The sequence below is a fragment of the Neoarius graeffei genome, chromosome 19, assembly GCF_027579695.1.
Source record: "Neoarius graeffei isolate fNeoGra1 chromosome 19, fNeoGra1.pri, whole genome shotgun sequence".
NCBI classification, from domain to species: Eukaryota; Metazoa; Chordata; class Actinopteri; order Siluriformes; family Ariidae; genus Neoarius; species Neoarius graeffei.
Genome location: NC_083587.1, coordinates 36,628,873 through 36,750,768, shown reverse-complemented (window position 1 = coordinate 36,750,768; position 121,896 = coordinate 36,628,873). Strand labels below are relative to the sequence as shown.

Here is a 121,896-nt window from a genome sequence, read left to right as displayed (position 1 = left end):
TAGATGAAATCGTTTGTCGGTCTCTGCATTACGTTTGTGGTCATAATTTTTATCTTTCGTTTTATGTTAATTTGAATGATAACCTATATTGTTGAAGTGAAGTGTTTACCTGAATTTAAACCAAATAAAAAGCATTGTGAAAGAACAGTTATTGGTTTTATCTTTTTTAATGTACTCAAATTCCTCCTCCATTTCAAAGTGGCCTGAATGTGAATTAAACTCCCGGACTGAAAACAGGGCCCACTCCGGCCCTGCCTGTATGTACTGTATGTGCCCAGTTATATGTCCTCCTATGTATTTGTTTAGCCAAGAGCAGCAGAGGCACAGACAAGCAAAGCACACACCACACTCTAAGCAATCAGGTAAACTGTTTGACACTACACCTTACATTGTTACATTCAGGTATTCTTAGATTCAATGAAAAATTAGATTATTTATTTTTATTCCACATAAGCAAACAAACAACTTAATTATGTATTCCCCTTTTACCTGTGCCCACTACTGCCCCCAGGTGTCCACAACCAAAAACTGTTGGAAATAAACCAAAATAATGAAGACCTGCTATATTATGTAAAGCAATTAACTAAACAAATAACTAGCAAAAGCGTCATTTTTACTAATTAGAGCAATACAATTTCAGCGTAGAAGGGCGATTTTTGTCTTGGGTTAGATGTGTGAAGGGCGCCGTTGCTTACAAGCAAAAAGGTCGATTGGATGGTCGAAATGTCCAGGATTTTTGTCAGACACAGGTGGCAACCCTAGTTCTCCCTGGTCTAATTGGGGCAGAAATTGAGTCTTTTTTTTAAGGATTCTTTTGCAAGTTTGTCTGCCACCTCATTCCCTTCAATGCCTATATGGGCAGGAACCCATAGAAACTGTTGCGCTTTCTCCGGCGTCGCGCAGCTTTGTCGTCACTCCTGCAAAAGCCCGCCCAAAGAATCCAAACAAAAACCTTGCGTTGTGATTGGCGGGCACGATTTGATGCCCGGGGTGTTTTTGTTTATATGGTGCGAGGCTAGACCCACTCGCTAGGCAAAAAAATATTTTTGGCCGCTAGTCGGGTGGGTCTAGTTTACTAGGCTAAAAAAAACACCGCAATTTTTTTTTTTGGAACCCCCCCCGCAACATCAGTCATTTTAGCCCGCAACAATCACAAAAAAGGGCCCGCGGGATCCTGGGGGGACTGATCAGTGCAGTGCGCTTTCACAGACAGAGTCTGTCACTTCTCCTGGAGGAAATGAGAGCTCAGCCTGCCTGGGATCTGAAAACGAACTTTGCACCCGGAAGTCCCGAGCATTCTCTGATGATCCATGAGAGGATAAATACTTGGCGCTCCCTATTAGTCAGACAGAACTGAGGAAGCCTTTCGGATGAGAGACGAAACGTCTTCAAGAATCTTCAAGCAGGTCCAGTTGCCCGTGTTCAGTGTGCTGTCAGTGCTAATGGATGTTCAGCAGTACCTCTTGCGCATCGGCTGCGCTGTGTCGGGTGAGTCGTGGTCGCGCTCTCCGACTCTGGAGACTTTGCGCTTTGTTCACCTCCAGCACTTGCTCTCGGTGCCTTTCGAAGATCTCACCATCCACACCGGACAGCGCGTGCGCCTCGAGCTCCCGCTGCTCTACGACAAAATCGTGTTGAAAAGACGCGGCGGGTTTTGCTACGAAAACAACGGGCTGTTCTCCTGGCTCTTGTCTCAGCTCGGGTTCGAAGTGGAGATTCTGTCTGCTCAGGTGAACAGTCGGTTCACCGGCACGTACGGACCTCCGTTTGATCACATGATCATGATGGTGACCCTGGACGGAAGACGGTGGCTCTGTGACGTGGGCTTCGGGACCGGTTTCCAGATCCCTCTGTCCCTCGAGACAGAAAGTCCTCAAACTCAGAGTCATGGCATATACCGGGTTCGAGCCCATGGAAACATGCTTTTCGTAGAAACGCAGTCTGAGAGTGATGATGGTGCATCATGGGAGGAGCGGTTCAAGTTCACCCTTCAGCCATGTCAGAGAGAGGACTTTAAAGCCATGTGTGAGTACCACCAGAGCTCCATCAGCTCCATCTTCTTCTGCAAGTCCCTCTGCTCGCTCCTGCTACCAAATGGAAGAATTACTCTAATGGGCCGCAAACTGATTATCACCCATCTGGCCAATGAGGCTGGACCACCAGTGAAGTCCACCAAGACAGATCTTACTGATGAAGAAATCATCGAGATATTGCGGGACAAGTTTGGAATAGTGCTGACATCTCCACTAATTCCTAAAGATATTGACATTGTGCCCCCGTCAGTGAATTATTCGTGATGCACTGTATGACTAAAAGTGTGTGGACACCTGACCATCTCACCTATACTGCAAGTCCTCACCCTCAAACCATGGGTATTAACACAGAGGTCTTTTACTTACAATCGGAGCATTTTTTAAGGATTTTCCACTAGGAGACCAACTGGTCTGGGCAATACAATCACAGGCCCCAGAGTCCATGCGGCTGCACCGCTGCGGTATATTCTGTGATGCAAAATGGTTCACCAATCGCCATACAGACAAACACACTACAGTGACTACACAGCTATCAAGAGCACAAATGTTATGTCAAAGACACTCAAAGTTACACAGTAATGACATCGGATTCTGACATCAGCCATCTCAGTAACCAAATTTTAGTTTCGTTTTTCTTAACCAACATGATCGTGTGTGTATATCTTGTAACATAGATCTTCATTTTCCTTGTGAAATGTATACTTACATGGTACTTGGTTAATTAATTGCAACTGATTGAACCAAATGATAAGACAAACTGGGTTTAAAATTTGGTCTCCCAGTGAAGCTGGTTTGGCATTGACTAGGAGACCAAATCTGGCCACTGGGAGACCATTTGGTCTCCCAGTAACTATGTTAAAAAATGCTCTGCTTGCAATAAACTCAACTCTTCTGGGAAGACTTGCCACACTCTCAGAAAATAAAGTATATTATTGTACCTTTAGGGGTACAATGGCTTGTCACTGAGGCAGTACACCTTCTAAGGTACTTATTTTTACACAGTTACGTTGAGTTCTAATTATGAGCCATAGGGGGTACGTTAGTGTAGACTGTACCTTGACGGACAGAAGTAGATTCCTACTGTACCCCTATTTCTAACAGTGCACTAGATTTTGGGGGTGTGGCTATGGGGATTTGTGTTCATTCAATCACAAGTGTGTTTGTGAGGTTGGGCACTAATATGAGGCCTGGGGTGCGGTCAGTGTTCCAGTTCATCCCAAAAGTCTTCAATGGGGTCGAGTTCAGTCAGGGCTCTGTGCAGAATACTTGAGTACTTCCATTCCAACCTTAACACATCATGTCTTCATGGAGCTTGATTTGTGCAACACATGAAGCAGGTTCGGGCCTCATAGTTCCACTGAAGGGAAATTGTAAAGATTTTGCACACAAAGACATTCGTGTGCTTTCAACTTTGTGGCAAGAGTCTGGAGAAGAACCACATATGGGTATGATGGTCAGGTGTCCACAACATTTTGGCCAGTATTATTACACATGAATCTGTTTACAACAGTATATATAACAAGTAGTGAGACTGATGTCAATTGATAGGCTATCATTTCTATCGTGTGATTCATACCGCAGCGCATGATACATTTCTGAAAGGTGTTGACTGTTTGCATGTGGAGAAAAAAAAATGACTGAAATCCATTTTAATGACATTTACTATTATCATCAGTCAATCAAATTTCAGTAACAGGATAGGATAGACCATTCCAATTCTCCAAATTCATTCATATTTTACATTTATATGAACACATCAGATTAAGATGATTGCCTAACTAGAAGTAATAATAATAATATGGTTTAGAAAAATTTCAGGAGTTTCCAATTTCATAACCAATCTTTTATAAGATTAAATTTATATGAACACACTAAGTACACAAAGTAAATATCGTACAGATGTTCCACAACCCTAATGATAACTATAAACCTTTTCATTCTTTAATAAATAAATAAGTATTCATTGACAAATTGCTGTTGTATGAGAGGAATAAATCATTTCAGGATGTGCGGTTACAGGAAAATAATCCACTGATAACAAGAGCAGTTCATTATGCTTCATCACACCACCCTGTCATTGATTTATTGTACTATAATTGCATGCTCCCAAGTGTTTTATTTCTTACACTGTAATAAAATGCAGACAATTACCTCAGACAGGTCATTGTTACATAAGTTGTTACATTACTTATTACAACTTTAGTCATGTAATTGGCTTTGAATTAGGTTTATTACGCAAATATACAGTAGAAAGGTTGGAACAGAGTGGATTAAAAAGCTGAAAAACAACTATAACATACACGATCCTTCCATTAATGTATTTCTAAAACACCTCAGAGGAAGTTTGCCTCCTTTGGCTTGCCGTAGAAGCAGAGCTTATTGAAGTGGGAATGCTGACTGGCTGAAGATTGATAAAAATTAAATTAAATTAAAATAAATCAGCATGCATATGATGTTTGCCACATTTAAAAAAAATAGTATCAAGTTTGGACTAATTTTTTATTGTCATTATTATCGTGACTGAGTTAAAGAGCCTAATCTGATGCAGTGGAAGAAAAAGCCAGCTATAAATGTGAACATTTTGTTCAGGCACAAAATGAGAGCAGACAGAAATCTACTGTATAACTGGCTAATAAACAGTGTGAAAATGTTATTTTTAAATTATTACATGATCAAATTGTAGATTAATTCATGCTGAATAGTATTGTTAAATATTTGTGGTTCATAAACAGCGCCAACTACTGAAAATGGGGCTGAAATAAATGAAATAGCATTGTTTAATTTGTCATTTTAATTTCATTTAAAATTTAAACGTAACAGATGAATTTACTAAATGATGACAAGAATGGCAGAAATAAAGAATAAAAGCAAATTAGAAATGTCAAAGATATATAAAACAAAAATCAAACAATTTATCTGACATGTATGTAATAACATTTAAATAAGAAAAATGTTTGACAATGTTATTTAAAAGTGCTTCTTACTGAGGCAAAATATCCAAATTGGGTATCAGTTAAAAATTAATACTCTTATTAATCGATGTTAATATTCACACAAAGCCAAATTCAATTTTTTCCTCCACACGAGCAAGGTGTACATTACATTAATGGCATTTTACATAACTAAAATAAAGTTTACAGTTATAATCTTATGAATATTACTTCATTTATTTCTGATATAAAGCTCTATATAGTGATGCATATTTTCCATGCAGTTTGCTTGTCTTGTATTAAATTTATAAATTAAAAGTAACAATTGTAATTCATACACTGTCAGAAATAGGGGTACAATCTACAGTACACTAATATACCACATACAGCTCATTATTGGACATTAAGGTAACAGTGTGTCCCTTTTAAGGGCCAAAAAGGTACATACATGCTCCCAAGCGGGCGGCACGGTGGTGTAGTGGTTAGCACTGTCGCCTTACAGCAAGATGATCCTGGGTTCGAGCCCAGCAGCCAACGAGGGCCTTTCTGTGCGGAGTTTGCATGTTCTCCCCGTGGGTTTCCTCCAGGTGCTCCGGTTTCCCCCACAGTCCAAAGACATGCAGGTTAGGTTAACTGGTGACTCTAAATTGACCGTAGGTGTGAATGGGAGTGTGAATGGTTGTCTGTGTCTATGTGTCAGCCCTGTGATGACCTGGCGACTTGTCCAGGGTGTACCCCGCCTTTCGCCCGTAGTCAGCTGGGATAGGCTCCAGCTCGCCTGCGACCCTGTAGAACAGGATAAGCAGCTACAGATAATGGATGGATGGATGGATGGATGTTCCCCAGCAGTATATAAAGGGTATAAATAAGTACCTTAGAGGGTACTGCCCCGGTAACAAGCCAGTGTACTCCTAAAGGTACAATAATGTACTTTATTTTCTGAGAATATACTGTATATTTTAACACTTTTAGTCTTTTATTCTTTATGTATTTATCATCTAAAAGTGCTTGTTAGTTAGTCTGGTTAACACCAGACCATATCACAAGTGAAATATGGTCTGGAATCCGCCTATTGAATTTCTCGTAGGGGAGGTGTGGTTTACGATTGTCAACGGCCGTTTATTGGATGTTGCGAATGTCTATCATTTGGCGTATACGTAGCCCATGGCCAATCATGGCAGTTGTACCCGGTGACGTAGTTAGAGCGACGAAGAGGCGAAGAAAAGAAGGAAAGAGAAAGAGAAGGCAAAACAAAAATAGACTGTAACGCCAAACGCTGTTCTTTTTTTTTAAACAAACTTTGGCTCTAAACTATTCAGAACAGTGTCTAAAGCTTGATCGAAAGTTTGGTTCGTATCGCTTGCCGCCATGTTAAATGTGATCCATAAACAGTCCCAAATAAACTACAAGCTTCCGTTTGTCGAGTAGTACGCGTCACCGTCTTTCCACCCCTCCCCACTCTCTGATTGGCTCCCTAACTCAGGCGAGCCTTTAGTTTAGACCATAGTTTCCATGCTGTCTTTTCAGATCGGAACGATTGTGCAAAGCAGCATGGGATTTCCCAGGCTACTTGTTAGTAAGGAAAAAGAGCAAATTTGTAATATTTACCTATTTAATATCACACAATTCATAATTAACCACAATTAATATTTATATGAGGAGCACATTCCCTGAAATTAAAATTAGTATTTGATTATTTTATTGCCGAGAAAATCAAAACATAAAATGGAGAGTAAATAAAACTATTACAGTGACACAGTTTCAAAGCTTTTGTCTTGTAATCACTTTTAAAAATCTATTTTGTATTCTTTGCAGGCAGCATTGCTGCTGACGTTGGCCGGCTCTCTGTACCTCATGTCAGGACAGGTCTTTCCTGCCAGAGAGAATGAAGGAAGTGATTCCTCTCTGATGACAGAGGAGGTGTGGACTCGTATTGTGTTACAGGTGTTTTCATCAGGATCATTCATCAACGCTTCAGGTGTGAGGCTTGAGAGTAAAATATTAGGACGTGTGTGTGGTGTGTTTTTCAGCTCTTTTTGTACACCACCCCACACTCTTACTCAAGAGTGTCCACATGGCTGACTTCTGGCTTCACGTACGGTACTGTACTCACACTACGTGAAGCCAGAAGTCAGCCATGTGGAGCAAAGTGTAGCATCACTGAGGAAATCTGCAGAGCCATACACAGCATGGCGTCAGGTACAACTGGGCAGTAAAGGAAAGTAAAACTCCACCATGAGAGAATTTAAATAGGCTTACATTTTCCAGTGATGATTCCTGTCATACAGTTCAGGAGATGAAGTTCGATGGAGAAGAGCATCACGGAGACGCTGGACTCAAAGTCCCAGAATGCAGCGCAGCTCTTTGATGCAGTTGTACAGAATGAGTTCGAGCTAAGACTTGGCTAAGTAGTGATCTATGAGACGGTGATCGCGATGGCGTTCACGCTGGCATTAGAATGAGAGTTAAAGCTTTGGAAGATGATGTACAGTGTATTTAAGCAGACGGAACAGGTGAAGAGCTGAAAGAGCTGGACAGGCGAAAGGACTAAAGCGCTGCCGCATCTCTCTCTTAAGGTTCAGCATTTCACTTGAAAGGAATTCTAAAATGTTAAAAGTGAAATGCTAGAGCAGATTTTATTAATTCATTGGACTTGTCAGTAAAATTGCATTAATGCATACATTATTAACACCTCACTGATGCCTGCTGGATATATTTTAAACTGAACTAAAAGTGAAAATGATGATTATAAAGACAAATATTGTTCCTAGGTATGGTTTTTAGAATAAACAGCATATTTAGATTTGCTGGTTTTTTTTTTATATATTTATGAGCATTTTTTTCCTTTTCCCAGAAAAAGCCATCATATGCCCTGGATGAAAGCAGAGGTATTCTATTTACTGCTTCTGTCAGAAATGCATTCCTTATGTGCCAGTTTCCTTTTAATTAATGCATTTTTACATCTTTCGGGAATATTATAAAACCATAGAGCCTGGTATTACACTACAGTGTCTTGCAAAAGTATTCATCTCCCTTGGTAGAATTAAAGTGGATTTTGGGGAGATTATCACTATTTGATTTACACAAATGCCTACCACTTTCAAGGTGCAAACTGTGGTTTTATTTTAACACAAACAATAATTAAGATGAAAAAACAAAAATCTGGAGTATGCACAAGTATTCACCCCCTTTCGTATGATACCCCTAAATAAGAGCTGGTCCAACCAATTCACTTCATAAGTCACATAATTAGTTGATTAAGATCCACCTGTATGGAATCTGTGTCTTGATCAGTCACATGATGTCTGTATAAATCAACCTGTTCTGGAAGGACCCTGACTCTGCTACAATACTAGGCAAGCAATGTGAAAACCAAGGAGCCTCCAAACAGGTCAAAGTTGTGGAGAAGTACGGATCAGGGTTGGGTTATAACAAAATATCCCAAACTCTGAGTATCCCACAGAACACCATTAAATCCATTACAGCAAAATGGAAAGAATATGGCACCACTACATAACTGACAAGAGAAGGCCGCCCACCAAAACTCTCAGACCAGGCAAGGAGGGCATTAATCAGAGATGCAACAAAAGACACCAAAGGCGCTGCAAAGATCTACAGTGGAGATGGGAGTATCTGTCCATAAGGCCACTTTAAGCCGTACACTCCACAGAGTGGGGCTTTATGGAAGACTGGCTAGAAAAGAACCACTGCTTAAGAAAACACGTTTGGAGTTTGCCCAACAGCATGTGGCAGACTCCCCAAACACATGGAAGAAGATTCTCTGGTCAGATGAGACTGAAATTGATCTTTTTGGCCATTATGGGAAATGCCATGTGTGGCGCAAACCCAACACCCTGAGAACACCATTCCTACAGTGAAGCATGGTGGTGGCAGCATCATGCTGTGGGGATGTTTTTCCATTTTCAGGGACAGGAAAGCTGGTCAGGACTGAAGGAAAGATGGATGGCACTAAATACAGGGCAATTCTGGAGGAAAACCTGTTTGAGTCAGCCAGAAGTTTGAGACTGGGACAAAGGTTCACATTCCAGCAGGATAATGACCCTAAACATGCTGCTAAAGCTGCAGTGGAGTAGTTTAAAGGGAAGCATTTAAAATGTCTTGGAATGGCCTAATCAAAGCCCAGACCTCAATCCAATTGAGAATCTGTGACATAATTTGAAGATTGCTGTACACCAACACAACCCATCTAACTTGAAGGAGTTGGAGCAGTTTTGCCTTGAGGAATGGGCAAAAAAAATCCCAGTGGCTAGATGTGCTAAGCTAATGAGGCATACCCCAAGAGACTTGCAGCTGTAATTGTAGCAAAAGGTAGCTCTATAAAGGACTGACTTTTGGGGGGTGAATACCAATGCACACTCCAGATTTTTGTTTTTTCATTTTAAGTATTGTTTGTGTCACAATTTAAAAAATAAATAAATAAAATATTGCACTTTTAAAGTGGTAGGCATGTTGTGTAAATCAAATGGTGCTAACCTCCCAAAAATCCATTTAAATTCCAGCTTGTAATGCAACAAAACAGGACAAACACCAAGGAGGATGAATATATTTGCAAGACACTGTAGTCTGGATAAGTCACAGCCATCATAAGGTCTACAATGTTGGATTTTAATTTGGGGAGGACAGTTGGTCTGACTGATCGTAGTTGATTTCTTTAAAGAAAACAGCTGATATTTTGGACATGGTCATCTTGTTCTCGCTGTGGTTATTTGGAAATCAAGGTACCATTAATCTAAGTTTGTACACCAAGTGATATAGTTATCCCTCATTCAAGCACGTAATGCTTTAAAGATAATGCATAAGGGACATTAATTAGTAAGAGAGAGGTACACTGGTCCTTATTCAACAAAGTAATATACAGTCAAATCTGATCATAAAATGAGTGTATGCCAAGTCCACTGACAGGTGCATCTTTAGCTTGTCTGATTTATGTTAGTGTTATTTTCAGTGTACCAAGCTGAAAAATACTTGATTTGCAGGTCAATATTGTCAAGACCAATCAATACTCGTCAATAATTACAGCAAACTTCGATGCGTCAAGTAGTATTTAATTAAATACATTTCCGAACCTGTCTCTTTACAGCGACATGAGATCATTCATTTCTGTAAAGACAAAGGATTGCACAACCTGTCCTGTTGAAACTGTTCAGAAAAGAACATCTTTATTTGCAGCAATCTCGGACGCAAGCACCTGAATACAAAATATTTTTACTGAAAAAAGTATTTTCCATCCCCACAACTTTCCTTTATTGAAGCCGAGATAGCTGTAGTCCACAGAATGCTTTGTTTTTGTTCATACACAGTCACAACTGCACAAATTAGTATACGTGATACACTAGTGCATTTCAAACAATTAGAATATTCTGAAAAAGTTCAAAATTTTCCATCAGTTATTTAAGAAAGTGAAAATTTAATATATTCTAGACTCATTACACATAAACCGAAATGTTACAAGCCTTTTGCTGTTTTAATTTTGATAATTATGGCCTACACCACAAAAAACACCACATATCTCAAAATGTTAAAATATTTCATTTCTGTATTGTAAATTCTATTTTGATTGCTTTTCGGAAATATTCTAATAATTCAAGATCCTGGATTTTGGATTTTCATGAACTGTAAGCCATAATCATTAAAATTAAAAAAAAAAGAAAAAAAAGCTTGAAACATTTCACTTTATATGTCATAAATAGAGAATATATGCAAGTATAACTTTTTGAATTAAATTACAAAAAACAGTGAACTTTTTCACAATATTCTAATTGTTTGCGATGCACTAGCAGTAGGCGTAGGACATAAACAGGGAGAAGTATATGTGCGCTTGTTTTCGTACAGCTAAACGATCGACAACACTCAAATCACAGCTTGGTTTAATAAATCAGATGGAGACTTATTAATATACCGTTCTATCCATTCGAATCTGTGCTTGTTTCTATCCAACACTGATGAATAAAACGCCATTCAGTGGTGGATTAATAAATGCTCTGTAGTACCGAGTCATTCATGGACAAACTATTTTTAATAGAAGTGCATTTATTTTCATTAAAACAAAAAGTATATAATTAGGTTAACACTTATCTCGGAGCTAAAACTCATTTCACCTCACTCTGCTCTTTTTCCCAGCGAATGTGTCATCTGAGGCCTTGCGCTTATGTGAGTGCGTGTTCTGGTCTTGGTGTGAGGTCTCTGGAAGCCCATTCGCTGCTGCTCCGAGAAGATAATACGCATCCATTGGTGGTGAGGGTTCCTGAATGGAGGAAAAGGAAGAAGCAGCAATGAAAGTTTTCCACTGTTCCTTAATAAAGCAATAAGCTATGAGAGGGAATGCATTACAATTATTTTAGCATGGGTAAGAGTGCTTAAGTGCTCTTTGGTAAAATGTAAAGCAGAGTAAAAACCTCTGACGTAGGGCTGTGCGATTATATCGAATATACTCGATATATCGCCGAAAATTCTGTGCGCGATACATACAATTATTATATCGTAACTATCGAGTATTTTATGGTCATCTTCCAACTTGCGTTTGTTTAAAACATTTCCTGGTGGTTTTCTCCCTGTCCCTCAGGCAGTAACGTGAGAGGCTGCCTAAGGGTAAAGAAAACAATAACGTCACGCACTCGCCAACCAATCCTGGGCGACATCTCGGTGCTGAAAGGAACTTCCGGGAAGATTTTCTAGTTTCGGTTGTGTTGCCAGATTGGGCGGTTTTAAGTGCGTTTTGGCGGGTTTTGAACATATTTTGGGCTGGAAAACGTCAGCAGTATCTGGCAACACTGCCAGCGGGAAGATTTCCTAGTTCCAGTTTACAGCGCTGACTCAGTTCGTGCAATCGCTGGTGTTGCATGGGCTACCGTGTAAGCTCTGGCCATTTCAGCGACAAATTAAAAATGGAAGCGGACGAATTGGTTCCTAAAAGAACTAGTAAGGGGTCAGTCATCTGGCGTTTTTTGGATATCGCGAAGAGGACGTGGAGCAGCAAATGCCAGTTTGTAAAGTGTGCAAAAAAACCTGTCATCACGAAAGGCAGCAGCACGACAAATATGTTCCATCACCTGAAACTCACCCGGTACAGTATGCAGAGTCTCTTAAACTCAGAACTACCTGCCCACAAGCTAAACCCCCCCACAAGCTAAACAAATGACCATAGCGGCCTCATTCTCCAAAGCCACCCCATATGAGAAAACGAGTCAGAGATGGAGAGCTATAACGGATGCAATCACTAACATCATTGCCGAAGACATGATCCCAATTAGTATAGTGGAAAAACCAGGCTTCCAAAAATTACTAAACACACTCGATCCCAAACATGAGTTGCCTGGTCGCAGACATTTTACAGAGAAGGCAATGCCGGAATTATACACATCTGAGAGGCAGAGCCAGAAAACATTCAGTTCAAAAGTGTGCAAAGAGAAAAATGATGTTTTGCAGATCTCTCTCTTCTCTCCCTCAATCTCTCTCTCTATTGTGAATGTTCCAGTGGTTCTCAGTAGTCAGGTTAATAGCTTGGAGATCTATTTTTTTTAAATAATTTAATGAAAGAGCACTTTTCTTATTTAGGCTAAATGTCTCTCAGTGTTGAGTTTGCACTTTATTGGTTTGAGCTCTGAGCAGCTCTGTATTGTGTTGCCCCTTTGTTGCAATTTTCAAGATTGTTTTTGCAGTTTGTGCCACATCTTTGTTGAATAAAAATAGTCTTATTTCAATTCAGTTGTGATTAATCACCAACATGAAAATTTAAAATGTGTTGTTGAAAGCCACCTGTAAAGTTAACCAAGAATGTTATTTAATCTGCAGGGATTGTAGTGAAAACAGTAAAGAGTAAAAGTTAGATTTCATGGGGTCCTTTAGAGGAGATTTAAATATATCGAGATATATATCGTATATCGTGAAATGTATCAGGATATTCATTTTTTCCCATATCGCATAGCCCTACTCTGACGCCTATGATTTAAAAACAAACAAACAAAAAAAACCACCTGTACCATGCTGTCAAATGGCCTATTGCTTTAAAACAGTGACAAAAATACTGTAAAATCCAGTGTTCGTGATATAATTTTATTTAACATTAATAATATTTGCAATAAACAATTTTTAACTGGTTGCTAAGCAACAACACAGGCAAAGATTAGGATATTCTATAGACATAACAATTAAGTGTAACCTTGGGGGGGGGTGTCTGTGATAAGGTCACCAGTGTGACTACGCAGCAAAACTAGAAGGACACTCGGTAGAGTGCATACCGGTACCTCCGCCAAGTCACATATCCAGATTTGCAGCAAAATCTAATCAATTGTTCCCTGGCCCATGGCTCACCTTTCCTCAAAATTCCATCAAAATCCGTTCACTACTTTTTGAGATACGTTGGGAAAAGACAAACAAACAAACGGAGGAGAAAACATAACATTTTCAACACAATTGGGTGAGGTGATTACATCTTAGCAAGTGGAAATAGACGCTGTTATGAACATTATGGGTGCATTTCTATTACAGTGGTGCTTGAAAGTTTTTGAACCCTTTCAAATTTTCTGCACGGCTGCATAAATATGATTTAAAACATCAGCCAATATTCAAACAAATCCAAAAGGTAGAACCCAATTAATGAGACAAAATTATGATACTTTGTCATTTATTTATTGAGGAAAATGATCCAATATTACATTGGTGAGTGAGTGGCAAAAGTATCTGAACCTTTGCTTTCAGTATCTGGTGTGACCACCTTGTGCAAAAATAACTGCAACTAAACACCAAGTACCACCAGGGCCGTAACCAGGATTTTTCAAATACCGAGGTCAAACAATGCGACATCTTATTTGCCAAAAAAAAAAAAAACGTCCTAATATGGTGACTTTTCATACATTTTGGAAACGAATCAAAATCACAAGCCCAACAAGGAGCTGAACATGTAGGTGAACATGTTTATTTTAACAATTTAAAAACTGCACGATCACAACAATATGCAGCATCCTCAGGTGGAGAGTACCGTAGCCAGCGGTGTATTTTTTCCCACTCAGCACTACATCTCAGAAGCCTTTTCCCAAATTGACGCTGGGGGTATTTATACTGGTCCCTACTCCATCTACCCTGAAGAATGTTCTTTTTCTCCTCATCTGTGTAGGAACTTTTGTTTTTATAGCTTGCCAGATCATGGATGGACAAACTTGTACTTGGAGTTTCTTGATCTTCACCTGTTATTTCCCTATCTTTATCTCCTGATTCTGTTATCTCTTCCTCTACTGGCTCAGTTCTTCCCTTCTCTTCCTCTCGCTGATCCTCACCCTCTCCAGTGTCCTCTATTTGATTTTAAAACATTGTTATTATTATTATTACTATTATTATCATCATTATTACTACTATTATTATTATTGGTGATCGGAGGAGGAGCTGTGAACGCGGCTGGGCTGTTCATGATTGACAGAAAGCAGTCAGAGGTGGTACATCATGTTGTAAATAAAATGTGAACATAAGTTTGCTACCCGTTTTCATTTCCGTTCGAAAATACAACCAATGATCAAAACAATAGTGTCTTGTGTTCACGTTAGCCTATAGTCTGGTAAGTTAGCAAAATAGCTCAAGTCTCGTCAGTAGCTACCCAATAACTTCATAAACAACAGGTCACGACTGTCCAGCCTTTTCTGATCTGAAACGCACCAAATCACATCGAGAGAGAGAATAAAAGAGTTTGTGCCGCCTGGAAAACGAAAATCCTATCTATAAGTGGCTTTGACTGTTGTTGCTTGAAATGCTAATTAAAATTGCACTGTTAATGATCATAAGCATTCCGGCACATAACTGTCAGTGACTGGCAAAATTAACTCGCCTTCTTCCTTCTTTCTTTTTCTCTCACTTGTTGACTTTCCAAAGCTGAGTTTGGTTTGTTTTAGTGTAGTAGACTTCTTCATCTTATGTCAATTTTCAGATTCCACGACTAATTGACAAACTGACTGGCTGCGGAGTCGGACCTTGATGAGAACACTTCTCAGCTCTTGTATATCCCGCGGTGCTTAGCTGACTATCGCGAGGCTGCCTAATATGAAATGTTTCCAATGTCGGATATTTCAGCTTCGTTTAAAAATGATTATGTGGACTTTATTTTTAGACAAACAAATGAGAACAGGGGGATGCAAGCTGAATTTAGAATTTTCCACCGATCAAAGTCAGAACGATTTTCATCATATATTAATTTCATATTTCTGAGTGAAAAAAAAATACCGTGGGAAAAAAATGCCGAGGACATGACCTCGGTGTCCTCAATGGTAGTTACGGCCCTGAGTACCACCAGAGAAACATGGAAAATTGAAACGCTTCTTGAACACGTTTGCAAACGAGAATCGGATGAAAACTTACCGGCGGAGAAATATGAAATATAGTACAATAAGGCATAAGGTATAAATAGCACGGAAACTGCATTTCTGACCTGCATGAGGTAATCAGCAATGTACTCAGGCCTGAGGCATTTAACACCATAAGCCATGGCCTCGGTCACATCCACTCTCGCATCATTTGGTCCCAGCCGGCTGAAGTCTGCGAAGAGATGAGTGGTTTCCTTATACAGAGAGGGAGATGGGCTTGGCAATACCTGTACACAGATGGAAATATACACTCGTATTAAAATGCATTAGTAGTATAAATAATAGAGGCTTGATAAATGAATATAGCAAAATATGTATGATGGGCGTACACTATTCACAGTCCCCTCCATAAGTATTGGAACAGCAAGGCCAACTCTTTTGCGTTTGCTATACACTACAAACGTTTGGGTTGGAGATCAAGAATTTACTATGAAATGATCAGAATTTAAGCTTTTATTTCCTGATATTTACACCTAAATTTTATTGTGTTAAACAACTTAGAGCATGACAACTTTGGTGGCAGACCAGACCACCCAATTTTCAAAAATGAGCAAAAGAATTCAGATTTCTTTAAGGAAATTAAATAAACAAACAAATAACACTTTAATATTTGCTTGCATTTCCGTTTATACAATAAGTGCATCAAGTCAGGGACCTACTGACACCACTAAACTGTTGCTTTCTTATTTTCTGATGCTTTTCTAAGCTTGTATCACAGTTTCATTCAGTTTTTGTTTGTTTTGGGGAGGTTTCTCCCTTCAGTCTGCTCTTCAGGAGTTGCTCTATAGCGCTAAAGTCTGGTAATTGACTTGGCCAGTCTAAAACCTTCCACTATTTTGCCCTGATGACATCACATGTTACACTGGCAGTATGGTTTGGGTCGTTGTGTTGCTGCATGATGGAGTTCCACCTAGGCCTGTCACGATGATAAATTTTGTTGGATGATATATTGTCTCAGAAATTGTGATAAACGATTTTATTGTTGACGTCTTTTCAAGACAATTTTATGCCACTAGTAAAATAATAATGATCATGCAAATACACCCTTTCAAAGAACAGTAAACTTTTTAATTAAGTCAACTTATTCAATTCAACAGCAGAACGTAAAAAATATATAAATAAATAGCCTAAAGAAATAAAACAACAATCAAACAAAACCACTCACAACATAAACAATAAATAAAATACAACCTAAGGCTCTTAAAAATTGCACTTAGAGGTCATAAGCAATGGATTTCAATTTATGCACATTTGAAACTTTATATGTTAAAAAACCCTCTGTAATTTTCTTCTGGTCCCAAGAAGTATTGTTAATAAGTAATAATTAAAATAAGTTAGTGCGGATCGCCGCAAATTTCTATTCGGCAATTTTCGTGACCACTCGGCGCGTGACGTCATTCAAGACAAACAAACCGCTTGAGTTGAGTCCACTTCCGTTTACCTGGATTGCCGTTCGGCTTGAGTGCAGACGTGCGTTCAGGAATTTCCAAAGAAAAACCCATGCCTTATTGCTGTGCAGTGAACTGTAACAACAGGACCGGTTCAGGAAGAAGTTTTTACCTTTTTCCGAGAGAGGAGAAGAGGCAGAGAGAGTGGATCGGCTTTTTCCAGAAGAGGAGAAGAGGCGGAGCGAGAGGATTGGCTTTTTCTGAAAAAGGAGAAGAGGCAGGGCAAGTGGGTTGGCTTTTTCCGAAAAAGGAAAAGTCAGAGCGAGAGGGTTGGCTTTTTCCGAAAAAGGAGAAGAGGCGGAGCAAGAGGGTTGGCTTTTTCCGAAAAAGGAGAAGAGGCGGAGCAAGAGGGTTGGCTTTTTCCGAAAAAGAAGAGGCGGAGCGAGAGGGTTGGCTTTTTCCGAAAAAAGAGAAGAGGCGGAGTGAGTGGGTTGGATTTTTCCCAAAAAAGGAGAAGAGGCAGAGCGAGTGGGCTGACATTTTCCGAAAAAGGAGAAGAGGTGGAGCGAGAGGGTTGGCTTTTTCCGAAAAAGGAGAAGAGGCGGAGTGAGAGGGTTGGCTTTTTCTGAAAAAGGAGAAGAGGTGGTGCAAGAGGGTTGGCTTTTTCCGAAAAAGGAGAAGAGGCGGAGCGAGAGGGTTGGCTTTTTCCGAAAAAGGAGAAGAGGCGGAGCAAGTGGGTTGGATTTTTCCCGAAAAAGGAGAAGAGGCGGAGAGAGTGGGCTGACTTTTTCTGAAAAAGGAGAAGAGGCAGAGCGAGAGGGTTGGCTTTTTCCAAAAAAGGAGAAGAGGCGGAGCGAGAGGGTTGGCTTTTTCCGAAAAAGGAGAAGAGGCAGAGCGAGAGGGTTGGCTTTTTCCGAAAAAGGAGAAGAGGCGGAGTGAGAGGGTTGGCTTTTTCCAAAAGAGGAGAAGAGGCAGAGAGAGTGGATTGTGTGTGTGAAGCCAGAGGGTTGTTTTTTTCTGAAAGAGGAGATGAGGCGGAGAGAGTGGATTGTGCGTGTGAAACAAAATCAAGCAGTCAAAGAAGAAACGGCGCAGCAACGCTCAAGCAAAAAGGAGAAGATTAAATAAATTATCGCTACCGCTTGGGCTTCAAATGAACCATGTCAGGCTTCAAATCATTCAGACTGAGCCTCAAATAACTATAACGCCCACAAAAACCATATTATTGTTATATTAATGAGTTCAACAGCCAATTTAGCCATGTGTGTTAATTTCTGTTACCAGAATTCTTATCCCCAAATATATGAACCAATATAGAATCAACACTCATCAAACTTAAATGTATGCATTCTTTTGCTCTGTATGCATTCTTTTGTGGAAATATTTGTTTGATTATTCAAGTATGTGATTAACATAAAAAAAAAAAAAAAACAATTACGATTTCACAATAACTGGCCCATCAATAAGCATGAGCACAAATATATCTTACAGGCCGCGTGAAGTAGACGCGGTTACCCAGACCACAAGCCCTAACTTGAGCACAATAATGGATGTGGCATGGGCGATAATTCGCGTATTTGTACGTTTGACAACATTTTATAAGCGTCTATTCCAGTTAAACATCAATAAAATTTATTAATTCTATCTTATTTCAGCGAAACGTTATGCAAACCAATGTCACAGTGAGTATATGATCCGATAATGGCAATCGTTTGCAAAAGTTACATAAAATGCTGCGAAAACTTGTCAAAATATTGTTTTGGCTGGGAATGACCCGGAAGTGGAGGACTGATCACAGCGCCACCTGCTGAATACAGCTAAAATGTTGGGATAGCAGAATCGAAGCATTGACAAGTCAAGAATCCTGAGGGATCCTGTACAATCTAGTGCTGCGTACCTAAACTCACATTCAGGTTCAGGTCCGGACTTATAAGTCCGGACCTGAACCCATGGCTTGTGTGAGTAACTAAAGTGAACTTATTGTAAGCTAAGTAATTATCAATTGAAAATTTGAAATGCAACCCCGATTCCAAAAAAGTTGGGACAAAGTACAAATTGTAAATAAAAATGGAATGCAATGATGTGGAAGTTTCAAAATTCCATATTTTATTCAGAATAGAACATAGATGATACATCAAATGTTTAAACTGAGAAAATGTATCATTTAAAGAGAGAAATTAGGTGATTTTAAATTTCATGACAACACCACATCTCAAAAAAGTTGGGACAAGGCCATGTTTACCACTGTGAGACATCCCCTTTTCTCTTTACAACAGTCTGTAAACGTCTGGGGACTGAGGAGACAAGTTGCTCAAGTTTAGGGATAGGAATGTTAACCCATTCTTGTCTAATGTAGGATTCCAGTTGTTCAACTGTCTTAGGTCTCTTTTGTCGTATCTTCCGTTTTATGATGCGCCAAATGTTTTCTATGGGTGAAAGATCTGGACTGCAGGCTGGCCAGTTCAGTACCCGGACCCTTCTTCTACGCAGCCATGATGCTGTAATTGATGCAGTATGTGGTTTGGCATTGTCATGTTGGAAAATGCAAGGTCTTCCCTGAAAGAGATGTTGTCTGGATGGGAGCATATGTTGCTCTAGAACCTGGATATACCTTTCAGCATTGATGGTGTCTTTCCAGATGTGTAAGCTGCCCATGCCACACGCACTAATGCAACCCCATACCATCAGAGATGCAGGCTTCTGAACTGAGCACTGATAACAACTTGGGTCGTCCTTCTACAAACGACTTTGTAGTCGTTTCATCTGATCTCCGGCCCTATGTCTCGGACACTCGGGTGAAGAGAGGGGCTGAGCTGTCAACTGATCACCACCTGGTGGTGAGTTGGATACGCTGGCGGAGGAGGAAGCTGGACAGACCTGGCAGGCCCAAACGTTATGGTGAGGGTCTGCTGGGAACGTCTGGCCGAGCACTCTGTTGGGGAGGTCTTTAACTCCCACCTCCGGGAGAGCTTTTCCCAGCTTCCGAGGGAGGCGGGGGACATTGAGTCTGAGTGGACCATGTTCTCTACCTCCATTGTGGACGCAGCTGTTCGGAGCTGTGGCCACAAGGTCTCCGGTGCCTGTCGTGGCGGCAATCCCCGAACCCGGTGGTGGACACCGGAAGTAAGGGATGCTGTCAAGCTGAAGAAGGAGTCCTATCGGGCCATGTTGACCTCCAGGACTCCTGAGGCAGCTGACTGGTATCGGCAGGCCAGGCGTGCTGCAGCTCGGGCAGTTGCGGAGGCAAAAACTCGGAACTGGGAGGAGTTCGGGGAGGCCATGGAGAAGGGCTATCGGTCGGCCTCGAAGAAATTCTGGCAAACCGTCCGGCGCCTCAGGAGGGGGAAGCAGTACTCTGCCAACACTGTTTACAGTGCGGGTGGGGAGCTGTTGACCTCGACTGGGGACATTGTCAGGCGGTGGAAGGAATACTTTGAGGATCTCCTCAATCCCACCGTCATGTCTTCCACTGAGGAGACTGAGGCCGATGACTCGGAGGTGGACTCGTCCATTACCCAAGCCGAAGTCACTGAGGTGGTTTGCAAGCTCCTCGGTGGCAAGGCACCGGGGGTGGATGAGATCCGCCCTGAGTATCTCAAGTCTCTGGATGTTGTGGGGCTGTCTTGGTTGACACGCCTCTGCAACATCGCGTGGCGGTCGGGGACAGTGCCTCTGGAGTGGCAGACTGGGGTGGTGGTCCCTCTTTTTAAGAAAGGGGACCGGAGAGTGCGCTCCAATTATAGGGGAATCACACTTCTCAGCCTCCCAGGGAAGGTTTACTCCAAGGTACTGGAGAGGAGAATTCGACCAACAGTCAAACCTCGGATCCAGGAGGAACAATGCGGTTTTCGTCCTGGTCGCGGAACACTGGACCAGCTCTATACCCTTCATAGGGTGCTCGAGGGTTCATGGGAGTTTGCCCAACCAGTCCACATGTGCTTTGTGGATCTGGAGAAGGCATTCGATCGTGTCCCCCGTGGTATTCTGTGGGGGGTGCTTCGGGAGTATGGGGTTCGGGGCTCTTTGCTAAGGGCTGTCCGGTCCCTGTACGAACGGAGCAGGAGTCTGGTTCGCATTGCCGGCAGTAAGACAGACCTGTTCCCAGTGCATGTTGGACTCTGGCAGGGCTGCCCTTTGTCACCGGTTCTGTTCATAATTTTTATGGACAGAATTTCTAGGCGCAGCCAGGGGCCGGAAGGAATCCTGTTTGGGAACCACAGGATTTCATCTCTGCTTTTTGCGGATGATGTTGTCCTGTTGGCTTCTTCAAACCAGGACCTTCAGCATGCACTAGGGCGGTTTGCAGTCGAGTGTGAAGCGGCTGGGATGAGAATCAGCACCTCCAAGTCCGAGGCCATGGTTCTCGACCGGAAAAGGGTGGCTTGCCCTCTCCAGGTTGGCGGAGAAGTCCTGCCTCAAGTGGAGGAATTTAAGTATCTCGGGATCTTGTTCACGAGTGAGGGAAGGATGGAGCGTGAGATCAACAGGAGGATCGGTGCAGCCTCCGCAGTGATGCGGTCGCTTTACCGGTCCGTCGTGGTGAAGAAGGAGCTGAGCCAAAGGGCGAAGCTCTCAATTTACCGGTCGATCTACGTTCCGACTCTCACCTATGGTCATGAGCTTTGGGTAATGACCGAAAGAACAAGATCGCGGATACAAGCAGCTGAAATGAGTTTCCTTCGCAGGGTGGCTGGGCGCTCCCTTAGAGATAGGGTGAGAAGCACAGTCACTCGGGAGGAGCTCGGAGTAGAGCCGCTGCTCCTCCACATCGAGAGGAATCAGCTGAGGTGGCTCGGGCATCTTTTTCGGATGCCTCCTGGACGCCTCCCTGGGGAGGTGTTCCAGGCATGTCCCCCCGGGAAGAGGCCCCGGGGAAGACCCAGGACACGCTGGAGGGACTATGTCTTTCGGCTGGCCTGGGAACGCCTCGGTGTTCTTCCCGAGGAGCTGGCCGAGGTGTCTGGGGAAAAGGAAGTTTGGGCTTCCATGCTTAGACTGCTGCCTTCGCGACCCGGTCCCGGATAAGCGGAAGAAGACGAAGACGAGACATTTAACCACTGCCACCTGCAAGCTCCGATTGGTCCATAGACATGTCCATAGACATGGATTGGTCTAGGTAGCAAACTCCACCTTCAAATACAAACTCTGCTCTGTGGGAAGGTACCGCTGTTAGGTTGTTGTTGTTGCGAGAGAGGGCTAACAATGGCGAGTGGCGAAGAGCTAGAAGACCCACCATCATCATTTAAGTCAGTGGTGTGGGATAACTTCGGGTTCCCCATGAGTTATAACAGCAATGGAGAGCGAGTGGTTGACAAAACAAAGACGGTCTGCCGTCGTTGTTCGACATCTATTCATTACGTGAGTGGGAACACTTCAAACATGTTAACACATATCTGGCGACACCACCCAGACATCCCCATCACCAGGACGAGACGGAAGAAAAGTGTCCAATTACGTCTCCCAAATGTCTTACAACAGCCCCTTGACACAAATACATGCAGAGCAAATAAAATTACCGAAGCAATTGGAATTTACATCGCATCCGCTATGCGCCCATATTCCACTGTAGAAGAGGCAGGATTCAAATATTTATTACATGTGCTCGAACCTCGCTACATTCCTCCATCCCGCAGCCATGTAAGAGAATCAGTAGTGCCAGCCTTATACAACAGAACGAGACAAATTGTGGAACAGGGGTTAAAAGCTGCACATTCTATTGCGCTCACCACGGATTCATGGACTTCTCGGGCAACCGAAAGTTTCCTGACCGTCACTGCTCATTTCATCAGCTCTGAGTGGGACATGAGGACCGTAGTCCTGCAAACGCGCCCCTTACACGAACAACACACAAGCACCCATCTGGCTGAAAAGCTGAACGAAGTCGTGACCGAATGGAAGTTAGAAAGACCTGGGATGCCCATAGTCGTCACCACAGACAATGCGAGGAACATTGTTAATGGCGTCGGTGAAGCAGGGCTCGGTCCGCATATCGCGTGCTTTGCACACACCCTCAACCTGGCCACAAAAAAAGCCCTCGAGATCAAGCAGGTGTCGCATGTGCTTGCAAAAATGAGATCTACCGTCGCATTTTTCCACCGCAGCACCACCGCAGCCTACATTTTGGAGCGCAAGCAAGAAATGCTGGGCTTGCCAAAACACTGCCTCATTAATGATGTCGCAACTCGGTGGAACTCGAGCTTCGAGATGGTGGAGCGGTATCTCGAGCAGCAAGCTGCTGTTTATTCTGCCTTAGCAGAGAGGAATGTGAGAAGCAAAGACATCGTGAATCTTTCCGATCTGGAGCTGTCCCACGCAGAGGCCATAGTTGACGTGATGAAGCCTCTGAAGACTATCACGGCAGTAATCAGCACAGAAACCACCCCATCCCTTTCCATGATCCTGCCACTGCAAACTACACTTCTGAAATCAACAGAAACAAATACAGCCGATTCTCCAATTGCAAGAGACATGAAAAATGCCATCAGGGACAACTTTCAAGGCCGATATGATGACCCAGACCTCCGGGACTTCTTAAATAAATGTACAGCACTGGAACCCAGGTTCAAAACACTCAATTACTTGGATCCAGCCTGTCAGCAGAAAGTTCATGAAGATCTCATCAGAGAAGTTCTGGGCAGAGCAGAAAAGGTATGCATATAAGAAAATTATTATTATTATTATTATTATTATTATTAACCTGCTTCCCCAGATGGGGTTTGGCCAGGTATTGCAATGACTGTTTGTCTACCTGCAATACTAAAAAACGCCTGTAGGTGGCCGTCTCAATATTGCAATGTAACATTACTGCACATCCACAAATTTGGGGCCAGGTTGCCATCTCTGATTGCACTTATTATTATATGTTATCTATTTATATATACATACATACATACATACATACATACACACTGACTATAAATGTTATTCCTTAAGGGAATAATCTGCTCTAACTCCATAATTCTTTTTTAATATTATTGTCTTTGTCATTTGATTTTGCAGAATGACACCCCCCTGTCTGCAGAAGAGGACAGTCCATCTACTTCAGAGGCCCAGGCCACTGCTTTGCCAGGGATGGCAGAAGAGTCAGAGGTATCCTCCTCCCAACCTCCTTCAAAGAGGTCAGCCATGGCAGAACTTTTTGGCTCACTGTTCAAAGTTGACCAAAGGAACCAGCCTAATTTGCAACAGCAGTTGAAGGAAGAAGTCAGTGGTTACATGGCAAAGGACTGCACCTCAGTTGACTCTGACCTGCTTTCCTGGTGGAAAAGGCATGAGTCTGTTTATCCTAATCTAGCCGTATTGGCAAAAAGTTACCTGGCCATACCTGCCACTTCAGTACCCAGTGAAAGGGTTTTTTCAACAGCAGGTGACATAGTCAGTGCCACCAGATCGGCACTCAGCACTGAGAGTGTAGACAAACTTGTTTTTTTGAAGAAAAACCTTAAAGTTGAATGAAGGTGGACAGTACACAGCTGTACACAGTTGATTTATTGTGAAATGCAAATGTTTTAAACAGTGTTATGTTGTGATCTGTGAGGCCTATAGCTCATGTTCACTGAGCTACATGAATGTAAAAAAGTGTTTAGGCACTCGTGCGTATTGTATGTTAAAGTACCCAAAAAGGTCATGTGTTGCACTGATGCACCTATCAATATATGACAATTCATGTATATCAATATATGACAATTCAATGTGGTGCTTGCTCACTTGTTTTACTTACAGAAAGTTGCAGCTATCTCAGCTGGGGATTTAAACAATAAAAAGCTGCCTTTGAGGATAGCCTTTTGGTTGTTGTTTTTTTTCCTGCACTGTACCGAAAATGTACCGAACCGTAGGGTCAGAACCGAGGTACGTACCGAACCGTGAGTTTTGTGTACCGTGCCACCCCTAGCAACTACAGTGAGCTACTACAAAGTACAAACATTTATTTCATTTCATTTACCAAACTAAAGTAACCAAACAGTCCCTGAGCTGACTGAGCCTAAATCCCTAAAACTTTGCTGAAAGGTAGAGTGTAGAGTAGACTATACGCATTACACTACTATACACAGGTTACACTTCGCAGTATCTAGCGGCAGTTTCGTCACATGCTCCCACACCTTACTGGATTTAAAGCCCCGCGGCACTGTGTTTACATGACCCGTGACACCGTAGACCAAACAAAGGAGTTAGCTACACTATCAAATATCCAATATGGCAACCACAGCAGCCCACGCTATGTCTAAGCCAATCACATCGATAGCTTCCCTTGACGTCACACAGATCTCGCGAGCAGCTGCGACACTTTGCGAGACTTCGTGAGTTCAGTAATGGCCGCCATATCAGAAGCCAACACAGTAGGGGTGTTCACACGGCAACTTTTACTCCGGTGTAGCACCGGGGCTGCCCCAGTAGACCGTTCACACGGTACAAAGTTATACCGGTGTAGCCCCTGAAAGCTGCTTAAACCGGTGCAAATCTAACCCTGCTCGGGAGGTGGTTTAAGAAATTTACTCCGGAGTAAATGCTAGTTTGCGGGGCAGCACCGATATAAAATGGGACGTCTGAACGCTACAGGGGTAGACTCGCTACGCGTGAGGAGAGTTGATTACATACGGGCATTGCATAATTTGCATCCTGGTATTTTGCGCTTCCAAAATGGTGAATAACAACAACAACTGAACTGCGTGTCTTCCAGTGTTGCCAGATTGGGCGGTTTTACGTGCATTTTGGCGGATTTGAACATATTTTGGGCTGGAAAACGTCAGCAGTATCTGGCAACACTGGTGTCTTCATCCACATTGTTTTCCCGGCGCTTGGTGATGCCATGACAACCGGGAAAAGGAAGTACATTTTCACGCATGTGCGTATTTCATTTCCGCATTATTACTATCGTATAGCACGGTCGCAGAAACTGCCGTGTGAACAAAAGTGGGGCTGCACCGGTGCTAACACGCTTCTCTCTAGTAAGCAGGTTTGTGACGTGTGATCGCGCCACAAAATTTACACCGGTGTAAGATGTATCGCAACAAAATACATCGGTGCAGCATCGATGCAAATATGTGCCGTGTGAACACCCCTAATGTTTTTCGTCTTTTCTCAGCGCAAATTTCTCAATCTATGGGAGGTTTCAGATGGTTTAGAACAAAAAGGAGAATATACGCAAGTGCTAGTTTTTTTGCAAGTCCAAGTACCGGTTCCCGACGTTCTGGTTTTAACCGGACTTGAACCAAAACTTTTTACAAGTCCAGTACCGGTTTGGCGTACTGGTACGCAGCACTAGTACAATCATTGTGGAAATGAGACAAAAGGGATATTTCCTCGCTTAGACTAGGCTATAAATAGTATAATGCTGCGGATGGCAGGCTAATGTGGCCTGCTGGCGCACTGTCCAGTAATCGTTACCTATATCCACTAGGGAGGGCAGTTTAATTATTCTTCAAAAGGGCTCTTATTTAGTATTACGACGAAAGTAAGAATTTATCATAACTACCAGGATAAATCGTTTGGGCGCGAGTCTTGTTGAGGTCCGGCGTCACTGCGATCAGAGTCGGCTGAGTCACTGTCTGATTCCGAGGCCGCATGGTCAAACCAGTGAGCCACATTCACCGATTGCTTCGCAACGGCCATAGGTTCATACATATATGGTTTCATCTCTTGATATTTAATTTGGAGAGTTCCTGCTTCAAAATCGCTATCAGACATTTTACACAACCTCTCACAACCAAAGTCCGTACACGTGTGCTCGGTTCGCAGGTAAACACAGAACTGATCCCGGTCTGTTTGGCTTAAATGACGTCACGGCGACGGCCCCCTGGCGGTGAAAGGGCGCATAAGTGAGATGTAAACAAACCTTTGGAAATTAGGGAAACAGTATATTTTAACCGTTTTATTCAATTTTAGGGTGCAAATTAGACACCAGGAAGATTGAATTTGCTTTTTGGGTTGTTCTTCTAGACAATAAAGTTGATAGTCTACGTTTCACCTCTGACCCTTGCCTATGACCTTTAATTTTACAAGCTAATCTAATGTTACATTCCTCAAGGACAGTTTGCTAGGTTGCTAGCTAGCAGCCGGTCGCTGCACTGCAACCGCACTTGCTAATTGGCATGGTAGCCAAACTTGCTTGATGTTTTCGCGACCACGCCCCCAGATCGAATATTCATGAGCGAATTTTGCATGGTTTCACCCAGTGGAAACCTACAGTAACTATTTGTGTACTGCGCATGGAGCGGGATTTTTTTTTCTTTTTCAATCAGAAATATTGGTAGGGACATATCAGCCATCGTTTAATACTGGTAGGGACACGTCCAAACCTAATTCTACGCCTATGGTCTGTACAACGGAGCAACGTGTTGTCTTTTCCCCATTCAATGGATACCCTGGCTGGATAACTGTTGCATGCTGGGAGGCCCCGCCTCTGACAGAAAGCCGCATGAGACAACAGAAAACAGCGCGGTGTTTTATTCAGTCAATGGGTCAAGCTAATACTCTGGCAACTTCCTTATGTAGATATACAGCGCGTAAATGACAAAATCACGGTAAAAAAAAAAAATTACCGAGTTCATTTTCATTTACCGTATGATAAGTCGGTATATCGAATATCGTGACAGGCCTAGTTCTACCCAATAAAATTGGATGCATTTCTCTGTAAACTAGCAGACAGAATGTTTTGGTAGATTTCTGAATTCATCCAAAAAAAGATGAGTCGGTTTGTTCCAGAAGCAGTCATGCAAGCCCAAGCCATGACACTACCAACCAAGAAGTTCATCTTGGTTCCCAAACTTCTGGTTCCAATCTGGCCATCCGATTCTTCCTGCTGATAAGTGGTTAGATCTTGTGGTCTGGCCTCTATACTGCTGCTCTTGAAGTCCTCTTCAAACGGTGGATTATAATACTTTCTCCTTTGACTTGGAGGTTGTTGGTGATGTCACTGACTGTTGTTTTTGGGGTTTGCTTTACGGATCTCACAATGTTTGGTCATCAACTGCTGTAGTTTTCCTTGGCCAATCTGTTCCATGTCTGGTTGTTAGTAATAAATGTAATCCCAGTATAGTCTTGACAAAGATACTCTGAAGTGAATTAAGAACAGACCTTTGCTCCTCCAGACTGCAGCAGTCTTCTAAATCCTGCATCTCTGGCCTGGTCTATGTTCAACATCACTGTCCAGCCACCAAATGCACCCTACAGAAGGAATTGAAGAATATGATGGAAATTCATATGATCTGAAGTGTAAATAATAAAAAGACAGGAGAAAGGAAGTGGGAGGTTTGTACCTCTTTATCTGTGAGACCCTGTAATGATTTTCTCCAGCGCAAGGCCGCTAGGGCCAGTCTTTTCTGTTGGGAGTTTATGGAGGGAAGAGCATCTAGAATCGAGTGGCTACCCCATTCATAATTCTCCTCCTGAAAGAAACACACAAGAGTACAAGACACAATTGTTCTTAAAAAGGATCATACAAAACATTCATAGCAACGCTAAACATGTAATTATAAATTACACAATATATGCAGGGCTTGGCATTAACTTTTAAACCCACTTGCCCTGGGGGGCAAGTGGGGGTAAATTTCCACTACCCCCCAAATATTATTACTTTCCCCTTATTTTGCGAGTACTACTATTTTTTTTTTAGGAAAATCATAGAATAGTTGTAAATTGCAACATAAAATGAAGATCACACACTGAGTTGAAGTTTGGTTATTGGTTATTTTTTACTTGTAATGGACAATAACAATTTTATCCAAAATAGTTTTTCCTGCCTTAGTCGATTTATTTCCATTTCACATGCATGCAGCTGTTGTAAAGTTCAGTGTGTTTGTATAGAACTCTCTCAGACTGTAGGTTCATTACTCGATAATGTAGAAATCATAAAATAGAAATCTATAACAAAGTTTGTATGAAGAAAATAGGGTGCCAAGACTTTTGAACAGTACTGTGTTTGAGAATATTTATATATCTTTTTTTTTTGTGATATCATCCACCTCTGGGTTAAAAAAAAAAAATCCACCATGACAGACAGGATAATGTTTGAGTTTAAAATTGTTTAGTGTGTAGGTTGTACATGTTTTATATAGACCTGGCAACCTGTAATTGAAACAGTACAGCCGGTCTGTCTGGACACAGCACGGATGTGTGTGGGTTTTTCTTTTTTTTAAATAAACCTAGAGGTGGATGATATAACAAAAAAAAAAAAAAGATATATGAATATTTTGCACAGGACTGTGTTCCTCTGATAACAGAAACAAAGCTCCAGCTCTCTCTGCTCTTAATTGTTCTTTCAGGATTTATCGCGCATGTCACTCTTGTTGAGTATTTTATGCCCGAGTTGTTTGAAACCAATCTGGGTTTTGTGTGTTGAATAAGGAAGCTTCACCTTTAAGAAAATCAAACACTTTCATGAAGGAGCGAATGTGAGCAGAAAAAAAAAAAAAAAAAACGAAATTCTTAAGCAAACTCTTCCGTCCTCACTTCCGACTTTCTGTTTTTGTAAAATACATTTTAAATACAATCGTAAATTTCTCTGGAGTTTTCAGGCTGAGCTCCTCTCTTCGTATTCTTTAACCACTCATTTCCTCGTTGTTCTTGAAGCATTTGCTTCTATTTGTTAACATTTTTCTTGATAGTGGGGAGACGGTAATGCCTTTTATCTATTTCTCTGTTTGAACAAGCACAAACAGCGCAAAAATTAACCATATTGAAGACAGATTAAGCCTTGCTTGCATGAAAGACGGTGTCTGTCTGACCCCAGCTGTAATTATCATGTGATGCGTGACATCATGCACAAGGGGTCTGTAAACAGTACGTGTACCAGACTACAACAGCGGGGGTATATATAATAACAACTTGCAAAGCAGTAAATGACACCGAGACTAAGAAAACAGCCAAGGCATAATGGCGGATACGTAGTGAGGGACACTTCGATCAAAAAGCCTAAGTTTTGTGGTGCTAGTTTGTAATATATGCTCATTCCAACTTGCTCAGTCGGGCACGTCGGGGACATATCCCACTTGCCTGAATGTGTGTTTCACTCGCCCCGGGCAATCGGGCAGTCCTTAATGTCAAGCCCTGATACAGCATGTGTAGTTCTTGATTAACATTAGCATGTTTTTCAGGTGCCATGTCTATATCTAATCATTGGCATCAGAGCCTAATCTAGGAATTTGAAAATAGGGGACAGATCCCTCACTAGTTGTAGAAACAGGGGACAGAAAATATTAACATGGGTAAAAATATCCCTCATTTGTTCCAGTTAGTGGGGACAGAAAAATAAGTAATACATTGGTAGATATTTTCAAGAGTACATCTATAAACAGAACAGTTTTATTAATCTTTACTTTTAGAATATCATTAACATAATACTAAATTTAACTTTCAACAAGAAAAATTAAACAAATTACTCAAAAAAAAAAAACCTAGCAATCATGCAGAATGTGTAAGATTACCAGGACTACAAAAATGCAGAAAAATAGGCTTTACTTATCCAAATGCTCCTGTTGGTTCAAAAGTTAAAGTGCAGAGAACCTCACAGCACAACATGAAGTTACCTTAAAATATAATATAAATGCCTCAGCTTTCATGTAAGAAAAAAAAACTATTAATACTAGCACTGTGTGCAGTCAGTCTCTCCTGAAGACTAAATTAAACAATAATTATAAACTAATAAAATAAATGGCTCAGGCTTCATAGAAGAAAAAAAAACAATTTGAACAGAATCTCACAGTATGATGCTGAAGCTGCCTAAACAATGGAAAATAAAATACCATTTTGGCAAGAATGTTGGCATCCATTAATTTGTTGTATTAAGTTAAAAAAAAAAATAAAGTGCACACAGTCCTTCACTGTAAACATAACACACTTTCAGTAACAGAATTTAAGCCTATTCATGCAATGTTGCCAGATACTGCTGACGTTTTCCAGCCTAAATATGTTCAAAACCCGCCAAAATGCACTTAAAACCGCCCAATCTGGCAACACTGCGCACATGCTGCTTCTCTTGAACGTATACACGGAAGTAAGGCGGAAGGTAGTTTGTCGACGTCACCGCAAGACGACGCCAACGATTAGTCAAATTTGCAGGAAAGTTGCGGTGATTGGATAGAATTGCAACACCGCCCTGAATTCGCGGGGATTGGTTGAATTTGCGTTGATGTTGCAAATCGCGAAATCCTTGAGGCTCTGAATGTTATGTTTGGATGAGGCAGAACGATATGCCATGTGCTTTTGGGTATTTTTAAAACACTTCACACGACTGGTTGAGATACACTGTCTTCCGGTTCAGATACCAATGATATAATAGTTCACAAAACTGTTTTACCCGCTAAATAAACCATTCGGAATACTTCGGTCCTTTCCGATATTTTCCGATTGGTGTGTAAACAACGCTGTATTTACCGCAGTGCTTGCTAGCTGGTGCTGACAAATTGATACGCACAAGATTCAGTAAAACGCGACTACACGCTCTCTACTTATAAATGTGCGACAAAATGAATAGATACGCGATATCACTCTCGCGCCCAAAAAGTGGATGTGCGACAGACAGATAAAAAACGCGCATTATCGCATATTACGCGCCCTAGATTAGGCTCTGGGCATTATGTCATGAGATGGGTTTAATGCAGTTAAGCGAAATTTTTAAGATTTACAGGAGGTACTGAGAATACCACAAAAAAACAGCACTGTGTTAAGTTTTAATGACGGCTGGTTTAATTCAATATTGACCCAAAAAAAAAAAAAGTGCTTGTGCATGCTTTTGTAGCTGGGAGAGCACTCACTGGTATGAAGTATCCTTCAGCACGACAGGCCTCCAGGTATGAGCGATGAAGGATCCATTTGCCAGCTGCCATGGCAGCCAGGTATTTCTCATTCCTCAGAGGATAACCCACAATGATGTGAGTGCAGCTCGGGTCAAAACACTGCTTTTCTAGTAAGATACCACCTGCAGATGCACAAATTCAGCATTTAATGCGTGTTAATAAGAAAAAAAAAATGTTTTGTTTTATGTAATGAGCATATAGCTGTCAGGAACGTGTTGGATTAAAATGCAAATCAGAAACAATTTCTGAAATTTAAATGATGAGTCAATTAGGTCTGTTACTACAGAAAATAGAGTATTTTAGTCCCTGAGATGTATATACGGTAGTCATGTTCTGTATCCTGTCTTGAAAATGTCTCTGCTGATGAAGCACATCAAATTTTTAACTAAAATCAATTGCAATTTATGAATCAAATTGAGGAAATAACAGTCCCTACACACACACACACCCAGTTCCTCTATGAGATGGCTGTAATCAATGCGCTCCTGTGGGTTAAGTGAAGACAGCTGGAAGCGTGGAGGCTCCTTCTTCACCACCACCTTCTCCCTTTCCTCCTCTTCCTCAAGCTGAAGAGAAAGGCAAATCAGTGTCACAGCTCAGAGTGCAAAAGGATCCAGAAGCCTGAATTGTTTTCACTCGTACAACGGTTAGAACAGTTCTTGATCAAGCAGCATTCCAGGAGCAAATCAGGCAAACAATTTTCAGGAATGTAACTTTTGACTTGAAATATGAAAGTTCATCAGCTGAAGGTGAAACGGAAGAAGGGACGCCAAGCACCTTTAAGAGGAGTGAACGCAAATCACTGTGAACTAGCTAGTAAGCTAGCCAATGTGCTATAAAGTAAGTAAGTGTGGCTTCTTTAGGATCAATTTCTGCTATTGGAGCAAAAATAAACAAAACATCTGGATATATCGTGTCTCAAGATTGATTTCTTGTTTATAGACCTGTTATCTAAAAGCAATAAAGCACTCACAATCTCGATGTGCCTTCTAATAATAATTAAAAAAAAAAAACAGAATAGTAATTTGTAAGCTAAAAAGCCTGTGTCTACACTTTTCTTTCGCCGAGTGGCAGCTGTGTTCAACTGGGGCGGGACATGACTGAATGGGTGTTTCTGATTTGTCAGCTGTCGTCCTTACACCGCATGGCATGCCCCAAGCGTTTACAACACAGAATTCCAGGGTCTCCGCTCCAAAATCGGCAGCTTCAAAACGATTGAGTTTTTTTTTTAACCGACAACCAAAAAAAAAATGAACCGGTTGACGTTGATTCGGTCAACCATCGGTCAAACGGTCATCGGTTAACATCCCTACTCTACAGTTTTAAATACAAAACCTACAATTAAAAACAGTTTGCTTTTATTGCATTTATTTAATTCCTGGGCTCCCATCTGTAACAGGGAGCGATGTTGCATTCCATTAATACGCTTGACAATAGATTCTAATAGAATAGATGAGCCAAAATAACTGGGGCTCTTTTTTAATGGGCCCCGACTCGATACAAGTATGAACAGGTGGGCCTTAAAGCAGAAAAGGTTGAGAACCACTGACTTAAAGTAACTTTCATACAATCTCAGTGTCAAACCAGATTGAAACCCTTCACATAGAGAAGGTGTGTCAATAATTGTGTACCTGTAGCTCAGGTAGCATTGAAGCTTTGAAGATGGGAAAAGCAGTACTTGGGGCGTCAGGTATTTTGGGAGCCTGAGGCTCAGTCTTGACCCTTGGTGGGGTCATCGTCCGTTTCATGTGCTCTTCTATTACATCACAGGCAGCTGAGGTGGACAGAGTGAACAATAATACAGATATTTTTGTTGAACTGATACAAAACATAGAACATATGCAACCTTATCACTGAAAGCCTAATCCTGCAACTTGCTGAAGTTTAAAAATTTACTGAAAAAGACCTTGATGAGGTTAAAGGAGATACGCAGAGCCATGGCCTCACTTTTTGTTTATAAATGCCTTGAGACCTCAAGAATGGCATAAGAATAGTTTTAAGCATTAACAATAAAACTAATATAGTAATTTTTACGATTAAAGTGATTCATATAGGTAGCGGTCTGAGTGAATGACCTTGACATCTGTGACGTCACAGCAAGAAGGCTATCGGTCTCATCGCCATTTCCGCTATACTAAAACACAGAGCTGCGTGCAACTCCGATCCTCCATTTTGAGCTAATTTATCACCATGCCATGTACAGTGGTGCTTGAAAGTTTGTGAACCCTTTAGAATTTTCTATATTTCTGCATAAATATGACCTAAAACAATATCAGATTTTCACACAAGTCCTTAAAGTAGATAAAGAGAACCCAGTTAAACAATTGAGACAAAAATATCATACTTGGTCATTTATTTATTGAGGAAAATGATCCAATATTACATATCTGTGAGTAGCAAAAGTATGTGAACTTTTGTTTTCAGTATCTGGTGTGACCCCCTTGTGCAGCAATAACTGCAACTAAACGTTTGCGGTAACTGTTGATCAGTCCTGCACACCGGCTTGGAGGAATTTTAGTCCATTCCTCCATACAGAACAGCTTCAACTCTGGGATGTTGGTGGGTTTCCTCACATAAACTGCTCGCTTCAGGTCCTTCCACAACATTTTGATTGGATTAAGGTCAGGACTTTGACTTGGCCATTCCAAAACATGAACTTTATTCTTCTTTAACCATTCTTTGGTAGAACGACTTGTGCGCTTAGGGTCGTTGTCTTGCTGCATGACCCACCTTCTCTTGAGATTCAGTTCATGGACAGATGTCCTGACATTTTCCTTTAGAATTGGCTGGTAGAATTCAGAATTCATTGTTCCATCAATCATAGCAAGCCATCCTGGCCCAGATGCAGCAAAACAGGCCTAAACCATGATACTACCACCACCATGTTTCACAGATGGGATAAGGTTCTGATGCTGGAATGCAGTATTTTCCTTTCTCCAAACATAACGCTTCTCATTTAAACCAAAAAGTTCTGTTTTGGTCTCATCCGTCCACAAAACATTTTTCCAATAGCCTTCTGGCTTGTCCACATGATCTTTAGCAAACTGCAGACGAGCAGCAATGTTCTTTTTGGAGAGCAGTGTCTTTCTCCTTGCAACCTTGCCATGCACACCATTGTTGTTCAGTGTCCTCCTGATGGTGGACTCATGAACATTAACCAATGTGAGAGAGGCCTTCAGTTGCTTAGAAGTTACCCTGGGGTCCTTTGTGACCTCGCCGACTATTACACGCCTTGCTCTTGGAGTGATCTTTGTTGGTCGACCACTCCTGGGGAGGGTAACAATGGTCTTGAATTTCCTCCATTTGTACACAATCTGACTGACTGTGGACTGGTGGAGTCCAAACTCTTTAGAGATGGTTTTGTAACCTTTTCCAGCTTGATGAGCATCAACAACGCTTTTTCTGAGGTCCTCAGAAATCTCCTTTGTTCATGCCATGATACACTTCCACAAACATGTGTTGTGAAGATCAGACTTTGATAGATCCCTGTTCTTTAAATAAAACAGGATGCCCACTCACACCTGATTGTCATCCCATTGATTGAAAACACCTGACTCTAATTTCACCTTCAAATTAACTGCTAATCCTAGAGGTTCACATACTTTTGCCACTCACAAATATGTAATATTGGATCATTTTCCTCAATAAATAAATGACCAAGTATGATATTTTTGTCTCATTTGTTTAACTGGGTTCTCTTTATGTACTTTTAGGACTTGCGTGAAAATCTGACGATGTTTTAGGTCATATTTATGCAGAAATGTAGAAAATTCTAAAGGGTTCACAAACTTTCAAGCACCACTGTAGATGTGTTACTGGCTGGTGCAGCAACACGACAGAAGGTGGATTTATGTTGCATTCATGGAACAAGAATGTTCAAACTGCAAAGATTTGGACGCGTTTTGCGAGAAATTCACGGATTGGGCGCCTACGAAGTGGTCTCTCCTCTGCTCTGCACATTTTTCTGAAGACTCGTATGAGACCTCTGATCTGTTGAGGAGCGTTGGCTATAAGTCCGTATTGAAAGAGAGTGCAGTACCAACAATTAAAGGAAAAGAAAACTACAAGAAAAGGAAAGTAAGTTCAGTTGCACCAGTTCTCCCGGAGTGTGAGCCGAGTAGTAATGGTGGAGTACTCGGTATGGAGAATGAGTGGCCCAGTCGTCAGATTTCTCCGCTGGATATGCTTGCCTCAGCAGCAATATCTCGCCCTTACGTGGAAGAAGTGAATGAACGAAGAACTGAAAGTCAGATTGTTTCAAAACAATCGGCCACAAGCCCAGACTTCAAGAAGTGAGAACGCAGATGGGTAAGATGTGACTCTCATTTGGTTACATAACAAAAACAACAACACTCGTTGTTTACCTGCATTTAGATTAATACATGTAACTTGTATTGTGTTTAAGTTACCGGTATAAGATTATTTAATTTGCTTCAGAATGTGATTGTCTCAGTTCATCTGATTATTTAATTAGCCTTTTACGTTTTATCAGTGAAAATGCATGCATGTACATGTATGTTGCATAAGTTATAACACCCATCCTGTTTTAATGAGAGTCACGAGACTGTCAGGTCAATTCCATCCAATTCTCTAGACGGCTTTGTTCTCTGGCTTTATTTCGTAAGGTGGGGGCCTCTGTGGCTGACGTGTTGCTATCGGATTCACTTTCTGATGGTTCGAACCAATATGGTTCTATGTGTATAGCAGTAGCATGTACACACTCCAATTTCAGGACCATCACAGTCACATGTACTACTATCTGAGGAATCCAAAGAATCTCCAATAAATCCGAACGAAGAGGCCACTGCAACCACTCTCGCCTGCCGAGTCTGGCTTTGGTCTATAGCACCGGTTCCCGCTGTGACGTCACCCACCCAGGGCTGGCTGGCTCAGCGGGGCAGCTCGAATGCCAACTTTGCGGTTGATTTTAACTCTCAAAAATATATTTTTTAAAATTCCCAATTATACAGCATACAAGAGTCAAGGATGGAGATACTATCCACTCAGAAATGTATTTAAAAATAAAAGGTTCTGCGTATCTGCTTTAAATACCCATTAGTACATGAACAAGGCTGTTTTAACAATTCACCATCATTTAGTCATTACTTCACTTATTTCGCATTATGTTTGAGCATCTTTCCTGATGTCAAGGATCCACACACACACACGTTTTCATGCACATGCTCTCTCCCTCACCCATCTCCACTAGTTCAGAGTCGGTCATGGTGTCTCGGGCGTTTCGATCAGTGTGTGGTGGAGGTGGGATTATGAGAGGCTCTGAATGTTGAGAAGGGCTGCCCGGCCACTGCAGGTTATCAGCCAGCTTCGCCCTCTCCTCTCTCGCCGTGGGATCGTCCCACACGATCTGCTCACTCTGAGATGCTTCTGTGTTCATATCCACTGCAGCCTGCCGGGACACGCTAAACACAATTTCTCAAATTATGATTAAAAACCCCACTATTTATAGAAATATTAGAAGTGAAACATATAGGCGGACTCATTATTAAAGATCCATCAAGTTCTTTCTAAATTTAGATCAATTCGAATCCTCACTTCCATAAAGAATCAAAAGTTTTGCTTTCAATTCCTGTATTAAATAAACAAAAATACATGATTAGACAGCTAAACGATTTTTTTTCGTTTCCGTTTGAGAGTACGTCGTGCGCGTGCTGGCTGCCGCTTCTCACCAGAGCTTTTTTATTTTATTTTATTTCTTTTTCTATTTTTTTTTCTGTATGTTTGTGTAGTTTGATGTTTGTTTGAGTGTTTTGTCCGCCAGTTGTGGTGTAGCCCCGGACCCAGTTTTGGGCGTCGGTTCCCTCCAGGCCTTGGTTCGCCGTGGGCGATGCCTGCGCTCCCAGCTGTGGACTGCAGTGAGCTCGTTGCTCATTTTACATCGTGGTTGTCCAGCGCTCTGTGCTTTAACGCTTGGCGTGATGTTCCGAGCGATGTTGCTCGGTGGCGTCGCGGCGGCTGTGCAGGCGGTTTGGGACACACAAGCGCTCTGCGTGGCGGAGCTTCTCTGCTCACTTTGTGGATCCATGGCGTGGTGTTCGAGTGATGTTGCTGACGGCGTCACAGCGGCAGTGCTGGAGATGTGGGACTTGTTTTCGTGCACCTTTTGGTGGGACTGTGGCTGCTACACCACGGGAATTACATCCTGACCCCTACTTGGTGGACTTTTCACTTTATTTATTTGATTATCTTTTTATTTATTTTTTCTTTCCTTGTCTATAATTGTAAAGCGTCCTTGGGTTTTTTGAAAGGTGCTATATAAATTTAACTTATTATTATTATTATTATTATTATTAAGCCCATTTAAAAGTCATTTGTAGAGATTTTATTTCTGAGAAGTTAACTTAGGTAGACAGAGTTTGGTGATTAGTATCTAGACAGTGACTCTCCCCTAGTATTACTTCGTACAAGACATACATCATCTGAGGCGAAAATGTGCTACAATACACAAACTTGACATACCTTCCCAGATTTACACTTTACCAGACCCTCCCTAATAGTTCCACAACATTTTATCGAGTTTCTCATTTTCATCCAATAGACTACAAATTTCCAGAGCACCACCTTTTCAACTCGGGGTATTTATTAGGTACTTATACCGTGAGGTTCTACTCAAGGTCGGGTCATACCAAAGACCATCATAAAAATGGTTCCGACTGCCATCTGGCAAGGCACGCTGCAATATAGATGCGAGCGGGGAGTCAAACTCTCGCGGTAACCAGAGGACTAGCCCCCCACTGTAACCCTAGCTCAGCGAGAGGCCAAGGGCTACGAAACGGAGATTGGCGCCGCCAAACGCGCCATGAATGGTGCGGGAAGGGACTTGACTATAACAGAAAAACATCATTGTCCATGATGGCAGTCGGTCATCAAGGTCATTTTTAAAAATCTGGAGTACATCAAAGTTACTGGACTAGTAGTGATCATGAAGAACTAATAAACCCTTTCTTTTCTTTGTCCATTTTGTAAATCATTCCTACAAGTTGACTTGACGCGGTGTAAAACACCAACACAGTCCTGTATGATTTCCACACCATCATAACCTCATACTGAGATTTTCAGCAATGGGGGACACTGTTAATAACTTTGTCAAAATTGCATGTTCTCACCATCTAAGTGTAGTGTGGTGTTTGTTGTGCTAGGTGTATTTGCGGTTACCGTAAGGCCTCCAGCGTCCTGCTGCGTCTACCTATTCGGCCCAGAATCTCTGGAGTGTGTGGGGAGTCTTGACCCCCTGAACCCACTCGGGCTAATCTCGAGGACGCTCGCCGGCCACTGCTCAGCTTTGTGGCAGACATAATCTCCTGTAACTGCTTCTGCAAGTTCTCTCTCATCTCCAGAGTCTCGGTCAGGTCTGAGAGAGTGACGTGAATATGAGGGAATGTAAAACAAGTGGCTCATGGTAAATTAATTCTTAAAAAAAAAAGAAGAAAAATTCAAAGCAATTTCTTGTTTGAGATAGATTGGTATATGAGCACCTTTCCTTTCACTGCTGATCGGCGGCTGCTGCTCTCTCTCTGTAGATTCTCTCTGAGGTGTCGAGATATCTACTGTGATGTCCTCAGCCCTCATCTTCAGAGGATAAACACACATTAAATGTTAGAAACCTCTCAACTGCTAAGCTTGCCAAAAACATCATATACAGAGTCTGAAAAAGCCAGGCGGCACGGTGGTGTAGTGGTTAGCGCTGTCGCCTCACAGCAAGGAGGTCCGGGTTCGAGCCCCGTGGCCGGCAAGGGCCTTTCTGTGTGGAGTTTGCATGTTCTCCCCGTGTCCGCGTGGGTTTCCTCCGGGTGCTCCGGTTTCCCCCACAGTCCAAAGACATGCAGGTTAGGTTAACTGGTGACTCTAAATTGACCGTAGGTGTGAATGTGAGTGTGAATGGTTGTCTGTGTCTATGTGTCGGCGCTGTGATGACCTGGTGACTTGTCCAGGGTGTACCCCACCTTTCACTTGTAGTCAGCTAGTCAGCTGGGATAGGCTCCAGCTCGCCTGCGACCCTGTAGAACAGGATAAAGCGGCTACAGATAATGAGATGAGATAAGTCTGAAAAAGCCCTCTGATATATATATATATATATATATATATATATATATATATATATATATATATATATTAATGCTGTCAAGCGATTAAAATATTTAATCGCGATTAATGTAGCGACTGTCATAGTTAACTCACGATTAATCGCAATTTAATCACACATTTTTGTCACATGAAAAACCATTGTAATTCTCTTATCAGCATAAAAAAGTGAATGGGCTTGCTTTGTACCAATTTTTTTTTTTATTGCAGAGCATAACACGTCTTGTCACAGCCACTGCAAAGTCGGGTTGGAGCCGCTGATGGGAAAACGAAACCGAAGCCGAGCACCGTGGCTCTTCGTCCCGAGGCACGGGGCTAGCGCGCCATGCCCGCGCTGGTTCTTTGGGGGGAGGGCAGAGGACTCTGGCTGTGCGGGGCATGGCATTACAGTCTAGCTGCTATCGTTTTTCTAAGCAAAGTCTCTGTTCCAAGTTCCTGGCAGTTTCAAAAGCTTATGAAAAACCTACATCATGTCACAGAGCGTTAATCTCGCGATAAAAAAATTGCCGTTAAAATTGAGTCGTTAACGCGATAATAACGCGACATTTTTGACAGCACTAATATATATTTTTTTCAAATCTGAAAGAGAATGTAAAGAGATGCAGGGTGTCGTACCTGTGTGGCGGCGTCTTCATTGAGAGCTCGGAGTTTGGAGTGGGGTGTGGACAGGGGAGGAGATTTCTGGGTGCTGTCTGTCACCTGGCTCAGCATCAGGCTCATTTTGGGGTTAAAGGTGAAAGGGTAGAGTGACTCAGGCACTCGTTTCTGCTCCTCTGCACACTGAAGGGACGTGTATACACATACAGGAGGGATAAGGAAAGCAGTTTCGGAGGGGGAAAAATAAAAATCACACTGTAGAGTGCAATAGGAAATTTCATCTATCATGAATAAGAACACAGAGCATAAGAGTGTGTATGTGTCCACATGTATACAGACCGCCTGCAGCCAGTGCTGGGACACTACGTGCAGGCCCCTTTCCTTCACTGCCCTGTACTCTTTAGTGTTGTCTCCCACTTTGCCCTGGTAGATATAGTGAGTGACCGAATCATCACAAGACCACCTACAACATACACGTTACAGATTTGATAAATCACAGATTAAAAAGCAAAAAATAAATAAATATATAACCCCTAACACAGTTCAGCCAATGGGATTAAATGGAACATGAAAAGGCACCAGTACAACAATACACAGCAATCTCTCTCTCTCTCTCTCTACTGGAATCATTTCTGACAGGCAAAACAGTAAAACATTAAGGAACAATGTGGTGGGGAAAAACATTTGATAGATACCTGAAGTCTGCTCCTAGGGACGCAGCGATTGCATTTAGCTCGCTCTGCTTTTTACTGAGTTTCTTACTCACACAAACCACCACCCCGGCAAGAGGAGCCGAAGCCTTTTCCTCTACCTACAAAACATGCAGACGCACAAACGCAAGTAGGTGCGGTTAAGTCTGAATTCAACCTGACTGCCAGATTTCTTTGTGCGTGACAGATTTAGTGTTACGGAACCAAAGAACTGATACATCTCAAGGTGGGTGTTTACTTTGAATAGAGTTGAGACGAGTGTAGAGGCATTAACAAAAGCAAACAGAAATTTTGGCACGCAGAGGACTGGACTGGAAAGTGATTTATACCTGTTCATGCATTTTAGGTTCTGGCTCTTTGCCCAGTTGAGGACTTGCAGTCAGGGCAGCAAGATTCATGACATGACTGCGGTTGCTATTGGCCACAGCTGCCTTTAAATTCCTTTCGATCACCTCACTTAGGGGAGTCTCCACCCCCTCACCCTGCTGAGGCTCATTGCCAGGCGTTTTCAAATGGTCAAACACATCCTATAAAAACAAACACACACGGAAAGCTCGTCAACTCATACAAAAATCAACTTACTTATCCACATTCTCAGTGTTCCGATGGACTTTGTCTGTTTGAAGAGTTTTGTTGAAGGCGTAAAACTTCCTGAAAGCCATTCCCAGTTATTTCAGCTGTCTAGTTTGTACATCACAGCACCTACTGACACGATCCTTTAACAGGGTGTCTACAGGCTTGTCCAAGTTAAATTTAAGACTTTTTAAGACTTTCATACCATGTTCCAAAAAAAATTAAGACCAAATCTAAAGTCACGCAAAAACGTACTCTTTTGAAAAAAAAAAAACTATATAATTTAATGTAACTTATTGTTCTTGTAAACATTCACCAGAAAACACTATTCTAGTAGAAGTACTTCATTTCTTTTCCTTGACAGGCATTCACACACTCAGAACACAATATAAGGATCGGATAAACTTGTAACTATGTGACAATCACAGAGATGCCTACCCCAAATTTTGAATTTCAGTATTCTTGAAAACATTTTTCAGTATTTTGGAATGACTTTCAGTAACATTAATTTATGCGCATTTCCATTATAAAGAGGTGTATATACCAATATGTTTAACATTTAAATTATTAAAAAGAACTGTTTTGTGTGAATTGAATAAACAAAACACTAGCAGCCATCTCAACTGAATTTCCACTCGACAAATTTCTAGAGCATACAATATATCACATTTTTATAAAATACAATAGTGTTCCCTGTTTGCAGGCATTACGGTTGACTAGCAATCATTGGTATTGAATGCAACTCCTCAAAAGTATTATATTATATTGCCTGGCAAAATGTTCTACCTGTTAACGGATTCTAATAAAATTAAAAAAAAAATTCCTTATTTCATGCCAAAGAGAGTCCGACATTGTTATCTTAATGTCCCAATATATAAATACTTCAGCATAATGCTTCAGAAGAGACATTGAATAAAATGGCATTTATAATTGTATTTAAAACAGTGGAATGATCAATTTTTTGCCACAATCCCAACAGCACTAATCATAAAATTCTGTTTTTGATCATACTACATGTACATTTGCACTTGCAACACTGAAAAGACTTTGAATTAAAGAAGTACAGCCAGTGTTTGATATTTCAGTGAATAAAAATCAGACATGTAAAAAGAAACTGAATAAGTTTAACTCACATTTCATGGCACTAATTGGCAAGTTCAACTCCAAGCATAGGTCAACCATCACCGCTTCAGCACGTGTCACGTTCCGTGTCTTTTCATCCACAGATTTCGTAAAAAACTGCTGGATACCCCCAGATTTACTTTCCGCCTGACTCAGCATTTCAGCATACTCCATATGTTTTTTGTAGTTGACATGCCGCGTGCAGTCATCGCGACCACCATGAGTGATGTTAATGTCAGTTCTACACAGTTTGCAGTGCGCGTATCCATTGCCCTTTTGACTGGGTGTAATGCACGGCCATTCTACCGTATCGAAAATAGCGCGAACAAATGTGCGGAATCTGCGCATGTCACACACAGCATGTGCAGTTGTCGTAAAAATAAATAGCCGTGAATCGCGCATGGATTGAAAAAGTCGCTTGGACATTTAAAAACAACTCACTGGAATTTTTTAAGACTTTATAATAATTCCGTACAGAATAACACTGTTTGCCGTAACATCGTATTTACGTAACTTTTCCGTACAAAATACGGCCAATCCGTACTAGTAGGCATCTCTGAAATCAGAATGCAGTCACAACGTTTGAATCCAGTGTAACAATGTGAAAATGTGAATGAAGTCACACAGAATCCAATGCAACAGGTTTTTTTAATTATTATTTTCTCTGCTTGGGGAGTCACATTGTAAGCAGAATTGTTCAAGTCCATCTTTGGTCAAACAACAATGCAGAAAACAGTTAAACAATGTGAATGCACGTACGCCTGAAACTTCGGCTCACTCACTTGAAAGGTATGCTCACTTGCACTTCTTAAAACACTTGGAACGATACCCACACAAACAATACTATTCTCTCACATGCACGCAATAGAATATATTCTCTCTCTCACACACACTATTCTCTTCCATCTCGCAGATCTATCCTCTTCTCCACGACCGTTAGTGGTGGCAGCGCTGAAGTCGGATATTTGAGGCTGATGCTCGCGGCCTTTAGCAAAAGCAACGTGCTTGGCGCTCTTCACATGAGAGTCCATCGCTCTTATCCCCATTGTGCCCGACTTAAAAGTCTTACAGCATGCTACACAGTATGCCTCGTTGGCATCTTTGGGTACAGCTTTCAGCCACCACGAGTATTTTGCATCTTGCAGCCAGTTATCATTAAATTTACATTTACCCATTGTGGCTCGGACTACCCTCCATCAACAGATCAGGCACTGAGTGGTTGTCAAGCACGCGTGTGTCTAGCAACCGGTGGATTCGGAGCCTGCGCGGTATAATTGTGAGCATCAAAAACGATTAAACTTTTTCCCCATCCAAAGTGTACCACATTTTAACGATATGACTGAGTAAAATCTCCATAAATTTAAGATTGAAAATTTAAGACCACGGGGTTTGAAATTTAAGACAATTTAAGACTTTTTAATGGCCTTATTTTAGGAAAATTAAATTTAAGACTTAAGGCTTTTTAAGGACCCGCGGCCACCCTGTTTAACATCTCAGAGTTAACATTCAGGGGCTTCAAAGTTTGGGAGAATAGCAGGGTACAAATAATTTACAGCAGGGTGCAAAATGGTAAAATGTCTGCCAGCGGCAGACATAATGCACGCAAAGGGTGGGTGGGTGGGTGGATGGATGGATGGATGGATGGATGGGTGGATGGATGGATGGATGGATGGGTGGATGGATGGATGGATTTTTCATGGGGCAGGATGATTCGGAACAGGCCATCTAAAATTGGGATAACATTTACCTGGGACGGGTATTTGAGGCGGGTCGTCTAGCTTAAGCTTGATTAGCATTGTTACGCACGCCAGTGTTTCCCACAAAAATTTTGGAGACTATGGGGGCAAGCCATGGGGGAGGCACGGGGGGTGTTTAAAATTGAGTGATATGTTAAATATTAAGTTATTACTGAAAAACTATTGATTAAAAAAACAGACACTGAGAAATGGTCCTATAAACAACTTTACCAATATAAAAGATTACCAGGACTACAAAAATGCAGAAACACCCTTGTTTTGATTAGAAAATGCATAAAATATGAAGTTGGTACACTAAACCAAACTATAAATATTAAGGTATCAAGTACGGCATGTTTCACGACAGACGGAAATGCTGTTTTAAGGCATATAATCTAATTGGATGCATCCAGAGACGCATAAAAACTGAAAAACCACAGGATTCTGCCCAGGGATACCACTGGGACAACAGCCAATGCACTCTTCATCCATTTGTAATGTACATTCGAGCAAAGAATGAAGATGGTACAAAAGTAACAAAATGCATCTCTAGGGGTGTTCACACGGCAACTTTTACTCCGGTGTAGCACCGGGGCTGCCCCGGTAGAGCGTTCACTCGGTACAAAGTTATAGCGGTGTAGCCCCTGAAAGCTGCTTAAACCGGTGCAAATCTAACCCTGCTCGGGAGGTGGTTTAAGAAATTTACTCCGGAGTAAATGCTAGTTTGCGGGGCAGCACCGATATAAAATGGGACGTCTGAACGCTACAGGGGTAGACTCGCTACGCGTGAGGAGAGTTGATTACATACGGGCATTGCATAATTTGCATCCTGGTATTTTGCGCTTCCAAAATGGAGAATATCAACAACAACAGAACTGCGTGTCTTCCAGTGTTGCCAGATTGGGCGGTTTTAAGTGCATTTTGGCGGATTTGAACATATTTTGGGCTGGAAAATGTCAGCAGTATCTGGCAACACTGGTGTCTTCATCCACATTGTTTTCCCGGCGCTTGGTGATGCCATGACAACCGGGAAAAGGAAGTACATTTTCACGCATGTGCGTATTTCATTTCCGCATTATTACTATCGTATAGCACAGTCGCAAAAACTGCCGTGTGACCGCAAGTGGGGCTGCACCGGTGCTAACACGCTTCTCTCTAGTAAGCAGGTTTGTGACATGTGAACGCTCCACAAAATTTACACCAGTGTAAGATATATCGCAACAAAATACATCGGTGCAGCATCGATGCAAATATGTGCTGTGTGAACACCCCTTCTATCTGCATAAGAAGTGACTGCCTTAAGCAAGACACAGTGGCCGTGCGTGCATTCTTAAAAAAGGTTTTACCGTATGTATGCCATTTACATCCCCAGCTGAAAAAGGTCATTTACTTCGGTGACGGATCAGCAGCCCAATACAAAAACTATAAAAAATTTCACAAATCCAATAAAGCATGCAGATGATTTTGGACTTTTGGCAGAATGGCATTTCTTTGCCACTTCTCATGGTAAATCACCCTGTGATGGTATTGGAGGTGCTGTAAAGCGGTCAGCAGCTCAAGCTAGCTTACAGGCAGTCACGAGTGATCACATACTAAGCCCATCTGATCTGTTTTTGTGGTCAGAAAAACATAAGCACATCCATTTCATCTGGGTTGGTACAGGGGAAGTTATGGAGAGTGGAAAAGCATTGGAGACAAGATTTTCAAGGTCAGCTACTATTCCTGGAACAAGAAACAACCACTTATTCATTCCAATCATGTCCAACCAGCTGCAGGTCAGCAGGGTGTCAGGTGCTCCTGGCTTCACTGTGGATATGAGTGGGAATCGGCCACAATTAACACTGCTGGTGCACTAATAATGACTGACTTTAATAGGGGGGGAAGAAACTAACTCAACATAAAAGAAAAGGACATGTTTCACTTTTACCTCTGAAAACAAAAGAGCAAAAGCTGCTTTTCTCAACTGCCATTTTTGCAATGAGTCATATTAAAGCTATTAGAGGCGAAAGATGAAGTCTTTCGATTTCATAAATTCTGTGAAATTGAGTTCCCTCTGAAATTTAAGGGGTGTTCACACGGCACATATTTGCATCGATGCTGCACCGATGTATTTTGTTGCGATATATCTTACACCGGTGTAAATTTTGTGGAGCGTTCACACGTCACAAACCTGCTTGCTAGAAAGAAGCGTGTTAGCACAGGTGCAGCCCCACTTGCGTTCACATGGCAGTTTTTGCAACCGTGCTATACGATAGTAATAATGCGGAAATGAAATATGCGCATGCGTGAAAATGTACTTCCTTTTCCAGGTTCTCATGGCATCACCAAGCGCCGGGAAAACAACGTGGATGAAGACACCAGTGTTGCCAGATACTGCTGACGTTTTCCAGCCCAAAATATGTTCAAATCCACCAAAATGCACTTAAAACCGCCCAATCTGGCAACACTGGAAGACACGCAGTTCTGTTGTTGTTGATATTCGCCATTTTGGAAGCGCAAAATACCAGGATGCAAATTATGCAATGCCCGTATGTAATCAACTCTCCTCACGCGTAGCGAGTCTACCCCTGTAGCGTTCAGACGGCCCATTTTATATCGGTGCTGCCCCGCAAACTAGCATTTACTCCGGAGTAAATTTCTTAAACCACCTCCCGAGCAGGGTTAGATTTGCACCGGTTTAAGCAGCTTTCAGGGGCTACACCGGTATAACTTTGTACCGTGTGAACGCTCTACCGGGGCAGCCCTGGTGCTACACCGGAGTAAAAGTTGCCGTGTGAACACCCCTTTAGTCAGTCATTGTGATGTATGTTGCGTCAGGGGAAACCCTGTAATAACCATTGCACTATTATCAGCAGGTAGTTGAACAGTGTGATTAATGTAGGAAACCATTACCAAAAGTGAAACACAGACCACCACTTTTAAGAAAGACGTTGAAATAATTAAAGTCAAGCAAACAATTTTGTCATAAAATTCTGAAGATCAAATGTTAACAAGGATTAATTTGCAAGTTATTCTGGGCGGACTGTCCATTAACATTAACAAAGTGATCAAGGAAGCGTCAAAATTTTGCCTAACAGAACTGTCCCATTAGAATCGCTGGTGGGAGTTAATTACTGACCTTAATGTTAAAGGAAGGTCCGAAAAGTTTGTCTCTACGGAGGAAGCGAGATGGCGTGTCGAGCTGAACCTCTTTCTGCAAGCGGTCTCTGCTTTCTTCTTGAGCTGGGGTTGCGACATCCGCCTCTCCCTCCCCACCTTTCTTCATTTTGCGGAGGACAGATTGGACGGTGCGGCTCTGCAGACGGCCGATGTCCAACGGCGTTACAGAGGAGCTGCTCTGTGGACCTAGCAGAGGAATTTCTGGAGAGACGCGCAGAGGCACAGGAGGGCCTGCAGCTTTCTGAGATGCGCCAATGAAACTCTCGTCACTGTGCTCTGGAAAAAATACCGGTACAAAGTATTGTGATGTTAAAGGGGAACTGAAGTCGTTTTTAAACTTGCTTTATTTCTTAATTAACGTGTTATTCAATTACGTTTTCGGTTTTATTAACCTTATATCGTGACTCGTATTGGCATATTATATTACACTTATCGGCCTATTCGGTTTTTAGCCATGTTGAATGTAGTTCGTATGGTCCACGGCAGGCGTCGCTTATCTGCACGATCTTCACGAGACTTCAAACGTGAAATGTCAGTGCTGCCATTTTGAAAACTGTTTAAACAGCGGCCAGATCGCCATATCATTCCAATTGAGATTCATTTCGAGATTTACGGTGCCAGCTTCATCAGTGATGGAGATTATTCCATACGACTTCAAACCATTGATTAAATGAAAAAAAAAAAACGCTTTCGGACACTAGTACGTCGCACTGGTATTTACGTCATTACTGTCGCACAATTAAAACGTGTCAGATCAGCCTGCTGGTTTTCAAAATAATAAATACATGCATGTATTTTTGTGATAAACACATTATACTTAGCGTATTTCCCACATTAATCAAGACAAAGTACCTGCATCTTTCAGTTCTTTTAAAATCAAGGCTGAACACTTTCCTCCTTTTATTAAATCAAATTTGAGACTTTTAATTTGATTCCTTTCAGCACGACTGCAATGCATGATGGGATATACTGCTTTGGTTAGTGACCATCGCTGTACACTACTTTTTGTGATGCATTGTGGGATACTTTGAGTGCACTATAAAGGGTGTAAATAATCTTCACTAAGGTTTCGGACAGCACTACAAAATGGCGTCCCCACTATATAGCAGAGGTGGGGACTTGAGACTTGGGGACTTGGACTCGAGTCGACTCGAGTCACTGTTTTCATGACTTGTGACTTGACTTGACAAAACATGAAAATACTTGAGACTTGACTCGGACTTGGAAGTTTAAGACTTGGGACTTGACTTGACTTGACAAACGATGACTTGAGTATTATTTCCATCGTGTTTTTATTGTGAAAATAAAATGTAATATGCACATACTTCAGTAATTTTGATTGCACTGCCGTTGCGTTGTCACCGCCCTGTCCATCAGGCACGCTCTCTGCGTGGGCTATATACCGGCACGCCCCATGCCACGATGTGTTCACAGATTTCACATCATATCATCATGTCAGCCATCCCAAGAGTAATCACTTTCAGCTTCAAGGGCTACTGCCTAGAAGGTAAACGACGAACGGCGCAGTGCAAGATTTGCAACGTGACGATTTCTGACAGCCAGACCACGACCTCCAATTTCGTCCGGCATTTGAAGATCCATTCTGCCCAGTAAGTTTATTAATGTGTTGTTATTTGGTGATAGCAGCTAAACTCCTCGTTAGCCAATGTTAGCCACGAGAGTGAGCGGTAGGAGGATTTTAGCTGTTGCAGATGTAGCTAGGGATTCAGTTTATTATTGTGAAATTCTTATGTGAATGCTCGTAAGCAATGTAGTTACATCAAGTTTAATGATATTGTATATCAGTAGTAGTAAGTTGATTGTGCACTTTGCAGTCGTGATGCTGAATAACATAAGCAGCTTCCTACCCTGTTGTTCTGTTTCAGGGTTAAGCTAATGGTCAGCTTGTGAACATGTACACATTCATGAGCAGTACAAATTCGTGTAAGTGTGTTCGTGTACATTAGCCAGACTGTCCATAGGGCATAGAGGCAGGGGAGTTTATCATAGCCGTTTGAAATAGCAGTGCAGCAACCTGCACATTTTTTTCGTCACACTACCCAATCAAAAAAGAAAAGAAAACTCCGTCCCACTGCCTATCATGCACTATTGAAAAAAGCGCCACGATTTGGATTCCCCGGCATGCCACTCGCTGTTTGAATACAGGCTAGCAGCAATACTAAACTCTGCAAAATAGGCTGACTGTGCGCGGGAGTCTCGGTTCCCTCTGTAACACAGTGTTACGAAAATAAATTGTGCAGTCATCCAAACCATGAATTTACATTTAGTATATCAGGCTACCAGGCCGCCAAAACAATGGTTTGAATGACTACAATTTAGAGAGCACAACTCTGTAACTGAACAGGTGCATTGGATATTTCCCAGTGAGGTAATTTAAAAAGTCTCTGGGTAATTGTTCAAGGAAAGATGAATCCCGCGCGCTGTCCTTTCCGTATTGTTCCCGAAACGTTGCACTTGTGGTAAGGAGGACAGTGCGTTAGCCACGACCGAAACGTTGTGAGCAAAGTTCCTGTGGAAAGGAATGCGCGGGATGCATATTTCATTTAACATTTATTTTCGTAACAATCTGTTATAGCGGGAACCAAGACTCCCGCGCCAAAGTCGTTCTATATGTCCCCGCTCCGCACAGGCTGAGGCAGCCTCGGAGAGAGAGAGAGAGAGAGAGCGCTTTTGCACACACCTCTGTAGCTTGTCATATGGGGTAAGATAATGTCACTTTTGCACGGGCGAACAGGTCTTCTTTTTGAGACCTAAATTATGTCTGACACATTTCTCTATCCTTTGGGTTTTTTTTTTACTGGCGCAAACATACATCGAAGTCACTTCAGGTTTCTCCACGTGTATCTTATTAATAATAATCATCTCATCTGACGTGATTAGAGATTGGAGGAGCTCATGCCCCTGTTAACCCAAGGTGTCGTCCTACCCTCTTTTAACTACGCACATAACAGAATGCCAATTCTCTGCATGAGTAGGCTACCATAATGGGGTGTTTTTTTCATTAATTTTTGCATTTACTATTTATATGTATTTATTTATATATTGTTTAGTTTTATTTTATTGTGAAAAATGAGACAGACAGCTCCCTGAAATTTTCATCTTCCTTTGCTGTTCTTAAACTTCAGGCTGTACAATTACATTAAACATAGTGTGTACGGCATTAGACACGGTGTTCGACTTCGGCCCCAAAATTTCATTTCGGTGCATCCCTAATAATTAATTAGATGGCCTGTTACTGGATCAAGTAAAGGTGTTAGTAGCAGCTGCTGTTATTCCCATCACTGATCAGAAATAAATAAAATATAAAAATTAATGAATGTGCCAGGGATGTTTACTGACATTTACTTATGTATTGCCTTTTCAATGTATTAAATTCATATTCTGCTGCTAAAATTACGCCAATACGCCTAAGGTGACTTGACTTGGACTTGACTTATTATAGGACTTGACTTGACATAGCCTGTGACTTGACTTGACTTGCCCAAGACAAAAAAGACTTGGGACTTACTTGAGACTTGCACATGTGTGACTTGGTCCCATCTCTGCTATATAGTGTCCTGTATAGTGAGTAGGGAGCGACTTCGGACACAGGGAAAACTTCCGGCTTGATTACATCAGCATTCTAAAGAGGGCGTGTGCGTCTTTTGACAACGTTGGCAGATGTCGGTCAATTTGATTTCTGCTGTACGTTTTACTTCCGTCCTACAATGTCTCACACAGGTCTCAACAAATCTCGTTTACAGCCATTGCTTTGACATACGGACTGATATATTATAGAGCATATTTCAAACACTCATAACTCGCTATAGCAGTGACAAAATAGCTGTCAGAAATGCATTCCTACATTTTATAAAATGAGAAATAGGATTTTGACGATAAAAAAAAAATTTGCCTTCAGTTCCCCTTTAAGAGGACAGTCCAAGCAAATTCCAGAATGGTTATATTTCTATGTACTGCATGTACAGTACCAGTCAAAAGGTTGGACACACCTTCTACAACCCCGATTCCAAAAAAGTTGGGACAAAGTACAAATTGTAAATAAAAATGGAATGCAATAATTTACAAATCTCAAACACTGATATTGTATTCACAATAGAACATAGACAACATAGCAAATGTTGAAAGTGAGACATTTTGAAATTTCATGCCAAATATTGGCTCATTTGAAATTTCATGACAGCAACACATCTCAAAAAAGTTGGGACAGGGGCAATAAGAGGCTGGAAAAGTTAAAGGGACAAAAAAGGAACAGCTGGAGGACCAAATTGCAACTCATTAGGACAATTGGCAATAGGTCATTAACATGACTGGGTATAAAAAGAGCATCTTGGAGTGGCAGAGGCTCTCAGAAGTAAAGATGGGAAGAGGATCGCCAATCCCCCCAATTCTGCGCCCACAAATAGTGGAGCAATATCAGAAAGGAGTTCGACAGTGTAAAATTGCAAAGAGTTTGAACATATCATCATCTACAGTGCATAATATCATCAAAAGATTCAGAGAATCTGGAAGAATCCCTGTGCGTAAGGGTCAAGGCCGGAAAACCATACTGGGTGCCCGTGATCTTCGGGCCCTTAGACGGCACTGCATCACATACAGGCATGCTTCTGTATTGGAAATCACAAAATGGGCTCAGGAATATTTCCAGAGAACATTGTCTGTGAACACAATTTGCCGTGCCATCCGCCGTTGCCAGATAAAACACTACAATTCAAAGAAGAAGCCGTATCTAAACATGATCCAGAAGCGCAGACGTCTTCTCTGGGCCAAGGCTCATTTAAAATGGACTGTGGCAAAGTGGAAAACTGTTCTGTGGTCAGACGAATCAAAATTTGAAGTTCTTTATGGAAATCAGGGACGCCATGTCATTCGGACTAAAGAGGAAAAGGACGACCCAAGTTGTTATCAGCGCTCAGTTCAGAAGCCTGCATCTCTGATGGTATGGGGTTGCATTAGTGCATGTGGCATGGGCAGCTTACACATCTGGAAAGACACCATCAATGCTGAAAGGTATATCCAGGTTCTAGAGCAACATATGCTCCCATCCAGACGACGTCTCTTTCAGGGAAGACCTTGCATTTTCCAACATGACAATGCCAAACCACATACTGCATCAATTACAGCATCATGGCTGCGTAGAAGAAGGGTCCGGGAACTGAACTGGCCAGCCTGCAGTCCAGATCTTTCACCCAAAGAAAACATTTGGCGCATCATAAAACGGAAGATACGACAAAAAAGACCTAAGACAGTTGAGCAACTAGAATCCTACATTAGACAAGAATGGGTTAACATTCCTATCCCTAAACTTGAGCAACTTGTCTCCTCAGTCCCCAGACGTTTACAGACTGTTGTAAAGAGAAAAGGGGATGTCTCACAGTGGTAAACATGGCCTTGTCCCAACTTTTTTGAGATGTGTTGTTGTCATAAAATTTAAAATCACCTAATTTTTCTCTTTAAATGATACATTTCCTGTTTAAACATTTGATATGTCATCTATGTTCTATTCTGAATAAAATATGCAATTTTGAAACTTCCACATCATTGCATTCCATTTTTATTTACAATTTGTACCTTGTCCCAAGTTTTTTGGATTCGGGGTTGTAATTCAATGTTTTTTCTTTATTTTTATTAATTAAAAGACACTTCAAGTCTTAAAGTAATGATGCATGCCGTTTCTCTTTACTTAGTTGAGCGGTTCTTGACATAATATGGATTACTACGGTTGTCGAATAGGGCTATTTACTGTATTTTTATCGTTTGCTATTTACTGTTTGATCTCAAACTCATTAAGGCGGCAAGAAATTCCACTAATTAACTTTTGACGAGGCACCTGTTCACTGAAAAGCATTCCAGGTGACTACCTCATGAAGCTGGTTGCCAATACATTAATGCCAATAGTGTGTAAAGCGTCATCAAGGGAAACAGTGACTACTTTGAGGACTCTAAAATTATTTGAACACTTTTTGGTTTGCTACATAATTCCACATACATTATTTCATAGTTTTGCTGTCTTCAGTATTGTTCTACAGTGTAGAAATTAGTCAAAATACAGAAAAAAAAGCATGAATGAGTAGGTGTCCAAACTTTTGACTGGCACTGTACGTAGGATACAACGTAATCTAGAATAGACTAAATAAAAAAGGAAAGGGCTAATAATAATAAAAATAAGCGATGCAGACGTCTGTGCAGTCCTTATACAAAACTGGAATATAATTTGTTCTATCCTATTTAATTCACACTGCATCACATGTATGCTCCTGTCCCACAGTGTGTGTTTTTTTTTTTTTTTTAAATCACCATCTTTAAAAAGTGAATCAATTCGCACAGTTCTTTATATGTTTATCACAAAAATATTTTTGTTCATGTTGAATGATGTCTGTATCCTTGAGAAATGCGCATTGTCAAAAAAAAAAAAAATCAATCAGGTATTCTGAGCTTACTCGGACTTCTTGGCCCTTATAGAATGGTTTATGATACGACAGGAATTAGAAAAAACTTTTTAAAATAACCAAACAACCAAAGGTACTCCAGAACGATTCACTTAATATGGTGAATACAACTGCTTTGCTTAGTTTGTACATAAAGAAATTAGCATTTAGTCATTACACAGCTGCAACGGTCTGAATTTGCCAGCTTTGTCTTGTTTTAAAACGAGATCTGATTTTTGCCTTCTGACCAGGAGATGGTGGCAGATCCACCAGATAGCGCGTCTCTTCAGCACGTTTGCCCGTTCTGGCAGACTCTAGGATCCAGCGTACTGTTACAGCAGGTAGCCCCCACTTCTGTGCTGCCTGGTACTTAGTGCCCTCAGGAGTCTGCAGGACAAGGTGAGTGCTAGCCAGCATGCCTTTCCTCTGATTAGCAGTGCGCACAAAATAGTCCTGAACACTGCAGAGAAGGAGGAGTACAAGACGACAACTTACAGAGCAGCGCAAACACAATATGAACAACCAAAAATGGAAAATAAACTAGAATTTAAATCATTTCAATTCTTTTCTAATTTAACTTAAAATATTTCTTTAAGCTTGATAAGGAATAAAACAAGAAGACAGTCATCTACAGTGGGGCAAAAAAGTATTTAGTCAGCCACCAATTGTGCAAGTTCTCCCACTTAAAAAGATGAGAGAGGCCTGTAATTTTCATCATAAGTACACTTCAACTATGAGAGACAGAATGAGAAAAAAAAATCCAGAAAGTCACATTGTCTGATTTTTAAAGAATTTATTTGCAAATTATGGTGGAAAATAAGTATTTGGTCAATAACAAAAGTTCATCTCAATACTTTGTTATATACCCTTTGTTGGCAATGACAGAGGTCAAACGTTTTCTGTAAGTCTTCACAAGGTTTTCACACACTGTTGCTGGTATTTTGGCCCATTCCTCCATGCAGATCTCCTCTAGAGCAGTGATGTTTTGGGGCTGTCGCTGGGCAACACGGACTTTCAACTCCCTCCAAAGATTTTCTATGGGGTTGAGATCTGGAGACTGGCTAGGCCACTCCAGGACCTTGAAATGCTTCTTACGAAGCCACTCCTTCGTTGCCCGGGCGGTGTGTTTGGGATCACTGTCATGCTGAAAGACCCAGCCACATTTCATCTTCAATGCCCTTGCTGATGGAAGGAGGTTTTCACTCAAAATCTCACGATACATGGCCCCATTCATTCTTTCCTTTACACGGATCAGTCGTCCTGGTCCCTTTGCAGAAAAACAGCCCCAAAGCATGATGTTTCCACCCCCATGCTTCACAGTAGGTATGGTGTTCTTTGGATGCAACTCAGCATTCTTTCTCCTCCAAACACGACAAGTTGAGTTTTTACCAAAAAGGTCTATTTTGGTTTCATCTGACCATATGACATTCTCCCAGTCCTCTTCTGGATCATCCAAATGCTCTCTAGCAAACTTCAGACGGGCCTGGACATGTACTGGCTTAAGCAGGGGGACACGTCTGGCACTGCAGGATTTGAGTCCCTGACGGCGTAGTGTGTTACTGATGGTAGCCTTTGTTACTTTGGTCCCAGCTCTCTGCAGGTCATTCACTAGGTCCCCCCGTGTGGTTCTGGGATTTTTGCTCACCGTTCTTGTGATCATTTTGACCCCACGGGGTGAGATCTTGCGTGGAGCCCCAGATCGAGGGAGATTATCAGTGGTCTTGTATGTCTTCCATTTTCTAATAATTGCTCCCACAGTTGATTTCTCCACACCAAGCTGCTTACCTATTGCAGATTCAGTCTTCCCAGCCTGGTGCAGGTCTACAATTTTGTTTCTGGTGTCCTTTGACAGCTCTTTGGTCTTGGCCATAGTGGAGTTTGGAGTGTGACTGTTTGAGGTTGTGGACAGGTGTCTTTTATACTGATAACGAGTTCAAACAGGTGCCATTAATACAGGTAACGAGTGGAGGACAGAGGAGCCTCTTAAAGAAGTTGTTACAGGTCTGTGAGAGCCAGAAATCTTGCTTGTTTGTAGGTGACCAAATACTTATTTTACAGAGGAATTTACCAATTAATTCATTAAAAATCCTACAATGTGATTTCCTGGATTCTTCCCCCCATTCTGTCTCTCATTAGTTGAAGTGTACCTATGATGAAAATTACAGGCCTCTCTCATCTTTTTAAGTGGGAGAACTTGCACAATTGGTGGCTGATTAAATACTTTTTTGCCCCACTGTACATACTGTACTAAGTTTCAAGATATTATTTGTCACTTTCTTCAAGTTGTGCTGCAGGAAACCAACCCTACCACTTTACACTGACCTCAGCAGCCCGTGGCATAAGCCCACCGGACCTTTGGTCCAGGTGAGCTAAAAATGAAAATTTCTCACATTTCTTAGTATCAAAAGGCACATATACATTACTTAATCAACACATATACCAACTTTCAAGACCATACCACTCAGTTTTCAAGTTCTGCTCCGGAAACAAAACCTACCCCTATAGGAACAACAACAAAATAGCACAGTAATAAAAGCCTGTAATTACAATGGTCACTACTGTCAAAGCTGCTGTAATAATAAAGAATAAATCAACACAATCTGAGCAGTCAGATTCCAGAATTCAACATTGCTGTGGATCAAATGAAAGTATTTACACTTACTATTTATTATAATTTAATGCCTATGGGGGTTGAGTCACTAGGTGTGTGTCTTGTCTAGAAGTCTGGGTTTGCAGGTGTAATGGCTTCAAATATGCTAATGTATATATGTGTCTCCTTACCTTGCTCCCAGATGTCTGGCAAGCTGAATGAGTGACTCTCTCTCTGCTCCAGTAAACTGGCTAACTGAGAGAACGCAGTCTTTGAGAGGACAACAGCCCTCCTTCACCACAACTGGGGTGAACAATGGATGAGAGGACACAGGCAGAACACACTGCTGCTCTACACACATTGCCTGAAGACGTAGAAACCACACAGTACAATAAAAAACCTCTAGCAAAACACATGATCTTAACATGAACACAGCAAAAAACAAAAACGCACTCCGTTCCAAAATTATTGGAATGGGAAGGCCAATTCTTGTGGTTTTGCTATACGGTGAAGACATTTGGGTTTAAGATGAAACGATGAAGGAGACAATAGGTCACAATTTCAGCATTAATTTTCTGATATTTACAATTAAACTAATTAGAACATGGCAAACCACATTGGTGGTAGACCACGCAAAACTTATGTGAGCAAAAGTATTGGAATAGATCTTGAAATAAATACTGCTTTGTCGAGTTGCATATCCTTTGCTTGCAATAACTGCATCAATCCAGCAACCCACTTACATCAACAAACTCTTGCATCTTTTGTGATGCTTTTCAGGCTTGTACCAGAGTTTCTTTCAGTTCTTGTTTGTTTCAGGGGGTTTCTCCCTTCAGTCTCCCTCTTCAGGAGGTGAAACGGATGCTCGAATCAGGTGAAGGTCTGGTAATTGACTTGGCCAGTCAAAACCTTCAAGTACTTTCCGCTGATGAAGTCCTCTGTCGTGTTGGCAGTGTGCTTTGGGTCTTTGTCTTGCTGTATGACGATGTTCCTCCCAATTAGATTGGATGAATTTCTCTGTAAATTGGCGGACAATGTTTCTGTAGACTTCGGAATTTGTTCTGCTGCTACCATGATTGATGATGTCAAGCAGAACAGGGTCGCATGATTTACATCATCAACATACATTAGTGAGCCTGTTCCAGAAGCAGCCATGCAAGCCCAAGCCACTATATTTCCTCCACCATACTTGAACAAAACTGTACATTCTGGATCATAAGCAGATCCTTTCTTTCTCCACACTTTGGCCTTTTCATCACTTTGGCAGAGGTTAATCTTGGTTCCAGAACTTTTATGGCTCATCTCTGTATTTCCTTGCAAATTCCAAGCTGGCCCTCTAATTCTTACTGCTGATGAGTAGTTTGTATCTTGCGGCATGGCTTGTATAACTGCTGCTCTCCAAGTCTTCTTCAAACAGTGAACTGTGATACCTTCATATTTGCCCTGCGGAGGCACTTGGTGAGGTCACTGACTTGTGCTTGGGTTTTTCTTCACATCTCTCAGAATGATCCATCAGCTGCCATTTTCCCTCACCAACCTCTTCCATGGCTGGTTTTAATACACTAGCAGTCTCTTTTTCAAAACATTCCAAGTTGTTTTATTGGCTTGGCTATGCCCAATACCTGTACAATGACTCTGATTGATTTTCCCCATTTCCTCAGCTTCAAAACGGTTTACTTTTCTCCCATAGGCAGCTCTCTGGGCTTCATATTGGTTTATCCTTTTTAACAACAAATGCAGTCTTCACCAAGAAGGTTCTGGGTTCGATCCCAGTGGCCAAAGGAGGCCTTTCTGTGCGTAGTTTGCATGTTCTCCCCGTGTCTGTATGGGTTTCCTCCGGGTGCTCTGGTTTCCCCAACAGTCCAAAGACATGCAGGTTAGGTTAACTGGTGACTCTAAATTGACCGTAGGTGTGAATGTGAGTGTGAATGGTTGTCTGTGTCTATGTGTCAGCCCTGCAATGATCTGGCGACTTGCCCAGGATGTACCCCGCCTTTCACCCATAGTCAGCTGGGATAGGCTCCAGCTTGCCCATGACCCTGCACAGGATAAGGAGCTACAGATAATGGATGGATGGATGGATGGATGGATGGATGGATGGATGGATGCAGACTTCACAAGAGAAAGCCAGGGTTTAAATCAAAAGTAGGCATTCAGAGCTATTAACTGTTTAATCTGTTTAACCTGGGCAAGAAGAAACAATGGTCAAATAACTTGATCACTTGAAGAAAAATGCATAGAACAAAACGGTGCCTTGTTCAAATATTAAGTATTATTTTTTTCGCGGTCTGGTTTCCATCAAATCCTGCACTCTGATTGGCTGGCGAGTGAGTCCGTATCCTACGATACAGACCCCAGTTACGGACCTCTGGTGACTCGCTCGTTCACAACAACAAACATAGTAGCAATTTTTGTCAACATTTATCTTTTTTTTAATAAGATTTATTTATAAGATTATCAAAAATCTTATAAATTTTTGCCAGCATTTCTCAGGAGAATAGCATTAATTTTACAGCATGGATAGCGATAACGACAGTCTTCCCAGCGAAAGCGGGTTTTACTACCCTGAGGAAGAAGAAATAAAATAAAACATTTCAGGAGAAAGCTAAAAACTTCTAACTGTTGCCAACGCTGAGCAAAAACATGGCTGAATCATGAATGACTCAATTTTGTATAAATAGGGGACTACATAGGCTGCAAAATGTAGTTTTTTTCCTGCCATGGAAGTGCACTTGTATACCGAGGAGGAAGCCATTTGCATTACAGCCGTGAATGAGGATTCAAAATGGCGTCTCGCCTCGGCTCGGTTTTCCCTTTCGGGCGCTCTCGTTTTCTGTTAGAGTTTGGTAAAGAAAAAAATAAATAGATTATTTACCAGCTTAAGGTCGGTCCGTATGGTGAAATACTGTGACCTCGGCCTCGGTCAGTACTTTCAAGACCTCAGTCACGGTATTTCATGATACAGACCTCCCAGCTGGTAAATAACATTTATTTATTTCAAAACTATCGATTCCAATATTTTTGCTCACAAACATTGTGTGATCTGCCAAGTTCTAATTTGTTTAGCACGTCTAGATGCAAATATCAGGATATGAAAGCCGAAACTCTGATCTATCATCTCATCTCATTATCTGTAGCCGCTTTATCCTGTTCTTCAGGGTTGCAGGCGAGCTGGAGTCTATCCCAGCTGACTACGGGCGAAAGGCGGGGTACACCCTGGACAAGTCGCCAGGTCATCACAGGGCTGACACATAGACACAGACAACCATTCACACTCACATTCACACCTACGGTCAATTTAGAGTCACCAGTTAACCTAACCTGCATGTCTTTGGACTGTGGGGGAAACCGGAGCACCCGGAGGAAACCCACGCGGACACGGGGAGAACATGCAAACTCCGCACAGAGAGTTTGAGCCACCCCTGATCTATCATCTCACTGAAAATGTTTTCAGTACATAGCAAAAACAAAAGAACTGGCCTTGCCATTCAAATACATTTGGAAGGGACTGTATGTGCAGTTAAGTACATCAATATGAATAACAAATTCTGGAATAGAACGCATTTCTTATAAATACAGAAATGTTCAGGCTTTTTTTTTTTATCTTATGTACTACTAAAAGTCAACATGCGTTGAATGTAACAGGTTGCACAATATACTAGCAATCACATATCTATTTCCAAACATTTTGCCATCTCACCAGCCAGGTGTCTGTGACCACTTCGTCCACTGTGGCCTCCACCTCACAGCCCAGCAGAGGAACTACGGCATAATCAGCCACGCCTCTGAAACGGCCAACCAAAACCTTTCCGTCGTTCTCCACAACCAACATGGAGAGCTGTGCTTCTGCTTCTGCACTGAAGCCCACTAGGAGGAAGCGTTTCCCAGTAAACATACTGCCCTCTGAAGGTTCAGCGACAGTGGAGTCACGCCCTGGTGCAGCTGGGTCTAGTAGTTCAGACCCGCAAGTCTTGTTTTTGTTATCTAAGGGTTGAGGTAATGCCACTATGGAAAGATGGATGGGGGAGGGGGGGAAATAAATAAATAATGAGTTATAATAATTCAGCGTTACCCAAAGTCCTCATAAAACCAAAATTGGTGTTATAAACCTTTTAGTACAACTCCCTTGGGGCTGAAGACACAGATATTCCAGTATATATTTTTTTAAAATTCCAGATAAATGTACAACCCCAAATCAGAAGGAGTTGGGATGGTATGTTGAAATTAAAACTGAAAACAATGATATGCAAATAATCTTTGACCAGTATTGCATTCAAAGCAATATAACAGAACATTATTTGATGTTATGAATCTTTTTGTTTTTTTCCCCCGCAAAATAAACATTTATTTAAATTTTGATTCTCGCAACAAATTTCAATAAAGTTGGGACCGTAAACCATTTACCACTCTATAATGTTGCCATTCTTTCTCACAACACTTAAAAGATGTTTAGGGACTAAAGACACCAAGTGATGAAGTGTTTCAAGTGTTCTTTCATCCCATTCTTCCTGCAAACAGATCTTAAGGTGCATATTCTGGACCAATTTCGTGGGTTTTTTTTATATGAAAGTATGTCCCTTTACACACTCATCCAGAAGGGTAATTTTGCACAAGGCCGTCTGTCTACAGCAGAAAAAAATAAAATAACAAAACGCGTCTGGAAAAATCCCAAGGGAGTCTGGAGCCAGAATCGTGACGTCACCTGCGGAAGCGCCAGCAGGCTGTGTTTTGTGTGTTACAGTACGCTCGAACACAGTCAAACAAGACTGTGCAGCGTGCATTTATGAGAGAACCACCAGCATCGGAAGAGACGGTCGAGCGGGTTCGCGAATATTGAAAATTTGTGAAATCGTTCACATGGAATCTACATACCTTTGAATTTCTCATTCAAATTTTGAGAAATAAATCTTATATTGCTCCACATTAAGTCTGTTCAGTTTCATTTGACTAGACTATGTAGTTTCTGAGATATTTACATCTCAAATAATATCGAATTTTTTGAAACACCCTCTATATGCCCAACTCTTTTAGCCGGGTGCTTCACTTTTCCACCACTTTGCTCACACCTCTGTTTTATACACTCTTAAAGGGCATATTCTGGACCAATTTCGTGGGTTTTTTTTTTTTTTTATATGAAAGTATGTCCCTTTACACACTCATCCAGAAGGGTAATTTTGCACAAGGCCATCTGTCTACAGCAGAAAAAAATAAAATAACAAAACGCGTCTGGAGCCAGATTCGTGACGTCACCTGTGGAAGCACCAGCAGGCTGTGAGAGCTTCGCACGGTTTCAGTGCACAGCCTGTGTAGACCAAGCGCTCCCATTTCTCTCTCATTGTCCGGTCTTTTGGGAAACGATGAGTACTAATCCCATCAAGATTGGTGTTGCTACACCCTCCTACGATACATCTGTTAACCATTTTAATAATTACGCGATAACGTTGAAGAAATTTGCAGAAAACCACCAGGTCGTTTTCTCATAAACAAACCAGCGCTGACGTAGGATTCAGAGGGAGGCGTCCCGCACGCGACGTCACGAAAATCAATGTTTCCCGGGAAATCCAAATGCCAAGTTTTTTCAGAGGCGGACCAATTCGCCTCAAATGGCTTGATTTCAACTGAATTTTTCTGGTATTGCGCAAGGTAAAAAAACTGCAGAGAATGCAGAATGTGACAGATATTTGACCAAAGTTTAATATAAAATAGGAGAATTACATTGATCTTGCTCCTGAATTTGCCCGTGATATGCACTTTAATGTGTGCAATAGTACGGAGTCATCGTGGTCATATTTTTCATCTCAAAATTCACCGCAGATGCTTTATCGGGACAGGCACCCAATTTCGTTCCACCTGCAAAATCTTGACTCAAACATGTATGACCCTTCTCTAAAAACACTGCAGGCTGCACTGACACTGATGGTCTTTGCTCGGCCTGTTCAATAGCTGGCCTGTGGGCCAAATCCAACCCTCCAATCAAGTTTGCTCGGCCCTCCGATCAGTTTTATTTACAAGTAAATAAAATCAAAAGAAACGAAGGAAAATTTGCACAAATAACTGACATTTTTGCCACAATAAAGCCATTCCACGCTTCAAACCAGTAGCGTGCTTCAGAGCTGTCAATCACTAACACGCATAATTGATGACGAAAGCACCGCTCGCTGCGGATGCACGTGGTGCTTTTGTCATCAATTACAGAAAGCTAGCAGAGTAGGAACACAGCTAGACCTTTAGTGCACTTCTCTACTGGTAATTTAGTTTGAATATTAATTTAGACCCCGTCCACATGTAGCCGGGTATCTGCTAAATCGAAGATATTTTTCTACGTTTTGGCCGGTCATCCACATGAAAACACATCAAAAATGAATATTTAAAAAAACTCCGGGCAAAGTGAAGATTTTTGAAAACTCCGTGTATGCCTTTTCGTGTAGACAGAGATAACCGGAGTTTTGTGTTTTAGAACGTCACAATCTGCGCCAAAAAAATGACAACAAATCTGCCCTGACGTCAAACGTGCGACCTTTGTTTACTGCAGAAGCCAGATTAAGCATGGACAAAGAGTAATGGATCGGAGTAGTGCCTTGAAAGCGTTATTTATTGTGCAGGTGCTATTTACATGTTTAATTTTAGAAGCCCAACTACTGCTCCAAAAACAGGGTCAATATGTCCACATATTTGCTTTGACAAGATTCCCAATCAACGTTTTCTTGCGTCTTTTGAAGTTTATACTCCAAAATTGTGTTTAGAAGCAATTCTGTCTCCGAGTCTGTCCAGACGAACGAGCTTGGTGCCATGTTTTATGTTTAGGCGGAAGTGACGCCAACAGAGGGCTATTCTGATGTGATTAGGGGGTAGGATTTGGGGAAATAATGCCATCTACAGGTTTGGAACGCTTATGAATGTGATTGAAAACGCAGATGTTCGGTTATGTGTGGAAGGGATTTTTTTCGAAGACGAGGTGGTGTGGATAAAACATTTTTATAAAAGGAGGGGGGGAAAATGTTCGGTTTTAAAAATACCCGGCTACGTGTGTACATGGCCTTAAATAACAGATGACACCAGGTCATCCATTGCTTTGCAATCAGGGCTCCCGCTGGCGCTCGTCACTGACGAACATAATCCATCCGTGACGAAGAGAAAATTACTAGCAGTCGTCACAGTGACGAACGCATTTGTCATCAACATCGCTATCATAAGTCATCCTTTAAAAAACTCCTTCCACAAACCTCTGCTGAAATCCAACCGCAGTGACAAGACGGCAGGAAGCTAGAGTGTTAACAATTAGCATGTTTAGCACGATCAGTAAAAATCAACTACACATAATGACCAAATGGGCGCCAAGCTTTTGCCCAATCGCATTGCGTCTTAATCGGCGTCGTGTGGTGGTGTAGTTATCTATGCGTGAACCAAACAATGGTGCAGTCTAAACTGAAGAAGTTTGTTGGGTGGGCTTCTTCAAGCACTGAAGATGATTTAAGGGCTGAAAACAGCCATGGGGGAGGCACATTCAGAGCCCCGACCTTCCCTGAGCACACTGGACAGTTTCAGTAATACAGGGGTTGGTTTAAAAAAAAAACGCCAAAGTGAAAGTGCTGTCAGCCGGCAAGTGACTGAAGGGAGCTATGTTTCAGGCAGCGTGGCGTGTTGCGTCCCTGTGGCTAACGTATCACGAAGAGGCATCCTGTGCTCAGTTTGTAAATCGACAGGAAATTCGAATTCCTTCATTGTTGGTTGTTCCAAGATTCGTCTTGGCTCTGTTCAATTGTAAATCGAGTTGTGTGTTGAAGTTAAGGCTAAAGGGTGTACTAATACCTCTTTTGAATAATTCCATGCTAAAATAACCTTAATTAAGCTCAAATTAAAGAGGTTTATTTTAGCTTGATGGTACACAGGCTGTTCAAAATCAAATCTTTCTTACAAGAGGCTGGAGCGGAGCTCGAATTTTGTATGTTGTAAGCTGCCCCTAGCTATGGACAAACCCGATGACAACTCTGAAACAGCTCAACTATGGCAATCTGTCTATGGCAGGAAGCTTGAAAGGTCTGGCTGTGTAACTAGTCAGCTAGTGCACCTCGGATAAAAACACTCCACTGCCTTGTCCACTCGACTTTTGTGGCAGGTCCAAAAACAGTATGGACTCAGTTATGGCTATTATTAACTTTAACAAATCAACATACACTACCGTTCAAAAGTTTGGGGTCACTTTGAAATTTCCTTATTTTTGAAAGAAAAGCACTGTTCTTTTCAATGATCACTTTAAACTAATCAGAAATCCACTCTATACATTGCTAATGTGGTAAATGACTCATTCTCATTATCTCTAGCCGCTTTATCCTGTTCTACAGGGTCGCAGGCAAGCTGGAGCCTATCCCAGCTGGCTACGGGTGAAAGGCGGGGTACACCCTGGACAAGTCGCCAGGTCATCACAGGGCTGACACACAGACACAGACAACCATTCACACTCACATTCACACCTACGGTCAATTTAGAGTCACCAGTTAACCTAACCTGCATGTCTTTGGACTGTGGGGGAAACTGGAGCACCCAGAGGAAACCCACGCGGACACGGGGAGAACATGCAAACTCCGCACAGAAAGGCCCTCGCCGGCCACGGGGCTCGAACCCGGACCTTCTTGCTGTGAGGTGACAGCGCTAACCACTACACCACCGTGCCGCCTGTGGTAAATGACTATTCTAGCTAAATTCTACTAAATGTCTGGTTTTTGGTGCAATATCTCCATAGGTGTATAGAGGCCCATTTCCAGCAACTCTCACTCCAGTGTTCTAATGGTACAATGTGTTTGCTCATTGCCTCAGAAGGCTAATGGATGATTAGAAAACCCTTGTACAATCATGTTAGCACAGCTGAAAACAGTTGAGCTCTTTAGAGAAGCTATAAAACTGACCTTCCTTTGAGCAGATTGAGTTTCTGGAGCATCACATTTGTGGGGTCGATTAAATGCTCAAAACGGCCAGAAAAATGTCTTGACTATATTTTCTATTCATTTTACAACTTATGGTGGTAAATAAAAGTGTGACTTTTCATGGAAAACACAAAATCGTCTGGGTGACCCCAAACTTTTGAACGGTAGTGTAGATTGTTTCATAAACCAGTTGCCGATACGGCACAAAATTTCAGACTGACTGTATTTATGTGGAGAAATTCCCAAATACAAAAACATCGGCCTCGTCAACACACGCCCTCCCTGACTTCCTACGCTTTCGGTTCTATGACTTGCGTGTTATATCAATGAACATGTACACAGTGCAACTTCTCAACATGTGGTCAGACAAGGACATAGAACCTAGCTCACCTACGGTCTGGTTATTGTCCACGTACTGCGAGAGTAACTCTTCCTCAGCCCTGGCATGCCGGCTAGGACTGGGGGCTGGTGGGGCGGCAAAAGGTGGCCTAGAGGGGCGTGATGTAGCAGGGCAGGGGGCAGGAATGTCCACTTGGGCTGGAGCAGGAGGGAGGAATGAAGGGTGGAAATAACTCTCCACTGGAAGCAGAGAGCCACAAGAGAAACTGTCCAGCAACCACTGCACTGTGACGATATGCGGCCTGATAGAACATGTACACACACACAAGCAAATCTTGAAACAAGTTTTGATTATGGTTGTTCTGAATATGGAAATTTAAATCCAACCAGGTACATTACAATGCAATATTTTTTCTCTAAACTGCTACTTCAAGTTTCTAATTCTAGCTCGAAATGCATACGGCTCATAAATGAAAAGCTTTGCGAATATTAGATCAATAATTAATTCTCGCCTTACTAATCATCTCCAAAAATGCCCCATTTAAAATCAATCCTCTAATCTACACTTATACAGACCTATGAGAGGCTTTCGTGAGGAAGCTTTTGACATCCTGGTCTGGTTCTCCCATCGCAATGTGTGTAAGTTCTTCACTAAGCTGGTTGAAGTGCAGGCCTCCTCCAGAGTTCACCAACCGGCGCAGTTTCTCCAACCTCTTCCCCACCACACCACATAGATACAGCTGCAGAATACAGAAAGACTCGCACTTCAGTCGAAGCTTGGCTGATGTACAAGACATCTCGTATACTAGATCATTTGGACATACTGGTGGTGAATTTGCAATAAAGCTTTTGTGCTGCTAAGATAAAGTAAGGGTCCCAATGAAATATTTTTGTTGTCTGACTATATGTTCACAGTATAGTTACAAAGATGAGCTTGCACAACTCGAAGCGTAGTTGTAATCGAAAGCTTATCTTCCACATCACGTTACTTTTGGTAAACGCAGCAAATTGGCAATCTCTTAAGAACGATGGAGAAGGAATGTTCAGTGTTGTAGCAGATACAGTGGGGCAAAAAAAGTATTTAGTCAGTCACCAATTGTGCAAGTTCTCCCACTTAAAAAGATGAGAGAGGCCTGTAATTTTCATCATAGGTACACTTCAACTATGAGAGACAGAATGGGGGGAAAGAATCCAGGAAATCACATTGTAGGATTTTTAATGAATTAATTGGTAAATTCCTCAGTAAAATAAGTATTTGGTCACCTACAAACAAGCAAGATTTCTGGCTCTCACAGACCTGTAACAACTTCTTTAAGAGGCTCCTCTGTCCTCCACTCGTTACCTGTATTAATGGCACCTGTTTGAACTCGTTATCAGTATAAAAGACACCTGTCCACAACCTCAAACAGTCACACTCCAAACTCCACTATGGCCAAGACCAAAGAGCTGTCAAAGGACACCAGAAACAACATTGTAGACCTGCACCAGGCTGGGACATTGATTTTTGTGACATCGCGTGCGGGACGCCTCCCTCTGAATCCTGCGTCAGCGCTGGTTTATGAGAAAACGACCTGGTGGTTTTCTGCAAATTTCTTCAACGTTATCGCGTAATTATTAAAATGGTTAACAGATGTATCGTAGGAGGGTGTAGCAACACCAATCTTGATGGGATTAGTACTCATCGTTTCCCAAAAGACCAGACAATGAGAGAGAAATGGGAGCGCTTTGTTCGAGGCACCCGGAAGCTGAGGACCAAAGCAGAGCCGAGAAAAAGACCAAGAAAATCGGCGATTCACAAGTTCACTGTTGCCAGGGTAAGAAATAATTCTGACATCTCATTATATTCTTCATCCAAAGGTGAAGTAACATTGCGCTCAGGTGACAATTCCATATTTCAGTGCAAAATCGCTCGCTGCTAAACTTGGTCTACACAGGCTGTGCATTGAAACCGTGCAAAGCTCTCGCAGCCTGCTGGCGCTTCCGCAGGGGACGTCACGAATCTGGCTCCAGACTCCCTTGGGATTTTCCCAGACGCGTTTTGTTGTTTTATTTTTTTCTGCTGTAGACAGACGGCCTTGTGCAAAATTACCCTTCTGGATGACTGTGTAAAGGGACATACTTTCACATAAAAAAACCCGAAATTGGTCCAGGATATGCACTTTAAAAGTGTACGTCATGCCTTTAAACCACACTTCTTTCCTTGTACAAAGCAGGAACAGGGCTGACACATAGACACAGACAACCATTCACACTCACATTCACACCTACGGTCAATTTAGAGTCACCAGTTAACCTAACCTGTATGTCTTTGGACTGTGGGGGAAACCGGAGCACCCGGAGGAAACCCACACGGACACGGGGAGAACATGCAAACTCCGCACAGAAAGGCCCTCGCCGGCCACAGGGCTCGAACCCAGACCTTCTTGCTGTGAGGCGACAGCGCTAACCACTACACCACCGTGCCGCCGTACTGGAAGCTGTAGACACTTTATCAAAATAAGAGAGGAAAGGCTGCCATGTAATGTAAAACTTCTCAGTTGATCCTCTTAGAGAAAACGTTATCTTTTCCAATTTCAGGAATGACATCACATCAGTTATTTTTCTTCCTGTTAAAGTGCATCAAATATGATAAGATCGGATGTCGCGAGCATGTAAATGTTGCTCATAATCCTGTGTCTGGTGCACTGTGTGTGTGTGTGTGTGTGTGTATGTGTGAGAGAGTGAGTGAGTGAGAGAGAGAGAGAGAGAGAGATAACGGGAATCGACGAGCTGTCCAAATGTCAGATCAAAGGTCATTTATTAAATAAATGGGTTTCTTTTATTTTGCTCCAATAATTCCCATCTGGTCGTTCTGGTGGTGGTGAACACTTGATGAATCAGATTTATTAGTAGTCGGCGACATGAAATCTGCCCGCTTTGTTTGCACGAACTTCACCCACTGTGACTGTCGCTTTAGATTTGTGTGTGTGTGTGGGGGGGGGGGGGGGGTGTTCTTGGAAATTCGTGAACTGAATGTCCTGTTGTATAGGAATTTGAACATCTAAACACAACTCCGCACTTTCCCATCATTATTTCTGTAAGATTTCTACAACAATATGCAATTTCAGCGAGTAAGCAAGCACGGAATCAGATGAACCGAAATGGCCCAGATAACCAGGGTTCCACGTGTGACGTCATGCGAGATTAGCCCTGGGGCAAGGCTGCCTTTTTCCGGGATCCGGAAACCGCGATTTCTCAATAGTTTTGTGCTTGATAATATAATAAGCAATTAGTGTGCTTGCAAAAGCACACGATTGTTCTTCTTAAGTTTTATTTTTATTATTCCGTTTCACCTGTTTTTTGGATCCACAACTCCTCCTAGGGCTTTTGAGACAGAGACACCGTTCCAACGCTGAAACGTAGGGCCCGATCCGGAATGGCGTGCTTGTTAAAATGGTTGCACTACCCCTTGTCGGTTGTTCGGTATTCCCGTTTTTTGGCAAAATTCCGTGCCATTGAAATGAATGGGTAGAACTGTGGAGTGATGTCATAAGGAGCTCCTCCACTCTAGTATGCTAGCTGTTAGCATGTTCGTATGCTAGCTGTTAGCATGTTCGTATGCTAGCTGTTAGCATGTTCGTATGCTAGCTGTTAGCATTAGCATGTTGGCATGCTAGCTTTTAGCATGATAGCTGCTCTGCTACAGCTCAGCAAGCACACTGCATTTTCTCTGCGGAAATGCAGTCTAGTTTATATTTCCTCCGCTGCTTTATTAATTAATTTTGGTCGTTACTAATGATGTATATTCCTTTTAAAGCATTACAAAAAGGCATTACATACACTTGAATTTTTATAATATTTCCCTTAAATCATAACACTCAAAATGTTCAACTCAACAAAGCTGCCCTCCTTGTGAAATGCTTTTCTGCTCGTCATGGTTGTAAAAGAGTGATCATTTGAGTTACAGTACCCTTCTTGTGACTTTAATCTCCTCATTGCACAAGACATTGCACAGTATATCTAGCTCTATGTTTGCACATTGTTTGCCTCTCCTTTTTTTTTTTAAATGTTATCTTCATTTTTCACTCTACCTTTATATTTTGCATTCCATATGCACTTTATATTTTATATTTCATATTTTATATGAGCGATTCCACGTTTATGGGTACTGAAATGGGAACATGAACTTATTCACCTAAAACCATTTCTTTTTTTACCATCAGGTCACAAAACATGTAATCTTTAATGAATGATATGTTAAAAGATAACTTTAATTTTCTGAGATGTAATAAAAACATATTTATATGCCAAAGTCAAGCCTATGAGTTCCAAAATGATGTCTGTTACATTACTTCTGTTACGATTGTCCATCTTGCGTCTGTTACAAATTAATTACAATCTAGCTATATACCATGTTAATCTTATTGAAAGAGTGTGTATGTTTATTCTACTACACATGTTTATTAGTTATATTTGCTAAAACATCACCTTCCTATGTTTCAAAAAGTAATTCTACATTGTTAAAATTGAGAATATATATGTCCACAACACTTCTGTTACGTTCTGACTTTGGCATATAAATATGTTTTTATTACATCTCAGAAAATTAAAGTTATCTTTTAACATATCATTCATTTAAAGATGACATGTTTTGTGACCTGATGGTAAAAAAAGAAATGGTTTTAGGTGAATTTTTAAAAATAAGTTCATGTCCCCATTTCAGTACCCATAAGCGTGGAATCACTCATATATATATTTCTTTTTATATTGGTAAGCGTAGTTTGGTCAGGCAGTTGCAAAATAAGAATTTCATTACCCAATAATAAACCACTGTGTCTGTTATTGTGTATGTGACAAATAAAAAATCTTGAATCTGTCCTCTCTCAGCAAGGTGTTTCTGCCTGCAGGCCAGCTGCTCAGTGGATTTTTTTTTCTTTGCTTGTTTTTCCCCCACCTTTCTGTGTAAACTCTCGAGAATGTTGTGTATAAAAATCCCAGGAGATTAGCAATTGCTGAAATACTCCAACCAGCCACTCTGGCACCAACAACCACGGTACAGTCAGAGTACCCGAGCTCATTTTGTCCAAATTAGGTCATTTGCTAATTATGAATAAAAAGCTTCATTCACTGATATATTAATTTCCCTGAACTGAGGTAGAATTTTATTTACTAACAAAATAAATCAAATACAAATACTCTCATGGGCGGCACGGTGGTGTAGTGGTTAGCGCTGTCGCCTCACAGCAAGAAGGTCCGGGTTCGAGCCCCGTGGCCGGCGAGGGCCTTTCTGTGTGGAGTTTGCATGTTCTCCCCGTGTCCGCGTGGGTTTCCTCCGGGTGCTCCGGTTTCCCCCACAGTCCAAAGACATGCAGGTTAGGTTAACTGGTGACTCTAAATTGACCGTAGGTGTGAATGTGAGTGTGAATGGTTGTCTGTGTCTATGTGTCAGCCCTGTGATGACCTGGCGACTTGTCCAGGGTGTACCCCGCCTTTCACCCGTAGTCAGCTGGGATAGACTCCAGCTTGCCTGCGACCCTGTAGAAGGATAAAGCGGCTACAGATAATGAGATGAGATGAAATACTCTCTTAAAAAAAAAAAAGTTGCATAGGACCATATTCACCTTGCAGCCATCTAATAAGTCATCTGCTGGACAGGTGATGGTATCAAATGTGTCAACTGGATCAGCAGCCTCTACGCAGCTCATTGTTGCGGTTGTCGTGGCTGTTTCATTGACATTCATGCTGACGTTTGAGATACGGCTCAGTCCAAGCAAAGATGGTCCATCTGCTGCAAAATAGAAAATATTCTGTCAAACAGAAAAAGTACAAAGGATCTGTTTTTGACTCATACGGACGTATAAACTACAACCTCATCACTAGAGCAGACAAAACATAATGCATGTCCACTATACTCAAGAAATAAGTCCTTGTAAATATTGTACTTTAAAACAAAAAAGCACAGAGAAATTAAAACCACAAAGAATAAAAAGCAGAGAAAACACTTTTTCTGCCATCTTTCCTCTTACTTGCGCCAGTAGGAGTGGAGGTGTTGGGTCTGCCCTGCTTCTCCTTCCTCTTGTTCTCTCGCTCTACGGCATAACGACTCTCATCCTGACAGAAACCCTTCTCAATACTGTCAAAGAGCCAGTGAATGGAGATGCAGTAGACGTTCCACTTCTTCGCAAACTCGTACTTCTGACCTGAAATCACAAACCCATACACTGAACATGGGATAGAAAACCACCTGTTCACCGTGACTGTAACAGAATGGAAGGTCAAGAGTAAAACTCAAAAAGGCTACCTGAGGGTTCACTGACAATAAGGTGAGTGCATTCGTTCATTTTGAGCTGGCCAGTGTAGCTCCCACCATGCAGTTCGCACAGCCTCTGCACCTCTTTACGCTCCACCGTGGACAGACCCGTCACACATACAGTGCAACCTCTGAGAACAGGACACCGGTAATCCTCCAGACGCAGGTCTGAGTACCGGAACAAGCTAAAAGAGATGGCGGGATATACCATTTTTATAACTCGGGGACCTATTCACTGATGTATTATGAGATGTATAAAGTAGAGATGAAAGTGGAGCAAAGAAAAAAATCCTGAATTTTTGAAAGTCAAACTAAGATGGGGGGCAACGTCCCCAGAAAAAATTTTAATAACACCACGCAAAACCCTGCATTCTAGTGCATTTTAGTACTTATTTTCACTAAAACAAGTTAGAACTTTTAAGCTTTTTCCTTTCATGTAAATTAATGATTAACATGTCAAAAATATCAAGTTTAATTCCCCGAGTTAATGAGTAATTTTCAGGAGTGCATTTAGAAAACGCGGTGATTTTCCTGCTACACAGTTCATTACTTTGAAAAAAAAAAAAAAAGCCAGACAGTTGAAGGTAAACTCAGCAAAATCCCAAAACAGCACTGTTAAAGTAAAGGTCTGTTATGGCCCTTTTCCACTACCCTTTTTCAGCTCACTTCAGCTCGCTTCAGCTCACTTCAGCCCGACACGGCTCGCGTTTCGACTACCAAAAAACAGCACGACTCGGCTCGCTTCAGCCCTGCTTAGCCCCTAAAACTCGCACGGTTTTGGAGTGGGGCTGAAGCGAGCCAAAGCGAGCCGAGTGAGGCTGGGGGCGTGAGCAGACACTCCCCTGTGCACTGATTGGTGAGGAGGAGTGTCCTCGCATGCCCACACACACCCCGGGAGCACGCTGGGATCTGTAAACACCGCAAACCCGGAAGGAGAAGAATTACGAATTACGAGAATTTCTGAAGCCTTATGCGCCTCGCCTCATCTATACGCTCTTGCCAGTATCTGTCCGCGTTGTCGGTGACAACAAGCCACAGCACCAAGACCAGCAACACTAACGACTCCATGTCCTCCATGTTTATTGTTTACTATTCGGGTCGTGAGACTACCGCTTAAAAGCTCACTGATGTCACTGTTTGCGCTGCTTAACGACATCACGTGACGTCCACCCACTTTCGCTAACTCCACCCAATGTGTCCACCCACTTCCAGCCAGCACGGTTCAGCGCGGTTGTAGTCGAAATGCAACTCCAACAGCCCCACTCAGCTCGACTCAGCACGGCACGGCTCAGCCGCGTTTGTAGTGGAAAAGCGGCATTAGAGTTTTTAAAGCTTTCAGGTTTCAATGTTGGGGACATTGAGCCTCGTTTATCAATCTTTTAGTAGAGTTGTGCGTTTGCATAAACTAAAGTGAATTAAACATTTCCAATTCATATTTATGCGAGTTGAAGCCAATTGTTGACATTAGTTCGTATTGTCTGTAAATTTAAACACACCAATGAATACCAAATCTCTCATGTAAGTCAGGGGCGTAGCTAGGATTTTTCGGGGGTCGGGGTCACACACTGACTGGCAGCCTGAGTGCATTATGTAACAAAAAATAATTACCATTGCTAGTTTTAGGCAGCTTAGAAACCGGCTCTTCCATTATTGCTGTTTCTTCCACGTTTTCTTGATGTTGTGTTCTAGAAACGCCACTAAAACTAACACTACGTTCAGACTGCAACCTGAAACGACCCATATCCGATTTGTTGTGAAATCCGATTTTTTTGTTAGGCCGTTCACATTACCAATTATATGAGACTTGTATGAGATCTCCAATATGAACGGAAAACGACCCAAAAGTGTCCCGCATGAGCAAAGTGACACGTAATAAGCACATCTACGTTATACGTAAACAAACAAAAAAAAAAGCACACTCTTCAAGTTTGCAAGTAAAGCATGGAGATGAGGCGAGACCTGGCGATGTGGTTTTTGTGGCGGCGGCGGCGGAACTCGCACAATAATCTGATTAATGTGGGCAGCAGACTAATGAGACCGAAGGTGTCAAATTACTGGAAATTTCCAGAACAATCTTATAATCTTGTAATACAGGATGATTTAACATCCAGGTCCCTACCAAATCCACCATTAGCTTGATCAATTCTATAAAAGTCTATTTAAATTCTGAAAACTGTACAAATGTTGTTGTTTTCCACCAAAGAGGCGGGATTAGCCAACGCAGAATAGTGACATTTGTCTCTTGTTGATGACGTGTAGGTCGCATGAATGCGACCTGTCCGGTCAGACTGCAGTCGCATGTGAAAATAACGGATATGCATCGGAGTTAGGACCACATATCCAAGCGGCCTGGGTCGCATGTGAAAAAATCGGATCTGTGTCGTTCAGATTGTCAATAACAAATTGGATACAGGTCGCATATGGGCAAAAAAATCGGATATGGGTCGTTTCAGGGTGCAGTCTGAATGTAGTGTTAGCTTCGAAGCCACAAAATGCAACTTTGATGGAAAAAATATATATAATAAATTGTTTCTCTCTCTTCACGTCAAAAGGAGGAGGAAAGTTTTGCTTGTTTTGACACGGCGAATTATTAACACGAGGAAATACTTGTAATTCGCAACTAAAAAGACTGCAGCTACACTGGCAGCTTGAACACGCTTTCTAGTGCGATTGTGTTGTGCAGAACGGTGTCAGTCCTGCGCGCCTTAGCTCGTGCACCTGAAGGCGCGTGCACCTAACGAGCTCCAGCATGCACGCCGTTAACAAAGAACACCCGTCTTTAATCAATGAACTATGTTTGGGCTATTTAAGGACTGCGCCCAGGCAAGGACGATACGAAGTATACACCGCGTCTAGGAATGCGCAAAATCCAAAAAATAAATTTTTCCATTCGGAAAACTGGAGATTTTCAAGAGTTTTGTCAAATATCCGGATAAATCCGGAAGACTTTCATGTATAAAAAAGACAAACACAGTCGCCTACCTGTCCTGAGATTTCTCCCAGCATGCGCTGACCCAGGTTGGCAGGAGGATAGGTTTCCCCAGGCTGGCTGCAACCAGGTACTTTTTACTGCCCACCTCACCTGCTACCAGGTGAGTGACAGACACGTTGAGGTCTCGGTAGACCCGCCCACCCATCAGCTGGACCAAGTCCATCACTTCTGTCTAAAAGACACAAACTGACTTGTTTAGGGGTTTTCAAACCTTTTGTAGCCAGGAACCCCTTTAACTGTAACACAGCATTCCATAGATTATGAACAGAATCCAACTAGACGACTATTTGTATACATATGTACAACAATAACTTGGGTTTTTGATGGAGCCACAGAGATTTTCGTTCCTGAATGGTACACCAACAGAACACATCAGGCCCAAGCTGACGGACTTTGGGCTTTTTTGACAGTGAAACTGGCCAATAAACGGATAGGAAATGCTAAATCATTTTACAAAAAATTAACACATTCTGACTGTACATATCTTTATTGTCAATGTGAGACTCATTTGACATTTCAGTTGAGACTGATGCGCCTGTTATGCATCCCTGATTTAATTATATTTTTTTCTGTGTGTGAAAAATAAATGAACTTCCATGCATAAACAAAATCCCCAATTACAATAAATGCATACATTTTTTACAATACACAATGTTAATTGATTAAAACCACTCCAATCCATGCATGAGCTGGTGCGCGTCCCCGAGACTGGCACTATAAAGCCACCCTGGCCTCCGTAACTCAGGTCCTTTGACCCAGGAACCCGGAAGTCCTGCAGTAAACAACCACAGTGAAGCAACGGGAAAATGCAGCTCTCGCCTACACAATCACAGACACGTAAAATAAAAGACCTGAACTTAAAGTGCATATTCTGGACCAATTTCTTTTTTTTTTTTTATATGAAAGTATGTCCCTTTACACACTCATCCAGAAGGGTAATTTTGCACAAGGCCATCTGTCTACAGCAGAAAAAAATAAAATCACAAAACATGTCTGGAAAAATCCCAAGGGAGTCTGGAGCCAGATTCATGACGTTACCTGCGGAAGCGCCAGCAGGCTGCGAGAGCTTTGCACGGTTTCAGTGCACAGCCTGTGTAGACCAAGCGCTCCCATTTCTCTCTCATTGTCCGGTCTTTTGGGAAACGATGAGTGCTAATCCCATCAAGATTGGTGTTGCTACACCCTCCTACGATACATCTGTTAACCATTTTAATAATTACACGATAACGTTGAAGAAATTTGTAGAAAACCACCAGGTCGTTTTCTCATAAACAAACCAGCGCTGACATCGGATTCAGAGGGAGGCGTCCCGCACGCGACATCACGAAAATCAATGTTTCCCGGGAAATCCAAATGCCAAGTTTTTTCAGAGGCGGACCAATTCGCCTCAAATGGCTTGATTTCAACTGAATTTTTCTGGTATTGCGCAAGGTAAAAAAAATTGCAGAGAATGCAGAATGTGACAGATATTTGACCCAAGTTTAATATAAAATAGGAGAATTACATTGATCCTGCTCCTGAATTTACCCGTGATATGCACTTTAACGAATGTGTGTGTGCGCTGTTATATGATTACTGTAACTGCGTATGGTCAGAAAAGACGAAAGATAAGCATAACCGTCGCACAATAACGCTTCAAGCAACCTGCGTGTGCGCCCGAAAAGTTATCGAGCTGCTGGCTAGATGCTGCTGTTACTTTGTGTCAGTATGGACCCTTTTCACGTGACGTCACGACAAACGCGGCCGCCATTTTGGACATGTACTACCAGTAGTTTACCACAGCCAACACTGAGGAACGGCAGCAAAGAAAGTTTTTACTTTCAGCAAGACTTCCATCATGCCACTATATTGTTGTGCACCTGGATGTAGTAACCATCAACAAACAAGGCAAGGTTTATCATTTTATCGGATCCCGACGGAGAAGATGGATAGCGGCCATTAACAGGAAAGATTGGCAGCCCTCGGCATACCAGCGCTTGTGCAGTGACCACTTTGTTGGAGGTAAGACGAATAAAATTAGCCAGAAAAGGCATTACATTGCTGTTAACATTCTGTGGCAGCGAGTGTGTAACCAAATAGGCTAAAATAACCCATTGTAACCTCTTTGTTCTTCTGTAGTAGCTATTGTTGACTAGCTAATGTCAACAACATAGTAGCTAGTACGTTACTGTAGCAATGTTTACGTTCAGTCATTTGGATGACTGTTAAAACCTTTCAGTCTCAAGTTTTTCCTTTACTGTATTTACTAGTTTACTGTAATTATGATCCGGCAGCTATTTACACCGGATCCAGTGTAAATAGCTGCCGGAGCCAACGTCCGAGGTTCCGGAGCACGCTCCGGCTTGCTCCCCCTCAAATTAAGCAGCGCGCTCCAGCTTGCTCCCGGAGTGCTCCGGCCGAGGTTCCGGAGCGCGCTGCTTAATTTGAGGGGGAGCAAGCCAGAGCGTACGTCAGTGAACAATCCTGGTGGAAGCAGGTAAACGTCGTTCTCTAAGCCTGCTAACCTCGATTTTTGCAAATACCTCTCCCTCTGCTCGCCCTGTAAATGCCCTACGTCGCTGGATAGTGAAGGTGTTTTCTGCATCTCGCTCCTTTTTCTTTTATGTTTTTCGTTTGTCGCCTTCCTCGCATTCAAACTGATTCGAGCCGAAGTCCGCTACATGTCCAAAATGGTGGTCGCGTTTACGAAGGTCACGTGACTGAAAAGGGTCTATAGTGTAACGTGGTGCGGTGTAGTGTAACGCAGGGATAGACCTCAACCTGCAGAGCTCTGTGTCACAATCTGTATGCAGCCGGCCGGATGGTTTTCTATTGCAATTGCGTGGCCACTTCAGGTAGCCCCGTATGCATTCGTTTAATGGTCTTCTGCATGTTAAATAGTTACAAAATTATAATAAAGCGAATACTTGACGATTTATTTGGTGTATACTGATGAAGTTACTTTTTTTTTTTTTTGGCCAAGGGAAGGGTGGCGGGCCAGAATTATAACATGGCGGTGCTCCACTTTAAAAGCGTCCGTGGAGAACACTGAGTAAATATATCCTGAACCTCTTGCTTGTGTTACGGACCTCGTTTTGAGTACCGCTCGCACAGACCCCGGGTCCATAAAACAAATTAGTCCTCGTTATCATTAACAACTATAACCAGTCTCTCCCTCACCAGCTTCTCTTTCTCTCAAAGTTAATAAGGAAAAGGAAAATACAAATTGGTAACGAAAACCTCAGTCTTCTGTTCGGAAGACTGTTTTTTGTTTTAGGAAACAAACTTGCAGATTTATCTTTGACGGTTACAAAGCATTAACACTGGAGACTCCTTCCAAAAAATGCTAAACTCCTCACAGAAATCCTGTTACCGTATCAACATTTCTAAAAAAAAAAATTTCAGCATGTTTATGTGACGCGTCTGCAATACAAATCTCTCCAAGTTACTGCTTGAATATTGGAATCAGGATTTCCCCTAGAAAAACTGGAAAAAGTAGTTGCCCACCCGGCGCAACAAGGTGCAAAAAGCACACCACTGTAGGCGGTGTGTAAGCTAGGGGAGTCCGGGGGCATGCTCCCCTGGAAAATTTTTGAATATAAGGGTTCATTTCATGGCTTCTGCTGACATGTAGAGCTGATTTTTACCAGTTCAACATGTTGGGGGGGGGGACTATATTTAACTTCTAATTTTACTGAATTCCCACCTTAAAAACAGAAAAAAAAAAAGCCGACACAATACCCACTTGCATCTCAAAAACATCGTCCTATTCCAAATGAGACTGCAGTTTATTTCACATCAAATAAAGTGAACGATGATGCAACATGGCACGACTTGTTCAAAATACCGATCGTTAAATTTTGGCAACAGCGCGGATGACTAAATACTAGGGTGCATCAGTTGCCCCCTAAAAATGAAAAGTTCCTCCGATCATGATGCATTTTTGTTTTTATGTTCCTTTTGGTAAGAAAACACACTGGGTGAAATATTTTGACAAAATTCAAAAGTTTAATGGTGGCACCAGGAGCTCAAAGTTACGGAAAAAGCTGCTATTTTATGACAAAATTTCGATCACTTTTCATGAAACATTATGGCACCTTATAGAGTATACCAAATATCTTAGATACACATTTTTAGTCCATATTCTAAATATATTATCAAGCACAGTTTGAGTTTTAGCTGTTCATTGAATCATTGTTCAACTACTTTTAAACAATACAAATGTATTATGAATCACATTAATGCTTCTCAATCCCTTGCAAAGGTTCTTAACATGATCTCTGGCTTACAAGAAATCAATAAATGGAGTCCAACATTGTGATTCAAACCTTACACGAAAACATAAAATAAGCGTTTTTTGGCAAAAAATGAACCTCATGGTGCCACCATTAGACTTTTGAATATGATCAAAAAATTTTACAGGGTGTCTATATTGGTGAAAAGGAACACCCAAACAAAAAAAGATTTTATGAAAGTGAGGGCAACTGATGCACCCTACTAAATACTCTCACTGTCAGACTTGAGCTGGTCAGCAACATGCCGCAAACTGGCCATTGTGGTCTCACAACTATGGTCCGCCATTGTTGCCGAGTTGCTTTCTGCAGTTTTCTTTGTGAAAAACTCCGTAATTAAGCTGAAACCCGTTGGCGTTTTGCTCACTCGTACCCAGTTTCAAGGCTGCGCCATTTTTGCATAACTTACCTATAAATATTAATTGTGCATCGCTCATCCAATCAACACGGGATACTGCACACATTCAGCCAATCAGCACGGAATACCCTTCTCTGACATGAGCGGTGAACTTAGGTCAAGTTCAGGGCTATGGGCTTGCATAGACTGTATTGGTTACTTGCTCAAAAGCTACAAAACACATGCATGATGATTCAAGCTTTATACTGCAGGCCTAAATTGTAAGCGTCGCAGCGGCGGTTTAATGGGTAGCGGCATGCCACTAAGCGTTCTGTCTATAAATTAAGCATAGCGATACGATATGTGTACGCTATGGTGCTTTAAGGGAAACCCTGAGAACGATTACATTAATATAAACCTTCAGTCCGAGCTACTAGGGGTGTTCACACGGCACATATTTGCATCGATGCTGCACCGATGTATTTTGTTGCGATATATCTTACACCGGTGTAAATTTTGTGGAGCGTTCACACGTCACAAACCTGCTTACTAGAGAGAAGCGTGTTAGCACCGGTGCAGCCCCACTTGCGTTCACACGGCAGTTTTTGCGACCGTGGTATACGATAGTAATAATGCGGAAATGAAATATGCGCATGCGTGAAAATGTACTTCCTTTTCCCGGTTGTCATGGCATCACCAAGCGCCAGGAAAACAACGTGGATGAAGACACCAGTGTTGCCAGATACTGCTGACGTTTTCCAGCCCAAAATATGTTCAAATCCACCAAAATGCACTTAAAACCGCCCAATCTGGCAACACTGGAAGACACGCAGTTCTGTTGTTGATGATATTCTCCATTTTGGAAGCGCAAAATACCAGGATGCAAATTATGCAATGCCCGTATGTAATCAGCTCTCCTCACGCGTAGCGAGTCTACCCCTGTAGCGTTCAGACGTCCCATTTTATATCGGTGCTGCCCCGCAAACTAGCATTTACTCCGGAGTAAATTTCTTAAACCACCTCCCGAGCAGGGTTAGATCTGCACCGGTTTAAGCAGCTTTCAGGGGCTACACCGGTATAACTTTGTACAGTGTGAACGCTCTACCGGGGCAGTCCCGGTGCTACACCGGAGTAAAAGTTGCCATGTGAACACCCCTACTGTCTGATTAATCAACGCCTTCTGACCAATCGTAATCAAGCATTCAACAGCACTCTGAAATAAATCACGATAATGCAATCTAGGCACAGAATCAATGCTAGTTTAGTTTTATTTATACGCTAGCAGGTTGCCATTAAATCTCAGGTTAACAGTAAATGAGAGAGTTTAATGAATCAGTGAGGTGGTGTGTGTCCATTGCTTACCCGTGCTTCTTTGTCCAGACTGGTGCAGGACACCGTAACATCAGCCATGGCCATGTTGTAAACTGGCTGCTCCGCCTTTGGTACACACCTCTGCTGCTGCAGGCAGAACAGCACTACCAGAGGACTCACTATCCTGCACCCCAGCTATGGAGGATTCATATCAACAGAGGAACACACCCAAAACGAAAGAGAAATGTTAAGTCATTTCAACAGAATTACCACTTCGCATCGAACCAATAAATCGCCGTGCCTTTCAGCCAGCATGGGCTAACTGCAGACGAATCAGCGTCTGCATATATAATGGCCGATAAACGGCAAAAAGAAACGGAGAGACGGAAGATGGATACTTTAACCGTATTATGAGTCGCTGCTGTGTAGTTTGTCCTCCAGAAGGCACGCTGCAACTCTACTGTTGGCAACGTGTTCAGAACGCCACAAATCACAACAATCAGCTGACCCAAGCAGGGACGAGCAGAGTAGCCCATGATTTATTTTTTTTTTTTTATTTATATAGTTTCTCTTTGATGTTCATATGGCAGACACACACACACACACACACTATTTACTTTAATGTTCATTAACAGTAGCAGTACTCTGTAGTTTATAATGGATATGATGTTTTAAGCTTTTTTTTTTTTGTATTTTTATACATTTCACTGTTATCAAAACTAGGGCTGGGAATCGATCCAGATTTCCTGGATCGATTCGATTCCGATTCATAAGGTCACGATCCGATTCGATATCGATCTACTTAGATATTGCTGGATTGTCACTTTAAAGTAAAAAGTCATATGACACAGTATTTCTTGAGGTCCAGCAGTCGCAGGTCAACGCCACCCTCTCGGCAGACTTCAGCGAATGTGCAAGTGTGTCTTTTGTTTTTGCATACGTTTTTGGGATAACAGTTTCGCTCAAATGTTTGCGACTGGGCAGGACATAGCGTGGTTCCAGTCTCTTCACCAGTAGTTTGAATCCAGCATTTTCTACGACACTGTAGGGGCGTAGGTCTTTACTAATAAATATTCCGACACCCTCGATTATGCTCAAGGCACGCTGAGAATTTGAAGGAAATTTAACACCAAATGCCTTCTCCAGTGTAGTTTGATTCGCCGCAGGTTTAGCTGAAACTGTGTCGGCGTGGTGCCTGGATAAGTGGTTGCGGAGATTGGTTGTATTGCCACTATATTTTACCTCTATGTGGCACAGTTTGCACACTGCTTTTGTTCTGTCGAGTTCGTCTCTGTCCTCGTAACGTTTGAATCCAAAGTAATGCCGTACATCAGCTTTCAGGCCAGGCGGTGATTTTAGCTGTGCAGCTTCAGCCATCTCGCGTTCTTAAGTTTCGGTTTCGTTTGCCGGCACCCGCTTTTTATAGCGGTCCTTGTGCGGTCGAGAAATAGTGCCTATAGCCACCTGGAAGAGATCGATCCACACATTTTTTGAATCGATCTCGTATTTTTTGAACGTGAATCGATATCGGATCGTGGATCGATCTTTTGAACCCAGCCCTAATCAAAACTATATGAGACAAAAAAGGCACGTTTATTTTTAAACTGCATGATGTCATGTTATTTTGGTGAGGACTGAAATAATTACACAAATATTCATATGGAAATCTGTATTAGTCTTAAAAATCCTCTATCAGTCAGGCTCTAATTATAACAACAGTATCAGAACAGTTAGGCAGATCAGACGCTCGCTGGCCGTGCTGTGAAAACTGTCCATGCAGACGCTCATCTAAGTTTCCAAATCTGTCTTTGCTTAACTCTTGAATAGTTTCTATCATGAATACCATCATTAAAAAGCTTATAATCTCTGTTTTCTGAAAAAAATTATCTTAAGATCTGTTCAGTACTTTGGGAGTGACAGCAGGTTGAAGTTGGTACAACAGAGTACACACTCTGCTCACGGGATGTCGGGAAACTGCCGGTGATTTTTGAGTCACGGGAAAGCGGTCAGGCGCTCTCTCTCTCTCTCTCTCTCCTGATCGGTTTCAGACAGGATTACTCGTGAATATCAAATCAGATAACTTTTATAGGGATGTTCGCGAGCCCTCACTGTTTCTGATGAAGTATTCAGCAAAAAATGCTCCGTCTGCTAGTTTTCATGTTATGATTCATGGGAGATTCTGAAGTGAGCTTTCGTAGCTTTACCTACTTTGTTTTTCAAATCAAACGGATTCATGTAAATAAATAACTATTTTAGAATATGACTGTAGTCGTTTTTGTATTCTTTAATACAACCCTGATTCCAAAGAAGTTGGGACAAAGTACAAATTGTAAATAAAAATGGAATGCAATGATGTGGAAGTTTCAAAATTCCATATTTTATTCAGAACAGAACATACTAGATGGCATATCAAATGTTTAAACTGAGAAAATGTATCATTTAAAGAGAGAAATTAGGTGATTTTAAATTTCATGACAACAACACATCTCAAAAAAGTTGGGTCAAGGCCATGTTTACCACTGTGAGACATCCCCTTTTCTCTTTACAACAGTCTGTAAACGTCTGGGGACTGAGGAGACAAGTTGCTCAAGTTTAGGGATAGGAATGTTAACCCATTCTTGTCTAATGTAGGATTCTAGTTGCTCAACTGTCTTAGGTCTTTTTTGTCGTATCTTCCGTTTTATGATGCGCCAAATTTTTTCTATGGGTGAAAGATCTGGACTGCAGGCTGGCCAGTTCAGTACCCGGACCCTTCTTCTACGCAGCCATGATGCTGTAATTGATGCAGTATGTGGTTTGGCATTGTCATGTTGGAAAATGCAAGGTCTTCCCTGAAGGAGACGTCGTCTGGATGAGAGCATATGTTGCTCTAGAACCTGGATATACCTTTCAGCATTGATGGTGTCTTTCCAGATGTGTAAGCTGCCCATGCCACACGCACTAATGCAACCCCATACCATCAGAGATGCAGGCTTCTGAACTGAGCGCCGATAACAACTTGGGTCGTCCTTCTCCTCTTTAGTCCGAATGACACGGCGTCCCTGATTTCCATAAAGAACTTCACATTTTGATTCGTCTGACCACAGAACAGTTTTCCACTTTGCCACAGTCCATTTTAAATGAGCCTTGGCCCAGAGAAGACGTCTGCACTTCTGTATCATGTTTAGATACGGCTTCTTCTTTGAACTATAGAGTTTTAGCTGGCAACGGCGGATGGCACGGTGAATTGTGTTCACAGATAATGTTATCTGGAAATATTCCTGAGCCCATTTTGTGATTTCCAATACAGAAGCATGCCTGTATGTGATGCAGTGCCGTCTAAGGGCCCGAAGATCACGGGCACCCAGTATGGTTTTCCGGCCCTGACCCTTACGCACAGGGATTCTTCCAGATTCTCTGAATCTTTTGATGATATTATGCACTGTAGATGATGATATGTTCAAACTCTTTGCAATTTTACACTGTCGAACTCCTTTCTGATATTGCTCCACTATTTGTCGGTGCAGAATTAGGGGGATTGGTGATCCTCTTCCCATCTTTACTTCTGAGAGCCGCTGCCACTCCAAGATGCTCTTTTTATACCCAGTCATGTTAATGACCTATTGCCAATTGGCCTAATGAGTTGCAATTTGGTCCTCCAGCTGTTCCTTTTTTGTACCTTTAACTTTTCCAGCCTCTTATTGCCCCCGTCCCAACTTTTTTGAGATGTGTTGCTGTCATGAAATTTCAAATTAGCCAATATTTGGCATGAAATTTCAAAATGTCTCACTTTCGACATTTGATATGTCTATGTTCTATTGTGAATACAATATCAGTTGTTGAGATTTGTAAATTATTGCATTCCATTTTTATTTACAATTTGTTCTTTGTCCCAACTTTTTTGGAATTGGGGTTGTATAAATGCTAGTAGGCCCTACTTTTTGAGAAATACAAAGGCCTACAGAGCACAAAGAGGATATTAGAAATAATCTTTTAAGACTTTGAGTGTACCGATTTAACGGTTTTACCTAATTAGCATAATTAGTACTAATTAAATGCTAATTTGCATAATTTTACTAATTTTTCAAACTCTGTATTCAGTATACAACCATCTATGTGCCTGTCAATTTCCATGTAAATATCTTGAAAAATAAAGTTAAGAAAAAACATTTGATCACATTCGTTAATGAGGCCCATTTTGGACCATGTGATCCTAATACACATTTTTTTCGCAGTGTGGTTTTCATCAAATCTTGCGCTCTGATTGGCTGGCGAGCAGGTCCGTATCCTACAGTACAGACCCCGGTTACGGACCTCTGGCGACTCGCTTGTTCACAACAACAACAAACATAGTAGCATTTTTGTCAACATTTATCTTTTTTATATTATTTATGTATTAGATTATCAAAAAGCTTATACATTTTTGCCAGCATTTCTCAGGAGAATAGTATTAATTTTACAGCATGGATAGCGATAACGACAGTCTTCACAGCGAAAGCGAGTTTTACTACCCTGAGGAAGAAGAAAATAAAACATAACATTTCAGGAGAAAGCTAAAACCTGGAACTTGCTAACGCTGAGCAAAAACATGGCTGAATCCTGAATGACTCCTATTTGTAAAAGTAGGGGACTACATAGGTGACAAAATGTAGTTTTTTTCCTGCCATGGAAGTGCACTTGTATACCGAGAAGGAAGCAATTTGCATTACAGCCGTGAATGAGGATTCGAAATGGCGGCTTGGCTTGGTTTTCCCTTTCGGGCGCTCTCGTTTTCTGTTAGAATTTGGTAAAGAAAAAAATAAATACATTATTTACCAGCTTAAGGTCGGTTCATATGGTGAAATACCGTGACCTCGGCCTTGAATACTGACTTCGATCAGTACTTTCAAGACCTCAGTCAGGGTATTTCATGATACGGACCTCCCAGCTGGTAAATAATACAGTGGGGCAAAAAAGTATTTAGTCAGTCACCAATTGTGCAAGTTCTCCTACTTAAAAAGATGAGAGAGGCCTGTAATTTTCATCATAGGTACACTTCAACTATGAGAGACAGAATGAGAAAAAAAATCCAGAAAATCACATTGTCTGATTTTTAAAGAATTTATTTGCAAATTATGGTGGAAAATAAGTATTTGGTCAATAACAAAAGTTCATCTCAATACTTTGTTATATACCCTTTGTTGGCAATGACAGAGGTCAAACGTTTTCTGTAAGTCTTCACAAGGTTTTCACACACTGTTGCTGGTATTTCGGCCCATTCCTCCATGCAGATCTCCTCTAGAGCAGTGATGTTTTGGGGCTGTCGCTGGGCAACACGGACTTTCAACTCCCTCCAAAGATTTTCTATGGGGTTGAGATCTGGAGACTGGCTAGGCCACTCCAGGACCTTGAAATGCTTCTTACGAAGCCACTCCTTCGTTGCCCGGGCGGTGTGTTTGGGATCATTGTCATTGCTGAAAGACCCAGCCACATTTCATCTTCAATGCCCTTGCTGATGGAAGGAGGTTTTCACTCAAAATCTCACGATACATGGCCTCATTCATTCTTTCCTTTACACGGATCAGTCGTCCTGGTCCCTTTGCAGAAAAACAGCCCCAAAGCATGATGTTTCCACCCCCATGCTTCACAGTAGGTACGGTGTTTTTTGGATGCAACTCAGCATTCTTTCTCCTCCAAACACGACAAGTTGAGTTTTTACCAAAAAGTTCTATTTTGGTTTCATCTGACCATATGACATTCTCCCAATCCTCTTCTGGATCATCCAAATGCTCTCTAGCAAACTTCAGACGGGCCTGGACATGTACTGGCTTCAGCAGGGGGACACGTCTGGCACTGCAGGATTTGAGTCCCTGGCGGCGTAGTGTGTTACTGATGGTAGCCTTTGTTACTTTGGTCCCAGCTCTCTGCAGGTCATTCACTAGGTCCCCCCGTGTGGTTCTGGGATTTTTGCTCACCGTTCTTGTGATCATTTTGACCCCACGGGGTGAGATCTTGCGTGGAGCCCCAGATCGAGGGAGATTATCAGTGGTCTTGTATGTCTTCCATTTTCTAATAATTGCTCCCACAGTTGATTTCTTCACACCAAGCTGCTTACCTATTGCAGATTCAGTCTTCCCAGCCTGGTGCAGGTCTACAATTTTGTTTCTGGTGTCCTTTGACAGCTCTTTGGTCTTGGCCATAGTGGAGTTTGGAGTGTGACTGTTTGAGGTTGTGGACAGGTGTCTTTTATACTGATAACGAGTTCAAACAGGTGCCATTAATACAGGTAACAAGTGGAGGACAGAGGAGCCTCTTAAAGAAGAAGTTACAGGTCTGTGAGAGCCAGAAATCTTGCTTGTTTGTAGGTGACCAAATACTTATTTTACCGAGGAATTTACCAATTAATTCATTAAAAATCCTACAATGTGATTTCCTGGATTCTTTCCCCCCATTCTGTCTCTCATAGTTGAAGTGTACCTATGATGAAAATTACAGGCCTCTCTCATCTTTTTAAGTGGGAGAACTTGCACAATTGGTGGCTGACTGAATATTTTTTTTGTCCCACTGTATATATAACAACAGTTTTATAAAAATTAAGCCATTTTTTAATCTTTGATTTGTAATATCTCAAGAATGGATAAATGTATTTTAATTCTGTAAAAAGTATGTTGTCCTACATTCATTTCTGAATTCAACAAGAGCAGTTTCAAGCAATTTGGATTGAATTTGCACCTGATCTGCCTACTACAGTCTCATGTGCTGGTTATCACGTGACTTCGTAAAATGTTATGACAAAACACTAAGTCACTGGGATCACGGCCTCAATCAAATATGGATTACTGAGTTAAAGGGACTGAACTGTTACATCATACAGAACAAATCTGGCAGATATCTTGTACTGAATTTGTTCAGTGACCGAGAACGTAGGCCACTTGTTTGACTGGTAAGAAATGTGTGCGATGTAGAAACGCACCTTCCTGCAGTGCTCGAATGCATCACTGGTGAAATCGCTGAACACGTACAGGGACTTGTCGTTGTGTTCCAACTCCAGCACAGTTTCTTCATCAATAGTTTGCACATATTTCTCAGACTGCAGCTCCACTATGGCCTTGATATGGAGAGAAATGATGAAGCAAAACAGACAACTGGTTTATTTGTTCAGCCATTCCAAATTCAGGACAATATTCAGTTCTGTGAAAAGAGCTCTTGGATAAGGGAGCAGGAGAATTACAAAACTACATGATGTTATCAGCTGAAAGATTATTACAAATCCTGGCACACAGACAAAACTGCATGTACAAGAAATATTAACAGCAAAGGTACAAAAACTGATGTGTACTGCACTATGCCTAATCATTCAACACACAAAGCCATGTTACTGTAACGATTCTTTTTCTTAAGTCGGCCCTGGAACGTCGCAATATTTCAAATAGAGATCACTCTCTAAAAACAGACATCTTGGTGGTTTGGCAGTACCAAACTTTGAACATTATTATTGGTCATTCCAAATTAGGGCACTCAGCACATGGGTCAACCCAGAAGCTACCACTGCATGGAAAATGATTGAGTCTGCTAAGGTTGCACCCCATAGGCTACATGACATCTTGTTTACCGATACGTACTGAACTCATCTCAGATGGACCGAAAGACAGTGGAAATGTGTGCTGTGGTCAGATGAGTCCACGTTTCAGCTTGTTTTCGAGAAATCCGGACGTTCTCAGTGCCAAAGGTGAGCGCAACCATCCAGTTTGTTATCAGAGAAAGGTGCAAAAGCCAGCATCTGTGATGGTATGGGGGGCATCAGTGCCCACGGCAGGGGTGAGTTGCATGTGTGTGAAGGACCCATTGATGTATTGGGATTTTAGAGAGACATTCATCAAGACAACGTCTATTCCTGGGAAATCCATGCTTATTTCAGCAGGACAATGCCAGGCCTCATTCTACACAGGCTACAACAGCATGGCTTCGTAGACACAGAGTGCATGCGCTTGACTGGCCTGCTGCCAGTCCAGATCTGTCTCCTATTAACAATGCATGTGGCATCATGAAGAGGAAAATCAGACAATGGTGACCATTGTCTGATTTTTGTCCAGCTGAAGTCTTGGACAAAAATTCCAGTTGCAAAACTGCAACAATCCTCAAAGTATCCGCAGCTCCCATACAATTAAAAAGTGTTATGAAAAGGAAAGGTGATGTAATACAACGGTAATAATGCTTCTGTCCCAACTTTTTTTTTTGAGTGTGTTACAGGCATCAAATTTAACTTTGTTTATATTTACAAAATATTATTAAGTTGGTCAGTAAAATTATTGAAAATCTTTTCTTTGTACTTTTCTCTAAGTTAAATAAAGGTTCACGTGAATTAGCAAGTCACAGATTTTTGTTTTGATCGCATTTTGGAAAACATCCCAACTTTTCTGGAAATGGGGTATATACCTGGATGGCTCTTCTACTGGTTCTGATTTTTTTTAAAAAAGAAGTTGTCATCTTATGCATATTTACCAGGAGAATAAAACTTTACTTCTTTACCTCATAAGCTTTGAGGCTAAGCTCACTTTTAAGTCCATTATGTGCAACAAATTTCACCATGTACGCATCCTGGCTCGCTTTGGACATTCTGGCTTCAGTCCTAAAGGAGACTAGAGAAGAGAACATTGAATTAACATATGCAAAATGATGATTATTAATGAATGGAAGCAAAGGTATCTTACTAAATAACTATGTAAAAAGGAGTACATATATTTCTGAGAACTTTTTCAAAATCCCAGACCACCAACCAAAAATCTACACCTAACGTCAGTGCCGTGATCTGAAACGGACACTGTAGAAAGGATTGAAAATCTCATCTCATTATCTCTAGCCGCTTTATCCTGTTCTACAGGGTCGCAGGCAAGCTGGAGCCTATCCCAGCGGACTACGGGCGAAAGGCGGGGTACACCCTGGACAAGTCGCCAGGTCATCACAGGGCTGACACATAGACACAGACAACCATTCACACTCACATTCACACCTATGGTCAATTTAGAGTCACCAGTTAACCTAACCTGCATGTCTTTGGACTGTGGGGGAAACCGGAGCACCCGGAGGAAACCCACGCGGACACGGGGAGAACATGCAAACTCCGCACAGAAAGGCCCTCGCCGGCCATGGGGCTCGAACCCGGACCTTCTTGCTGTGAGGCGACAGCGCTAACCACTACACCGCCGTGCCAACCCAGGATTGAAAATGATTGGGGGAAAAAAAATTAACTCTGTGTGCTCAGTGTCCTGTCCAATACCTACCTGGTTAAAATGCTGAGACAAAATTAGATTTGACATATTTCCTATTTCTGATCCAGTGATTAATTTATTTTTTTCAACATAAATGGACATGGGATGGGGTGGCACTGTGCAGCAGGTGGTTTGGATTACTCTTGCCCTCTTTCCACCAATGTGAATTAGGTGCTAGTGCTGGTTCAACATCTGAGAACTGGTTTGCTTTCCGATGGGCTTGAGAGCCACCATAGAGTCACATGATGAAGTCACATACATGTCTAGTTTGTCTCCTCTACAGACCACTGCTGCTTTGAATTCACGTCCATACCGAAGCTCTGATTTTCCTTCTTTGGATTAGTCAAAACTGACATCACACTACCTGTTTTTTTTTTTTTGGCGGGGGTGTTAATGGCAGGCACAAATTTTTAGCTGGTCTTGTTGGTTAGGACAGTGGTTCTCAAACTAGTGGGCAGACACTTGGCGAGTGGTCACAGACTGCTCAGTGGCAAATGCAAGGGGCTGGTTTACAGTTGCACCAACAAATAACGAACGTCTTCAGTCCAGCCAATGAAAACGGAGAGTTATTATTTGAAATCTCAGCAAGGAACTTTTATAGACACACCTTAAGTACATAAGAGATCACAGGACGGCACAGTGGTGTAATGGTTAGCATGGTTGCCTCACAGCAAGAAGGTTCCGGGTTCGAACCCAGCAGCTGGCGAGGGCCTTTCTGTGTGGAGTTTGCATGTTGTCTGCGTGGGTTTTCTCCGGGTGCTCCGGTTTCCCCCACAATCCAAAGACATGCAGTTAGGTTGACTTGGTGCGGCCTTGAGCAAGGTACCTGACCCCTGACTGCTCTCCGGGCGCTCTGGTGTGGCTGCCCACTGCTCTGAGTGTGTGCGTGTGTTCACTGCGTCAGATGGGTTAAGGGACATTCCACTGAATGGGTGCCACTTGCTTGATGTACCACTCCCAAATTAAACTTAATTTGTTATATCTTTTCAACACTGATTATAATAACACACATATTTAACTATTCAAAATGTGTCTTGGTCAACCTCAGGCTACGTTACAAGGTTTGGAAGTCAAAGATGGCTGCATTTTTTTCAGTCCTGTTACCAAAACTCTGAAAGTAACAGGACTGAGTTTTTAGCCTAGGATAAGCTAATACATGGAATTAAGCCACATGGCGTCATCGCTAATAGCATGACCACACTTAGCACATTCTAGTGATTTATCAAAAATCTGTATTTTTAAAATAAACAAATATCATCCTAGAAATAATTTAAGTAACAGGACAGTATGCTGATATTGACCTTATCAGTCAAAGTTAAAAAATCATCAAATATACAGAAAAGTAAATGAGAGAACTAACTTTTGGTCTTCCCATGGCCTTCAGAAGACACAACTGATGTAACTTCCTGTTGAGCATGTGATTTATGGAATGTTCCAAATTTGTCAGATGGGGTAGTATGTTTGGGTAACAGGACTGAGTGAAAACCCAGGGACACGACTAAAATGTGCATTTTAACTAAGATATTGTGGATTTCTTATGAAAAAAAAATATTTAAACCATGGATAGGATATGGAGTCACACAACAGTGCAAAAGAAATACTGTTTCTGAAGGATTTTAATCATAATATTTCATAGTTGAGTATAAAGTTAGTGCAAGGACAGGTAACACATGCTATTTTTCAGTGTTTTAGGTAGTTTTTATTAATCCTTACAATTATATATCTTACATTTGAAATCAGATCAATGTGCAGGACATTCTGCGTAATAAGGAAATGTATTTTAAAGTACATTTTTATGTGCATTTATACGTATAATTTTCTAGGGACGGAAATGGCACCGATTCGGTGGAATGGCTCTTAAATGCAGAGGATGAATTTCACTGTGCTTGAAGTGTGCATGTGACAAAGGGTTCTTCTTCTAAGACATCGGAAACACAGCACTGTGCAATCAAGTCGAGCTTGTACCACTGCAGCTTTCACATCCATCATGAGGCACTCGCAGCTAAAAAAAAATGCCGACGCTCTTCCAGTCTGTGTTTCAACAGGCAGTTCAGATGATAAATTACATTAAGTCGCGTCCATTGAACTCACGGTTATTCCAGGTCCTCTGTCAGGAAATGGGTTCTGGGCATGAACAGCTGCTCTTGCACACGGAGGTTCGCTGGCTTTCCAGAGGGAGAGTGTTGCAGCGCTTGCTTTCATAGTATTTGAGAGATTTTTTTATCGTCCTTGTCCGAAACCATTCTGGTTATTGCGCAGAATGTACCTCGGCAGTTTGGCACGAGTGTCAAGTCACCTTTCTTTGGGATGGGTATAATTCCAGATTTCTGCCATGCTGATGGTGGTGTCAACATAAGGAGAGGATGATTACAGATCTTAAAAAGTGCATATCATGGGTAAATTCAGGAGCAAGGTCAATGTAATTCTCCTATTTTATATTAAACTTGGGTCAAATATCTGTCACATTCTGCATTCTCTGCAGTTTTTTTACCTTGCGCAATACCAGAAAAATTCAGTTGAAATCAAGCCATTTGAGGCGAATTGGTCCGCCTCTGAAAAAACTTGGCATGTGGATTTCCTGGGAAACACTGATTTTCGTGACGTCGCGTGCGGGACGCCTCCCTCTGAATCCTACGTCAGCGCTGGTTTGTTTGAGAAAACGACCTGGTGGTTTTCTGCAAATTTCTTCAACGTTATCACGTAATTATTAAAATGGTTAACAGATGTATCGTAGGAGGGTGTAGCAACACCAATCTTGATGGGATTAGCATTCATCGTTTCCCACATCGCGCTCAGGTGACAATTCCATATTTCAATGCAAAATCGCTCACTGCTAAACTTGGTTTACACAGGCTGTGCACTGAAACCGTGCGAAGCTCGCACAGCCTGCTGGCGCTTCCACAGGTAACGTCACGAATCTGGCTCCAGACTCCCTTGGGATTTTTCCAGACGCGTTTTGTTGTTTTATTTTTTTCTGCTATAGACAGATGGCCTTGTGCAAAATTACCCTTCTGGATGTGTGTGTAAAGGGACATGCTTTCATATAAAACAAAAAAATAAATTTGGTCCAGGATATGCACTTTAAGTAGGAGATCATGGAACAAAGGATCTTTCCAAATAAGGCTAGGTATGTTATCTAGACCTGGTGACTTATTGGCATTCATGGTCCTAACCGGATCACAGAGCTCCTGGATTGTGAAACGGGGCTGTGCTGATATCCAGTAAATCAGCAATCCGGAAGAGCGGTAGATCCAGCCACAGTCATAAAAAGCCAAAAGATTACTTCTATAGTTGGTGTAACTGATAAAATGCCAACTTTATGGGCAGCACAGCAGTGTAGTGGTTAGCACGGTCACCTCACAGCAAGAAGGTTCTCGGTTCGAGCCCGACGAAGGCCTTTCTGTGTGGAGTTTGCATGTTCTCCCCGTGTCCGCGTGGGTTTCCTCCGGGTGCTCCGGTTTCCCCCACAGTCCAAAGACATGCGGTTAGGTTAATACGGGACGGCCTTGGGCTGAGGTGCCCTTGAGCAAGGTACCTAACCGCCAACTGCTCCCTGGGCGCTGTAGCATAGCTGCCCACTGCTCTGAGTATATGTGTGCGTTCACTGCTTCAGATGGGTTAAATGCAGAGAGGAATTTCACAAGTGTGTGATGAATAAAGTTGTGCTTTCTTTCTTTATTAACTAGCAGGTGTATTTGGATACAGTTTTTCCTCATTGTGGCCAAAACAGCCAGCATAAACATTCTGCGGACATACATGCATATATATGGACGGGTTTGTCTCAGAAACCGGGTAAATATACTCAGTCAATAAACTATACGGTTTTGAATGATGATATTGGTTTTAATTTGAAATAAAATGATGAAAAATAATACCGATAAAACTAAATCTTTGATGTGAATACTCTATTCAGAATTTGGCAAAAATTCTGCAAATTTGTAGAGAAATGGCGGCTTGATCTGGGACATGATAAATGGTTGACTACATCGCATTCTCTTAAAAAGGTTGTCGTCCACTGAAATGTCTACACTTATCACTATTCATTTTAAGTTGTAACTTTATACACCTAAGGATTGGTGCGCTCACAGAATAATCATCTCCTCATTCTCATTATCTCTAGCCGCTTTATCCTGTTCTACAGGGTCGCAGGCAAGCTGGAGCCTATCCCAGCTGACTACGGGCGAAAGGCGGGGTACACCCTGGACAAGTTGCCAGGTCATCACAGGGCTGACACATAGACACAGACAACCATTCACACTCACATTCACACCTACGGTCAATTTAGAGTCACCAGTTAACCTAACCTGCATGTCTCTGGACTGTGGGGGAAACCGGGGCACCCGGAGGAAACCCACGCGGACACGGGGAGAACATGCAAACTCCACACAGAAAGGCCCTCGCCGGCCACGGGGCTCGAACCCGGACCTTCTTGCTGTGAGGCGACAGCGCTAACCACTACACCACTGTGCCGCCTCATATTATTCATATTTAAGTGAATAATCAATTCAGTCCTCATAACTTGGCATTTTTAACCCAAGCAATCAAAAAGAGGAAATGTATTCAATATTTTCACTCATCTGTGAAGGAGGGGCTTTAATTCTTCATGATGTAGTTATTTTAAATGTAAATCAATTTTACAAAAGCATTTGAATTGTAATCAAAAAAAATTTCCACAGTGGAGGCCAGATGAAGCAAGATGCTGTCTTTATTCTTATTAAACATGGCAAAAGAAACATTGAGTGTTGGGTAAATGCAAAAAAAATAGTAAAATTAAATTTCTTTTTTGACCATAATGTCCCAAATGAGAGACCAGTTTCTGAGACGGACCCATATACACACACACACACACACACTGCACAAGAATCCTAAATATCCCCTGAGTGGACCGAGTGCACTACATGCTGGGTTGTTTTACAATCAGGGTACAAAGTTTGTGTCACAGGGGTCCAAAATTCAAATTGATTCAAACTGGTTCTTGTAGCAGTTTTGAAGTGAAGGACAAGTTAAAGAACAGATTTCAGGTAATTTTTTGACATACACTACCGTTCAAAAGTTTGGGGTCACTTTGAAATGTCCTTATTTTTGAAAGAAAAGCACTGTTCTTTTCAATGATGATCACTTTAAACTAATCAGAAATCCACTCTATACATTGCTAATGTGGGCGGCACGGTGGTGTAGTGGTTAGCGCTGTTGCCTCACAGCAAGAAGGTCCGGGTTCAAGCCCCGTGGCCGGTGAGGGCCTTTCTGTGTGGAGTTTGCATGTTCTCCCCGTGTCCGCGTGGGTTTCCTCCAGGTGCTCCGGTTTCCCCCACAGTCCAAAGACATGCAGGTTAGGTTAACTGGTGACTCTAAATTGACCGTAGGTGTGAATGTGAGTGTGAATGGTTGTCTGTGTCTATGTGTCAGCCCTGTGATGACCTGGCGACTTGTCCAGGGTGTACCCCACCTTTCACCCGTAGTCAGCTGGGATAGGCTCCAGCTTGCCTGCGACCCTGTAGAACAGGATAAAGCGGCTAGAGATAACGAAATGAGACATTGCTAATGTGGTGAATGACTATTCTAGCTGCAAATGTGTGGTTTTTGGTGCAATATCTCCATAGGTGTATAGAAGCCCATTTCCAGCAACTCTCACTCCAGTGTTCTAATGGTACAATGTGTTTGCTCATTGCCTCAGAAGGCTAATGCATGATTAGAAAACCCTTGTACAATCATGTTAGCACAGCTGAAAACAGTTGAGCTCTTTAGAGAAGCTATAAAACTGACCTTCCTTTGAGCAGATTGAGTTTCTGGAGCATCACATTTGTGGGATCGATTAAATGCTCAAAATGGCCAGAAAAATGGCTTGACTATATTTTCTATTCATTTTACAACTTATGGTATGGTAGTAAAAGTGTGACTTTTCATGGAAAACACAAAATTGTCTGGGTGACCCCAAACTTTTGAACGGTAGTGTGTGTGTATGGTAGTTTTGTGTAATCTGCTATAAGATGGGAGAAACAAATGAAGTGATTCTCAGATAGGACTTTTTTTTTTTAGTGGTGAATCCACTACAGTGGTGCTTGAAAGTTTGTGAACCCTTTAGAATTTTCTATATTTCTGCATAAATATGACCTAAAACCTGATCAGATTTTCACACAAGTCCTAAAAGTAGATAAAGAGAACCCAGTTAAATAAATGAGACAAAAATATCATACTTGGTCATTTATTTATTGAGGAAAATGATCCAATATTACATATCTATGAGTGGCAAAAGTAAGTGAACCTCTAGGATTACCAGTTAATTTGAAGGTGAAATTAGACTCAGGTGCTTTCAATCAATGGGATGACAATCAGGTGTGAGTGGGCACCCTGTTTTATTTAAAGAACAGGGATCTATCAAAGCCTGATCTTTACAACACATGTTTGTGGAAGTGTATTATGGCACGAACAAAAGAGATTTCTGAGGACCTCAGAAAAAGTGTTGTTGATACTCATCAGGCTGGAAAAGGTTACAAACCCATCTCTAAAGAGTTTGGACTCCACCAGTCCACAGTCAGACAGATTGTGTACAAATGGAAGAAATTCAAGACCATTGTTACCCTCTCCAGGAGTGCTCGACCAACAAAGATCACTCCAAGAGCAAGTCGTGTAATAGTCGGCGAGGTCACAAAGGACCCCAGGGTAACTTCTAAGCAACTGAAGGCCTCTCTCACATTGGCTAATGTTAATGTTCATGAGTCCACCATCAGGAGAACACTGAACAACAATGGTGTGCATGGCAGGGTTGCAAGGAGAAAGCCACTGCTCTCCAAAAAGAACATTGCTGCTCATCTGCAGTTTGCTAAAGATCATGTGGACAAGCCAGAAGGGTATTAGAAAAATGTTTTGTGGATGGATGAGGCCAAAATAGAACTTTGTTGTAAATGAGAAGCGTTATGTTTGGAGAAAGGAAAACACTGCATTCCAGCATAAGAACCTTATCCCATCTGTGAAACATGATGGTGGTAGTATCATGGTTTGGGCCTGTTTTGCTGCATCTGGGCCAGGATGGCTTGCTATCATTGATGGAACAATGGAATCTAAATTATACCAGCGAATTCTAAAGGAAAATGTCAGGACATCTGTCCATGAACTGAATCTCAAGAGAAGGTGGGTCATGCAGCAAGACAACGACCCGAAGCACACAAGTTGTTCTACCAAAGAATGGTTAAAGAAGAATAAAACTAATGTTTTGGAATGGCCAAGTCAAAGTCCTGACCTTAATCCAATGGAAATGTTGTGGAAGGACCTGAAGCGAGCAGTTCATGTGAGGAAACCCACCAACATCCCAGAGTTGAAGCTGTTCTATATGGAGGAACGGGCTAAAATTCCTCCAAGCCGGTGTGCAGGACTGATCAACAGTTACTGGAAATGTTTAGTTGCAGTTATTGCTGCACAAGGGGGTCACAAACACCAGATACTGAAAGCAAAGGTTCACATACTTTTGCCACTCACAGATATGTAATATTGGATCATTTTCCTCAATAAATAAATGACCAAGTATAATATTTTTGTCTCATTTGTTTAACTGGGTTCTCTTTATCTACTTTTAGGACTTGTGTGAAAATCTGATGATGTTTTAGGTCATATTTATGCAGAAATATAGAAAATTCTAAAGGGTTCACAAACTTTCAAGCACCACTGTACTTCCATAGTGCTTTTAAATATAAGGCTGTAAGCTTTGTGTTAGTTGTCTCTAATATTTATGTCCCAATATCTTGTCCACATTTTAGGATGAAAATAATCATTTTTAGATATGTTATTTTATATTGAAAATTAGCTGTCTCGGAGAGGATGTTTTTTTGACACAATTACATACTAATTTGATCAAAATAGTCTGAAAACTTACTGGCATTCAACATTAAAACTTAACTAATGTTTCCAATGATATGGAACCAAATATGTGTTTTATGGTATAAAGAATGATTTAAGGGCATCCCTTTTGGAGCTACCTGTGGTCAAAGAAGCACTTTTTTCTAAATGACACGAGTAATTTTGGTAAATATGACACATATTGCCATACATTCACCAAAAATAACGTTATCACCAATTTTTTTTTTCCATGGTAAATAGAGCGTTCACAGGGCTACAATAAACAACCAAGTTTATTTAGTCAAGCCTTTTGATACTGAAGATAATAAGTGTTAAATGTGACTTTTAGCTTGCGTACCCTGATTGTAAGACAGAAAAACAGAATTAGCCGTTTGGGATTCATTCACCCTCTTATTATATCTAGACAAGCTAAAACCCCTCACTAAACATCACAACTACCGATTAGCTAACCAAAAGTGTGAGCAACTGATATCTCTGAGAAGAATTAATCTGATTTAATAACAGCTTACCGAGTATCAGGAAAGTACCGGAGATCGAACCGCGGCTCACCTCAGCGCCTTTTAGCCACTCAGCTAGCTAATGCTACTAACCGAACCGGGGTTTACAGATAAACATTATATGGACTCGATTCCAATTTAACCGGCTTCAGTTTACTGACAAAGAAACACTAAAATAGATCAAAAGTGCATGTGTGTGGTGTTTTTTGTTGTTGTTTTTATTTTTTTATTCAACTAAAATTTGCAAAGCCGCATTCGCGCCATGAAACAAAACATCCTGATCTTCTTCTATGCTTGCGAAAGAGGTTTGTTGTTGTGTTACTGACACCAAGCGGCACGGAGGTGCATTACAGCGTCCTGATTGCAACACTGCAAGACTGGGTTTTATGGAATGCCATTTATGTCAATATTAAACAAGTAAATAAACACACAAATAAATAAATATGCCTATGAAACAAACGGGGCAGGGGCGGCACGGTGGTGTAGTGGTTGTCGGTGTCGACTCACAGCAAGAAGGTCCGGGTTCGAGCCCCGTGGCCGGCGAGGGCCTTTCTGTGCGGAGTTTGCATGTTCTCCCCGTGTCCGCGTGGGTTTCCTCCGGGTGCTCCGGTTTCCCCCACAGTCCAAAGACATGCAGGTTAGGTTAACTGGTGACTCTAAATTGACCGTAGGTGTGAATGTGAGTGTGAATGGTTGTCTGTGTCTATGTGTCAGCCCTGTGATGACCTGGCGACTTGTCCAGGGTGTACCCCGCCTTTCGCCCGTAGTCAGCTGGGATAGGCTCCAGCTTGCCTGCGACCCTGTAGAACAGGATAAAGCGGCTAGAGATAATGAGATGAGATGACAAACGTGGCTATGAAATAAATCCTGAAATAAATAAATGAGACAATAAATTTATAGATATATAAATAGATGCAGACTCAACGGAAAGAAGTTTTGGATGGAGGGGCGACGTGTTCCCTCTGGGAAATTTTGGAATTTTTAACCCTCTAAAACACTATTTCCTGCATTTTGAGAGGCAAATTTTGGTGGAGTAAAGCTAAGTTTAATGTCTCTATTAGAGTATCCATGTATTTTTTTCTATTTGAAACAGAACCATCCATCCATTATCTGTAGCCACTTATCCTGTTCTACAGGGTCACAGGCAAGCTGGAGCCTATCCCAGCTGACTATGGGCAAGAGGCGGGGTACACCCTGGACAAGTCGCCAGGTCATCACAGCACCAACACATAGACACAAACAACCATTCACACTCACAGTATGAATTTAGAGTCACCAGTTAACCTAACCTGCATGTCTTTAGACTGTGGGGGAAACCAGAGCACCTGGAGGAAACCCACGCGGACAGCATGCAAACTCCACACAGAAAGGCCCTCACCGGCCGTTGGGCTCGAACCCAGGACCTTCTTGCTGTGAGGCAATAGTGCTAACCACTACACCACCATTCTGAATATAACTGTTGGAAATAAAAAGAGCTGGGAAATAAACATGGCATGAGGCGATTAAAGTCCCCTGAAATAAATACATGTGGAATTATGAAAGAAAAGGCCACTTAAGAAAATTAAATTAGTCCTTGGAAAAACATAATTTTAAAATAAAATATAATATATATTATTTACTTGTTTACTGAACTATATTGGCTCGTTTATTTATTTCAGAACAGGCTTGTTTGTTTGTTTGTTTGTTTGTTTGTTATTGCCTTAAATGGCATTCCATACAAAGTCACATCCTTTAGTGTGCAATGGGTGTGGCCTAAACCAGAATGGTGTTTTAAATTTTATTTTATTTTATTTTATTTTTAATTAGATGTACACCCTGCCACTCTCCCCCACTGGAAAACACAAGGAATAAAAACAAGCTAGGGCTGCTGGGAAAAAAAAAGAAGTCATTTTTGCATTCACAAAATATAACCACAAATAGCAATTTGCAGAACATAACCTCAACAGTTCTCAGTGATTGTCCCACCCATATAGCCGCCTAATAATATTTTTATTAGATTTACTTTAGATTTTGATCCTGCTACATTCCAGAAAATGTGCTGGTCATGCTGTCAGGATCTACTGCAAAGCTGTGACTCACTGCTGCCGCTAGCCATAATGGGGATCATCTCATTATAATGCCTGTATGATCTTCTGTCTGAGTTTCATTTATTCATGACCAAAAAAAAGACCAGCATGCAAATAATATTCAATTTATTATTATTATTATTATATATCTTTTAAAATTAATTAGGCTAAATATATTTGTGGGGACCCCAACAGGGAGACATGTTTCCCTCTGCATAGTGTGTGGTCAGCCCTGGCTATATGGAGTGGCACTGAATTTCAAGGGCAGTTTGTAAAGAAATATGTTTGAAATATATTTTTATCCTGGAGTTAAATAAAGCGACTGGAGCAAACAAATGAGGACAGACCAAAGAAATACTGTAAATACTGCAACTCCTGTTCCGATCTGTATTTATATGTGTTTAGAATATATTATAATTGTGAATACTGTATTCATATTCAGTTATATCCCTAGTGTAGGGAGGATGAGTAGAGATGTGCAGTTCATAACGCAGAACCAAATGTTCTCTTTCATACCGAGCTAGGTTACAAGGCACTTCACTCTGCTACAGTGTAAAGATCTCATCAAAGCAAATCAACCCTCCAAAATCTGCCCTGTGTACCAGAGCTGCTATTTAGGCCTGCTGTCAAACAAGCTCTAGAGAGAAGTATACATGTTTTAGAATCTCCAGAATACTGCCTGGATACTGCCTATATGCTACCACCATAGAGCAGGCCATATGGGACGCATCCACCCTCCTTGTACACATTATGGCACACGAAACAGGGCACAAAATTCATCAACATGAAGAAGAAAAGCAACTTAATTTATCAGATGTACCCTTAAGCATAGTGAAATTCCTCTCTGCATTTAACCCATCTGAAGCGCTGAACACACACACATACCCAGAGCAGTGGGCAGCTATGCTACAGCGCCCAGGGAGCAGTTGGGGGTTGCTCAAGGGCACTTCAGCCCAAGGCCGCTCCTAACCACATGTCTTTGGACTGTGGGGGAAACTAGAGCACCCAGTGGAAACCCACGCAGACACGGCGAGAACGTGCAAACTCCACACAGAAAGGCCTCCGTCGGCCGCTGGGCTCGAACCCAGAACCTTTTTGCTGTGAGGCAACAGTGCTAACCACTACACCACTGTTAGATTCATTAAGAATTCTAGCCATCCTATTCAGCTCAAGGTGTGGCAAATATTATAGCGCTGGTCTAAGTATGTCTTAATGCAAAGATGCATACCACCAGTGCACATGTGAGCTTATGGAAAGCCAAACGTGCCAAATTCTTTTAAAAGAGGTTATTTTTCAACACAGTAAACATTATGCAATTTTAACCAACATTCTATATTTGATACATTTTAGAGAACTAAAAAAAAATCTCATCTCATCTCATTATCTCTAGCCGTTTTATCCTGTTCTACAGGGTTGCAGGCAAGCTGGAGCCTATCCCAGCTGACTACGGGTGAAAGGCGGGGTACACCCTGGACAAGTCGCCAGGTCATCACAGGGCTGATACAGAGACAATCAACCATTCACACTCACATTCACACCTACGGTCAATTTAGAGTCACCAGTTAACCTAACCTGCATGTCTTTGAACTGTGGGGGAAACCGGAGCACCCGGAGGAAACCCACAGGGACACGGGGAGAACATGCAAACTCCACACAGAAAGGCCCTCACCGGCCACGGGGCTTGAACCTGTACCTTCTTGCTGTGAGGTGACTACATCACCATGCCACCTCCAATAGCGACTTATGGTGAGATATTTTTTTTTTGTCAGGACATGCTTCAGAGCCATCACGGTTACTAAGGGTGTGGCACGGTGGTGGAGTGGTTAGCACTGTCGCCTCACAGCAAGAAGGTCCTGGGTTTGAGCCCAGCGGCCGACGAGGGCCTTTCTGTGTAGAGTTTGCATGCCCTCACCGTTTCCGCCAGGTGCTCCGGTTTCCCCCACAGTCCAAAGACATGCAGGTTAGGTTAACTGGTGACTCTAAATTGACCGTAGGTGCGAATGTGAGTGTGAATGGTTGTTTGTCTCTGTATCAGCCCTGTGATGACCTGGCGACTTGTCCAGGGTGTACCCCGCCTTTCGCCTGTAGTCAGCTGGGATAGGCTCCAGCTTGCCTGCAACCCTGTAGAACAGGATAAAGTGGCTAGAGATAATGAGATGAGATGAGATGGGATGCTAAGGATGAACAAGTACACAGTCGTGGTGCTTGGCTGTACGTGTTTTGGTCCTTGTGGCTTTCCACACGAACCTGCACAGCTTTAAAGCCAATGCTGGGCTCAGTAGGGATGCGGATGCGGCGCGCTTTTTATAAGTGTGGAGGGCTTGAGGTAGGCTGCAGATTGAGCTAGAACATGTAATAGTACTGTACCTTTGGTATTTTAGTTCTGTTATTCACAAAATGTAGCGTTCTACAAGTAAATCTGCTGCAAATAATAATAGTAATAGAGAACGCCTTTTTTTCCCCATGATGTCTCTGTTGGAGTTGTTTCTCATGATTATTATAAGACTGACAAAATGAAGTGCTTTTATTATAATAATCAATTACATTATTGTTGTTTTGTGATGAAAATATAAATAATCAGGCAGACAGGGAATTTTAGTTCGGCTTTAAGAGGTTAATCCGTGTATTGGTGGAGAGATTAGTCTTATTTTAAGAGGCGCACATCTGGAAGGAAGATGGGAAGCTCTGTGATGGATTCAAAGAAGACGGATGGCAGGAAGAAATGGACAAGAAAAAGGACAACCCTTCGGTTAAACATGCCGGTAAGTTGTCCTGGTGTTCCTCAGGACTGAGTGGACACTGCTGCAGGGCGTCGTTGTGGGCTCCAGGAGGGGGATGAGGTATGACATGACATGACATGGTGAAATCCGAACTTCATCCAAACATCTGAAACACGAGCTGCGTTCAAGAGCGCATCGTCCAGCAGGATGTTGCGGGTTTTAGACTTCATCGCACTCTCATACCGTCCTGATGCTCATCTCAGGTTCCTCCTCATGCTCTCACAACTGGCTCATGTTTCAGAACCAGTTTACACATAGCTTTATTTTCTCTGGAATAACCTGCTGTATTGATAAGGTCAGAAAGCTGATCAACAGCTCTGTTGTTATGATTCCCAGGACATTACCACGCCCACCACAAAGCGTCATATAGACACGCCCATGCCTTTTCATGTCAACATAGCTTGTGGCAGGAAGGGGAAACACTTTACATGATCAAGTTTTGAGATTTTTCTACTACATAGCTCTACAAATGACACTGTTACACTTTGTGTACGTTTTTATCTTTTGCAAGTATGTCACTTTAAAGTCGGGGGGAAGGGAGAAAATTACATTTAAAGACTTCATTCCTTTTCCTGGTGGTGTAGTGATTAGCACTGTCGCCTCACAGCAAGAAGGTTCTGGGTTCAAGCCCAGTGGCTGATCGGGTTAACTGGTGACTCTAAATTGACCGTAGATGTGAATGTGAGTGTGAATGGTTGTCTGTGTCTATGTGTCAGCCCTGTGATGACCTGGCGACTTGTCCAGGGTGTACCCCGCCTTTCGCCCATAGTCAGCTGGGATAGGCTCCAGCTTGCCTGCGACCCTGTAGAACAGGATAAAGGCCAATTTATGCTGACAACCCAGTCCTCGCAGATAGCGTCTGCGTAGCCCCCCCCACCTTCGCAGACGCTCTGCGCGCACCTCCCAAAAATTGTGACCACCGCAGAAGCCTCGCAGACAGCGTCGCAGACAAGAGGGCTCTGATTGGTCCACTCTACATCCGCTGTACACGCACTTCCGCTTCCCTACTTTCCCGGTTTGTTTTGTTTTCACGACCGCCATTTTTAAAAACACGAGCGAAGATGGAGCAGCACGAAGAGCGGTTGATCGAGGAAGTGAGGAAGTACGGACATCTATACGACTCCAGTTCTAGTCATTATAAGTAACCGGAGGATAAACACTCCACTAACCACACCCACCAACTACTCTTAGCGATTTCGCGACTTCGCACCCCCTTGCGTTGTGGCGGTGAATAACATCGCGCACGCCTATTACTCCCTGCTCAACGATAAATTACAACTGTCTGTGAAAAGCTATCTGCGAAAGCCTTGTCGCAAGAGCATGCAGAGGCCCTAAGAGGCTACAGATAATGGATGGATGGATTTCATTCCTTTTCCTGGTAGTGTAATGGTTAGCACTGTCGCCTCACAGCAAGAAGGTTCTAGGTTCAAGCCCAGTAGCCGACAGGGGCCTTTTTATGTGGAGTTTGCATGTTCTCTCCATGTGTGGGTTTCCTTCAGTTTCCCCCACAGTCCAAAGACATACAGGTTAGGCTAATTGGTGGCTCGAAATTGACCGTAGGTGTGAATGTGTGTGTGAGTGAATGGTTGTTTGTCTCTGTGTCAGCCCTGCGATGATTTAGCAACTTGTCCAGGGTGTACCCCGCCTCTTGCTGATAGGCACCGGCTTGCCTGTGACCCTGCATATGATAAGCGGTTATGGATAATGGATGGTTTTCATTCCTTTATCTGTCAAATTTGAAATAATTATAAAGAGTTTACAACAGGAAATTGACAGTACTGTGTAAAAGTCTTTGACACAATATAGATTTATATTTTAGTCCAAGTTTTGTTATTTAAAAGTAGACGGCCTTTCGATTTCATAAAAGCGGTGAAACTTAGTTCACTCTGAAATTTGGTCATTGTGATGTATGTTTATTTTTGTAATATCTTAATAAAAATAGGCCATTCTGTGGCTGGGAAGTTATTTAATTTGAGGGGATTCCCTAGCAAATAATGTGCATGAAATCATTTGCATCGCGCAGTCAAGCAGACCGAGGAAGTCCGTGCGCACATGTGCACGCTTACCTGAGTCGTCGTCTTCATCTTTTGGGCTTTACAGCAGCTGGCATCCACAGTGTTGCATTACTGCCATCTACAAGTTTACCTTGACCGTGCACTGACAGTTACATCATTCTGTCGCTAAACGAACAGCTGATCACACCGAGGTGCTCACTGACCGCTGATATTTATTAGTTTAGTCCTGCATTTCCTTTCCTTCACAACATAACGTCTTTTCTTCTCGCTTTCCGTTACTGTAGTCGGTCTTTCATGTTTCATTCATACACTCATGTCTGCCATTGTTCTCTCCTGTTTCAGATTTGTATCCCACAATGCCTTGCACGAATGGGGAAAGCCAACCACGTGATGCATGACATAGTATCTTGAATTGGGTCATGGTGAAGCAGGAAAAAATAGCAGAGAATTTAGGGCCACATGGCTCTAAATTCATTAATTGTTCTTTTAGGAAAAAAAGTTATAAAATTGGAAATCTGTGATTCAAATTCAGTAGCTTTCAGTCCACTAAACAAAAATAATTGGGTGCCAGGGAAAATTCTTTTTATGACCTAAACATGAAAAATCTGAAAGGCAGTCTACCTTTAACAATTATTCACTGAGCCTGAGGCGTATAATTGTTTTAGTATAAATGCACAGGTGATTTATTTTTAAAAATAATATTTAAAAATAATTTATTTCAAACTTAAAGTGGCATGCAAATGTAATAAGGGCGTGGTTCAGACTTGTCGCTTATCTGTGCCGGCTCACACAAAATACTTTAGTTTTGAAATAGATATAATAAATCACAATTCCACCTTACCGGCTAGTGGCCTAGTGGTAGCGTGTCCGCCTCTCGATCGGGAGATCGTGAGTTCTATTCACGGTCGGGTCATACCGAAGACCATCATAAAAATGGTACCTACTACCATCTGGCAAGGCACGCTGCAATACAGATGCGAGTGGGGAGTCAAACTCTCATGGTTACCAGAGGACTAGCCCCCCACTGTAACCCTAGCTATGTAATAGGCGAGAGGCCGAGGGCTACGGAAATGGAGATCGTCGCCGCCCGATGCGCCATATCAGAGTTGAGCCTGGTTAGTACTAGAATGGGAGACTGCCTAGGAATACCAGGTACTGGGCGTGGGAAGGACTTTGATTTGATTGATTTGACAATTCCACCTTACCTCTGATTAGTTTTAGACTAAACTTCATAGCAACTTTAGTGCTTTTTAGGAACAGCATTTTCTTTCATAATTTCTAATTCTTCCTCACTTACGGTGACAAAGCGATTGGCCGCCATTTTGCCGAGTCTCTTGAGGTGATTATCGAGAGGTAGTCTGAATTTCTCAACCAATCAGAGCATGCAATTTTCTATAATCACCTGCTTATTTATACTAAAGATATTTAATTTATGAATTCTGCATTCTTGGCGCAGGACAAAAACATTTTAGGTTTACATTACTTCAAACATGGCCACCATGGACTACAAGCCCCATCAAACACCGCACCACACCGCCCCTCCTCTCCAGAATTCTGATCAGTGCTACACCAGTTCCATATTTCCCACCAGTCACCATTTACTACTTAAGGACTCTCATTCATTCAGCTCATTGTGAAGTAATATTCAGTATTATTGCCTGAGTCACAAAGTCTTATAGTTCTGCATTGCTATTCTGGTTTGACCCTGTTTGTGTAGTTTGGATTTTGTCTCCTGTCCTGCCTCTGATATCCTGTCTGTGTCTCGCCTGACCCTTGCAGCACCTTGTTATTGATTTTTGCATTACGATTTAGATTTGTCTGCTAGCTTGCTGATTAAAGCTGTCTTGTGCATTTACAGCTATCTGTCGCCTGCATATCTGACAACAGATGGATGGATAATACTATAAGGCTTTGGATAGTATATTTTTTCCTCTGGCCTTTGGTTGAACCAGTCCCATAATTAGCAAAATAATTCATATTAAAATTGGTTATAAAAAAGTAGCAAGTTTTGATTCCAGTAGATCAGTAAAATACTGGTAAATGAATTCCTGTCTGTGATCTTAACTTTTAAGCTGTTATCATTTTCTCCGGCAATGGAAAGGTGATTAACTATGCATTTAGGTCAACTGAGAGAAAAGGATGCATCAAGGTCTAATAAACTTGTGAGTGTAATTTAATGTAGCTAACAGAGGAAAAATAATCAAATTTGCATCCCATCAGTACACTGATGCCACAAGCACACTGATATTGTTTGAGATGCTGTACATAGTATTGTCTTTATTTCTTGTGCCAAACCTGAAGCCATTTGATGCCAGTGTGTACCCACAGATACTGGATGTTGTTTCCCCTCAGTTTCCTCCATGCAGGGAACTGTTAAATGAGATTCCACTATTGCCATGATGACCCGAAATTTGAAAATGAGTTGTATCTAAATCAATGGGTGGATGGATTGATGAATAGATGGATGAAAGAATAGATGACTGGTTGGGTGGCTGGATAGGTTAGTGGGATGGTTGATTGGATGGCTGGATAGGTTGGTGGGATGGATGATAGATGGGTGGTTGGTTGGGTGGCTGGATAGGTTGGTGGGATGGATGGATGATGGCTGGATAGGTTGGACGGATGAATGGTGGATGGTTGGTTGGGTGGCTGGATAGGTTGGTGGGATGGATGGATGGATGAATGGTGGCTGGATAGGTTGGTGGGATGGATGGATGGATGAATGGTGGCTGGATAAGTTGAAGGGATGAATGATGGATGGGTGGTTGATTTGGTGGCTGGAGAGGTTGGTGGGAAGGATGGATGGTGGTTGGTTGGGTGGCTGGAGAGGTTGGTGGGGTGGTGAAATGGATGGATGGATGGATGGATGGATGAATGATTGCTGGATAGGATGAAGGATGGGTGGTTGGTTGAGTGGCTGGATAGGTTGAAGGGATGAAGGATGGGTGAATGGTTGGTTGGGTGGCTGGATAGGTTGGTGGGATGGATGGATGGATGGATGGATGGTAGCTGGATAAGTTGAAGGGATGAATGATGGATGGGTGGTTGATTTGGTGGGGAGGATGGATGGTGGTTGTTTGGGTGGCTGGAGAGGTTGGTGGGGTGGTGAGATGGCTGGCTGGATGAATGATGGCTGGATAGGATGAAGGATGGGTGGTTGGTTGGGTGGCTGGATAGGTTGAAGGGATGAAGGATGGGTGGATGGTTGGTTGGGTGGCTGGATAGGTTGGTGGGATGGATGGATGGATGGATGGATGGTAGCTGGATAAGTTTAAGGGATGAATGATGGATGGGTGGTTGATTTGGTGGGGAGGATGGATGGTGGTTGTTTGGGTGGCTGGATAGGTTGGTTGGGTGGTGAGATGGATGGCTGGATGAATGATGGCTGGATAGGATGAAGGATGGGTGGTTGGTTGGGTGGCTGGATAGGTTGAAGGGATGAAGGATGGGTGGATGGCTGGTTGGGTGGCTGGATAGGTTGGTGGATGGATGAAGGATGGATGGTGCTTGGTGGGATGGATGGGTGGTTGGGTGGTTTGATACGTTGGTGGGATGGTTGGATGAATGGTGGCTGGATAGGTTGGTGGGTGGTTTGATGAATGATGACTGGATAGATTGGTGGGATGGATGGGTGGTTGGTTGGTTAATTGACTGGATAGGATGGTGGGTGGCTGGGATGGATGGAGGGATGGATGGATGGGGTGTTGAGGAGAGGAATGTATGGATGAATGGACCTTTCTTAAGCCCAAAGGGGAAATGTAGACATTTTAGCTTAGATAATTAGCCAGCCAATTGTTTTATTGCTTTGTAGATGTTTATATGTCATAGACTGAAGATAAGTGTCTTTTCTCTGCCCTTGTGGCTCAGTGACTGGTCCTCATGGCTCAGTGTTCTGGTGCAGAAATGAACCTCATTATCTCATTGCATGCTGGTGAAAAATGAAATTATCTTCTGTAGCAAGAAGAAAACATTCATACAAGCTAACAAAATACAGCTGGCAATAACGAATGTAAGATTTCTTATGAAATGTTATTAAGTGTCTGTTTTGTTGGATTGTGGAAGGTTGTCTCTCTTTACTGCTCAGATGATGTCAGTATTAGGTATGCGTTTACAAACTATGTGCAAGGTCAGACTACAGAAAAACATTGAGCTGAGATCTAGTTAAGCGTGAAAAGGGTCTGACTGTAGCAGTGAATATTTGAAGTTTGAATGTGATTAATTACTGTAGCAGGACACTGGCTATACAAACTACAGTCAGTGATGCACCTTTATGATTATTGCTTACTGTATTTTGTTTTTGTTAAGGACCTTTATCTAGTAGCCTCATGTCATTTTTGTGAATATTTGCCAAAGAATATTCTTAGGTGAAACTGCAACAATTTTTTTTTCTTTTTAATAATAAATTGCTTTCTGTGGCAGTTCCACTACAAATGACTCGTCAAAATAATAAAAAAAAAACATTATGTATCTGATTTACAAAAATTTTGAAACATCCCCAACCCTACAATGACCCACCCCTTCCCCTGTTCAAGCAATGGTCTGATTTATCAGCTGTTCAGCTGTACGTACACAATTTTTTTTTTTTTTTTTTGTGGAAGTCACACATGCATACATTTCGACTCCCAGAACATGATTATGACATGATTCTCATACATCTGGATGTGTGTATATCTGGAAGTACTCCTGACTTTGCAACTGCAGAAACCCCTGGAGGTAGAAACATGGTATTGCAGGTAAAAATAAAATTAAAGAGGTACTGCACACTTGTGTGTGGGTGTTTTTAAGCTGTAGACTCAATATGACTGTACCGGGGGGAACCGTCAGGGCCTTCTAGGCCTTCAGAGAAGGCACTAAACATATCAGCACTTCAGATGTTATATTTAATTTCTTTCATTCTTTAATTGCTTTCATTCTTTCATAATTTCATGATAATTATTCTCTTCTAATTCTAATTTGGCCTCACTTTCTATCAAATTTGCTTTGGAAATGAAAGGGTTACTGTCCTGAAAACATTAAAATCGAGTTATCCAATGAGATTTGTTTGTTTGTTTGTTTGTTGTCTCTCGGTAGAGAAGAGTTTAGAGCTGGCTCACTCATTGGTTAGTGTAGCAGTTCGTATGGGTGGGTGGAGCACAGAAGGACGGCAGGCCAGAACTGAGTTCACAAAACTCTTATTTTCACTTTTCAGTGCAAATTTCACTCTCTCAGCCACACACGCACGCGCACACACTCAGGTCGTCTGGTTGGGGAGAGAGCTCCCTCTGCTCTCGCTCTCTCTCCTTAAATAGGGTGCGGTCACTGGGAAGACACACACAAACGGGTTAATTCATGTCAGGTGTAGTGATTCTGCCACTTACCTTCCCTGTCTCCGCCCTCCTGTCACAGACCGGCGCTTGACCACGCCCCCGCTGCCACATACCCCCACCGCCCGACTCAGGCCGGGCAGCCGTCCGGCCTGCAGCCGACTCCCCCCCCCCGACGGGAGAGGAAGTCCGCCATGACCATCTGCGCCCCCGGCCTGTGGACCACCTTGAAATTAAAGGGTTAGAGTGCCAGATACCAACGGGTGATCCGCGCGTTGGCATCCTTCATGCGGTGGAGCCACTGGAGGGGCGCATGGTCCGAACAGAGGGTGAAAGGGCGCCCCGGTAGGTAGTAACGGAGGGTGAGGACCGCCCACTTGATGGCCCACACGGGGCGGTGGGGGGGGCCCCCCCTCCTCTCCACGTTCTTGCTGGCGACGGCCGGGTATGGGCCCGACGCTCCAGCGCCATCCATTTTCAGGGCTAGTTGATTCGGCACCACTGTAGCAGTTCGTATGGGTGGGTGGAGCACAGAAGGACAGCAGGCCAGAACTGAGTTCACAAAACTCTTTTATTTTCACTTTTCAGTGCAAATTTCACTCTCTCAGCCATACACGCACGCACGCACGCACTCAGGTCGTCTGGTTGGGGAGAGAGCTCCCTCTGCTCTCGCTCTCTCTCCTTAAATAGGGCGCGGTCACTGGGAAGACACACACAAACAGGTTAATTCATGTCAGGTGTCGTGATTCTGCCACTTACCTTCCCTGACTCCGCCCTCCTGTCACATACCGGCGCTTGACCACGCCCGCACTGCCACAGTTAGGGCTTCACTGCTGAAACAGAAGGCCATTGCAGTGTATGTTTATGTAGGAAGCAACAGATGAATTAACCAATCAGATTTTGATTTATAGTGGGCGGGACCAAAATTTATCACCCTAGGCCTTCTCAAAGGCCAACACGAGCTTAACTGCGAGTTGGCGCCATCAGCACAGCAGTGACATCACCTTCCAGCCGGTGTAGCGTTCATCAGTAGTGTTAGCAAACGCTAAAGTAGTCAAGCCAGTGCTATCAAGAGCAAGTAGCACAGGCTAACAACCGAGAAACAAAGCTTTCTGTCTCTAGACTCTTCTTCCATGCATATGTACCAATGTCATAATTTCACATGAAAGCAGGGTTGTTGGTTTTTTTTGGTGAACTTCCCCAAATCCCTCTATTGTAAAATATGTTCATTTGTTGGGTTCTGTTAATGGTTCCACTATTGTTTCTGATGGGGTGTTAATTAGTGCAACATACCCGTAGACATTATCGTGCTTGGGAAGTCTGGAAAGGGGCTTCGTGAATGGACCATATTCATTAACACAGTGTGTATGTGTGTGTATATATAATATTTGTTTTCCCAGATATGATTTTTATTTTTTTGATGTAAGAATGTTTTGTTACACATCACCGTTTGTATCGGATCAAATTAGCATCGTAAAATTACATGCAAAAAGTCAAGTGTTTATCTGAGTAGCCATTTGTCTGGGTGCTAACTGGTATATTAAGTTGTCGGGATGTCAGAATTCTTTCCCCTCTCTCCATGTGTTGATAGCCCTGTCATTCATTGTTTTCCAGGTATGTTTGCCTGATTCTGTTAAGAAAACTCTTAAGATCTGTCATATTTTATTCATTACTGTATGGTTTATTTCATTTATTGTACATTGTAAACTGCACTGTACGATCAATATTAAGTGCACGGCTATTAGAGTCTTTTATCTGACACAGTGTAATGTAGCCTACTGAACAGGTATGTAAATGTTTTTATTTTTAATAGGGCTTGGGATGTCTGGGAAGGGGGATGCCAGAATTCTTTCCCCTGCCATTCATTGTTTTCCAGAATAAATGGTGACCAATCAACTTTTTGCCTCCTCTGCATCATCTCTTAGCCACACAGAGACTTTTAGTTATCATCCCCCACTGGCCGAAAGGCCCGAAGGGGGATTATGTCATGGCGATGTCTGTTCGTCCATCCCGGGAAGGGTACTCACCTTCTGAAATCAACTCCTCTCACAATTTTTGGAGGAATTTCATGAAACTTGACAGGATTCTTTGTTATATGTCAGTAACATCTCATCTCATTATCTGTAGCCGCTTTATCCTTCTACAGGGTCGCAGGCAAGCTGGAGCCTATCCCAGCTGACTACGGGCGAAAGGCGGGGTACACCCTGGACAAGTCGCCAGGTCATCACAGGGCTGACACATAGACACAGACAACCATTCACACCTACGGTCAATTTAGAGTCACCAGTTAACCTAACCTGCATGTCTTTGGACTGTGGGGGAAACCAGAGCACCCGGAGGAAACCCACGCGGAGAACATGCAAACTCCGCACAGAAAGGTCCTCGCCGGCCCCGGGGCTCGAACCCAGGACCTTCTTGCTGTGAGGCGACAGCGCTAACCACTACACCACCGTGCCGCCCAGCCTGCCACCAATCCTTTGCAAAATCCTTTGTCCTGTTGCTTTTTTGGTGTGTCTGTCTAAGTTTTGGCTGCGCTGAAGTCCCAGGTGTAATGGGAATGGTTCGCCACTGGACTGTACTGTGATGAAACCCATCAGTGCTGGTGAATATTGACAAAATTATCGTTTTATTTAATTTTTTTAAATAAAAATTGCCATTTTATGTGCTGAAAATGGCTCAAAACGCCATCTACTTGTTTCAGTAATCCTGAACCTTGCAAGGCCGATGCTGATGTAAAGTCAACCATTTGGGACTTCTCTACATCATGAAATTTCTGTTTAAAAAAATGTTAATGTCCTGTAATCCGAGGTGGGTGGACCACTTCCTGCTGCCCCTGGCTTTGAGTGGGAGTCTGTGAAACTGCTGCATTTCAGTATTTCAGATGTATGCTGATTGAGACTCATCATTCGCAGGAGTTTATGCTATTTCCCTACCTCATTCGTTTCTCCTCAGCTCTTCCCTAGCCCCTCTCCCCCTTCCATCCCCTTGCCTGCTTTTTAGCATTTTCAAAACTATTCAGTGGGTGGAGTTTGGCTCAGGACTGTGGGTGAAATTATAGACCCCTTGCACTGACATCACATTTACGTTAGCAGCCATCGCTAACGGCTGGATCACTGAAGGGATTGAACTAGTTTTGCTGGAACTTGGTTGATGTAACTTTTGAATAATTACTATAAAAATTATTTTCAACAATCCCTAAAAGATGTGGTCCCTAAAAGATATAAAAGCATAAGGTATCATTACTGTATTGTCTGGGGCGGTTATATGTAATACTTTTGAGTAATTTTCTCTCATCTGTAAACCAAATTAGATCGGCTTATATGTAGAAAATGTGACATATGTAGACTACTTATACTATTCACATAAACTGCTTATTGCTATGATTTAACTCCGTATTTTATATTTGATTGCAACTTTAAGCAAGTCTTCAAGGAGATTGGCTTTATCATGGCAGCTCACCAGCGAGTATAAATAATCTGCACATGAACAAATGACACTGTTAAAGTCACCTCAACATGTCTTTTACAATCGTTTAGCCCACCATGGGCAATGCTAAAGTCACTGTTACAAACAGTACAGCGCACAACACCATCGTTATTTTTACCCCTATTAGGCAAGGGGATACTTTCGTGTAGTCTGAGGTGAAGTGGGGTTTGTATTTTGTTTTTTTGGGGCACTCTGCCATGACACTCATGGATACACTGAACTGATGTACTCTCAGTCTGGGAGAGAAGATGTAAAGCCCGCCCATACAGAAAACTGATTGCTCGGTCTTGTTAAGTAGACCAATCAGCATGCCCTCGTGCTCTCTCTCAAGGAGCCACTATCAATATGCGGGAGACTCCAGGAACTTCCGGGAGAATTGGGAATAATTTAGCTTGTCCCGTCGGGCAAGCGGATGTGGATTTGACTTGTCCGGACCGAATGTTTAGTTGTCCCGTCCAGTTGGACTACCGCTAATGTTGAGCCCTGCTCGATGCACTGTTTGTATCTGCACTTGGCTTCTTTAATGCCCTTCTTCAGTTCTCTCCAGGCATTACTGTAAGCCAGCTTGTCCCCTGACCTGTAGGCAGCATCCTGTGCCCTGAGCAGAGACCGAACATTCCTGTCAAACCAGGGCTTTTGGTTTGGGAATACCTTGATGGTCTTGGCGATTAACACGATGTCCATGCAGAAGGTTATGTAGTAATAATAATAATAATAATAAGTTAAATTTATATAGTGCCTTTCAAAAAAACCCAAGGACGCTTTACAATTATAGACAAGGAAAGAAAAATAAATAAATAAATAAAAAGTAAAAAGTCCACCAAGTAGGGGTCAGGATGTAATTCCCGTGGTGTAGCAGCCACAGTCCCACCAAAAGGCGCACAAAAACAAGTCCCACATCTCCAGCACCACCGCCGTGACGCCGTCAGCAACATCACTCGAACACCACGCCATGGACCCACAAAGCAAGCAGAGAAGCTCCGCCACGCAGAGCGCTGGTTTGTCCCAAACCGCCTGCACAGCTGCCGCGACACCACCGAACAACATCGCTCGGAACATCACGCCAAGCGTTAAAGCGCAGAGCGCTGGACAACCACGATGTAAAATGAGCAACGAGCTCACTGCAGTCCACAGCTGGGAGCGCAGGCATCACCCACAGCGAACCAAGGCCTGGAGGGAACCGACGCCCAAAACTGGGTCCGGAGCTACACCACAACCGGTGGACAAAACACTCAAACATCAAACTACACAAACACACACACAAAGAAAAAGAAATAAAATAAAAAAGCTCTGGTGAGAAGCGGCAGCCAGAACGCGCACGATGTACTCTCAACCGGAAACGGAAACGAAAAAAAAGGTTGTGTGCAATGGTTGTGTGCAATGTAAGCTAAAACGGTATTCGATATACTAATATTCTATCTACTACAGCTGTAATATTTTAGGTAAAGGTAACAGAGAAGTAATTTCTCCACTTTCACTTCTGTAAGGAAATTTTACACTTCCGCCACTTCTGCTGTTCTGTCATTTGTTTTTCCTGTAATTGTGAGTTCAAACTCACATTTTCCAGTGAAGTTTCTGAGCATTCCTTTTTTTTCCAAAGAGGAAGAAGTGCTGCAGTGGCAGTTTTGACCAGTCAGAGTTTGGCTGAAAGGATTTAATCATGAAAAAGATTTTTCAAAATACATTTTTGGTTGTGGGTGGCACGATGGTGTAGTGGCTAGCACTGTCACCTCACTGCAAGAAGGTCCGGGTTCGAGCCCCGTGGCCGGCGAGGGCCTTTCTGTGTGGAGTTTGCATGTTGTCCACGTGGGTTTCCTCCGGGTGCTCCGGTTTCCCCCACAGTCCAAAGACATGCAGGTTAGGTTAACTGGTGACTCTAAATTGACCGTAGGTGTGAATGTGAGTGTGAATGGTTCTGTGTCTATGTGTCAGCCCACCAGTGACCTGGTGACTTGTCCAGGGTGTACCCCACCTTTCGCCCGTAGTCAGCTGGGATAGGCTCCAGCTCTGCACAGGATAAGCGACTATAGATAATGGATGGATTTTTGGTTGCCATAAAGAAAACAGATTAGATATTTCTTTGAATTGAAGCAGCATTTCAATCTTCCACGATTGAAATGAAAAGGATACAGACCTAATTTATAATCTCATCTCATTATCTCTAGCCGCTTTATCCTGTTCTACAGGGTCGCAGGCAAGCTGGAGCCTATCCCAGCTGACTACGGGCGAAAGGCGGGGTACACCCTGGACAAGTCGCCAGGTCATCACAGGGCTGACACATAGACACAGACAACCATTCACACTCACACTCACACCTACGGTCAATATATGGCCCTTTTCCACTACCCTTTTTCAGCTCACTTCAGCCCGACACGGCTCGCGTTTTGACTACTTCAGAGCAGCACGATTCAGCTCGCTTCAGCCTTACTCAGCCCCCAAAACTCGCACGGTTTTGGAGTAGGGCTGAAGCGAGCCAAACCAAGCCGAGTGGGGCTAGGGGCGTGAGCAGACACTCCCCTGTGCACTGATTGGTGGGGAGGAGTGTCCTCACATGCCCACACACGCCCCGCGAGCACGCTGGGATCTGTAAACACCGTAAACCCGGAAGAAGAAGAATTACGAATTACGAGAATTTCTGAAGCCTTATGCACCTCGCCTCATCTGTACGCTCTTGCCAGTATCTGTTGGCGTTGTCGGTGACAACAAGCCACAGCACCAAGACCAGCAACACTAACGACTCCATGTTTATTGTTTACTATCCGGGTCGTGAGACTACTGCTTAAAAGGTCACTGATGTCACTGTTTGCGCCGCCTAACGACATCACATGACGTCCACCCACTTTCGCTAACTCCACCCAATGTGTCCACCCACTTCCAGCCAGCACGGTTCAGCGCGGTTGTAGTCGAAATGCAGCCCCACTCAGCTCGACTCAGCCCAACTCAGCACGGCACGGCTCAGCCCAACTCAGCCGCGTTGGTAGTGGAAAAGCGGCATTAGAGTCACCAGTTAACCTAACCTGCATGTCTTTGGACTGTGGGGGAAACCGGAGCACCCAGAGGAAACCCACACGGACACGGGGAGAACATGCAAACTCCACACAGAAAGGCCCTCGCTGGCCACAGGGCTCGAACCCTCTTGCTGTGAGGCGACAGTGCTAACCACTACACCACCGTGCCGCCTGTAACAAGGATATTATTTATATGTAAATGTTACATCGAACAGATACAGATGATCCAGAGTGTTGAAAACACGAAGACTTGGGAGTCATGCGAGACTCTTCTACACCTTCTGTTTTGCATCTGTCATAACTGCTCCAGTCTCAGGATGGCACTGATGTCTCGGTGTCAGATCCTGTAGTGGGAAGGGTTCAGCAAAAAGGAACAATTGAAGACTGAACACTCTTTCCTCTGTTTGACCACTGCAATCATTCCTCTTGGTACTCTGCCAACGAATCCACAAGTCTTTGCTTCTGTGTCTGTCACTTCCACTGATAGCGGTCCAGCAGCTGGGCCTGGACGTGTGTGTATCTGCTTGTGTGTGTCATTGTTATTTACTTGAATACCAAAAGGACTGAATAAACAGCATAAGCATCTGTTTTGTCATAACAACATAAGCTGCTTGTTTCTTTGACCCCCCCCCCCCCCCCCCCCCCCCCCCCCCCCCCCCCGCCATGTCTCAGTAATCACTGTGGTGTTTGGGGAATGTTGACTCAGCAGTGGGAGGTCATGAGGTCAGTGCTGTTACATAAGCTACTCCCGCTTTTGTAAACAAGTTGGTTGTATTTTACGACGGTTTGTATTAAGCGCACCAGCATCAACAGGATGTTAAATTGAACTAACTGTAGTGATGGGTGATTTGAGAATGAGTCATTCCCTTTTCTGGTTGTTATAACAATGTAATAATGACAAACACAACAATCATAACCATAATAATAATAATAATGTGACAACTTCTTGAAAAAGTGGAGGATAAAGCCGAGGTGGAGCTCATAGGGAAAAGTGTATGAGTAGTTGATCACGTCAAAGGGTGTGTGTGTGTGTGTGTGTGTGTGTGTGTGTGTGTGAGTGTGTGATTTGTGGTTTGGCTCTGCCTTTACTTTCCCTTACCCTGCTATTGTTTGAACACCCTTTTTAAAAAACATTTTTTTTTTTTTAATTTAGATTTTACAATGGGCGGCACGGTGGTGTAGTGGTTAGCGCTGTCGCCTCACAGCAAGAAGATCCGGGTTCGAGCCCCGTGTCCGGCGAGGGCCTTTCTGTGTGGAGTTTGCATGTTCTCCCTGTGTCCGCGTGGGTTTCCTCCGGGTGCTCCGGTTTCCCCCACAGTCCAAAGACATGCAGGTTAGGTTAACTGGTGACTCTAAATTGACCGTAGGTGTGAATGTGAGCGTGAATGGTTGTCTGTGTCTATGTGTCAGCCCTGTGATGACCTGGCGACTTGTCCAGGGTGTACCCCGCCTTTCGCCCGTAGTCAGCTGGGATAGGCTCCAGCTTGCCTGCGACCCTGTAGAACAGGATAAAGCGGCTACAGATAATGAGATGAGATGAGACTTTACAATCAGAGATTGAGGTAGACATACTCAAAGAAACAAAACAAATAGGTTTATATGAGCAGCATGGTGGTGTAGTGTTAGCACTGTCGCCTCACAGCAAGAAGGTTCTGGGTTTCAGCCCAGTGGCTGATGGGAGGGGCCTTTCTGTATGGCATGTACATGTTCTCCTTGTGTCTGTGTGGGTTTCCTCCGGGTGCTCCGGTTTCCCCCACAATCCAAAGACATGCAGTTAGGCTAACTGGCTACTCTAAATTGCCCATAGGTGTGAATATCTGAGCACAAGTAGTTTGGCAGCTGGCAGCGGCGCCTTTGTATGCCTTCAACTTGGCCATGTTGAGCTGTGTCTTTCATAATTCAGCTGTAAGAAAGGATGATTCCAGCGCTATTGAACTCCCGGAAATGGCACAATATAGTCCATAATCATTTACGTTTATGGTGAAGTACTGGTGAAATGCTTAGTGATTCTGGTGCTAATTTGTTGGTTGGTTGGTGCAGTGGATTTGGCTGGTGCAGTATATTCTCCTGGGAATACCGAAGTTAGCAGTTGTGCACCATGCTGACATCACAGAGGACATTGCTAGCGCAGTCACAAAAACAAAAGAAAATGTTGCGATTTATTGTCATATTAATGAAAAATCCAACATAGACATCGTGGAGACTGCAAAAGCTCAACTCCAAGTCCCACAATGCAACACAGCTACACCATGCACTACTGCTGAGTTACAGCCGAGACTTGGCTCGGCTAGTTAGTGATCTGCATGATGATTTTACTTTATGAGCTATATGCATCACTTATTCATATTCAATAACCACTTTATCCAGTCCATCAAAGTAGGGCTGGACAGTTGTTTGGATCTCCATGTCCTGGATATAGCTTGTATGAAAAATACGAGTGGTGTATTTCCCAGTAAAGCACTCATTTCCATTGTGTATATATTACAGGGTGTTTAAAAAAAAATATTATTTGAGATGTAAATATCCCAGAATCTACATAGTCGAGGCAAATGAAACTGAACAGCCTTAATGTTGAGCAATATAAGATTTATTCCTCAAAATATGAATGAGAAATTCAAAGGTATGTAGATTCCATGAACGATTTCACAAATTTTCAATATTCACAAACCCGCTCGACCGTCTCTTCCGATGCTGGTGGTTCTCCAGATTCTTTTGCCCTGCTGCACAAACAGCCTTCCTCTGAACTTTTTGTGCCGTATCCAAATCTGCATTGCAGTTGGTGCATTTTTAGAGAATTCTCTCTCTCATAAATGCACGCTGCACAGTCTTGTTCGAGCATACTCTAGCACACAAAACGCCTTTTCTTTTCCAGTGAATGGCATTTCTATACCTAAAAAGATAAAACCAAAAAACATGAAACATAAAATTTTGACCTGTTTCCACACATGCTGTTAAAATTTGAGGTCAATTGAACGAGAATTGGCAAAGTTATTAGATTGTGAAATGATATCAAATTGTTTGAAATACCCTGTATGTATATCCATTATCTGTAGCCGCTGACTATGGGCGATAGGCGGGGTACACCCTGGACAAGTTGCCAGGTTATCGCAGGGCTGACACAGAGACAAACAACCATTCACATTCACACCTACGGTCAATTTAGAGTCACCAGTTAACCTAACCTGCATGTCTTTGGACTGTGGGGGAAACCGGAGCACCCGGAGGAAACCCACGCGGACACGGGGAGAACATGCAAACTCCACACAGAAAGGCCCTCGCAGGCCACGGGGCTCGAACCCGGACCTTCTTGCTGTGAGGCAACAGTGCTAACCACTACACCACTGTGCCGCCGCATGTGTGTGTGTGTGTGTGTGTGTGTGTGTGTGTGTACACTGTATATATCTTACATGCACAGAAATGCTATAGAGCAATGATTCCTTTAAAAAAATAATGAATTTAAATGTTTAAAATATACTATAAAGAGCAGTAAACAGTATTTGTTGTGATGACCCTTTGCAGTAGTCTCCGGTACAATGTGTGCAGTTTTATAAGGAAATGAGCAGTAGGTTTTCCTGATCAAGTATCTTGTAGAACCAGCCGAAGTTCTTTTGGAAACTTTGACCATCACACTTCCTTCTTATTTTTGCAGCAAAACCCAGCAGCTTTTATTATTTATTATCTTTTTTTTTCTTGTCTGAAAAGTGATCGCTTATGTAATACACTGCTTTCTTTCTTGACATACAAACATTTTTATGGCTCCGCCACCGTAAGGTGCAGGAGGCATTATGTTTTCGGGTTGTCCGTCCGTCCGTCCGTCCGTCCCGAAACCTTGTGAACGCGATATCTCAAAGGCTAATGAAAGGAATTTCGCCAAACTTTTACCATTTGTGCACTTTGGGACAAACATGAACTGATTAGATTTTGAGATCAAAAGGTCAAGGTCACTGTGAGGTCAAGTGTCTGTCCAAAAACCTTGTGAACACAATGTCTCCAAGGCTAATACAAGTAATTTCACCAGGTCAAGATTACTGTGAGGTCAAATGTCCATCCCTAAATCACAACTTAATAAGGCGTGTAGTCTACCAGGCGGAGGCATCCCCATTGACGCCGTTGGCGTCGAGTTCTATCTAGTTCTGTAAATGTTACTTTTGTACTGGAAAACTGCATTTGTTGTCAAACTGGAGCTCCTCAGCCCATCTTTGCTTCTCAAACACTAGACCGTTACTGGATACTGGTTTTTGTACTTAGTCATGATTACAGTCACCTGTTGACATCACCTGTTTCAAACCAAAACATTACTTAAATGTTTTACCTCATTCCTAACCCTAAATTGCCCCCGTCTCAACTTTAATTGCTCAAATTTAGGAATCACTGCTTTTATTTTTTTTAATTTACATTTTCCCTACTGTCCCAAGTTTTTACTGTAAGACACTTCATGTTTTGAAGTAATGATGGACTGTTGTTTCTCTTTACTTAGTTGAGTGGTTCTTGACATAATGTGGATTATTACAGTCTTTATATGATGTGATATTACACAGTTGCGTGAAGATAGAGTAGAGCGGGGGAAAAGGCCCCCCTTAAGGAAAATTCAGTTTTTCTCCAAGTTGAAATGAACCATGTGTTTAGTTTTAATCATAGTTTTTGACAACAGTGACATGAA

At 42.3% G+C, this 121,896-nt stretch overlaps 3 protein-coding genes and 1 long non-coding RNA gene across 6 annotated transcripts in view; 3 read left to right on the top strand and 1 right to left on the bottom strand.

The window, feature by feature from the left end:
• The first annotated feature begins 950 nt into the window (after positions 1–950).
• On the top strand, positions 951–2,995 carry LOC132867232 (arylamine N-acetyltransferase, pineal gland isozyme NAT-3-like). The gene has a single exon (XM_060900030.1). It carries the CDS (start codon positions 1,371–1,373, stop codon positions 2,295–2,297), a length of 927 nt encoding a protein of 308 aa, XP_060756013.1. The 5' UTR covers positions 951–1,370; the 3' UTR covers positions 2,298–2,995.
• A 3,497-nt stretch (positions 2,996–6,492) lies between these two features.
• On the top strand, positions 6,493–12,684 carry LOC132867230 (uncharacterized). Of its 2 annotated transcripts, XR_009650699.1 has the most exons (4): positions 6,493–6,539; positions 6,779–6,941; positions 7,818–7,851; positions 11,105–12,684. It is a non-coding gene; the product is annotated as an uncharacterized LOC132867230 (long non-coding RNA). The 2 variants fall into 2 exon arrangements; XR_009650698.1 differs by lacking the exon at positions 7,818–7,851.
• topbp1 (DNA topoisomerase II binding protein 1) lies at positions 10,009–98,870 on the bottom strand. 2 transcript variants are annotated; one of them, XM_060900029.1, is made up of 28 exons: positions 98,591–98,870; positions 89,491–89,600; positions 87,935–88,069; positions 81,055–81,198; positions 75,075–75,256; positions 72,084–72,277; positions 71,809–71,982; positions 71,404–71,570; positions 66,380–66,543; positions 65,855–66,105; positions 60,244–60,548; positions 56,735–56,907; positions 54,202–54,413; positions 47,467–47,783; positions 41,247–41,444; positions 40,903–41,018; positions 40,547–40,670; positions 40,226–40,390; positions 39,004–39,097; positions 38,684–38,879; positions 36,707–36,930; positions 33,142–33,284; positions 31,959–32,076; positions 31,469–31,632; positions 27,974–28,102; positions 27,792–27,881; positions 15,396–15,557; positions 10,009–11,228 (listed from the first exon to the last, which is right to left on the bottom strand). In XM_060900029.1, the coding sequence occupies exons 2-28, from the start codon at positions 89,575–89,577 to the stop codon at positions 11,079–11,081; spliced, it is 4,578 nt and encodes a 1,525-aa protein (XP_060756012.1). In that variant the 5' UTR covers positions 89,578–89,600; positions 98,591–98,870; the 3' UTR covers positions 10,009–11,078. The 2 variants fall into 2 exon arrangements, with proteins under 2 accessions (XP_060756012.1, XP_060756011.1); XM_060900028.1 differs by having other exon boundaries at positions 40,226–40,670.
• A 4,410-nt stretch (positions 98,871–103,280) lies between these two features.
• The window catches only part of prkag2a (protein kinase, AMP-activated, gamma 2 non-catalytic subunit a), a 281,713-nt gene continuing 263,097 nt past the window's right edge, over positions 103,281–121,896 (top strand). The window contains exon 1 of the mRNA XM_060900026.1: positions 103,281–103,406. Within this exon, the coding sequence (XP_060756009.1) occupies positions 103,320–103,406 (87 nt within the window). The 5' untranslated portion in view covers positions 103,281–103,319. The remainder of the gene's footprint in view (positions 103,407–121,896) is intronic.

Excerpts from the sequence above, each read along its gene's own strand:
- LOC132867232 (XM_060900030.1), top strand. The coding sequence starts at position 1,371 with ATGAGAGACGAAACGTCTTCAAGAATCTTCAAGCAGGTCCAGTTGCCC.
- topbp1 (XM_060900028.1), bottom strand. The coding sequence starts at position 89,577 with ATGTCCAAAGCGAGCCAGGATGCGTACATGGTGAAATTTGTTGCACAT. Across the intron at positions 66,106-66,379 it reads CTCACGAAAGCCTCTCATAG|GCCGCATATCGTCACAGTGC; the intron begins GTCTGTATAAGT and ends ATGTTCTATCAG. Across the intron at positions 40,671-40,902 it reads TCCCTAGGAGCAGACTTCAG|GTGGTCTTGTGATGATTCGG; the intron begins GTATCTATCAAA and ends TGTATGTTGTAG.